The sequence below is a fragment of the Cyanistes caeruleus genome, chromosome 2 (assembly GCF_971803275.1).
Source record: "Cyanistes caeruleus chromosome 2, bCyaCae1.hap1.1, whole genome shotgun sequence".
Classification (NCBI taxonomy): Eukaryota; Metazoa; Chordata; class Aves; order Passeriformes; family Paridae; genus Cyanistes; species Cyanistes caeruleus.
Genome location: NC_141702.1, coordinates 118,859,663 through 119,003,841, shown reverse-complemented (window position 1 = coordinate 119,003,841; position 144,179 = coordinate 118,859,663). Strand labels below are relative to the sequence as shown.

Here is a 144,179-nt window from a genome sequence, read left to right as displayed (position 1 = left end):
AACAAATTTTCACAGGGGACTTGAGTCACAAGTGGGACAAGACTGGCAAGAAGCAGCCAGTGAACAGCTATTGCTACCATGCCCCTCCCTGACTTCCCAGCTGTCCCCAGCCCTGGCAGTAACCCCAAGGGAATTTGTGTTCTCCTCAGTTCCCTGCACTTGTCACAAAAGCTGCCTGCTCTGTTCAGGTGCTAAAGTGTCAGCACTTCCACAAGCCTGGCCCCACAAAGGATGGGATTGTCTAACACTGAGAAGGTTGGCTAATTTTCCTCCCTTCTTTGGGAAGCTGAGGGTTTCCTGCAAGAAGCTGTCTCATACCCACTCAGTACGCCCAGCAGGAACTGATGGCTCTAAGCATCAACAGGTTTGAGTGCTTGGGGGATTTGAGGAAACAGGAGAGCAAATTATCCAGAGGCTGCTCCTCACTATGCAAAATTAGTGAAAGTAGCACAAGCAACAAGCACAGGATGCCTTGGAATGTCAAGTGTGTTCATTTATAAAATCCATGTGAAACATCTGCTTTTTGTACAACTAAACTCTGTATAATAGCAACCTTTTCTCCCCTTTCTCTGCATTTAGCAGCTGTTGCAGCCCAGCTCTTGAAAAAGAGGAGTACACATCACAGAGCAGTGCTGGAATCAAGCTGATCTTTCTTGTCTGGATTAGGTTCCAGGCTCAAGGGACTGTGTGTTTTGAAAACTTCACTGTGATACTTTCCCACTGAAGGTAGACTTACACCAAGTCAGGTGACAAAAGCTACAAAATGTAATAAAAAAAATAAAAAATTCTTCTCTCCTAGTTTTCGTGTCACAACCATTTGTGCTATTTAATTAAGAATTCTTGGAGGTAATGCAAGGGTGACTACAGTTTTCTAAGAGAAAAACAACTGTCAGGCCCCTGCCATCTTCCCAAGCAAAGGAAAGCTGAAAGGCAACGCCCACAAAACAGCAGTCCCACCCCTGACTTTGGCAACTGTTTGGCAGGATAAATGGTTACAGTGTAAGGACAAGTTAGAGCAATGATTTTGTACAGGATTCAGGGATGGAAATGTTCCTTCAGGACTGCACAGGAGCGTGCTCCAGGGATGGGGACTGATCTCACATCAAAACACACATTAAGGGCACTGCAGTGAGCAAGGCTCATCTTTTCCCATCCCTCTTTTGCCTCCCATCTGCTCCTTTCCAAAAAAAGTCCAAGGATCTCAGCTAACCAGAGGCTGCAGCACTACGGGTAGGGGAAGGGGGGAGGAAGGAGAGAAAAAGTTATTTTGTTTTGGCTCAGTTCTGTAATGAATTGCAGAAATTGATCTGTCATAGTGCAACAGATTGTAGCTTGATCTGCCAACAAATTGCAAGCAACAGTAGGTAATGACTAATTGCAAGTGTCGGAGGGGGGGAGTGTTCATTGCTTTTTTGTTTTGGGGTTTTTGGTTTTGGGGTTTTTTTTTTGAACGAAAGGTAATATTTTCTGAAGGAATACAGGGACCCACTGACAGACTGGCAGTGCCCACACCAGAAACCTTACCTGGTTTTCAATCAAGGTGTATTTCCAGTTAAATCTTCCAAGAACTACACAGACCAAGAGATATTTACTTCTCTGAATGTGGCCAGGGTCTGTGCTCTAGTTTAGGGTAACAAAAAACTCCCAGTGTCTTCTGACACCAATTTCCTCTGAGGTTTAGCAGAGAAAAAGGAAGGAAATCAGCTTTTTCTCTATTTTCTGACTTTTTTGTTGTTGTAATTTCTGATTTAGTCAATAACTCAGAACTATTCTCAAAAACTGGATTTTAGAAAGTTCACCCACAATGTAGTTTGGGAGAAGACCATGAACATGAATGAATATTGGAGCAAAAGAGAAAACAAGATAGAAGCAGGTAGGCAAGTAACACCAGGGAAAACCATCAAAAATAAGGTGCTTTTAGCACATAGGAAAAAAACCCAAATGGATCTGAAATGAAACTGATGGAAGTGAAAGAGTGCACTGCATTTTATTCATTGTCATCTTTTCCTCTGTCACTCACAGCTTCAACTCCTCTGCAGCTCCCTGGTCTCGTAGCCTGTGGCAGGGTCACAGAAGAGCCTGAGAGCTGCAGTGTGTGCAGACAGGAGGAGACAGAAGCAGAGTCATCCCTGGAAAGGGCACACGGATGAGCAGTACCGTGTCACCTAAATGCCACACTTGTGTTCTTGAAAGGCAGCACGTTTCAGAGGGGAAAACATACATCCACATCTTGATAGCTACAAGCTTGCTTAAACTGCTTACATTTATTGTAAAACTGTCTCGGCTTTTCAACTCGTGTGCCGCAGACAACTTAAAATCCAGATTTTCAGCACAAATCTGCAGCTTCCCATCGTCACCTATATCTTTTACATTTAAACACTACATGACAGCAGAGCCATTTGACAACAGTAATGCAGCGCAGCTCACACATCCAGAGCACGGTGTTGACAGGGGTATTGTGATGAGTGAACATTGGTCTAGACAAGAGCCAAACACCAGCTCTGTGAACAATGGAGCATCCCCGGCAAGCCACGGGCAGCAAGGAGACAGCTTGCAGGAAAAGGAGAAATCTCACTTTGGGCTGGGTTGTGTAGGTCATGTAGGGTGAAACCCATACAGCACAAACCTGCTGTATAATCTGGGGTAGGGCCAGCAGGGGTGACAGGTGATGCCTGAACGCTGCTAGCCCTCAGCACGAGGAGGAATTTCCTTCCCTGTGAATATTCAGAAATACAAGCATAAAATCCTGTATTTGTGAGGCTCTGTGTTCGTGTGATTTGACCTCTCATTGTTCAGGTAAAGCAAACATGACAAGGTCACGGTGTTTTTCGGTTGCAGTTCTATTTTCATATGGGAAATATTAGTGAGGATTTTTTCCATACTTTGTTCAGTCCTCTTCAACTCTAAATTCACTTAGGAGGAAAGTGCTTACACTCCATTTCAGTAGAAGCTAAGTCTGTGTATCTGTGTACTCCAATGTCTTTGAAGGCAATTGTACTCTAAAAATCACATTACTAACAACGAAGATATCCTGCCTTTTCTCTGAAAAAAAGAAAGCCAGAAAGCTTACAAGTAACTGCTGACTAACCAAATAAGAGGCTGAGAAAGATTCTCAGCATGTTCACAATATTCTGTTAATTCATCTAAGAGGGAATTTTAAGAGAAAAGCAAGCACTGAGTCCAACTAAAAGTGTTTCTTTGCAGCAAGGCAGCCTGGTAAATGTTTGCATTATTTATAAATGAAAAGTAAGTGAAGAACACAAACCAAATTGACTAAACATGACATTTAAGTGCAACAGAGGGTGTCTGTTTTCCAGAGTACCCTGGATATCCTAACTAATGTTTTACTCTAATATCTTTATTTATTCAGCAGAGTTGTTCCTAACTTACCTCAAGTGCATTTGCCAGACAGACAGAAGATACTTAATAAAGTGCATTAATAAAGTGAGAATCATTTAATGATCATGCTTGCCTTCTAATGATCAGGTTGTTAAAAGCCCATGTAGAACATTGATCCTTACTCTACAATCACCAGGAGACTGAAAGCAGATAAAGAAGGGAAATGCTGGAAGCAGTAAGTAACTATCCCAACCAAGTTACCAAACTCTGACAAGGCCAAAGACAGAAAGCAAAGCACACAAACTGCAAGTAGCACCCAGACCCAAAGAGAAGTGGAACTTCTTTGCACAGAAAAATAGTGGCTGATAAATTGTCAGTGGACAGTAACTTCAGCATTTTCATTGAATATTTCTTGTACTTACAGCTCCTGTCTCTGATAGGAACTGACAGTGACTGCAGCAAGGAAAGGTGTCCAGTCTCTCCTGCCCCATTCTGTATCTAAACTGGGCAATACAGAACTTCAAGGAAAAAAGTATCCCACCATCCCAGCTAGTAAATCCCTTGTGTGCATGAAGAGCAACAGTAGCTCTTATTTAAATCCCGGTTCAAAGACTATAACCTACAATCAGAGTATTAAAGGTAAATTTGTGTTGGGCTTTCTAATGTAAATAATTTGGGCTTTATTTTATCCTGCAGCTCTGAGTTCCACATGTTAAAGGCATGCACCGTGCGCTGCACTTTGTCACTCACTAATGAATCACTCTTTGGCCTGTTGTTGTTCTATTTTGAGTTCTCTCTTTTCCTTTTGTTACAGACAAACGTAATGAGAAGCAGCCGACTGGACTGATCTATGCCCTTCATTATTTTATTTTATATGCCTCTGCCACATTTCCTCCTGCTCTTCTTCTTTCCAAACTAAATAATAATCCTGCCCTTTTTAATGTAGCTTTATATGAAAGGCTCTCAGAGGGTGCTACTCATTTTCTTTGCCCTTCCCTGGACCATTACTATTTCCGTTATGTCTTTGAGATAAGGTGACCAAAAGTGAATATGAATTCAAGATAAGGACATGCCACTGATTTATACATATATGGCATTCAATTTTTTTTTTTTTCTTTGTGATTTATACTCTTCAACCACCCTCACACTGTGATCTATTTCTTTTGCCATAACAACCAGCCCCATCCTAAAGAGCCTCTTAATTGAGCTGACTTCATTGACTCTTCTGTGAGCACTGTCTCAGAATGGAAAAGCACACCCAAGAACCCGAATTGCAGTGTTGGCCACTTCATTATATTTGCCAAGTACACATTTGGGTTAGCTCTGGAATTCCTCAAAATATTATGGAACACTGATTAGCCAAAATTATTTAGCATCATGTCAGCTCACACAGAAATTAATTAGTGGGGTCTCATAGGGAAGGAGAGAAAGACAAAGGAATCAAGGAAGGCCAGTTTATTCTTGTACTTTGTTTCCTCCTTTTCAACAGGTGTTAAACTCAGAGCAGGAAGTGATTCAGATTCCTTATGAGCACATATCCTTGACACAGCACCCTGTAAAACACCTTGAAAGACTAAATATGCTGAATGCACTAACACCTTTTCCTGCCCTACTCTGCAAGCCCTCTAAAATAAACCTGAGCTGACTTGCACTAATCCCAGTTCCTTCTGATCCTGGAAATAGTTATGTTCTATATGGCCAAAACTGAGCTTGTTCCCAGTCCTGACACATGAACACAGACCAGCCCAGTGCTCAGCTTGAAGCCAATTGGACACACAAGTTTGTCTAAAATCTCTCCTAGGTTAAGACTACAATTTAGGGAAGCACTTAAATGTTTGCACTGTAAGTGCCTTTCCTTAACATGTGCGTGACTTCTCAGGCTTAACCACCCAAAAGGGCTAAGTGAAGACTGTCTCCAGCAAAGACAATCAATTTAGTGAGATACAAAAGGAGAGCTTTAAAATTCTATTTTTAATGAAATATTTCCAATCAATCCTTAAGTATCAGCATTTAGATCAGCAATTCTGCATGTTCAGCTCATCAAAAACATCAAGGCATCACTGTCTTGCTTTTTATTCCTTGTTGTTCCTCACAAGTAGCAACTGCACAATGAACTAGGATAGAGGTTAACTTTTCTGTATTTTTTTTCTCTTTTAAAAATCTGTTGATAAATGCATCACTGTAAGACACTGAATCAGAGCCCAGAAACTGTGAAATTTAAGGATATGTGAAGCATGCACAGAAAGAACATATGCTTCCCCAATGTCCTCAAATCTGCTTCAGTCCTAATCCTGGATAGACCATCTCTGAGGGTGAGAGAGTACAGGAAACCTCAATCCTTCTGTCAAACACAGGAGCACAAGTGCCCAGAGCAGCAGGGGTTTTACCTCTACCAAAGCTGGGCGGAACCAGGAACACCAACACATTTCCCAAAAGCCACTGGAATGTCATTAGTCTTTTACTCACTGAATTACAACCAGGGATAGGCAAATTCACTTAAAGAAAACAAAGCCCAAACCATCCAAAACTGTATCAGATACAAACCAGGCCTTTTTGAAGTTTTGAAAGTGGTCGTATACTTTTGTTATCGTTTTTTCTGGTTTGTATATTCTTAAGCTTCCTGGCTCTAGATAAAAGCACCTGAAATGTCAAGACACCAACTGCTCTTGCAGTACTTTCAATCTGTTTTCTAGATTCAAGTGCCTTAGATATTTAAAGTGCAGTTTAGTTTGCCTAATGCATAAAACCAGTATATATGACTTAAAAAAAAGAAACAGTTAAAAAGTTGTAATTTATGTCTTTACAGTGCACCAGTTAAAGGGATAACCACAAAGAAAGCCAAATCAATAAAGAACAAATAACAGACAAAGTAGGAAATTTAGGATCTTTCACACTAGTCACTAAACTAAGATTTCCACAGAGGAGGGAAATAAACATTCAGTGTAGGGGCACTGTGGTAATACCACTGACAATAGAGTTTTTTCATTTGTTCTGTTGAATGTAATGCTACCCAGTGTACCAAAAATGTGTTACATTATTTCCTTGACCTGTTAAGAATGAAGAGGAAAAAACATTGATTTTTAATTGTAGGATGGAAAGAAGAAACAAACAAACAAAAAGCCAACCAGTGCTCAAAAAAAGTGAAGAGATCATTTGAATGAAATGGGGATCCACTTCAGGCTTCAGAGGAGTGCAGAGATCCTGACCAGGAGTGGCTGTTTCCAGGCAGGTGTATTATGAAGCCAAGCCTGACACATGAAGAGCTCTGTGACAGGTAACACACACCTGCCAAGGCTGCGATGACACAAAGCCAGGACATGTGCAGCTCTCAGTAAATGGGATTGAACGCAGGTCTTTAGGGATGAATGTAGCAAAGATGGCTTTGCTTGCCAGCATCACCTCCTGTCACCCAACCTGCAACAATTCCCTACAGGAAAAGACACTATGGAGTACAATGGCTAGAGTGAAAAGAATGATATGTTCTAAAACCTTCTCACACTCTGTGGTTCCTGTCTTATTCAGATGCTGACCTAGGCTGCCAGGCGCTAAGGACTGAACTGCTCCTGTCTGTTTTATTTACGGAAAATCTTTTGAAATAATAATAGTGAATGATTACAAAATAATTACATCAGAGTTATCAGCATGTGCAGTAGCTCCATGCAAAAGATGAGATTCTTCCTTTCCATTTTAGTTTGAAACATTAAGGAAGATATTATTTACATCTGGAATAAATTACTTGCATTATTTTTTTTTTACCCCAACTCTCTTGCACAGCCTTGGGTTTTTTCTAAAGAGGAGACAGATGAACAGGATTGTCCTGGCACAAGTCCTGAAGGGGGGTGTGCAACTACTACCAAGGAAGCAAAGAACCAACAGGCTGAGTCCATCCTATCTCCCCTGAGGGTTTCTCACCCCAACAGGTCACCCCTGATTTCTCTGTGAGCTGCTGCCAAGCAGTAAACGAGGTATAAATGCCAGCAGGGAAATACAGAGCTCTAACAGGTCCAGCCAGGGGAGCTGGACTCCACACCGAGGGATTGACCCCACAGCTGGGAGATGTGCAACAGATCCTTCCACTGCTTTTCATGTTTGGTATCTGCTTAAATGCCTGTTGAAAGGGAGGCTTTCCGTAAGGTGGCTCAGAAATGATTTAACACAATTGCTGGAACATTAGGATTAGAACAAACCTGCAGAAACGCAGCAGCAATTAGCACAGCCCAAACCAATTAGCCATGTTATTTCTTTGTGGAGCTGCTGATGGCTCCTCAGCCAAAGAACGGTCTGCTCCCATCCCTCCTCTTCAAACATTACCTTGCAACGTGGCCAGCCCACCAGCTCATCAAAACCACTGCGACCTGATAGCCTGCAGGTAAAGGCTTGGCTTTCTGCTGATTTATTAAAAGAAAAATCTTATATTGTACTGCTCACACGTATTCTCGAGAGCGCGGTCACATGACCAGGATAATGACAATCTGTCTCTCTGCTAACATTTCTCTACTTTGGTTATTTGTTTGATAAAGTGAGGAGCTTCCCTTTTGTTGCCCTTCATCAGAGCTTAATGTCTTTACTTTGGGATCAATATACTTTATGAATAATTTTATTTCCTTCTATTTTTATGGTCTTTTCTCCTCATTATCATACTGAGTTTATTAGCTGGTGCTGTCAGTATCTTTACCCTGTCATATGTTCCTGAGGTACAGTAAATATCACTTGTGTTGTAATTAATATGCACACCCTCTGCAGTAATTAAAGCACAGACCCCTTCAACCAGCTGAGCTTCCTACACTAATTCCACCTTATCTTCATAATGAACTTATTGTAATCTGAAACTACCACTGAATATTGTTCGGTAAGGATAGAAGAATGAAATCTAACGAGATGCAATAATATTTGTGAACATGTTAATATGAAAAAAAATGAATTTAATTAGCATTAAATCTAATTAAATTTTCTGTACAATCAAAATCCTCCCATTTATGTCACAAAAACACTGGTGGTGCAACACTAGTGCCCCTTCGGAGATTTACACCAAGATGGAGACCAGAGACCTCATCCTCTCCCCATGAAATTCTCACAGCTATCCTGAGGGCTCCCTGCCCACAGACAATATCAGACAGGACTCAGAATCCCTGGTCTAATAGAGATGTGATTTGCAATCAAGATGGGAAGGTAAAGATGGAGAGACAATCCAAGCCCTCCGAAAAGGGACCCAGCAATGAAACAGTTTGGCAAATGTTTCCAACAAGGGAAAGGAAAGGAATGTTGAATATATAAGCATGGGAGTGTAACAGGGAATGATTAAAGGGAGACTGGCTACAAGAAATTTAGTTCCTATTTTCTGAAAACATTTCCATATGGGAGACTAGCGCCTAAGGTGCAGACTCACACAATAGGAAGGAAACTGGCAGCCTACACCGACTGAAAATTGGCTGAAGGGCAAGAAACAAACAGTGGAAGTAAATGGGATTATTTCAAGGTGGAAAGAGGTTACCAGTAGGGTACAGCCCAGCTTTCTAATTATTCACAGTAATGACTTGGATGATAGTATGGAAAGGATCATTTCCAAGATTCTAGTAACTGGGAAGCACAGCGGTAATAAATACCAATGTAATCCAATAGCCATTTCATTAATAGTTAATTTGAGAACCAGAGAAGTTGCTTAGGGAAGTGTTTGCATGTATCACGAGGCAGGACTGGAACACACAAGAGCACAAAACCTGAATGACCTTCCCCTGTAAATGGTCATTCTAGAAGAGGCTTAAGCAACAGCCGTTGAGCAGCTCCTTGTGCTCTATTGATTGATGTCAATCTGTCCAGTTCCAGAGCGTTAACTTCACTTTAAAACATGCCCTTTTCTGTCATTCTTTTCCTGTAACCCCCTAAACATGCCTCATTTCCTACACCAAAAAAATTACGTGGTCAGATATTGATTTGTGACTCTCTGGCTGACATCTGAATAGTGAGAAAATGAATCGACTTAAAGACATGGGTGGGTAAATGAGTAAAGCAAGTAAAGGGAAGTAAAGGAAATAAGTGAAGAAAGCAAAAGCCCACCCTGAAATTTCTGCTAAGCTGCACTGACACAAGCTAGTGACTAGGAGACATTTATGATCACATTCTCTTCCTTCAAACTATGGAAAGCTGTTCTAAAATAAGAAGACTGTTCCCAAAGTCCCCAAAAGAGGAGGAAGGGTCACATTCCGTAAGCCACTGTGGACGAACCCTCAGTCCTGACAAAAAATGATATCATCGTTATGATTTTTTCTGACTGATGAAAGAATTCATGTCTAGGTGATTTTACTCACCTCCCAGACCCTGTGAGGTACTCACAGACAATCAAAGGAAAGGGGAAAAAGCCCCAAAACACAATGCTTTCTCTGTTCAGGGTTCACTGGGGATCCCTCACAACCAAACACACACACAAGACAACCTTGTTTGCCAACACTGGGATCACAAAATAAGCAATTCATGCCAAAGCACAGAAGTTCCAACCAAGTTTTTCTGCTCTGGAAATTAAGGGCTGCAAACAGGCACTAAAAGCCCCCCTTGCTGCATTCCTCCTGTACTTCCCTTCTGAGAGGTGCACCAAAGCCTGACTCTGCATGTTGGCTCAAGTCGGTGAACTAAGAAATAAGCAAATCTGAGTATTTTTAATTTTCTCTCAGAATGTACTTGGGAACTGGTGACCTAGCTGTAACCTCTCACTAAAATGAAATATTTCAGCTATTACCACTCAAAGCCACTCAAAGAATTTTAAACTTGGCAGTTCAAAAGAGTGCCAAGATTTTAAGCTACAGTGTATCACATCATGCCAGGGAAGGAGCCAGAGAAGAGAAGGATATAGAAGGGGCAAGAAAAAAGAGTGTGCAAAACTAGGAGTGATAAGAAGTAGAAATAAAGATACAAGGGCAGAAAATACGACAGTTTTTTCTCCCATATCCCTTTCATGAACCCTGCAGTCCTTATCTTACTTCTGCTTTCTACATTTTTACATGCCTTTCCTTTTTTCTTCTGGCTGCTTCTTTATTTCTAGGCATGATCACAGTACTCCTCAGTTTAGAAGAGTAGACTCTTATCCTCAAACTGCCTACCTGAGGACACCTTCTAGGAGTCTGCATCCCATAGACTTGATGGAGGCAGGTTCAGTGCTTTTCATGCAGCAGAATCACCGGTCCCTCCTGCTCTCAGCACTGCAGGCACAAGGTACAGAGGGGCCACTGCTCTGTCTTAGCAAGGCATTTCTTAGGAACTTGTTAGTAATTCCACAGCCCTGTCCCTGCAGCAGGTGACAGTCAAAGTGCTGTAAGGATTCCAGCACCAAAGGAACTGAGTGCCAGGGAGAAGCAAGGGTGGGCTGCTCCTCAAAGGCACAGCCTCCCAGCACCCAAGAAAGGTCCTGTGACAGTGAGCAGCTCAGTGCCTGAGACAAACTCCTGGAGAAACACTCAGATGCATCCAGAAGTGAAGGCAGCAGGTGACTGACCAGGATCAGCCAAACACAGGCTCACCTGCAAGGCCTGAGCTTAAAGCAGCTCCTGAGCCCAGAGCAGGCAGCCCCCACAGTGCTTTTCACGTGGCTCCTTTCACATCAGTCATGTCCAAGGTTACGCAGCTGTGCCATGGCACAGCCAGCAGTGCTCAGCACAGGCAGCTAAACTTTGACAAGGTTCCTGACACTAGGAGGGAAAATGTTAGCTTAATCAAAAGGATTGCTGCAAATCTCACTTTAATGTCATCCTTAAATAGTCAAACACCATTTTTTGTCCTCCATTCAAGTATCTCATATAATCCAAAGTCACAGGCCAGTTCTGGCAATAGCAAATGGCAGAATGCCTGGCTGTGTGGTCCTCCTGCCCTCAATTTTCTTCACCTTCTTTCTCTCTTTGTAATTCAGAAGGTTCTATTTTTTTCTGAGTTACCTTTCAGCCTGTGATCAGCTTTTTGGAGGAAAGAATACTATGCTCACATAAATGGATTTGATCATGTAAGTATGCAACTCTTATTTACTTTAAATAAATTCTTTACCATAAATTTATATTCTGCAAACAATATTTACAGAGCGTATCCCAAAGCATCAGAGTGACTAAAAAAGAAAATGAGTAGAAAATAACTCTTTCAAATTTCTTGTGGCACACTATACAGTGAGGAGGGAGCACGATGGCCTCTTTTACACTGTTCAAAAGAGGTATTTAGACCAATGCTCCCCCCTCCGACCTGGCAGAGAAGCTAGTTATTAGCTGATATCTGCTAATAGGTATCTCCTGCCCATTGTGGGGAGAACCCTCAACATCAGCCACCCAGAGACATCCAGGCATTTCTTTTTCTTTGCAGTCTGGGCTGTGTGGGCCATGGAGCTTTCAGCCTCCCAGAGCTTTGAGTGTTTTGAGTTTGCAGAGTGGCACTTCTTGGCCACTCCCAGAATAAAGTCACCAGCTCAGCTGTAGGATTCCATAAACCCCTCACAGACCTGCTGGGGGACCCAGATTTTAGAGGCTCCTGTTTGTTCTCTTTGTAAATACAGCTCTTCCCTCTGTCTGACCACAGACACCACTGCCTGTTTTGGCACAGCCTGGTCACACAGAGACCAAAATTTAATGCCTTGACCTCGCAGCTTAGAACGGCTAAGACCAACACCTTAGCAGGACCAACCACCCACCTTCTGGGCCAGATTCCCCACTGTTTTAATTCAGAGCAAATCTGTAAAAACTGAAATTCTGTCATTTGATCCTAATTTATCACTAATCAGTTACAGTCCTTTGAGTTAAAGCAGTCAGATTCTACTCCAATTAGCAGGAAAAAACCCAACCAAAATGAAACCAATGAAACACTTGCTGAACTGCACCAGACAGAGCCCAAGCTGTTGAACCTGGAGATACTTTAGAGCTGGAAATGGCCATTCCCAGGGCCAGCAGAGCTCAGCTGTGCCCCATGTCACAGATGCAGTGTCCTCACAGCTCCCTGCACAGAAAGGACATCACTTCATCTCAGGCCAGACTAAGGACACGACACATTTTACTAATGGCCAGAATGAATGAATTCTGAAGTCCACACGTAGATCAGGTAACGACATCTTTGTGTGAAACTGGTTTACCTAAAGAGCAGGAGAAAAGTCCAGAAGATTTACTCAGAATCTGTCCTAGAGTGATTTGATCTGACAGGTTGCTCTTTTCTGACACGGAGGTTTTTCATTGTTTTGCACCTCATTTAGTCATCAGTAACAGCAGAAAAGGTGTGGAAAAGGACTGTCAGTTTTCCTTCACATTTTACATCCATTCTGTGGAAGTGTGAATGACTGTACAAGGTAGACAGGATTGGGGAAGCGGAATGCCAAAGTCCAGAATGTCGACTTTTGCAAAACAGGGTGCTAAGGAGACTGGCTCCTACGTGTGGTTTTGCTTTATTTCCAGGGAAATCTGACTGGGATCTCCTGCACAAGGGATAACAAAGCTTTTGTTACAGCTTCTGTGGCCAAATGCTGCATCCAGGCACTGAGCAAGTCCCTTCTTGGAATCAGTGGGAGTTTTGTTTCTTTGCTGGCCTGCAGAGTTTGTTCCTTGGTAGATATTTAAATGAAAATCCACTGAATTAAATACAGGTAAATAGTATAATCCTTCTGAGCTGGAGGAGAGGCAGCCAGTCCCACTCCCACCAGGAAAATGCCCCCTCTGTTCACCTGCTTATCCTGGGGGGTTTGAGAGCACTGACAAAGTGAACCCACCAAGAAATGAAAATGAGTGAAAGTAAATGAAATTCAACTGAACTAAGGAATAAAATGTTTACTGTCAGCTCCCCACCTCACATCTCACATCCCACAAAGCAACAGCTACACCAATATAGTCGGGAAAACACCAACTTGTGAAAAAAAAAAAAAAAGGAGAAAGAGTATGTTGAAGATAACTGCTCCATGATCAAACAAAAGGGGAGAAGTGCCACTACCTGCTTTTTAATTTGAGTTTCTGTAAGTGCTGCCACATTAATTATTCACTAGCTGAGATATCTTTTTTTAACCTAGTTAACAGCAAGTCACGGTAGATATTGGAGGTGGTTACCACTTAACACTGGGATTTTAGAAAACCCTGAGGGAGCTGTTCAAGGGTTCCAGGTTACCAGGCTGACTGGTCCCAGCAGCGCAGACACTCTGCAAGGGCGCCCTGGTTACAATCTTTCCTCCTGCCGCTAGTCTATGCTGTTGTATAAAGTTCCAGCAGGCTGGGGAAACTCGCTCCAAATGCTGGGATGATCACTTTTGTCTCAGAGTCTTCTGAATTCAATTGCAGAACGGTTGGCTCTATTGTTCTGTTCTGTAAAGTATATTTAGCTTGCTTAATTAACCTATATTTCAGACAAGTCATGCAGGCATTCACCTAACTCTGTATATGCCTTTGTGATTAAACTTTAATGAAAGGAAGTCTAAAGTAAATTCCTCCATGCTGTGGTTCTGAAACAGACACACAAAAAAATCAAAACATAATACTTCTGTCAGATGAATTATTATTATTATTAATATTAGTCTGAATTTTATCTGCGAAAGAGAAAAGAATATGGATCAGAATGAACACAGGGCTGAGAGGAAAAGGTGTTTCTGGTTATGCTTAATAAAGGCTACTTCAGCTGAAGACAGGTAACAGAGATGTAAAACTGTTCAATGTGAAATCTGGATGGGGTCCAGAGCACAAGAGCTGCTACGCAGCTGTCAGAAGAAAGTTTATATTTCTCTGTGATATGTATGAAAACCCACATAATTCTATATATGTGCATTTTCTCCTAAACAAATACACAGTAGTGCTATTCCTAAACAAGAAAAAAAATCAATGCCAGGCAGACGAGCGCTCATAAGCAGCCTTACAATGGCAAAGCAATATGTGTCCATGAAGGAAGAAAAAGGGAATAGATAAAAAAATAGATTTCACTTTCAAGCCTCTAGTGGATTCTTAAAAACAACTGAAGGAAAAGATCATTTTATCCACTGTTGGGAGAAAAATGCTTTGCCCAGTGTCCTTTAAACTTTCAATTAGAGCAACTTGAGGGTCACAAAATAGACATTTGTGACCTCTTCTGTTTTATGTTAAAAGATATTTTTAAAAGATATTTATTACTAGAATGTGATGAAGGTTGGTCTGATGAAACACTGGCATTATTATAATCTTAGTACATATTAATGAACTTTTATTATGCAAATCATTGACCCACTAGGTGGTCTCATGGTCTCATAAATAGCAATCTTTTGCATTCCAGCATCCAAATACCTAGTTAGGAGCTTTCCAGAATGCACATTATAGGTGATACAGACCATAACAAGTACTTTGGCAAGGGAAAAAAAGCCATTCCAGCCTATTGTGTCAATTAAAATGAAGGGATTTTTATGTTATGAACCATATGTTCAAAGAACATTACATGTAAAATTACATACAATCCTTCTGACTCTGAAGAACACAATAATCCTGGGACATTAGTGGATGGCTTCTGGTGAAATTTGATACCGGTGTTTTTTCCACTTAGCTTGTGTCAAACAATCATTTGGATGGCAGCCATTCCTTCCCCTGTGCTGTGATGCCACCAAAACTCCAGAGCAGGATTAGGGTGGTTAGGAGGGAAAGCAGAGCAGGGCTGAGATCCTTCTGGAAGGGATGGTGGTGAGGGTGTGACCACTCCCTTTTAGGCATGAATGAACAATTCCACTGGTGCTTAAGAGATAGGGTTTAACGACAGGACAGAGACCCAGGTGGGCACACACAGCCTGAGGTTGACACTTGAGCACGGATGCTCAACTCCAGGGTAGCTGCTGCAGTGGGAGCAGCCACAGTTTTAAGGAAACATTTCAACAATTAATATTAAACTACAGAAAATGTTTACTAGTTTGTAAAATTATTAATTCAGTTTTTACTGATCTACTTACCGAATTAAGCCAATATATCAAAACTAATGTCTTACCTCTCTAATTATTCTTAATAAAGACTGCTTATTTCCCCTTATCAAGAATTCATTTTCTCTTTTCAAATTAATAACAGTCTGAGGTAACTCAGGAACCACAGAGCCTGATTCCAGGCTTATTTTTGGTCAAGTTAACCTGCAGTAGCTCCAGAGCTTTCATGTAGCAAGAATTACAATTCAGAGGGGAGTGAGATCTATCCCTTCACCTGTAGGCTTTTTCAAGAAAGTTCTTCTGGTCTAAACTCCAAGTCAAATTCTCCCACCATACTGAGCAAATTAAAACCATCAGCAGCACCATCTCAGCTTGTGCTTCTGAAGCCCATGCAGCCGCATATGCTGATTTTCACCATGAATTTATTATTAAATTAAATTATCAAGAAAGGGCAGAAACAAAACAAAGCCCTGGGAACCCTGTCTAGATTTCAGTGAATCTCAGGATGCTCCTCCTGGAGGTTTGTGTGAATGTCCTGGCTCCCACTTCCCTTGCCTTGGGGTTGGCCTGGGATCACTGCAGCCCTGGTGGGGACTGGCACAGCCCAGCCTGGGAGAGCACAGCAAGGACAATTCACAACCTCTAGGGAAGGGGAAGCTGCCATCAGCAGCTCTGCCTGAAACCACAGGTTTTACAGGCACGCAGAAGGGGAGACTGAAGGCTCCCTGCCTGCTTCCTGCCCTCACTCCTGTCACCAGCACAGGGTGCCTGGCGAACTGGGTGCTGATGGTGGGGACCAGAGGGGTCCTGACTCCCACCACTGTTTTCACAACTTTTTGCCCCAGTTTGACGCAGTTGTTTGGCTTCTGTCCATGCCTTTGAGCGGAAGACAGCGTAAGATGAACTGCAAAGGAACGGGTGCTTGCCATTTTCTTTGGTTGTTTTTCCCGTTCCAAAGCCCTGGCTGCTGCTTTATAAATGCCCTTCTGACACACACTTGTGCTTGAGGAGGTCAAGGAACTTTTGCCTCTCAGAAATGATGTCCTCAGTTTATCCACAACCTCTGTACAGCGAAAGCAACTGCAATCAAATACCCTCCTGTTACCCAGCATTTAGCACAGCCCTGACCTGACAGTGCCATCCTCTCTAGGGAGGAGAGGTAATTTAGACTCCCTGATAGCTTTCTTCTGCCCAACTCTATAGTACTGGATGTTGCCTAATTATATCTGGACTGTGCTTTGCTTTGTGTCTTTTTCCAAATTAAACCTCCCCTCATCTTTTTAGCACAGCTTTTGTACTCCTGCTTTGGCATCCCAAAGCTGCATCTGTACAGCATCTTCACCCGAGCATCATAAAAAATGCTAAATGACTTATGTAGGTCTTCTCACTTAAGGTCATTTCAATTATGGCAACATCAACAGATGTATATGTTCATTAATAAAAGTGTGATATGTGTTTGTGTCCCTCTGAAAGTTCAGTCAGAAAATTATAGATTATACTGAGACACTCCAGGAATTGCTGCTCTGTAAGTCAAATGCTCTATTATTAAAAATGTCATCCCATATGAATTTCATAAATAGCAAAGCCAAGAACAGAGTAACCATTTTAAAAAGTCTAGAGGGGATTCCATAACAACATTTAAATGCATTACTACTCAAACAATTTGATTGGATTATAAAATATTTAAAACTGCAGCTGTACTTGTGGTGTTTAATGTTCACTACTTTGATTTCTGGAATATCTTACCTAAGAAGTACAAGTTTACAAAACTCTTTATATAATTAGACTATAAATATATAAGAAAATCTATAACCCATGAAAATACAGAGTTTCAAGCGTACTGTGTATAGCTGCACTATTCTACATACACAAATAGAAGAAAACTGAAAAAAGTACATTAAGCATTAAAGTTCATTTAAGACTTGCCCCTGGAATAAAGAAGGAGCTTATTTTGCCAGAGGTATCCTAATGACTAAGAATAAATACCACAAGAGGTGTAGGACAGTGTGTACTAAATAGATATTATTGGCCAGATTCTCAGGTGGCACAAACTGGCACTGATCCATTGTAGTTAATGATTACACTGACAAGTTTTGGCTTTAATTTCTTTCTGTGTCCTCTAACATTTTTTTCCCAGGATCTCTCTTACATATGTATTAGGTATGTTTGGGTTTATAATTAAATCTTCATTGACATTTTAAGCAGAAAGGACAATTTTAAAACCTATTTTTCAGGAGAATAGCTATGTATTAATCCACAAATATATACTGATGCCCATATGTTATAGATATCCTTTCATATGCTAACTGTACCCCTTCTGCCAAACTATCTGTCATCTGCGCTGCTTTACCTGGACCAGTGTCAAGACATAATTCATCCACCAAAGTCATGTTATTGGTCACTGAACTTGCACAAAAAGCAGCCTCATTTCAGGAGCACGGTGACTATTCTGAGTCCCTTTAGTAATGGCTGCTCTTCCAGCTGGGACTTCTTCTTCTGGTTTAGGCTGGGGTTAAAAGGCCAAAGCTTTGCAGCTCCAGCTCCGGGATCTGCTCTGTAGGCAAATGTTAAAACACACCCACATTCTTTATGTGTGTACAGGACATAGTGTGGGGTACCTTGGTTTTACCCCAGCTGTCCAAGGAATGCTCTAACGTGGAAGTTGCCTCAGGAATCTTGTTGCTGATGTCCACTTGTCTCCTGCAGGACAGCCCAGCTAGTGAGCTCTGGCAGCGTCCAGCTCTGCGTGTCCTGTGTCCTGGCAGCAGGGGACAGCGGGTGGGGCCTGCTCCGCTGGACACTGCTGCACAGGGAAGAGCTGGAGGCGCACACACTCTCACCCTGCATTTAAGCCTGTGCCACAGGGAATGTCAAAGCTGTAGGGATTACAGCAGACTCATCCCAAAACACACTCCTCAGGTGGATGGTTTTATCAGCAGCCCGTTTTTTGCCATAAGAGCACAGCTGTGACACGCTTCAACTTGAAGAGGCACAGGGACATCCTCCCACACCCTGCATTCCTTCGTATGGCCCTCATTTCTCAAGACATTTTGGTTTAGGCTATCTGATCTGCACACATACAAATTCCAAATGCCCTTCTGAAACTTCTCTAATTGTGCCCACCACTTAGGCTTGGCACAGAAACATCCACACAGCTCAGCAAGCCAAATGACCCTGCAGACCCTGCTTTCCTGAGGGAGAGTCACCTGTATTTATTTCTATTAAACAGAAATTAACTCGGACCTCCATATGCAACCTCATTTGGCATAGTTAATTCCAGATTCCAGAGTTACCATTAAAACAAAAAGCACTTCTTACCCATTGAAATCAGCGGGAATTAGGCTTCAGTAAAGCGCACAAGGCTATAACAAAGATAATCAAATGGCATAAGGATAATCCACTAATTGCTGAAATGAGGCGGAACATCTCCATGGCTTCTCAACAGCTCGCCCTGGGCTGAGTCGTGTTTGGAGTTCAGGAAGTTTTTATCATTTCAAAGTATGTCAAGCCTGTGCACTTGAGGGCACAGCAGGGAGCGGAGGGAGGGCTTTGCTTGCCCTGAGGTTGGCAGTTCTACTCAAGGAAATGAAGATCACCCAGTTCCAGGCGAGCGAGGGAACGCTCCTCGTTCCAGATGAGGGCATGCAAACCCACCAGGCCTTCAAAACCAGGCCAGTGCCTAACTGGTACACATTCTGCTTCCTCCCATGGCCTCTGAAAAACCATCTAGTCTTTAAAAGGACCACAGACTTGAAGTTTCTGTAATTTTCTTGGTTTCTATGTGATACGGAGGCCAAAGGCTGCTGAAGCAAATTAGGATCATGCTCTCAGTATATCTTTAAAACTATTTTGTTCTCAGCGTGAAAGCGGAATTTGACATTCAGTAACCTCTGTAAGTCCAAAGAAATTCTATTGACTTCACTGCAACTACTATAACTTTACACTCAATATAAGTGACAGTGGAGCTGTGCCACAAGTTGGTCATTACTCTATGAATTTGTGTCATACAGAGTAAGTCCAGCAATTATTTGTGGGGTTTGTATTTTAAATGCCTGGCTTCTTGGAGAATGGTCATTTTCATGAGTGGTCCCTACCCTTGATCATTTCAAATAGTTTTTGAAGCATTTGGATCCTTAAGTTCTCACTGACTTCTAGGAATATCACCTTTTCTCTGGCTGATTCTAAAGTTAGAGCTGTGCCACTCAAGAGAAAAGTTCAGAAAAAGGTGCACCGGAAATTTGTGCATGGAACTATGTACAAAGGTGAAAACATCACAAAATTCAAGAAAATGTAATGCCAACAGAGCTCTTAACTTTTGGCTGCCTTTACTCCTCTTGCTCTACCTATGTGTGGTCTTCTTGGAAAAATAATTAAGTATTTGAAAAATATGTAAGCAAACTTTAACTTTCAGGTGTAGCATGAAGGCACCTGCAATACCTTTCTCCCTTACTACATCTTTTTAGGATGATCTGCCAGCTTGTGGCCACAGGGTGGGCACTTACACCTGGCATAAGGTCAGTGTCCACTTGCATTTATATAATATTTAGGTTTTAATGGACAGACATCTCCCAACATTATGTACTTAAAAGTCTGCTATACTTTTACAGATGCTCCTGTAAATCTAAATTAGTACAAAGACTATTTGAGAGACAAAAGGATCAGATATAAAAAGGCACCCAGCTTCACTCTTCAACATTAAAGAAGGGTTTAAGACTCAAGTATTAGAGTGGACAGGCTCTATTTTACCTCAGTGGAGTTATTCTTGATTTACACCAGCTTAGAATTAGTCTTCACAACTGGAAGAATCTATTCTACCAGGCTGGTGATGGAGGCATTGATCCCAAACAAATAAAATGACCTTCTCCTTCAATTACTTTGGTCTTCACTAATTAAAATAATTTTGCTAATGAAAGCTGCAAAAATATTCACACAATCTCATGAAGTCAGTCTGACCTTCTGCTGATGCTTATGATGATGGCAAATACTTTACTCACCAGAAAATACAAAACCTGTAGAACCTCCTCTACAAGTTAAGAAGCCAGGAAATCTGAAAATAATTGTCCATGAGATACTTCAGTATCAGTGGCAGGTTCTGGGGACCTGTGCATGGTGACTGCAAGGTGCCAACACATCCTCCAGTCTCATGGCTTCATTATTTCTTATGACCTATGGATCCAATCCATGTGTGTGATTTGCAAACCCCATCTGCAGATCCTGTGCAAATGGAGGCTACTTTTGTTGACAAAGTGTTCCTAGGGATGAAACTACTGACTCAAATAGGCAGTCAGAATTCAGGCAGAATCTCTTTTGAAATCAGAATATTGAAATCAGAGTACTGAATGAAAACTGTTATTTTGAGAGATATATTAATACAAGTATCTGTAATGTATGGCTTAATGCTGGAAAATAATGCCAGTCACATGCTTGTTCACTTTATACTGATAAAATGTAGGAGTTTTCACACATTCTTAAGAGTTACAAATATTAAGGTCTCTTTTGTCAGCACTAGCCCAGATTGCAATGATGTTCTAAACAAAAGAAAGCATTTTGTTTGGGTGGGCTTCACCATTCCCTGCTGGTGAGCAAGAGAAGCACAGAGATTATTACAGAATCCTCACACTGGTCATTTGAACACATCTGAGTTCTACAGGTATCTCATTCCAAATCCTGAGAAAATACTGCCATACTAAAGAAATTGTGTTAATTAAGCAGCTGCTTCCAATACACAGTTCCCATCATGAGTTTTCAAGTGTTCTGACACACTGACATACCACTTTTATTTGTGAGACAGCCTAAGGACCACAGCTTACCCTCAGGGCTCTTCCAAGACAAACCAAACCAACTGGGGGTTGAGCCATGCACATGGTAGTTCTTCCCAGAGTGAAAGGGAGGAGGACACAATGGGAGGGAATGGAGGTAAGGAAGTCTTTGCAACACAGAAAAATACCAATCCCCAAATAATTTTAGATGCTGGAAGCAACAGTTAAAAGTGCTTCAAAAATAAAGCTGGAGTTAAAGGGAGGATCATTGAAGGGATTGACACCAAAATTATCAATCCCCTCCCCATGGTTTTAGTTACATTTCACATTAATCTGTAGTTCCAAAGATTTAGCTGTATGTTTATCACTATTCAGAATGAAAAATGTGTGCTAAATTCCCTGTTCCACTTTGAGGATTTCAACCTCTTATGTTGTGCAAATTCACCAATCACAATACTGTATTTTAACAACCTTCCTCCCATAAAAGTTCTGATTCCCCTCAAACTTGGCACCACTTGCCTGGCAAGTGGGAGTAAGGATCACAGCCTACAAAGTCCTAAGATTTATTACAGAATGCATAGAAATACATGCATAAAATTCTTGTGGTCAAGAAACAATGACACATGGTCTGGTTGACAAGGCGGTGATCAATCAAAGGTTGGATTTGGTGAACTCAGAGCTCTTTTCCAACCTAATTGATTCTGTGATTCTGTAACTTTTAGTTTCCATTTACCAAAGTGAATAAAACCAAAAAATATGTAAGACTGGGTAGATCAGGAGTTCTGGTGTATTTAATATTTCCTAATTTTTATTGACAAAGGTTATCACCAATTGCTGCAGGCAGAGCAGCAGTCAGACCTCTCCTGGGGTGAGCATGCATATTTTCTCCCCAGCCCACGTTAGGTAATGTCTGGCATATGCTTTGAAGCAGGATGGTTTATTTCCCTACAAAATTTTTTCCTCCTGTCTTTAAATATTTGCCATTAGAAATCTGGATAGTCTTGTTATATTTATACAAATGCCAGTCCTTAGACTTCACTGATATCTTCTGGCAATGAATTATTTATTCTACGAGCACACTGTATACTCGTTTTTAATGTACAACCCTTCAATTCCATTGCAAGTTCCTTTTGCTCATATTATAAACACTGCGTGGTTGAAAATCAGCAGGGAAGAATCCCAGAAACCCCAATCCTAATAGATGCAATATTAACTAGACATCCCTGAACAAGTGTGTGGTTTCATACAGTGGTGTGTGCATTTTATCCCTATTTACTATTTGTACAGCTGCAGCATGCAGAGAACCACACAACTGTGGATCAGGGCTGCGTTGTTCCAGGTACTCTGCAGAGAGATTGTCACCTTCCTAAGGGCCTTGGTGCAGCACAGGACAACAGAAAATACCGGAGGTTGGCCAGATGTGTTGTTATTTACAGGGCCCCTTCCAATGGCCTTACGCTGCCATTGCTGTGCGAATTTGTATTTTGAGTCTCACTTCCCTCCCTGCAGATGCCAAACTGCTCTGATTCACTGAGGCAACAGGGCAGCTGTTATTTGGCTAAATTCCCTGTAAACCTGTGTGCAAGGAAGAGGAATGCAGTGAAGGCAGAGGAATGCAGGATGAGCTTCCAGCAAGGCTCCCTTCGTCCTTCCTGCTTTCACAGGACCCACGGGGGGAAAAAAGGCTGAGGCTGCACCCTCATTTTCCAAGGGCAGGGCTCTCACCCACACACAGTCAGGTGTAGGGGCTGAGGGGAAGAAAGGGGCGTTTGTTTGGGATACCATTCCATGTTTTAAATAGCAAAGCACAGGAATTGCCACCTACCTCCAACTGGCTCTGCATAACTCCACCTTTTTCTGCCTTTCTGGCATTTACAAAGGACTGTGTGAGGCTGCATCCTCCCTAAGCAAAGCCTTAATCAGTTTTCAGTCAGTCACTTTTTTTCTTCCTGGCAGCAGATATAAGGCCACACAGTCAAATAATGAACTTGTCTTTCATTTGGATATAGTTTATTAATGACAAAAACACTAATCCATTAATCAATTTAAAACAAGTTGGTAAATGAAAAAAATTCTCAGTCTCCTTTAGTAAGAGGATCACATGCATCTTAAAAGGGGGCCATTATCTCCATGGGTTTCTCAGCTGAAGTTAAAAATCTAAAAATGATTTTCATTCATTTCTCATTAATATGCAAAATTATTCAAATTAGATAGTAATTAACCATCTACTCAGTAGAAAACCTTTTCATGATAATTTATGATAAACTCAGTAGCAGCTTTGATTGAGATTGATTTTTGGTGTTGAGAAGCTATCGTGAATACAAAAAAGCACCTGAAAAAATATTTTTAAACACCTAACTTACAGCTCAGCTAATTATATGGGAACCATGTTCACAGATTATTTCAAAGGAAGGCCTATAGGCAAGATACTAATGCTGAATGAAACGGGCAAAACATCCTTTGGAGTTTGTCCTACATTTCATCTTAAAGCTCAGCTTTCTTCACATCTCCCAGCCTAATTCATTTAGAATGTTAAATGTTTAGCGCTGTTTAATTCAGCGAACGGCTACAGTGGAACCAGGGCTTTGCTTGATAAGGCTTACAGGATTGCTTTCAAGATAAAACTGGTTTGAAAATCAAAATGCATTCAAGACAAACTGTTGTTTTACAGCATAGTGTTCCTGGGAATACCACTATGATTTGTAAACAGACTCCAGGTCTGGTTTTGCAGATGGTGACGGGAGGTCAGTGGGTTATGGGGAGAATTTGGTTTTGTTCTCAGTAGCAAAGATGAGCTTCAGGACTGGGGGCTTGGTAGCTCTAAACACTGGGGACTGGTGTTCAGTAATGTGATTCTCCTGAGGTGGGAAAACCAGAGGGAAAGCAGCACTGACCTTGTGCTGCTGAAGTGGCGTTCAGGGACGGAAAAAACCCCACTCAATCCTTACTGCTCCTAGTGGGAATTGCTGCGAGCACCCATGCCAAAGAGGCAGGACTACAGAGGCAAGGAAAAACTGATATTCCTAAAGGCTTTTCCTCTGAACATGATCACAGAACTAAATGCAACCAACAACTGACAATCTCAGAATTCACATTCGGGGGATTTCGCGCTATTTAAATAATTACCCACAATAACAGGAGAAACAGGAACCTCGATGCCAAACCCCTTGAACTCTGTCATCAGGGAGAAGGAGGAGGGGAGGGATCAAGTTTCAGTTATGAGCTCTGGGACTGTCCCTGAGGTTTAGTTCCAGCCCAGATCCAGAGCTGAAGGTCTGTTCCCCAGGGTGAAATCAAGGCCATGCATAAGCTGCATCTCACCACAGGTAAATCTTTCCAGCCCTTAAACCAAGACCCAGAAGTGAGTAAACAAGTAACTAGCAGCAATAATAAACATGTAACTGGCAGCAAAAGGAAAGCTTTGAGCAAATCTCCACTCCTTTAAGTACAATGCCATCAGCATCCACACACATTAGGTCTTGGCTGAGTTTTATTTACTGCCCCACTGCAACCCCCAAAATCCTTTTCTTCATCAGTGCAGTCTATAAATGCCCTGGTTAGTCAATAATCCCCAGCTGGACTTCTCAGCCCTGAGTTATTTTTTTACTCTTCGATGTATTTGCCATCTCTTGACCTAGTACCTACTACACAAGCCAAAGCACACTGGATCTGACTGCATTGTTCCTCCTTATCCCTCCTGCCTACAATTGCTTCCAGATGGTCCCGCGCTACAATGACTCCATTCATTCCTCCCTGGAAGGCCCAGCAGGTGCCAAAGGACAACCTTTCCCAAGAGCCCTCCCTTCTGCAGGCATGGAAGGGACCACATTCATCCTGGTCACATTCATCCACAGTCCTGACATGAGAATGTTTTCAAAGGGCGATAAAAAATTTTGTCAAAAAGTTACTGATGACACCCAAGTTAGTATTTCCTCTTCCAGGGAAATGGTGAGAGTCAGCTCAGATGTGGAACAATAGTTTTAGGATGCTGAAACCAAAAGTCCTGCTCAGGTGACGTGTCACAGATGGGCCTCAAAAACAAGCCATTCTGGAGAAGAAAACATCATCTCTCAGCTGACACATTTAACTACTGGATCAAAGTGAGGGGAGTAACATGGGGAAAAACGATAAGCAAGAATTTCAGATGAACTGATGCAGTTAACAGTGCTTTCTGAGACAGCAGAGACTAAAAGGAACAACAAACTGGTTCCAAGCTTCCACATCCATTGCTTTTCAATGATCATTTTTCCTACATTTTGAGATACAAATAAATTGAAGGTACCCATATTTTTGACAAAAGCAGAAATAACAATTCTTTAAGCACTTATAAACCTCTTATTTTATTCCTTCCACTGTAGTATCTCAGGGGATTTCATAAGTATGAACTTCTCAAGTACTGAAGTACTATTCAGCTTATTTTACTGGTGGGGAAATCGCAGCAGAGGACAGGTTTTGTTATGTGTCCAACAGTTCACAGAGGAAGTTTTTGTCAGAAGAAGAAACAGTTACCTGACATTAACCTGGAGCCCTCGGCATTAGTCACTGGATGTTCTCTGTGGTTAGGAGAGAACAGATGCCAGCAGAGTTTAGCCAAGTGAGTCTAGAATTAAACAAGCCCTGATAAGCAGTGCTGATAGGCCCTGGTGAGCCACAGTAACATCACACTTCAATGGGATGTGAACTTTTTAATCTGACAGACAAAAGCTGAACAGCATCCAGTGGATGGCAGCCAACTCCTGAGGTCCAGCTGGAAACCAAGTGGGATCTCTGTGATCACTTTGCACCACTTGAACGAGAACAAAGCTACTCAAGCCAGCAAGGCAAAGCCATCAGACCAAAAAGAATCAGAAAGGTTCTGCCTCCTCAGAGTGCTGGAACAAACCTTTTCCACAAGATCTACACATCCTGGTGTGTAGCACCAGGTTACCCAATCAAAGAGGGCTCAAAATGAGGGGGGATTGTGCACAGCCCGGCTGGGAAATTGGGCAGCAGGGACACCCCAGTAGCTCCACTGGGCAAAATCCCCTCAGCATCAGCCTATTTACCCTGTGTCAGCGGATGAAGCTGTAGCTTTGTCCTTGTGGGTTTTCAGTTCAATTTCTTTCTGCAACTTGTGGAAATGTGAAACAGTTAACAACCTTGTTTCAATAATATGCAATTCTGAGGGAGGAAAAATTGGGACCTAAGGAACCTGGCTTTTTTTCCTTCCCTTATTATAAAGTCATTTTTCAAATCACCTTTCTGACACATTTGTCCATATTGATTAGCTGCTTTTAGAATGACATTGTCTGACCTGTCTAAATCCATCAATTGCTCTCCTGCTGATGCTTCATTCCCAGGCTACTTTAGCTTCTAATGGTATGGTATGAATATTATTCATACAGTCTTTTTGCTGAAAAGATCAATAATCACATACATCTTACCTTTGCATTCTGGGTGTTGTTCAAGAAGCCCTTTAACTGGCCACAGACTCCTCTATTTCCCTTTTATCACCATAGACTGTAAATGTTTCATTAGTAGCATTTAGAGAGTACATACTTGATACTATATCCCCAGGAGTTTCAAGTGAGTTATTAGGAACTTGTTCAGCATTAGGATTAATGCATATTCCCAATAGTTTTCACTGCATTTCCATTCTGTGTGCCACAAACTCTACAGTTAAATATGTTTTGTCCACTTAGAAACTGTTTGGTAGGGAAGGCATGCCTTAATTGTTCCCAAGACATTGGGTAATGCTCTACTGATGGGCCTAAGGTTGAACTAATAGGCAAGTAAGATGCAGTTTAGCTTCAGCAGGTTTTAAAGTACTAATGAGACACAATATAATGAAGTTAAGAACTTGTCAAGACAGGCAGTTCATATAAAAAGTTGAAATAGCCTTTACATTTTTTTTTCTTTAAAAAAAAAAACAACAAATCCAAGATTATCCCAAGACTGAGAGCATTTATTCAAGTTAAATATTTTCTGGATTAATGGAATTTTTAGGAAAGACTTTTTAATACTAAATGCCCTGATTGAGCAAGGGGCAAAATGTTTCTGCCTAAATATCAGTAGGTCAAATATACTTGCAAAATACAGAGTTTTTAGTCTGAAGAAAGAGTGAGGTGGATATCCTGTATTCCAAGCTGCTTTTTATGCAACTGCTCATCTATATTTAGCAGCTTTGCAAGCTGGGAAATTTTAGAGCTTTAAAAGAACAAATACTGACTAGTCACCATTTTAACTTTATGACATTTTCCTGGAAGCCCTCTCAGAACAAAATCACAATATTCTAGGTATTTTAGTAACTACGGGACCAATTGGAACTTCATTGGATTTTAACTACTGCATGCCAGGCTGTTGTGCTCAGTAACATAAAATATTTCATTTTAATTTTCTGACATAAAATCTAAGTGTCCTGCTGCTGAGATGTATCAATCAAATCAGAGGTTCAAATAGAATATTATCTTTATGCTGGTATGAGAGGGAAAATGATGCTTTAGTTCCCAGTCAATCGGTACCAAATGTCTTCACAGCCACTAACAGATTTCTGCACACACTTGTGCAGAGCCATTACTTCAGGGTTCATAAAGTGGAACACTGCATTTCTGAGAAAGCTGTAGTTTTTTTTTTATTTTTAGAACATAAAAATCTTGCTTGCATCAAAAAGGAAAATCCAAACTTGTCTTTAGAAGGTTCATTTTAAGACAGGCAATGCAAACACTTAAAGCCCAAGTGTTTTGTGGATAGAGATATTTCAGAGATGTTTGAGGAATGGTTATAATCTGCCCAAATCCATTTTTTTTTTATGAAGACCACTGGAGAGCTGCAGCAATGGGTAGGGATTTTTAATTTTGTTTAATGTGACCACCTCTCTGGCCATGAAGCACATGATTGCTGTGGAGAGGTGGAATGAAGTATTCTCTGCACTTGAAAAGCCTATTTCAAAGCAGAATGAAGAACAAAAATGTTTAATTAATAACTATTTTGGCTTATATTACATTTATACCCTAAGTGTGCTTTTTCTTTCTAGCTTAGGTCACCACTCAAGCTTAGGACAGGCTTTACAAATTTAATTTAAGACTGCACCAAATGTTCATCCCCCAAATGCCCCTTCTAGTGGCTCACTGAACAGTGGCTCACAGACACTTTTCTTTCATGACCTATCCAGCACATGTTAAATTTCCTTAGTCAGCTGAAATATTCAAATCAAAGTTGCTGCTGCAATTAGAGAAAAAGAGGAGTTAGGGTTTGGTTGCAGTTTTTTCATGTCTTTCTGGTACTAAAAGAATAAAAGCTGACTTAAGTGCTTAAATGTTAGAAAAAGTATGACCTGCAGGTAGAAACCAGATCTGGGGGAAAGAGATAGAAAAGAACAAGTCCAAAAGATGAAGTGCTCAGCCTCCAGGCTAGGCTGCCTGCTGATTTCCCATGACTTGGTGTGGGAATGAGCACACACCAAAAGGCCTCTATCAGACAGCCTGCTCAAATGTGACTTTTTGCACCTCCCAGTACCAGAATCCTTCAGTTCCATGCTGTAGACAAGCAAGTGCTCAATTTCATAGGAATTCAGGATATTCTTGAGTGACTTTCCCAATCCAGGGGAAAAGGACCCAGGCTCAGCACTCAGTGCTCCTGAATAAAATCAACCTGGTTTAGCCACTGGCCTGGAGCACAGTGGGGCACAGGCAGCTTTTTGCCCGTGGAAGGCACAGAGATCATTTCTGGACATGCTTCTGATGCTTCTCCAGGCACAAGGCCAGTTCTTCTCCCTCCCTGCATACTGCCAGACTGGGTAGGATGCCTCAATTTTCACAGACCAGACACCTGAGACTGCAGAAAGGCATCAGGGAACAAAACCTAAGCAGTGAAAATGTGCAAACTTTTGATGTTATCAATTGCTTCTTACTGTTCCTTAACAAGTTGTCCTTTCCTAAGGCAGATGTGAACCAGAAACTTAAAGATGCACAAATGAACCTCCCCAGGACTGGACTCTAATTGTTACTCTAGAGAATATTTCCCTTGGTACCACCAACACACGGAACATTTCCCTCCCAACACAGAGATAATAATAATAACACTTTACTTTTGCTGACCCTTCACAAGATCATCTTCATTGCAGTTTCTCCTACTCACAAGTCAGTTTGAAAGTGCTTCTGTCCTGTGCTTAACCCTGACCCAAAGGACAAAAATCATTGCACTTCAAGGAATGCTGCAGCACTTGTGCTCACCTCCTCTTTATTCCTTACTTCTGCCCATCACATCATGGAGCTTTTCTATGAAGTACCAAGGAAGAGAGGGAGAAATCCAAGTAAAGGAATTGTTCTGAAGGTTTTGCTGCAATAGAACTTAAGATGTTTCCTTAGCAAATAACTGAGTGAGGCTTCATTAAATGCTATTGTTGAGATTTTCACAGTAATATCCTTTTTCATCTGAGGTAGGTAATATTGACAGTGTTGCAAAGTAATTACACCAACAAAGCAAATATATGGCATTGTGCCCTTACAATTCCTCTTCTGGCTGCCCAGCATGCAGCTCAGCAAGCAAGGCTACAGGCCACTGACAGCAGAAGAAATTGTTTTATTTCTTAATTATGAAGCTCCAGGTTACAGAAATGCCACTCAGACTTGCTAAGCTTCCCAAATAAATAATTGATTATTTCATAGCTCAGTACAGTTACTGTACAAACCCTAAAGCAGAGAGGAACAGGCATTTGTTGGCACTTAGTGCAGTGTGTTGGCAATCCAGTGGAAGCCAGACTAAATTTATTCACTTGGTTCCTTCCCTCTCCAACACAGGCTCAATGTGGTTGTGGGAACTGCCAGTTCAATCAAAACCCACCTGTAGAACATACCAGCACATCCTTTGCAAGATCATCTTGCTTCATCATTGCCAGGAGATTTCTTGGAAATCTCTGGAACTCAGTGTAATGTCCCTTCAAATGGAAAACACCTTGTCTCACCTTGAAGGTCAACCAGTCCCATTTGTAAATCTCAGTCCCCAGATTTTATGCAATGTCACTTGGTCAAACCAATTCCCATTCTCATATTGGAAGAACAAACAGTGCTCCTCAACATGAGACACTTTTTTAAGATGCTCCATCTCAACCAACATGACAATTTACTCTGGTTAGAAAATGTAAGGATTTTTTACTGTTTACTCTGGGGAAAAAAAAAAGAAAGAGTTCCAGTTATCTGCTCAGTGGATCAGCTACTTGGGTTATTCCTCCTACAAGTGCAAACTGCCAAGCTGGAAGTCTAAATCCCCTACAAGACACACTTGTTCAGTAAAGGAAACAGCAAGTTATGTGTCCCCACAGCAGAACTGCAGTGTTTCAAGCCTCCTTTGGAAGGACAAGCACAAAGAAGTGGGACATAAATCCCTTGCAGTGGCCATTCCCTGGCTGGTCTATGGCTCTTACTGCTAAGCAGAATGTCCATTAGTGTCAGTTGTAGCAGTGGATTTGCACTACAAACCTTCTTCAGCCGGGAATTGGACTGCAAACCCATCCTCTCATTTCACACTGCAAACCAAAACAGTCATCATGCAGTAATAACTTTTGGTCACTGCTAACCCAGACCCCATCAAAGCAGTGACCTTGAAATGAAAAGGTCTCATCTCACTCCCCTTCCTTTCATTTCTCAAGCAGAACAGTAACACCAAGAGTTCTTAGGATTGGAAGGAATCCAAATGTAATGGGTATGTCATTGAACCTTGAGCTCTAAACTGGAAGCCAGTGAGAATTATTTCCTACCGCTCCTCTCAAGGAAGATTAGAAACAACCAACCCTCCCAAAAAATCAAACCCTCAAGGATTTAGTTTTCAGCAACAGGTCAGGAGCTGAGCAATACCTACAAAACTCATCACCACTGACCTCAGGACATCTCTCACCACCAGTTGATAACATCCAACATTTCACTATGGCAACCACCCTTGCTACATTCTGATTTATATGTACAATATTGCAGATTTTGGAATCTGTCCATGGTAACTGACCACCTAAATTATTGGGTCCTTATTTATTTGAATTATTAGTTCAAATTAATTGAAAAAGTTTGCTCCTGAGCCAATGCTGCTCTGTAAGCCCTGTACAACTTGAGTCAAGTGGTAAGGTTGTTTGGAATAGCAGAGGGGAAATTTTAGTTTGGTTTTTTTATGTCTTATTTTTACTTTAAAGAGTTATAAATATCGCATTAACTGGGTTATAATATAGATAGTGATGTCTTTAATTTCCACTCCTTATGGTCTGGTTTTTGGTTGGTTTTCTTGGTACAACACTTGCTGCCTTTTCACTTTCAGAAAATCGAGCCTGAGAATTTAAAGTGAGATCTGTGTATAACTATATATACATATATGTATAGATGTGCTATAAAAATTACAGCACAAATATCTACATATGCTGTGTGCTTTAAACACATTAATCTAAGGCTCTGAAAATACCCAGTATGTGAGCATTCTACTTTTAGTTCCATGGTATTTAAAATGGCCAAGGCTGGTTTTTGCATTGCATATAAGGTTTTTTTCTGTTAAAAAATAATAACTATAAATCTGTTTTCTCATGCCCAAGTAGTCCTTTATGAGACATGAGGAAATGCAGTGTGGATTGTCATGAACGGAGCAATAATCATAAAATTAGAAACAAAAGAATGAGACAGAACAAAGCTGCCTTTTTTTTTTTTTTTTTAAAGATTCTAAATCACACACAAAACATTTGTTCTGCTCCAGCTCTTTGTGAACTAATTGGCTCTCCTGGAGGGACAGGTAATTGTACTTGACTACACAAGCTGTCCTGAAGCTCCCTTGGAAAGCTCCAGTAAGCTTCCAGTGTTAGCAGCCATCAAGGATTTCACAGGTCAGGCATCGGATCGATACAGCTAAAAGCAGCAGGGACTGTAATGTCGACAGCAGGTTTCAGAAAACGCTGCAAGTGCCAGTTTGTTCCCCTTCATGCAGAAGCTCAAGACAGCTTAATTAACCCTTGGAAAATAGAATTTATCCAGAGGCTCTGCGGGTCTGTACTGGGCCTTATTGGTGAGCTGCTAGCAGAGATGCTGTAGCTGGCAGCTCTGAATTCCCATTTCCCCCTTTAATGCTGTTCAGTTAGGATGCAAACAAGCCATGATTTTAGGAGAAGGTGCTCGCCCTGTCCTGAGGAGCTGCTGCAGGAGGCCACGGTTGCTGCTGCTTTGTTAGAACTCGCCTGTGATTGCAGCAGGAGCCTGGCCCAGCAGGAGCATTGATCACTCTCGTCTTGGGCTGTGTGTGTGGCTGTGTGTGTGCGAGAAAAAAAGAGAGAGGGGGAAAGAGTCATGTCCCACAGGTCTAAATGCTTCTTTGCCCTCTTGTAAAGATGTTCCCTTGTTAGTTGTCTACTTTTACTGTCTTTTAATACCGCATGGCCATGAAAAGTACAGACAAGGTAATTTTCCACATCCCAAAACACCTACATTTTAGAAGACAAAGAACTTGCCAGGGGTGACAGACCAGTAAGAAGTTAGCTTGTCTGATGTGATATTCAAATTTGTGTCTCCAATGTCAAGCCAACAGGCTGAAGGGTTTTCCTTCCACAGCTCTTTTCAAGCTAAGGAAATCTTCTAAGACATGCACAGAACAACTATGAAAGAATACTCGAGTTACTGAGGCTTGGCAGTTTTAACACAGAAATCTGCTTGTGAATTCAGTTAAATTATTTATAATATAAACTATGTTAAAACATTAACTACACTTCGATTATGTGTGGCTTTAATGTCTATAATTTCAATTAAATCCTGTAAATGTATCTTGTTCAGTTTACATTTACTTCCTTTAAAAAATGAAAACCTGCTGCTTTCGTTCTGGAACAGTGAACTCTCACTGGAGAAATGAAAGTAGACACCACTTTCTGTCTATTGGTTTGTTGCTGTTTCTGACGGTAAAATACTACCTGAATTGAGTAAGATGAGGGAGATAAAATCAAATTAAAAATTTGATTTTTTTACATGAGTGCACACAGATCATCACATAGACTCACACAGAGACTTGTGGCATTAACTATGCAACCTTGAATCCATATTTTCATCTTCAATAACCATTAAAGACATGGGAATTTATGATAAAGTACAAAAATGATGAACAAGAAGCAACAAGGATTCTAAAAAAAAGCCAAAGCAGCCCAGACTATATTCGTGATTGTTATATTAACACCCTCACAAAAATGGCACCCTAAAAGCACTTGATAGGATTATTTAATAAATCTGTGTCACAGTCCCCCTGTCCAAGAAACTAGATATAATTTTTCAGGATAGCTTGTAGGAAACAGAGGAGGTGTTTCCTCTGCAGAGGTAGTGAAAGATGCTGCTTGAAGGTCTGTAAGCAAAGGGGAATGACAGGTACTTGACACATTTCAACCTGGCATATTGCTGCCTCCTGGGGAGCCAGAAGGTTCTGAGGTGGCCCCACACTCATCCACATTTGTATTAATGACAGGCAAGAAAAAAATAAACCAGTGCTGCAATGACAAATGCAGAAGTGAGAAAGGGCTGGGCTGTGTCCAACAGAAGTGAACAAAAGCAGATCTACTGCAGAGGGAGAACTTGAGTTTACTCATGTCACATGAGCATCTCACATACAGGCACACTGCACTCCCCTCGAGAAGAGGGGTTTGCTGAACAATTGGCAACGAAAAGAGACAGAAGTAGGTGACAGAGAAGAAGTTTCATGGCTGCTTACACCAACTGTGAGTCTGTCTCCAGAACTGGAGAAAACATCCATCCTAGTGTTTTAAAGTCTTTACTTGCAGTTTGGACTACAACCAGCACGTGCTTGAAAGGACCACAGAATTCGGCTGGCTATCTCTGATTTGTGAGATCGAGCAGGATAAAAGAAGCATTGCTAAACCCTTTGCCCCAGCTCTCAGGAAGGCTTGAAACTAGATTGAAAAATGTGCAAGATTTTGGTAGATCGTAGTAAGGAAAGGAAATATGATTACTGCTAGAATATCAATTAAATAAGTGAACCTTTCTGACTCCAGAGCACTGGAGTCCATGGAAAGATGCTGAGGTACACAGGTATGAAAAAAAGAGCTGAATTCTTCTAACTCTGCCACTATTCTCTTGCAGTTTCTGTTTTTCCTGTCATTGTATCTTTTTTTTATCTCCATTTCTACTTTTGTTTTTACTGGTTTGGGGTTGAGGTTCTTTTGCAATATTATCTTGTCAGGGCCTGACTGTACTGGAACTGCTTGGTGCCACCATAACACACAGCAACATCTGACCAGCTGCGGGGTGTGGGAGAACAAAGGAACAAAAACAATGTGTTGGAAACATTTTCTTCAAGAAATGCAAATGATTTCTGGTGAAACACCATGAAGTACATCTTAGCATTTTCCAACAGCTCCAGAATATAGGAGGTAAAGATCCTTAAGGAGAGCTCTGCTCTGATATATTCTAAGCTTAGTTACTCATTAGGACCTGGAAGAGCAAAATCTAAATCTGACATAACTCAAGAATTCAATTTTAATAATATCAACAAAGAGCTTTTACATTCCCACAATACAATTTAAAACCAAAATCCTCCCGTTAATTATCAGGGAGTGCAGGCTCTCCAAGCTTGAGTACCTATTTCTGTTTAAAGGTCGACACTTTAAGTGCTCTAAAATCCACATACTTGCTCAAATTGCCTTGAAATTTGGTGTGTGCCATGGAGACCCAAGGGAAGGTTAGAGTCATATGCTGAGGGTCACGTTTGCCTGGGCTTTTCAAGATATGCTTGGAAAAGCAGCTTTTTCTAAGTGATAAAATTCTGATAAACTGGGTTTTTTTTTCTATTCTTGCATACCCTTAGCGGGTCAAACCACAGTTCTATACAATGTTTAAATGTGTGTAACATTCAACATTTGTCACCCTGAATAGGAAAGTGTCCAACTCCCCAATCCTAAGAGACTACAGAACATCAGTATTCTGAAATCAATGGCTCCCACCTCACTGGCCAGCTTCCAAATGAGCTGGAGAGTACAAGAGGATGCCTGATATTAACCTACTCTGTGCCTGGTGGCAGTTTGCATTTGGTCCCCCAAATGAATTCTGAAACTAACTGATTTGATATTATGAGTGATGGAAAAAAATCAAAGATGTATCATGTAGGATAAATACAATTAAAATAGTTTTTTTAAAAGCAAGTTACACATATGAATTCTTGGCTTAATGAGACAGGAGAAAAGGCCTGGAAATGGTGACTGGGGAGAATTCAATGTTTTCAGGAAACTTAGAGAAGACAGACTCACTCATTAGTTTTATGCAACGTATTTAAAATTCCTGTAGCCATCCCATAATGAAAAAAAAAAAAAGCCCAAATGTTGGGCAATGTGTCATATTTGTGATTTCTCTGTTAGTAAGCAGGAATTTCTGATTACATAAAGCATCTGCTTGCTGATGGTGTTGTGAGGAAAATATGGTAGGAGCTGATGACCATACGCTTCGTTATTCCCTGCAACGATTTGGTGAGGGGCTGTCTCAGCTCGGGGCATGTGGTGTCAGCCTTACCAGGAGACAGCAAACTTGAGCTTTAATGCTGTTTAAGCTAAGAAAGTATTATGTTTTATATAAAAGGCAAGATTTGTTCATGCTCCATGCACTGGGATTTATTTGTTTGTACTGAGAGCTTTGGAATTGGCAGTCTGGAAGAGGTATTTACAGTCCAGTATCTTGGGCCCCTCCTTTTCCACTTTAACATGCCTGTAATTTTGGGGGGGGGGACAATGCTACCACCAAAAAAAAAAAAAATATTTAAAAATAAAGACCTTGTACAATCTTATCTATGTGTTTAGGACATCTATTTATGTTTCATTGTGTATTAATCAGGAAAATGTTCTGAATAGTAACTGGCTCAATAATAAATGTGGTTTAAAAGATCTCCAACCTGTCAGTGTAGTCAGGGAGAATTAACTTAGAAGTTCAGGTGAAAAATGTACTTGAAGAGAAAACTCCTATTCCTATTGTTTCCAAGAGGAAACTTGGCTAGCACCAAAAATGAGTTGCTTAAGGTTGTGCTTGTACAAAATTTAGTCTAAGAAACTCCTGATAGGAGCTATCACTTTATTGCATGACTTTTTCTGCCACTGTTTTAGAGAACAAACTTTGAAAATCATTCTATAACCTTTTGGATTTGATCTAATTAGATTTTTACTATTTCATTCATTTATTTCCCTGATGTATCACATAAAAAGTATGCAAAAAACCAAGCTTTACAAGTCAAAAATTTGCTCCTTTTGCTTTTTGTCTTTTTTAAGTTTAGTGATTTAACTCTCCTCACCTCTCATCACTATCATCCACATAAGGCCAAACGATTTTGGAATGCCAAAAGGAAGATCACCAGAGCCATGAAAACTGACAGCCATTGCTTTATCCCAGAATGGGGAGGCATAGACGAATTGTACAGAATTAGCACAAATTCAGGTCAGGAAAATTCACTCTACTGCTCCTTTTGCTCACAGAGACAGAGAGAGAGAAGAGAGTTTTTGTACTTTTAAAAGGAACAACTGCCCTTTACAGCAGTTTAGAAGATCTGGCCTAAACACTTCAGGTGATCTAATTTGCTTTTCAAATTTCACCAAGATATACCAAGATATTCCTGAGAAGCGGAATGACACAACATAAAATTGTCTTTAGGCTTCCCTTCATTGCAACGTGGTGGCTCAGGCAGAAGGGTGAAGAAATAAAAAATAATGATAATGGGATGATCAGCTGAAGAAGTCACCAACACATTTCTGTAGGGACAGAAGAGCTCACAAAGCCAGAAGTCTCTGCTAATCACAGAATTCTGTTCCTCTAGGTAACCACCCACAGGTGAAGTTAGTCCCAGTTTTCTTTTTAGAGGTGTTGTGGCTCCATTCTCTGAGATTTTCAAGGCTGCCCCTGTGAAAGCCATCCTGGGAAACAAGCATATGTAAGAGGGGTTTTTTGCCTTGCTAGAAAGAACATAAGGACCATATGGTTAGAAAGGGACAGGCTTCAATTTCTTTGTCAGCATGAGGACTGTGCACACTCCAGAACAGAATAAAGCTTCTGAAAGCTGTGGGAGAAAATGGTTACTGTTAGCTATTAACTCTGTAATTTTCTACATGTGCTGGGCAAGGATCCTGTGAAATAGCAGGACTCTCTCTGCGGTTACAGGCACTATAAAGCAACCCTCAACAACTGTTTAGAGAGGAACCTGTTTTAAATCTTGAAAGCCTGGAATCACTTTATTTAGTCAGCAGTGGGGCAAAAGATGATTTAGAAATAGCTTCCTGGTGTGTCTGGAAAAACATCTGTATTTCATCATATAATGGAACAAATATGGTGTAGTTCAAATACAGGAATAGGTTATATAGATGATGTGTTCATTGTAGGTACAAATTAGGAAGCTCCTTTGGGAAGATCAGTCTATTCTGAAGGTCACTGTCAGGTCAGATTTATTCCAAAGCAGCTTCTTTTTTACAGAACTTGGAACTAACACGCTTCTTTAATACACTCAGCTTTTGTTCAGCTGAGTTTTTATTTGTGTTTTGCTTTCTAAGTTCAGTAAAGCCCTAAACTTAGGCATATTACTGCTGTCTTTACAACATGCAAAGCCTTCATGCTGCAGTGTTACACCTGGTGAGAGCCAACACGTGCCAGTGCTGTCACTGCTCCTGCTGCTGCTCCAAAGCTCCTACGCCTGCACTGAATCCTATATTCCTGTACCCCTGCAGCTCTACTCCAGCCACAGGGGACATGTGGGAGCACAGGAGAAGCAGTACATCTGTCCCCAGCTGGATCTCACAGCACCCCAACTTACAGAAGAATTAATGATCAGCGTGAGATGGAGCTGCAGAGCTTTCCTGCAATGAAGTGAGAGTGGAGTGCTCTAAAAAAGAATAACTGAGAAGCAAGGTGGGGAGTGCAATGGGAAGGAAAAAGCAAGGGAAGCAGAGGGTGAACATGCTGGCAGAAAGACACACAGGGAAGGGAAGATCCATACATTTATGGCTGTCCATACACACATCTGTCCATACACAGTATCTGTTTGATACTGGTTTCCTGAGGGCCCTGGAAGAGCACGACTCCATGTGCACATGGAAAGTGAAGACAGAGATACTTCTGCCCCACAAGGGACTGGCAGGAAACATGGCTGCTTATGTGGGCACAAACCCCAATGTTTCTGTGCTAAAAGCAGGAAGTGAAGGTAATCAATTTCACTCCTCCTCCTTTTTTTTCAGTCAAAGTAATCAAAGCAAAAGTTTAAATACTTCATTGTGGCAAGCCAGGCTGATATATATACATATATTTATATATAAATACACGAAATCCTATCTTTTCTTCTCTGAGCAGTTACCCAAAAGCTCAGGAGTCTTCAGAGTTTATTCTGACTAGAAGGCAGAACTGGCATTAGAGCTGTGCTTCCCCTCCAAGAAATTCTGTTCCCCTGCAAAGAGCCTGGGATGCTCCATGCCCATGAAGGTGGCAGGACTCAACAAGAAGCACTATTTTTCCTCAAATTCTCAAGTCCACTAAATAGGCAGTAAGTTTTATGGCATGGTCACAGATCTTTAGACAAACAAATATAAGACATTGGAACATGGCAAGAAGTTGTGCCATCAGCCCATATTTCTGTTAGGATCAGAATTTACAAATTCTGATTTTCAAACCTGAACTTGCAGGTGACTGAGCATCATGTGAACGTATAATAAAAAGGTCTTGTTGGCATAAATGCTTGGAAGAATCTTTGAAACCTTTCACAAGAATAAGTTGTGCAAGAAAGCTTCCTTTTGTTTAATAAATTAAACTTTCATAATACTAGACTGAACAGATTCTTTAGATGTTATGCAAACCTTAACTAAATTCAAATTATTCTAGATATTCTGTTCTATATGTTACAATTTACTCAGAGGGTTTGTTCAGAATTATAGAAAAATGACAAATCATTAATAATTATAATCCTTACATGACAATTTAACAAGGGGTAAAAACCAGAAAAGAAAGCAAAGTAGTTGAAAGAATTTTCACTTGATTAAAAAAAAATAAATTAAATGTTATCTAAAAAGTTGGGTTTGTAGTGGGTTGGAATATTACATATCTGTCACAGAAGATACACTTCCATGAATTAAGAGATAATTTTTAATTACGTTTTGAACACTTTTGTTGTTATCTAGAAATTATCTGATATGTCACTGTTCTCGAGCTACTAATAGCACTGACTATTTCAAAAACACAAAGCAAATGCGCTTTAGAACCAAAGGCTTCTGATTTGCTACTTTTCTTGGAAACCAGTGGTTTAATTTAAACAAAACAAAACCCCAACTACAACAACAAAACTTCACATACAGATGCCCTGTGAAAAAACCCAAATTCTTATGGTTATTATATACCTTGGATAGGCATCTGTGAAACAGATGCAAGTTTCATGAAAATATAAATACTGATAAAAGTGAGTTTATTTGGTTCCTTTTGCTACCTCACACCGCCAAATATTCATTAATTATGTCATCAGAGTAATTGTCTCTGGTACCTCAATGAAGCAGAGACCTGAGATGTGTTTGAATTACACTTAAACCCTGGGAGTGACTTTAATGTGATCACACCAGGAAAAGCACAGGCTTGTACTCTCCTTTTAACTGCTTCCTTTTGCAAAAGTCCTTTACCAGTTTTTTTTTCCCCTCCTTTTTCTGATAATCCATAATCTTCAGCCTGCTGCAGACAAAAGACTTGTACCTCAGTAGTTTGATGCATAAACTACAAAGCTTTTTGCTTCTTTTGCAAAGCTCCAAAACCTTCAAATGACTTCATATATGAGCGTCGTGTGTCACTTGGGACAGTCCATCCCATACCAGTCCATAGGACATTGTAAGTTAGGAGTTGTTTTATAAAAATAAAAAGCCCCAAACTTGAAAGCTTGTTGTGTGCTTTAACAGAAAAATAAAGCTCTGAAGAGCAGCAGAAGAATAATGCACTGAGCTTGGACTTTTCAATACTTTGCCTACATTTCTGTTTCACCTGCTTGTGTTCCTTGACTCATTCAAATATCAGCAAGAAAATGGCACTTATAAACACAGCCCTTTCTTTAAGCATTTATGGGTTTTACTGTGCATTTTGAACAAGCTTTTTGATATTTTTATTTTACAACCAATTAATGAAAGCCCACTCTGAGCTATAAAGAGGAAATAATGCCACATTCTGACAGATGTTTTGCATGCATTCTGCATTTATTACTATGTTTTCACTTTAAAGCTGGAAAGAGTACCCGCAAATAAGACTTTGTTTATCCATTGCACCTCAAAAATACATCTTGGGGTCCCCTCAGGAAAAGAAATGGAACATGATCCCAAGACACCAAAAACAAAGTTCCTTGAAGGTACGGAAGTCTGCAACATTCCTGCCCAAAAGGATATAAGGAGGTAGGTTCTTTCCTGATTCTTTTACTTCTCTTTTTACAATGCCTTTAAACCCATGATGTAAAATATCTATTACCCTTTTTCCACTTACTACACTTGGATGTCCTTTTGCCTTCTGTTCCCTGGATTTCACTGCAGGAACCAGGAGGTAGATGACTGTCACCAGAACCTTCTTCAGAGGCTCAGCTTGTGTCTTTATCCCCTGATTATTGCCTGCAATAGTCTCATAAAGCTGTTTTGTCCCCAACTACAGAGCTCATTTGAAAGATGGCTTTTATACTTTCTCTGTTAAGAAATGACCTCTTGTCTAATCCATAAAATTCCTCCTTCCCTTAAAAGTTATTTTTAAAAAAAAACCTATTATTATGCCAGTAATTTTTCTTTTTCCATCAGGAAAAAGATCTCTCCTTGCCATCACAACAAAACTTTAAAAATCAAGTTACCCTTGAACTTCCCCAAATGGCCTTGTACAAAACATCCCAGGCTGGATGATGAAAAGAACATAAATCTTTTAACACTCAGACACTTGGGTTCTGCCTTTCCCAACTGGAAATGATAATGACTTTCCCACCATTCTGCCTCGGAGTGCTGCATTACAGCGCCACACAGCCGCTGTGTCACGGAGGGCAGTGGGGCTCCAGAAGGACAGAGCTCAGCAAAGGAAGCCAATTCCTCGGAGAACTGCGCTGAGTCCCTGGTGGAGCTCATCAGCAATCCCAGGCACAGCTCCATTAAGGCTCTCTGCACTGACAGCAGCTGACTGCTAAAGGAGATGAGCAAAGCCATAAGAGCATGAGGGTTTCCACAGGGCAAGGCAACTTTTCTGCCGTGGACTGACACCAAGTTTTCGCTCAGTGCTGCCAACATCCTCCAGAGAGGCCATTCTCAAAAGAGATCAGAGGTGATCTGGGCAGTTACCGAGCACTCACTCTTTCCTAATCAGGAAGGATGCACAGGAACACTGATGAAATTGAAGCCTTGCATTAGATAAATACAAAAGCATCACAGTGTTTAGGAGTCAACAAATGCAGGAGTGCTCAGAGACAGTGTTTGGAATTGCCTTACTCTTCCTTTTGCCAAAAAAAAAAATAAGCCTGTAACAGTCCAGAATAACTGGGGACAATAAATACCTTGCAAGAACTAGAAATGAACCTCGCTCCCTTGTGCATTTAGCTATTAAAAAAGAGATTTAAAAGCCACAGTGAAACTCCACTATAGAGTCAAGGAACAAAGCACATGAGAGCTAGAGAATGACAAGATCATTGATAGCTTGAGGGAAACCTTGAGAACTTAGAAATAGAAAGAAAATTAAAATTAAGCCATTCCAATTCATCTAATTGTAGGGGACAAGTACCTTCTGCAGGGCAGCATTACAGACTGAACAGATTTCTTTTTGGATTACGAAATTATGTTAAAATATGGGGCACAACTGCTGTGAAACCAAAAACAATGCCTATTTCTGATTAATACAGTGTGTACAGTTGAAAGGTCTAGAAATTCCAGAGAGACGTGAAGGTTGTGACAGCCAGTGTAATCATCCATTCTAATAATCACAAGCTATAAAACCCTCTAATTTCCACACCCAACCTACTTAATGGGGCCAAATTTGTGGCCTGTCAAAACTTGGTAGGATGGAAGAGCTGACTTGAAACAAAGATTACTTTTATAGCCTGTAAGAAAGACATTCATTTCACAAGACCCCTACAAATCTTCCATACCTCTTTTTTCACAGTCAGGACACAAAGCAAACCAAAATGGTTTCAAGATATTTTAAAGTCACCTCAGTTTTGGAACGCTGAGGTATAGATTTGCATCTTCCCACCCAATCCTAGGACTTGAAATTCATCTGGAATGGTCTTTTCTTTGGCTGTGGTGCTCCTTATCCATACATTCCTAGCATACTTCACAGCACACATAGCCCCTCTCAGATGTTAGCACACTCAGGCTCCTCTGCTGTGTGGGTAACGTTTACCTTGGCTGCGTTCTTGCTCCTTTACTTGCCTTGGTATTACATTTACTAAGAGCTTCTCTATAGATTTTCTGCCACTTATTAGAATAGGGAATGTAAGTCCACTTTCTTGATGCATATTGTCCCTCTCATTTGGATTCAAGTGTGCTTCACTCTGAAAGAGTAGGGTCTGCTCTTAAACACAGGAAAAGTGAAAGACTGTACTCAGTCCAGACTGGAGATGAGATCTCAGCTGCACCAGGGGAGGTTTCCATTGGATATTAGGAAAAATTTCATCACCAAAAGAATTGTCAAGCACTGAACAGGCTGCCCAGGGAAGTGGTGGATTCACCATCCCTGGAGGGATTTGAAAGACCTTGTAAATGTGGAGCTCAGGGATGTGGTTTGGTGGACTTGGCACTGCTGGGGGAATGGTTAGACTTGATCTTAAAGGTCTTTTCCAATCTAAATGAGTCTGTGATTCTACTCTGTGTGAACAAAGGGATAGACTGGGATAGATTATTAGAGCTTAATGACCCCTTGATTAATTTGTTGTTGACATTTACTCAGAGGAAGCAGCAGAACAGAGAAGAGAGCCATAATCAAGGGGAAGGATGTCTCTGGAGACTGGGGTTTTGTGTGCATAAACAAAGTTAGTGCAAGCTTTCAAGGGTTACGCTAAACAGCTGTTTCATTATTTATGTAAAAAGTAGTAGCATATGACGACTTGGATTCTTGGAAGGAAATCTTTTTCCTTTTCCTAAAGACATGCCTCTGGATTCCTGCAAGTGATATTTATATCCTTAAGGGATTTCCTCAAATGCCTTCCTGTGGCAATCTACTTTCCATAAAGGCTCGATCTGATGAACCACTCAATTACAGTAGGTCATTGTAGTGATGTAATGACAATGTCAGGGACAGACACTTACACAAGGCACTTTCATCTCAGACAAGTAGAAAAATCATAGTAATTTCAGCTGAATTTCTACTTAGTTACAGTGCTTTATTTTGGAGTTGTTTTTATCCTCTTGGTGAAATTTCCTAGGTGGAGCTTGACACAGTTGCTAACACTGCAGTCAGCATCACGCTGGAAAGTTTCCTGCACTAAAGAATTCCAAGATGGTCTAAACAACATCTGCTTCCCCAGTTTGTCTGTTCCCAATGTCAGAAGCAAGCCCCTTCCTACCCAACCCACTGTGGGTGCCCCCCACAGGCCATTCCATGACCCTGGCTGCAAGGTGAACAACACAGAGCCTTGAACATCTGCTCCCTGTCTCAGCCTCTGCCCAGGAGAGTTGTGTGATCCACAGAGTCATGATGATGCCTCTTGTGATTTGTGCAAACTACAAAGAGCTCTCCTTTGCTCCCTTGCTGCCAGCTCTCTCCATTCTCATCCAATCTTCCCACCTTTGGGAATGTTGCTGCCACTTGGGCTCTCTTCTGAGAACTTGACTATCCAAGTCCCCTTTGACCTCACACATCAACCACCTCTACTTCATTCCAGCACTTCAGAAGGTATGAGAGACCTAAAAAAAGTCCAGAGCTGCCAGGATTATGGCCAGGGAGCACAAGAACGGCCACTGCACAGCTCCTTACAGACCCTCAAACAGGTGGCAGTGTCTAAAGAAACATTCAGCCCAACTTTCAATTCAGCCCAACTCAGCAATTCCATGACAAGATGGCATCAGAGTTAATAACTGCTGTGCTCTTCTGTGGGAGCAAAACTTATTAGCACAAAAAAAGACTGGCAGACAAACAGCCCCTCAACTCTTACTGCCTCTGGCACTAAATTTTGTAGTTCATTCATTAGCATTTACATTTACAGGAGAGTTATGAATCCACAATGCAGAGATTATGAGGCTCTGCACAAAAAAAAGTAACAGAAAGATGGCTTCTACTACCACAAAACATCCCTGCCTTGTGATCATAAACTACATTTCAAAAAGCTGACACTTCCACCTCCCTGTTTCTGCCATGTTTGCTCTAGGAAAGATCCAGCCCTAACAAAGACCTGTGGATGCCACCGTAACATAAGTCTGTTATTAGTGCAGATGAAAGCAATCAGGAGAAATGTAAATTGTTATAAAACTGCCAGACATTCAATAACAAACTGTTAGAACATTCAAATGGCAGGAAAGCTCTGGCCTTGAGCAATCTGATTGAGCTTTGAAGACTAATAAAGCTTCAGAACTGGTCCTGCTTTGTGTACTGGTGTTGGACCAGATGACCTCAAGAGATTTTTTTTTTTGGCCTTACACAATTTTGTAAAGTTGTAGTTACCAAAGTGAAATATAAATAGTCTTGAACTTTTATGCAGTATTAATTTACTCCTTTGGACTGTTACTTGTATAGATGATACAATTAATTCCATGAGCAATATAAAAGCCTTCATTAGATGGGCTGTGTCACAAAAATTTATGTATCATCAAAGGATTCAAATCTCCAATAAAGAAAATAATATAGCACATCACACCCTAATGCACAAAGAAATCAGATATTTAATCCAAAATCTTTATAATTACAGTCTTTTTTTATCATCATGTGCAACTCATAGACTCTCCTGTCTGGAGACAGTGGTTTAATAGTAATTCTTGGATCTGGACCTGCTCTTGCTTCCCCCTGAACTAGGAATGCATTTCCACCAGTGTTTGGGTTATTCTTTCAAAACAAAGCTCCTGACTGCCTCCCCTTATCATGCTTTGGTTTGTGGCACAAACAAGTTGTGGAGTAGTAAAAATAACTCATTTGGAGTGAATGAAGCCACGTGAATTTTGGAGCAAATGTATCTAGAAAGGCATTTCCTGGTGAGTTCCAGAACACTGATGCTGTACAGCTGAGCTGTCTTTTTCAACTCTGCACATCAACCAGTACTGAAAAATAATCCTGTGATTTACCTAAAGGGTGAGTAAATGTGATCCATATATGACTGAGGCTGGGAAGAGAAGCTGAATGTGATGGCCCACCCAGGGAAGAGCAGAGCATTGGCAGAGCAGCTGAAAGCCTAATTTCCTTCTCCCCTCCCTCCTTGGGCATCGAGATGGAACTGGAGTGTCAGTAAATGAGAACTACTGCAAGCTCCTGCTCAGGGGGCCACAAGTTCTTTGAGTGCCCCAGCATGGAAGGAACAGTTTATGGCTTTCCTACAACCTCTGACACCCTATTTGCAACTTTGAGAGATGACTGCTGTAACTTGTCCTAATGCCCACCCCCTGGCCTGCTCAGGAATTCACAGTTTCACTGCTGGGTCTATATAACACCTTAAATATTGGCAATCCAGTCTCCATCCAGCAGTTAAAGCAAGTCTGGAGTGTACTGCAGTAAACCAAACAGCTGCACCCTACACAGAACAGTTCAGGCCTCCAATTGAAGCACTGAAATGAATCTCTCCAGTGCATCTTTATTGCACAGGGAGATGGCTCCACGAAGACTCCATACACGGACAGAAGCATTATTTTTTGATGGAGGGATAGTACTCAGCTTTTAGAAAAGCAATGCTGAATGGTTTTCTTCCACTTGTAAGCACCATGGACCCAGCTGTCCCTCCCACACAGCTTTATGTATCATTCTATGTATTATTTACTCTTGGAAGACACAGAGCCACGCAGGAGTCAGAACTTGTTTATATTTCAGTTATGGAATAAGCTATTGATTCTATTGCATCAAAGGTATTTCTGTTTATTCAGCAGTCCTATGATCCACACACAATGAAAATAAATTTAAAAAAAACTAAAAATGAAGTTCCAACTAAAATAGAGTTGAGACAGTTCCCCCCCAAAACATATTATAGTTATATATTGATTTAATGGCTTGTTACTTTTAAAGTGACTGCTTTTAAAACTTTGCACACAGTCACCTCAGCATTACAAAAGCACTGACAAGTGTACAAGTATGGAATTAGTGTACGTATGTTAAAGAAAATTAAGGCAGAATTTCCATCTTCTTAACTTTATGTCTCTTTAATAGACACGCATTTTTCATCTTTTTTTTCCTTTCAAATGTAAGAAAGCTTGAAAGCCTTAAACCAGGTTTCATTTAATAAGAGAAAATAAGAAGTCTGCCACACAAAAAATTACTGAATTATGCTCAGTTTAGGGGTTCCACTCTTCTCTTTTGCCTCAGGCTTTTGGGACATTAAGGCCACGATATAAATCCTGGTCAGTGCTTTTTTCTAAGTAGCAGAAACGAGAGTTTATTAGCATCACAGTGGTTGCCTCAATAATGACAAAACAGTTGCTCATTACTGCTCATTAGATTCATATTAGATTCATTTGCAATAGCAATACATCTTCTATTCATACTCGATTGCAAAACAACAGATACGATTTGACACCTGCTGTAATACAGAATTCATTAGGAAGTAATAATACAAATAGGATTTCAATGGATGGACTTAGTCTTCTGTCTCTGATGGGTCTAAAATTTGTCATTAATGGGGAATTTATATAGGATAAATACCACAGCAGGCAGCCAGCTTCTTCAAATCGTGTGCTCCAATAAAATATCACACACAGAAACAGACAAGCAAAGAGCAGACAGACACACAAACAAGCAAATTAACAGTACCATATGCAGGAACAGACATTAACTATTTCTTTGGATATCCCTAACAGAAAAATGCAGTTACTAACTTCTGGAGTCACAGGAAAGTGCAGAATGCTGCATTTTCATCAAAAGATTAAGTCAACGAGTAAATAAGTTCGATTTTACCTTGAAAACTTCTGGGACAAACAGCCCAGGATGCTCCTGAAACACCTGTTAAATGCCATTGCCTTAATTTACTTGAAGAGTGCAAAACCATTACTGTGTCTCTGTGTTTTGGAAGCACCAAACTAATAACAGCATTTAAATGAACTGAAATCTCTCCTTTTCCTAGAAAATCCTATGGGGAAAAGACAAAATTATCTCCAAACTCATCCGTTCTTGCCTCCATTTTTTCCCTGTGCAAAGGATGAAAGCATATGGAAGTAATAGGTCTTCACATCATGAAGCAGAGAGAGGTTGATTGCAAAATGGAGCCCTGCATATCATAAAATAATTCACATTATAATAAATTCAGCCTCATTATTACCTCTCATGGTATTTCTGAAGGTACAAAACAAATATCCTGTTTCTGTCCTCTGCTCAGCTCTTAATTCAACTATCAAGTTAATTAATTCCCTACTATTTACAGCTTATGCAAAGAAGTCTGTTCCTATCCCTCAGCACACCTAACATCTGAAAAAAACATAATTTTGCTTACTCTGCCTCTGGCAAGAAATTTCTCCACAACTTCTTATCAAACCTGTTTCTTACAAGAGCTGCTTCCCAGCAGATGGGCTCCTCTTCCACTCAGTTCAGCCATAATCTAGCTCTGCTCTCCAGAGAAAAAACTGGGAATGGCCATTGCCCTCTGCATTGTTTGAGATAACTTCCATGATTTGACACTCAAGGACTGTAAAGATGAATTCTCAATGGAAGACTACCAAATATGTATTCTGAATTTCTCAATAAAACTCTTGATCTGATACAACCTAGAGTCAGACCAGACTTTTCTACACTTCTAAAATCACATTGCCAGCCCATGGTCCTTCTGTGCTTCTCCTTTTCCTCCAAACCAGCAGTTTCCAGAGGCACAGACTTACATTTTGTATCCTAAATTTCTGTTTTATTTTTCAAACACCAATACCCCAGTACCTCACAACTTTATATTCTTCAGCAAATTGTTTAAGGACACTTCTCTTTATATTTTGTTAGTGAATTAAACAGGGCACTGTTGTCTCAGGACCTATAGAAAATGTACACTGTTATTTAAAGGTTATTTCAATGTGCAACCTCTTATCCCTGCTCCTTATAAAGCAGAATTTATAGAAAATTCACATACAATGACTCTATGAGGAGTATTAAAAACCAACAGACCTGTCTTAGTTCAGCCAACATTAGAACAGCAGTTCCAAGCCTGGATTTTCAGGAGTCTCTATAAACACAAAAGGGGGGAAAAAATAAATAAAAGTCACATGAGTAGGGCAAAACCTCACTTGAATAAGGCAACTGCTTTTAAAACTCAGCTGTTACGAAAATGACTAGCCTGATTATTGAAATCAGAGCCACAAACCACCAAATGATCCCGTTCCTCCTCCCAGAACTGCAATTCTGCACAAGGCATTGACTGCCCAGCAGTGGGGAGTGGAGCACAGACAGTGCCTTGCTTTTCTGGGCAGGCTGGAAACACATCCCATCCCTATTTTATTAGATCTGGTTGCCACTTCATCACCTGTTTTATTTTTTTAATTTAAAAAAACCCAAAACATACCTCAAACCAAAAAATCAAAACACAACAAATAGAAAGGAGTCTCAACAATCAGGAGAGTCAATGGCTCCCTGACTTCTCCTGGGAAAGAAGGCACTGCCTCTTTTTCTCTGGATGGGATCTGAGAAATAACAATGCAAATATATTAATATTGCATGGTCGAGGGTACTTTCTATTAATATGCCATTAATACAACAACCTTTGCACTACATTTAAAGATCATGAAGATCAATATTTATTCTGAGGTCAGGGGAAAAAAAATCAATCTTGCAGTAAAATGAGTCATATTTAATATATCCTATCAACATAATTAAGTTTATACATAAAAAGTAGCACTGATATGTGAATAATGAATGCCATGACAGATGAGTTTCCCTTCTTGAACAACTTCAAGTGGATAATCTCAGAAATGAAAAGTCTGGAGTGATTTATATATATGCACCTTGTCATCAGGTAACAGCCATGGCAAATATACATACACTAAAAATCTTGGTGCCTCAAACCAAGCCATCCCGACTGCTCCACATGGATAAAATGAAACAAATATGAAATTATTCCTATAAGGTCAGGCAGTGGCTGAACCAGGATTAGGATCCCAGGAATTACTCCCATAAGGGGAATCTTCCTGATCCCCTTCTCTGCTCTGAGCACTAGAGAGTCTGCTCTCCCTGCAAATACAACCCATTCCCACAACACCAATAAACTTACATTACCTCTTCACACGTTTCTGAAAGAAAATAAAAATGGATAAGAAAACACTTTTTCTTCAGTGCTCAGCAATAATTGCTTTCTAAAGGCATGAGCAATAAAACCTCTGACATCCAAGAGATGAGGAACACGCCCAGGGTCTGACCATCTTTGCAGTTACAGTGATAGGAACAGGGAGTAACATCTCATCCCAACAGCCATGAAAATGATGAGAGAGCAGCATTTTAAAATTAAAATAATTCCTCAGTGAGAAGACTCCTGACCCTACATTCTGTAGCTCGTTCAAAAGCCAGGCATTCCTTCTTACCTTTTTCAGGGCTTTTGGTGCTTTTGCTGCCAGGAAGTTTGCCTTCCTTGTATTAAGTTCCTGTTCTGGTGAATTCAGGGTGCAGAACTGGCTGCACAATTCCATGGGATTGGTAGCAAGGTGAGTGTTAAGGAAAGGTAAGTTCCAGAGGCTAAAGTGGCCCCTCTGGAAGTGTGGGAGTCACTCATTCAGGCTACTTTACACTAAAGCAAATGTCACCTATTGGCACTGTCACTGGACTTTAACAGCACTTCCCACATAATTTATATATTTCAAATGAAAGTTCCCAGATCTCCAATCTTTTGTGTTTTCTTTAAAGAGAGGACTAATTTCTTACCTGCCTTTTACAAGTCTCTGCTGCTTTCCTCTGATCTGCTTAACACATAAACACCTCTAATAGGTTGAACTTACTGTGAGATGCAAAACGCAGGAGCTGTCTACACAAAAAGCCTTAATCAGTCATGAGTTTGGTAAATGATGTCTCCATGCCATCCATATTGAGTGTCCATTACTCCTGGACATAGCACATTAACTGACTCATTAGCTATTTCAAACCATATGGACTTAGGTTTGGGTGGGTTGCTCTGATAATATCCTGAGGTGAGCTTCCTAATTATTGCAATTACGTGATCTCAATCACGGGGCCAGCCACACAAAATAGAGTCAGGAGGCTCTGAAATGGGTGTCAGCGCACCCAGACAATGACTGAGCTGAGCAACACGGCCCCTGGATGTTGGAGCTCCCTGGATACTGCAAGAACTAATTACTCCCAAAGTTCTGAGGAACTGGCAGGGAGCATGGCAACAATGGAGCGAGCACGGCAGGAGCACGGGATCTGCACAGATGCAGGGACACAAATAGATTTCTCAGCATAAACTGAGAAGCAGTCTGAAACTTGATGCCTTGTTGTCAATGCTCTTAATACAGAGATGTTATATCTCTGGAGTAAATTTAGCCATGATATTTTAAGCATCAGTGAGATCTGGAGCAAAGCAGGGGAATTGAATGTGGGAGTGCTAAAATGCCAGTGTTAAATACCACAAAAGCATCACAATGCAACGGTGAGAGAAGCTACAAGTGCTCACCTACTGCAGGAAATTTAAGGGGCTTTGTGCATGTGACACTGCAAGATTTCGTATAATTGACTGCAATTCTTTATATTCAAGTTTAGGTTAGGGCAAGGAGAAGAAAAAAATTAAAATAAATGGAAGATGGACCGAATGTTTAATGTACGGTGCTTTAAGACAAAGACAGAAACAAATACAGTTTCAGGACAGGTTTGATGTCTTATTAAACACTTAAAGAAAGCACTGATTCCCTGAGAATCTCACCACACTCTATAAATGAAGCCCATGAACAGCTGATTGTTACACTCCAGAACATATGCGAGAAAGAGGCTGATACTGGTAGGATTTATACATTTTTACTCTTATTAGCACACTCACATTTCTCTTACGAGGATTTTTGAATTTGGTAGTAGTGGTAGCTGTATCACCTTGAAGGGAAATTGCTTCCATCATAATTAGGCTTCCCTGAAAAAACCCAAACAACAAAACCATCCCTACAACTGTAGTTGGTATGGCCATTAACCCCCTTTATCACCTCCCAAACTGCTAATTTGTAGTAACTGTGGGAGGACACTCGGCTTTATTGAACCTGCCTAAATGAAGATCAGTTTTCTGGGAGGGTTGCGAATTGGTTGATGATGAGCAGGGAAAAAGAAAAAAAGTCCCATCTCTAAAAAAAGAGGATTTCTTAGTCCCATCCACAAAACATGAGAATGTGCTACTAACAGGGCCAAAGGCTCTAGAATCAAGTTCTAATCTGCTTAGAGCTTTTCTGAGGTAAAGCCCTTGGTCTTTATGAATTTTTAAAAATATGTGTGTATTAATTTTGTGTTTTAAAGTGTCTGAAACCAAACCATAAAAATGTGCTGGTAACACACACCTTTTTGCGGGCCTACTAGTTATGGTTGTTTATTAATAAAAATCTGGTCCTAAAGTATAAAGTCGTACTTCAGGAGTGGCCTGGTATGTGCAGGAGCTTTTCTTTTTAATATTTGCTTTTTATATTAGTCACATGACTAATATATTAGTCACTATGACTACATTCCTGAGTGGTTGTCTTTGAGGATTTTAACTTTTAATGATTGATAAAAGCTTGAAAATCTTTAACTTTGCATCTATGCTCTCATTTAAAAAAAAAAAACAAACACAAAAAACCACACCAAACCCTTTCCCCCCAAAAAACCAAGCCTAGCAAGCAAAACAACCTAACAAATCGACAGTTATTTCCTCACAACTTGTAGGATAAATACCTTAAACCCTCTTATACCACACGTTAACATTAAATTGCACAAGTTGTGATAGAGCTCTAAGTTATTAAGGATGGTTCACTATTCCTCAGAACTCCACGAATTATTCATATTTAACCTGTCTGGGTTTTTTTCTTCTACCTCATCTGATTTGTTTCACTTTCTTATTCTGGTGAAACTTTGTGGGCAGGGAAAGAGCTTGGAAGCAGGAAGCCCTTTGATAATACTTCCATTTCAGTTAAATTATGTGGATATCTCTTTGCAACAGCTGAGCAAAAAAAATTTCTCCTTAAGCAGAGGCTTGTCCTCTAATTCCCAGTTAATTTTGAGGTAATTTTCTTCTGGAAAGATCCTTTACCCAGGTAACACATAACACTGACAATGGTGATGGCTTCTTTGATGCTGAACTGGGCATCTGTAATTGCTTTTTTAAATAAACCAAACAACCCCAACACCACCCTCCTATGGTGTGTTTTGACAATGGTTGCAAAGGGGAAAAACCTCTACAAAATGCTTTATCCAAATTTTGATTTTACTCCCTTTATGGCTGAGCTTTCTGCTGATTCTTCAGCTGGTCTTTTATCCATCAGTAACGATAAAACCACAGAGCCTGCCAAGACTGATGAAGCCAAAAGGATTGTTACATAAAAGCTTAATTTACTCACAGCAATACGGGCTTTGCAGTTGTAATCTGTGTTACTACTTTTAGGTTTACTTGCAAATTATGAGGTTGCTGATGTTTTGAATTTTGTTTGGTCTTTAAAAAAAAAGATACTAGTCCTTTTTTTAAAGAAACCAAATAGACTTAAACTTTTAAGTTATATACCCTCTCTTCTGGAAAAGGACTTGTCATGGTGTGGTGGTCTGCCTAGGAGGTGTGTACCTGGGTGAACGGACCTATTGATAAAGCAAAACTTGCACAAAATGGTCGTTTGTGATCAAAGCTATACCCTGGGATTTTGGGGAATTAAAACTCACCTCACACTGTCCTTTACTGCCAATTTACAAGGGGACTGGGCTGATCGACTCCTGGGTCAGCTGCATCTCTCCTCTGTCCCTGCCTGGAACCAGCCTGAGGCGGCCATTACCTCTTCCACTGTCCTGTTCTGGGGTGAGTTCCTGTGTTTTTGGGTGGAAATTGTTACCCTTGACCTCTGCCAGGAAGATCCCGAGGGAAAACCGAACTGGCCTGAGTGAGGCCTGGTACTGTGACAGTTCTGTGATTTCGCTGAACCTCCTGAAAGCTGCACCCCAAATCCTGTCAGCTGAGATCTTCTTTTTTACCTCAGGCAGGAGACTGCCTGATCTCCGACTTCTCTATGCACGAAATAATTTTTAAAAGTTCCTCCCTCGCGAAGCGCAGCCTCAGAAGCGGGAGAGCGGGAACACCCGGGGCTGAGGCACCTTCGCGGACGCCATCTCCCCTCTGCTCCTCCGTCCCTCATAATCTCCCTGCTCCATCTCCCTCCTCTTTCATTCCCCGTAATCTCCCTGCTCCGCCGACCCCCATCTCCCTGTCCCCGGAGCGAGGAGCCGCAGCAGCCGGGACACGGAGACTCTTCGTCCGCCCGCTCCCCGCTCCGGGCCCCTGAGGGGAGGCGGTGGCGCCTCAGGGCGGGGCTGAGGGGAGGCGGGAAATGGCGCGCGCCCCGCCCCGCCGCGCGGGGGGGCCGTGAGGAGGCGGCTGAGGGGGTCCCGGCCTGGGCAGTCCCGGCCCTGCCTCGATCCCCGCCCCGATCCCCGCCCCGGGTTTCTCGGCGGGAAGACGGCGTCCCGTTATCCGTTCTTCCTCCTCCTCCTACTGCTGCGGAAGTGCCCGGCTGGGAAGTTTGCGGCCGGCGGCGGGGGGAGGCCGAGAGGGCTCTGTGGAGGTGGGTGAAGGGGAGCGGGCTGAGGGGCATCGCTCCCTGTCCCTGCTCCGTGCTGGTGGGCAAAGTACACCGAGGGATATTGTACCTTCTGGCAGCAAATTTTCAACAAACTTTCGTTTTCCCATCCCTCAAGGTACGATGCCGCCCAAAGGTCCCGCCAGAGGCAAGCTGCCAGTCCCGCTCCCTAAAGACATGATCCTGAAAGACACCGAAGGGAAAACCTGGAGGCTGGGCAGTCAGATCGGCCAGGGAGGATTTGGTCTGATCTATTTAGGTAAAATACTGCTGATAATTAAGAGGGTGACTTGCAAATTTCTTTGCAACTTCCTTAACAGGAAAAGGCAGTAACTTTAAAAAGTCTGTTTTCCATGCTGTTGGTGATCCTTGTTCGAGTGTGGTTTTCTGAGCTGTGGTTCCTGTCCCTTCCCGCTCATGATGCAGCGTGTTCTCCATGGCCTGTCCAGCTCATTTTGCTGGATGCTAATGTGCTTTTCTGTGGCTCCTGAGTGGGGCAACCAAGGTGCCACTGTGTCAAACACCACCAACGAGCACTACCAGGTGATGCTTTTCAAAGTAAAAGTGCTTTTCTTAGCCAGGGTTTTGGCCTTATGCCAGCCTCGTGCTCTGTAGCCCTCTTTCGGTTTCTGGTTATTGGAAGTGTTATTTTCTGGCCAAGAGTAAATTAGTTTTCATCCAGGAAATGAAACAGTAACAATACTTAGCTGGGTGCTGCCTCTGAATTCCCGTATTTTCAGCAGAGGTGGAAATGGTGTTCTGCATTTGCTGTGGCCTAGATAAGTTTCTGTGTTTCCTTCAGAAGAAGCCATTGCATTTCAGTCAGTTTGTGCTCTGTGAAGAGTCAATAGTTCTGAAAGGCAGCTTGTAAAGCATTCTGGGTCACTGCAGAGGGTGTAATGTATGTTACTGTTGCTGGTCTCTGCAAAAGAGCAAATTCTGTGTTCAAGGCAGTATTATGAGCTTGGGTGGTTTGGTTTTTCTTTTTTTCTTGGCAGCATATAGAAACTATATGTCTGTTTGGAACTAAGTTGAGCTTGTATGGAGCAGAGAAGAATCACCTAGAAGCAGTTTAGTGCCTTGTCCCTGAAGCCTAACATGATCTTTTTAAGTTACAGTGATATTAATTCTATTTGGAATATAGGCATCAACTCCATAGGAATAAGGCATAAAAATTAATTAATAATTAGTTAATAAATTAATTGCTTAGTTAAATTAGTTCATTAATAACTAAGTACATAGTTTAGCTTAACTTAATAAGCAAGTCACTCCTATACACAAACCAGCTTCCCTTTATGCAGAAAATAGCTATACATACAGCAGCAGCACATCCAAGAGATTCCTGTAGTGAGGTTTCTGCTTTGGATTCCTCTGGAATTTCTATAGTTCACACTGTTCCTCACTGCTCTGCAGACAGAACCAGTGGGAATGACAGTGGTTTCAGTTAATGGAGGAGATACAGAAGCATCAGAGGGTAGGGCACTTGTTAGACTATTTATTTTTCCTTTTGGTATATCCTATTACCTTGTTAAAACCTTTGAAGCATTAGTTGGTTACATCTGAGAGATGCAGTGTGTTGGGCACATGAGAGGTGTTACCACGAGGAAGCAGACCTTGGCATGAGCTAAGAAGTGAAGGTGTCTCTGAGTGCTGCCATTCCAAGACAGAGGAAGGAAGATGGGAACCTGCAGAAGTCTCCCACAGACAGAAGGGTGTGAGGGAGCTGGGGAATGCAGTGCAGAAAGCAGGTTTGTAGTGGGTGTAGCTCTCTATGTGTAACACATTAGTGTTGTGTTCCTGAGTCACTCAGAGTATAGCTCTGTCATTTCCTGCTGCAGCCAAATCTCACTGGACCTTGAGGGTGGCTTAGCACATGGAATTCAGACAGTTCCGTGCAGATTTGGGTTTTTTTCCTGATCACAGAGCCCACCAAGGTGATTTCTTATATTGAGGTGTTTTTTGCAGGTTGGCTCCCACTGAACTGAGGTGGAGAGCAGTCAGTGGATTAGAATGAGAATACAATCAGGGCCTCTTGGTATTACTAGTCTGTGTTTTTTTGTAAGTGACAGCATGGCTGAGGAAATGCAGCTGCCACTTTTGTAATGGTATTTGTGTTCATTTAATCCCTTCTTTCAGGAAGAACAGTGGGTGCTACCTGCAGCACTGAACTGAAGGCTCAGTTCCCTTTGTAGCTCATCAATTAAAGAGAAAATGGATATTTATCCTTAAGTATTGACACTGAAGCTTCTTTTTTTTTTTTGTCCATCTCTTGATCTCTGATGACTTTGTATTAAAGTACACCATTCAGCAGCTTTTTGGGGCCTTGATGCTACAAAATTCAGCTGTCTTTGAGAACCCAGGGGCATGAAGTAGATGACAAATTTTTGTGATAAGATACAGATGCTTGGAGACACCCCCTTTTCTTTGTGCTGTTCAGACCTGTTTTTAGAACATCTAGAGCAGGGTGTCAGAGGACCACTAAGTTTCAGAGAGCAGCTCACCCTGAAAGAGCTCTACAGAGGTGGGAGACAGGAGGTTCGATTGCCTGCCAGGTATGAAGAGCACAGCCCTTTTATGAAAGTAAAGGTTAACTTTGCCAGCTATAGCTTTTAATAAGTATTTTTACAGTAGCAGTGTAAAGATTTTGATGTGGTTGTTACAGCTTAATTTCCCATTAAGGGTATTCCATACTCCATTAATCTGTAACAACGTTCTTGAGAAATTTTATGGTATCTCTGCAAAAACTATTTACTAGGGGTGCATTTTGTGGAATAAGGTTCTGTTCACTAAATCAAAGCTGCTGAAAGCCATTTACTGACCCTGAGTCCTAGGATGCAAATGTAGGGCTTCAGAACTTCTAACTGTGTGCATGAAAGTTTCCACAATCTTCACATTCGGCCCTGCCTCACCAATGTTTTCCCTGGTTTTCTGATCATTCTGTCTCTTTCCAATTCATTCCAAATTTTTGTGTTGCTGGTGGTGATTTGCTTTCAGGCACCTCAGGTGGAGCTGTTATCCCTTTGAAAAGGGGAGCAGAATGAAGAGCACCTGTAGAAGGCTGTGACATTGGTGGGGTCACAACTGGTTTGGAGCCCTGTGGAGAAGAGTGGAAAATGAACCAAGAGCTGAGGAGCCTCACATTCTCTCGTTTATCTCTCTGATCACAGCCTGTAATTAATACCAATCTTTATATAAATCATTCTCTAGTCCTGCTGCAAGCACTCTATTAATGCACAATTTGGAATGAAAATTTAAATGCAGAAAGGTCACACAATGTTTTGTTAAGGTTCCTCTGTCACAGTGAAACCTGCTGCATGCAGCACTATCTACTTGCAGGTTTCTTTCTCATGGAAAACGGATGGTTCTGAAAAATACAAGTATTTTTTTAAATTTATGTACAAATGTTTGTTAGATGTTGTCTTTTATGATAGAACTTACTACACTGTGAATGTGTTTTAATTTTATGAAGCTTAGGAAAATAAGTATTGATAAAGTCATCATTGAATTGTACCCTGCTTGGAGATCAGTATAGCCAGAGCACTGTCATTTCCTTGTGAGTTTTTTCCCCGCATGTTTTCAAGGAAGAGTGAAAGAATTTCTCCCTGAGCAGTAAACAGTGATTAAATAGGTGAATATTGTCTTTTAATATTAGGAGTACACTGAGCCCTGCTACTGGTGGAGGTAAGGAGGAGGTCTGGTGTGGCCTGTTCATTTAAGCTTGGGTCATAGTGCAATCTAACTGCTGGTATTCCAGGAATCAGGCTGAGTTGTGAAAGAGATTTTGTTTCTGTTTCAGATTAATTTCCATGGATAATTTGTAGAGTTATGAGCAGGGGTGTACCTGTCAAGGAAGAGAAGTACTGATGGAAGCACACTTGGTCCTATTGTTCATTCCTTGGTTTGCCTGGGAAGCTGCTTTAGCAATTGCTTCTGGAGAAACAAGGTTCTTCAGCAGTTGCCTAAATTAAAATAATGCAGCAAATGAATTAAAAATGATACCAAAAGATAAATTCAGCCAGATTTTTATTAGCTCAATGGAAAGGAGAATCTTCATAGCAAAGCTCTGTAATTAAAAGCACTAGCAGGTAACTCAGGTTAGGGATGGTTTTTTCTCAACTTCAAGATGTTGAAATGCAGATGTGAAGCTTAGTGTGAAAATAAATTAGTGAATTTATTAGTTGGATTTATAGTGAATTTGTTAGTAGACAAACACCATTTCAGGAAGGGTCAGTGTACAAATAGAGATACTGCAAGCACCCTGTTTGTAGGCAAACTAAATCATAAACTTAGCCTGATTTTGCTATTCAGAGGTTACTTAGGGCTGACTACATGGTACAGAACCTGCACCATCTGTCAAAGAGAAAATACTCCTTGCCTTTACTAGTTCTTGCTGATGAGTGCTTCCTCTGGAATCTTCACCCTTCTTCTTTTCTTTTTCTTTTTTGGTGCTCTGTAAGCTGAAAGTCTTAACTTGAAAAGTGTAATTCATTTTTGCACAGTAGTCTAAAGCCTGAAAAAAGAGATCATTGCTGTTACTCTGTAGTGTTCTGCTGCGTCGTGTGTTGGGAATTCTTTTTCCATATGCTGAGTAATGCTGGGAGGTCAGGAGAGCAGTTTTGATTGATTGAATTTATTTATTATTTCCTTTCAATGGGGGATGTAGGAGGAGCTTTGGAGGACAGCTAAGGTACCTGTTGCCTCACAGAGGACACTCCTTCAGTCTTTGGCACCTGTACCCTACTGAAACTGGCATTGTATCTTCTGAGTGGGCACCATGTCAGACCAGCAGATGGGCTGCAGCAGAATCTTGCCAGAAAACAGTTTGTGCATCAAGTTTTAAATATTAGAGGCCTGGGCTCCCATCTGAGAGTGCTGTAAGAGCAGGCCATGCAAAGCTTTTCTGCCTGGGGTTAAAGGATGTGTCATCCCTATTCCAGCTTGGAGTAATTAACTTTGAAAGTCAAACAATTGGCTTCCATTGCTGTGGAATACGGAAACTCTGGTGAGTCAAGATTAAGGTTTCACAGAAGCACAAGTAAGAAATGTAGTGAAATTTCCTACCACTACTGAATGTCTTTAACTTGGAGGCATTTGGAATTACTGCAGAGCAGTTCAGCAGTTGAACACTACTTTGTCCCAAAATCAGTTTAGTTTAGTCTTATGGAAGATGGGTCTTATGGAGGGTTATGTATCTGTAATCTGTATAAAACCCCTCTACATCCTTAAAGCTACCTGGAATAAGAATCCAGAGTAAAACCTGGTCAGAAACGCTGCTCAGCAGAGTCTGTCCAGGAAATGATGCTGCATCTATAAAGTAACAGAGAAGTAGATCTTCCTTAGGCTGCATTAAAAGTGGGAGGTAACCACCCTTCTAACACTGTCTCAGTTCTTGGGAACTACTGGATGGTGCAATGTCAGGGATAGGGAGGCAATGTGCTTTGTTTGCCTTTAAACGTTTGCCTTAGCACCTCCCCTATGTAGGAAATAATTGTAGTTATGTTTAATATATTGCTTTTTATTTGCTTGTGTACGTTTTGCTTTTATTAATTCTATTGCTGCAACCTGGATCCTTTTTTTAATCATTAGATGCTCTGAGCAACACTCCTTCCCTGCTTTTACCTGTTGAATTTAACAGCTCTTGGCTTGACTTAACCATGGTCAGAACTTTTCCAGCTTTTTTATAGGTAATCTTTAACTTCAAAAATGTGATATGTTTGAGATTAGTTTCAATTTCTGCAAAACTTAAGCTGATACATCACTCTTCAGGATTAGCTAATGAACGGAACAAAGCAAAAATAAAATAGTAGCAACTAAAGAACTTCTGAAAATGCTTTTATTCATGTTTTCCAAACAAATATATCCTCAAAATATCCAGCAATGGTAGAGACACCAGCTGTGGTAGGAGCGGGACTGTTTTTCTGAACTGCCAAATCAATGCTGTTTTCTTTTCCACTGTGTAAACTTTGTCAACAAAAGTGGTTCTGTGAGAGCCATTGAAAATATTTCACCATATTCCAAATGTGGCTGCCACAAATTAACTGCTAAAACTACAACAAGCACGTTTGAACTGGCAAAGGGAACTGGCACGTTCCTCTGTCAGGCTGCAATTGTGCTGTGTGGTTGTAGGAAACGGCAGTTCAGCCACAGACACCCTTTTGTTACCATAGCTTGTTAACATTTAGAGAGTGCCATTAATTAAGGATGTGGCTCTCAGCAACAAAAAGGATGAAATTCATGGTTGAAGCGGATGATAATGCCATAACTGCTGTGCTGGGTGAAACCTGGGAATCCTGGACGTGGGTTAATTCCAGGTGAGATTTTTGTGCAGGCACAGCAGTGGGAATTACTGCTAGGATGTGACTCTTGCTGCACTGCTTTGTTTCAGAGGGCATTTTAAAGCTGTGTGCTCCTCACTGGCGTGGTAGCTGTGACTGGGGGAGGAAGGGAAAGCAGAGCTGTGCCCTTTGCCCTCTGCAAATGTTTTGTGAGACTTCTCTTGGCATGGGGGGGAAACAGCCACAGCCTCCTTCACAGCTACATCCTGCACCAGTGCTCCCAGCTATGCAGACAATGGTTTGGGTTGTGTGCCTGCATCAACACTCCCCTCCCCAAATGTCAGGGGTTGTGTATCTCTAGTTGATAAAAGCAGCATAAGCTGGGAACTTGTACACTTGTTATGCTATTTTAAGGGGTTTTTTTTCAAACATAATCTCACCATATAGTGCTCCTGGTACCCTCTGTGAGTACTTATCTGCCATCAGAGACCTCCTGCCTATCAGCACTGCTCTCCTGCAGAGTCTCTGCTCACTGTCCTGCAGTCTAGCATTTAACTGATTGTAATATTATAAATAGCCATGTGCTACCACACAGAACGAGGCTAGCACATGGCTAATTACGAGTATACAGTAATTAAGTATGAGCTAAACTCGCAGGAGAGTATGTGGTGGTGGTCTATGAGGTATGTAATCAGACTGTTTGTTAAACCTTGGGAGCCTTTCCAGTCTGTTAAGTAACTATACATAGTAATGAGACAATTTTTTAAAAAACCATTCATGTTTATTTATGGACAAAAAAATAGTCTGTCTATTTTCTGAGCTGTGACTGGAGCTTTGCTGGTTGAGATCTGAATGGGTAATTAAAGTGATGTAACAAAAGTACACATACAACTTTTGCTTATCTCTATGGAAGAGAGTGACTGTCCCAGCATTATCTGTGTGAGAAATTTAGTGTTACTCACAGACACTGTTGTGCCTTGTTCCATGTGTGTGCAGTAAAAATAACACCTTTTCTCCTTTTGGATACTTGAATGTAACTCATTTTGTGGGGCACCTGTTTCAGTATCTTGTTGAGCTTTGACTTTTCTCCCTTTTCACTTTGTAACCATTGCTGGTTATGTTTGGGATTGTTTTCCTTCGGGAGCTGCTTTCAGTGTGACTCCAAAAGCATCCAAGCCAGCACAGTATAAGAACCATGGGGGTGAAGCCCTTTTGCTGGGCTACCTCCTGTTAATTGCTCTTCTTCATTACCCTGACAGCTGTTACTCTGTTCCAGATTACCATGAATGAGGCCTCTCTTTATAAAATGTCAAGAAGTCTGCAGGGAAGTTAGATCAGTCTCTTTCAAACACATTCAAATTTGATACTTCCCTGCACCTATCAAACCTCTGTTAAGTAACTTGTATTGAACTACATTTTCTTATCCAGAGGTTCTTTTCTGATCTGTGCCAGTGAAGGGAGCACATTAAATTCTGTTTGGATAATGTAATGTTGTTGAATGCAGTGAAAACATGTGGGATGTGCTCCTTTTACTAATATCTTCTATTAACACATATTCTATATGTGGCCCAGAAAAATAAAAGACATAAATGCCTGTGCCTTCATCCCCCCTTCAGTACTATAATATGGTAAGAACAAAATGTACCAGAATTTCCCTTCTAGTAGATTTAATGTGTGTTCTGAACATGGGTGTTACTTGTGTGAATCTATGGATAGTTCACACCTTCCAGAGCCACAGTTTTAATATTTTGATTTTATTTTAGTGTGTTGTTAGCACAGCAGCATTCACATGGGGAAGTGTCAGTGGGGAGCCTGTGGGTGTTTGGGGTGTGTACACTGCCAGATTCAACCCAGATGCTGAATAGAGTTGAAGGAAGATGGCAGCTGGAGGACTCTGTTCATTGTAGAAGTATTTTTATGCCCTGACCATCAAAAAAAGTAAGCTTGGATGGTTTGATTAGATCCAAGTTTACTTGATTTTTATTATGCGGATAAAAGGGGTCTATTTTTGTGTGTGCTCATGGTTGAAGTGTTTCACACCTGGACTGTTGTTGGTATTTGATCATTATCAGAAGTTTGAAAGGGACATTTATTTCCTAGGAACTGTATTCTTTTTACCTTTTTCCAGTGATGATTCTAAAAGATGATTTAGTCTCATTAAATTTTAATCCCAGTGTAGCTCCATGTAGCTTCAGTAGTATCAGAGAGAGCTGATAGTTCTCTCAGGGTCAGAAGAAAATAGGATTGCATTGTCTGTGCACAGAGGTTCTGTCTCCTGGGCTGTAATTGGCACATGTGGTCAATTATTGTTTTGAAATCTCTACTTGCACTGAGAGGCACAATCCCTCAGCCCCCCTTTAGGCAGGTGGTGGCTGTGCTATGCCTAACTTAGGCCAGTGTCTAAATAATGCCAGAATAGAAATCAAGGTTCTAGGGCCAAATTAATTTGTGATAGAGGAAAGCAGACAATCCTGTCTAGAGGCATAATGTAGGTCAGAACTTTTAAGTGGTGTCTTTGTCACGACAGCAGATTGACAGCAACCAAATACAGTGGTTTTCCAATTGGCTGGAATGTCTTAAACAGCCTCTGTCCTAATGGAATAGCTCATTGTGGTGCAAAGTGCACTGAGGACACCCTGCTTACTCCTTAATTAACATCCAGGGGAGACTTCTGAAAACATGGCTTAAAACTGCTTCTCTACTTGTTGATTAAAACTTCTCTTGTATGTGTTGGTTTTGTTTTATATTTCCTTGAACTTGGCAAAGCTTTGACCTTTAAAAGCAGGAATTCAGACTATCTTTTGGTGTGTATTCTTGGTCGCCTGACTCAGTGTTAGCACAGTCTTTGTAAATGGAAAAAATGTATTTGCAATTACATTTTGTTGCATGCAGCTTGATCTCCATCTCTTTGTTCCTTTGCAGCATCCCCTCAAACTCAGGTTCCTGTAGAAGACGATGCAGTGCATGTCATTAAAGTGGTAATGTGTAGATCTCATTTCTAAATTGTTCACTTGCATACAGTTCTTTCTCTTAATTTTTCATCCTTATTTTCAGCTCTGGGGCTCTATTGCATGCTTGTGGCTTTTGGTGCTTTGGGTTTTTTATATCCTTTCCCTGCTTGGGGATATATTTGGCATTTCCATGACACACAATTTTTCCTTGACTTGATTTTTTTCCTTGATTACAGCCCCTCAACAGTTTAGTAAAGAAAATTAGGCTATGACCTCAAACACACCAGATCCCAAATATTTCTGAAAATAGTGTCTTAAGCAGTATCTGAAGGAATCTGTGTTGATGAAAATGTGCTGCCAAACAACTTTTCTTTTTGGCTACTTAATAAAATTAAATGTCAGGTCATATGGGAGATGGCAGAAAAAAGGGGTTTAATTCTCCTGGTATTTTTTATATGCTTTTCTTAAGAAACTGTTGTCTTTCTAATTCCTTTTATGTATATAAAATAAATTATACCAAGTCTATTTGTTTCTCAACAGGAATATCTTGAAAATGGCCCCTTGTTTTCTGAGCTGAAGTTTTACCAGAGGGCTGCAAAACAAGAGCACAGTAAGTAATGTCTCAGCTCTGACTCAGGTAGATGTAAGGACAAGTTTGGGTTTAACTACTTCTGCTAAGACCTGGTGGTTTAGAGCTTGAAAGCCAGCTGATTTTATATACCTTGAACCAGTGGCAGTTGGTAATTGCTGCAGGTTTTGTTACTTGGGTGTTGTCCTTTCTGGTCAGAGGGGAGACCAGAATGCAGCCAGCCAGAACAGGGCCACGTTTATTATGGGTACACCAAGGAATTGACTCCAGAGACAGGCCAGCTCTAGGACAGAGAAAACACCCCAAACCTGGAGTTCTCAGCTGCCTTTAACCCAATGTTATGTTTTTATTATTACAGTAAGAAAATGGATGAATCTCAAAAAAATAAGATGTTTAGGAATTCCAGTGTTTTGGGGATCAGGCCTGGCTGAGTACAAGGGAAAAAGGTAATGACATAAATGGTAACTAATCCTCAATTTGACTGACAACCCATTTTCAAATATGGAGATTTAATCCTTTCAATCTGACACAAACTTCAACTATTTCTTAAAGGACTACTCCCTTTTCCATATTTCCTGATAGCTACAGGTTCATGGTCATGGAGAGACTGGGACAAGACCTTCAAAGAATCTTTGAAGATTGTGGAAGCAGGTTTAAGAAGGAGATTGTTCTGCAACTTGGGGCACGAATGGTATGCACAGAGAGACAGGAAATTGCTGTGTCTCAAATTTGCTGAGTTCAGCTAGAGAATTACCTTGCTAATACAGTTCCTTTAGGTGGCTGCTGAGTTTAGAATTAAATGTGTAAATGTTATGTGTTTTCTTACTTCTCTGGGTTATTTTAGGGAAAAAAAAAGGTATTCAGTAGAAAATCAAGACTCCCCTGCAGACTGAAATTTGGTCAAACCAATTTTTTTTTCTAATAGGTTAAAACACAGACCATCCACTTCAACTTGTGTGTCTAGACTGAGATGTGTAAGCCTATTCTCATGTTTCAACATGTATTGATTTTTTTTTTCAGTGTCTGAAGGGTATTGTATTAGACATCCATATTTGTCAAAGTTCACAATTGCATGCCTGAATGCCAAATTTTCAGTGTGTTTGCTGAACACGCTGATCACACAGGCCAGGGTTTGGCCAGTCTGCAAATACCAGTTTTGTTTCCAAATGGCTGTAGACTCACACATTCCAACAGAAAGTTACATGTGTGCTCCTTTGTAACATGATTTGTGTTGTGAAACACTGTGAAATGCTGCTATTACTGAGCAGAGGTAGATGGAAAATGGAGCAGAGGCAATGGTCTGAAGTCAGAGAAGAGGAACTCTTAGACTGGATGCATCCAAAGCATCCTTTTAACCTAAATAATATTATTGTTTTAAAAACTGAAGGGATTTCATAGTCACATAATTGATAAACTTGTAACGCTCTTTGTGCTCTCCAAAAGTCAGGATTGGGTTGTCCTTTGTATGAGTTGCCAAGCACAAATGCGTTTTTTGATAATAATTAGAGCTACTGTGCCTCAGTAAGGAGCTGGAGGTGTTGATGCAGTTTGGCTGGGACATGAAATGCTGGTCATGGAATAACTGGCAGAATCCAATTTATGCCAGACCTTTAGAACTGATGGAGAACTTTCTAAGGGCTTGGTGTTCTCAGCATCTCCTCGGGTGTTTCAGTACTGGTTTCATTCTTGCTGTGGGATTAAGAAGCTGGTACTCAGGTAGTTACACAGCAATATCTCAAGCAAAGTATGGCTTGTTTATGCTTTGCTATCATTAGTCCAAGCCAAATTTCTCAGCTCAGTCTGTAAAGCCCTTGGCTCCCCTGGCTAAGTGAGAAATACTTGGTTTCAGGGTTAGGGGTAGAGTGGAAAAGATGATGATGTTCTCTCCTCTGTTCTAAACTCTTTCCTAGTTGGATACTTTGGAATACATACATGAAAATGAGTATGTACATGGGGACATTAAAGCAGCAAATCTTCTTCTGGGCTACAGCAATCCACACGAGGTGAGCATGTTTACTTAACTACACTTTTACTCTCCTGTTTATAACCATTGGAAAGTTTTAAGTTTTGCAAAAAGTCACATATTAAAAGGAGTTTATGCATGAACATTCACATCCCCTCACAACAGATCTGAGAGTGGCTCTGTGGAGCTTGGGGGCTGAGAAAGAAGCAGGACAAAGCTGTGCTTGGTTCCCTCTGTGTTCTGCTGACTGGGATTCTGCTATAGATGGGTAGACTAATGAAGAGGATAAATTAAAGGGTAAACTAATTGCTGCTCTAGGTTATACCAATTAAAGGGTATTAGTAGAGATTAAAGATGTAACCCATTGTACTTTAATTCTTGGAAGTTCTAGATTTCTAATTATGCCATGAATTGTTCCCATGCCCTAACTCCTGTCCTGCTCATTGTAGTGGATAGAACAGGTAAGTAGGATTAAAGTTGCTATTCTCCAATACTCTAAAGCCAGCCTTGAAATGGAAGTCTTTGGGTGAAATGTTTAAAAAAAAAACCCTTTGGTCCTGTCATATTCCACGTGCTCTGATGTCTTTTTTTTTTTTTTTCTTCAGGTAATAAAATCTAAGTATGCTTTTTAAATTGGAAAAAAATCATTTAGGAAAAAAGGACATCTCCAACTTAACTTAAATATAATTAGCTGTAAGCAATACTTCTTTTAATTTTGATTTCTCTGCTGCTGTGATAAAGAAACAGATCTTACAAAGCAGCTCCCTGCCATTGGAGGTGAACCATTCGAGTATATCTGCTCTTTTTAAAAGAGTCAAGTTAAATAGCTGAGTCAAATTTAACTTGTCAGCTTTCTGAAAGATATCATTTGAAAAGCAGCATGGCTGTTTCAGACAACCCTGGGTTTATACAGGGGGAGCAGCCAGTGCATAATCACAGTTTATGGTGCTCTGCTGAATCCAGAGGAGGCTCTTTAGAGCCAAAACAATCTGCAACCATTAGCATAACTCAAATGACTTTTCTTTTGTCTTGGCTATTGTGTGTTTTTATGACAGTAAGAAATGCTGCTGGTTTTCACATTGCAATCACTTTGCAAGTGTCCACTTAGGATAATCATAAAATGTTAAGGCTTGGAGCTGACTTGGAATTGGGCAAGTTGCTGGGTGATTTTCTGATTTGTTTCATGTGTTATTTGTATGAAGATTGTGCTGTACTTGTAATTTGTTTTAATGATAGTAAATTTGTTGACAGGTTAAAAATAAGGTAGCTGTGAGTTACTGGACAGAGGTTTTATTTTCTAGGGTTTATTAAATAAAAGAAATCAGTAGATGTTCCAGTTTGAGTAGCTCCTAACTCAACATGTACAAAGTGTATATCACTGCTGGGAGGTTTGCTATAGAATTTTGTTGCACCAAAATTTCTCTTCCACTAAAATTATTATATAAAACATTTTTAAAAGTTCCCATTCTAGTTCAGAAGTGCTAATGAGGAGAATTTCTAATATTTGCTTTCATTTCTATGGTGTGAATTAAACACTTCCTGTGTGAAGTGTTTGTGCCACCTTTCTCTCTCTGCCAACACAGTGAATAGTTCGATTGCCTTGGTCTTGGTTTTGGTTTTTTTTTAAAAGGTAAAATGATCAACCTACTCTCATAAATAAGGAGTTGAGAGCATCTAGCCTGTGGCAAACTCCAACTCAGAAATACAAGCCCAGGGGCTTCTGTAGCTCCACTGGGAGTTGGCATAATAAAATGACCTGCCTGACCTAACGATTTCTGTGGTGAGGTTTTCCAAGAATTTAATGCCACTGGGTTCTTTCTCTTTATGATCTAGGATTTTAAGAGAAAATATATTAAAATTGTTCCAGAATTAAAGAACCTTGTTTATAAAAGAAACCAAAAACTCCTCTCTTAAAAATAATATATACCTCTATTCAAAATATAACTCTGTAATTTGTTTTGGTAAAGAGAGATAAATCTCTGTTCAGAAAAACAGGTGTACCTTTATACTAAACTTTATCTTTTTTGCAACTGCAGAAAGTCAGTGACAAATTAGTATGTAAGAAAACACACCAACAGTTACTAAATGACAGAAAAAATGAAGTTTTCCTGTGTTTCTGCTGCTGGTCTCTCTCTCTCTTCTGTAAATTAACCTGGCGAATTTAGACAATAGCAAATAAATGATTCTTTCTGAAAGGGTGTGTGAAATCCATACTGCTATCCCCTACAAATAAAGTAAAGGTGCTGTCACTGTGTGACCTCCAAATGATGGTTAGAAATGGGGAGAGGTTCCCAATGGAGTGACCTCCAAGAGCTGCAGATGTGCTCAGCAGGAGGCAGCGAGGCCATTCCCCGAGTTACAGGTCACAGGATCAATTCTGCAGTCAGTGGTTCTGAGCACGGACCTGCACAGGGACTGACAAAGCAGCAGTGATGGACTGAGGGGAATGCACAGCCCATGAATCTCACAGAGGCCTCAAAGGATACCTGAAGTCATCAGACCTATAAATTACAGGTGGAGCACAGTCTCAGGGCTGTGGAGAGTTAAAGATAATTCGGTGCATGGGTCTAACTGTATAATAAAGCAGAACAAGCAGCATTGATAGGGACTGAAAGAAATTCCAATCCGTTAATATAATTTAAATGGTGATACTATTAACTGGTCATCAAACAAGTGCTTAAAATCTGCATTTTAAATAAATAAGGTTTGGGAGAGCACCTCTTGTAGACAATCACCTTGTGGCATTTTTTCCCCATCGGTTTTAGAGGCAGACATGTTGCAGTGTTGCAGGCTCAAGTCTGCTTGGGTTTTAAAGCTCTAAATTTTAACTGCATGTGCACCTCACTCTTGATTTTAAGTGTTCTTTAGACAAGACAGTTACATTATAGAACTCTGACTTGATTATCAGAGATAGAAGAATACAAAATTGTTTCAGAAGATACAGAAATCATGCATTGATCTTATGGGAAAAAGTTGCATGAAAGCAATTGTGACTTCAAGCTGTTTTTCATTGTGAGGTGAATTGTTGTGATTCCTGCTTTTCAGCCCACTGGGACAGACTAAAGTGCAGGTGAATTGAGAAAAATTCAAATCTTTTCTGTTCTCCTTCAGGGCAGAGATGCCCTGTGCCCCTTCCCATCTCTCCGTTGGTAACCTGCTTTTGTTTATGAAAGGTGCTCTTTCTGTCCTAATCACAAACTTCACACTTCCTGTCCCAAAATCAGCCTCAGTCTGCCTTTACCCTTTTTGTAGTCCAGTGTCCAGCTGAACCTGACACCTCTGGCCATTAGCAACCAATCTGCCTCTTATTAGTTGGCATCTACTTAATTATTTACAGGCATGATGTAAACCTAGGAATGGAAACACACAGAGAAAGTCACTGTACTTCATCCTTCCAGCAATAAATCTCCTGCTCTGTCCTTCAGGATGAAGGGAATACCACAAGAATCCAAAAGGCCAGCCTCATAACTACCCAGCTCAGTGCAATTAAATATCATCAAGTGTACAGGTTGTAAGAATTGTGTATGTTTAGCAGATATTTAGCACTTCAGACACCAAGCACTGTGAGGGAGTAATGCACAAAAAGGGCAGAGGATGGCTGAAACTGTGGCTGGCTGCTTGTGCTCACAAATAATTATTTGAGCCTGTGATAATTCACTTGACCAAGATGGGCACATTTATGCATGCATGAAATTAAAGGTGAAGACTTTAGAAATCTGCCTCATGGTTTGTAACAAAAATCTATTAATAACAGACCATGCTAAGCACTGCAGAGCCTGGTGCAGATTGGGATGTGTAAAGAAGAGAAAACTGAACAAAAACAGGAGTTAAAATAAGTAAGTGAGTGGGAAGGAGTGTGCAGTGTACCACAGCTAAACCCAGCTGTTGTGGGCTTATGTCCCTGCTGCACCTTCAGCATCCATAGGATCTTTTCTTATTCCAGTGTCTTGTTTGTCTTGATTGCTCTGCTCTGTTTTGTTCTTTTTTTGCTCTTACTTGCTTTCTGTTCCCAAAAAAAGCATGCAGGTAAAAAATATTTATGATATTGAAACACATACTAAAACTGCCGTAATTTTTCTCAGTATTCTTTAATGCTCATCTGTTTTTCCCCTTCCCTGTACCCTTAAAAAATCCACAACAACTATAAACTCTAAATGAGCTACCTCTACCATGTTCTGAGCAAATTTGGAAGGGCATGCAGTATTACATTATCAAAAAGTGACAACTGGCTATAAAGAACTATATATCTTTTTAATGATGAAAGGGTTATAATGAGAATTGATGAAATGAAATTAATGGTAATTTAAAATAACACAGTCATTCTGATAATGATTGTGGCAAGGTTGTAACAGTGCCTTGCTGGTTTTGTACAAGCTGAAGGGGATTGATTTTTGTTGGTGGCCAAAAGGCTTTGCCTTGAGAGGCTGCCATGTTTGTGGAAAAAAATCTGATGTGAAAATTATGGAAGTGACAAATGGCCCAGCTAGAAAGAAGCTGAACTGGTACACTCATGGCCAACTTGTGAGAACTGCTGTGATCAGATGGCAGGATCACCTACATGTGAGTGGCTTCTTTATTTCCATCACCAGTCAGTGCAGGATAACTTAAAGTTACTTCTCACTTCTAGAAGGTTTTCAGTATAAATTGAAAACTGCCCTGCTGATACAGCTACTGAAGGTATTTTAAACATATCCATTGGTTAAAAATGTACTGCGTTAATGGGGCTGCCTTAAAAGTAAAAAAGTACATAGTTACTGTGATAGGATAAGTGGGGGTACTTCTACAGACTTCAGGTTTGGCTAGCAAATATTTGTGGCTGCTTTCTGGGTGGGCTGCTGTTGGTATAGTTTGAAAGATCACTGAGGCTGGGCTGTCACATGGGAGTCTCTATCACATCAGCTGGCATGCCCAGCCCAAACCAGAGAGCTGCCAGAAGTACTGTGGGGGTGTTTTCTTTCCAAACAGTTGAAATCTTATTTTCATGTAAGGCATAGCCTTAATTTTTAAAGGTATTTTATCTTCCTGTCCATGTCAGAAACCTGTGGTTGAGTAAATCCAAAGCACACCACTGAATCTGGGAAGAATGCACCTCCTAGGCTCCTCTCTCCTTCTCAGCCCACAAAGGATGCAGAAGACTCACAGAACTTGGTATTTAGGGTAGTTTGAGTGAGCTCTCTGACTGTGGGCTCAGTTAGGGGGCAGCACCAGAGCATCAGGAATACTCTGGAGAAGGGATGCAGGAGGAAATCAAATCAGTCAGCCCAACCAAGCTGATGCCCTGTCCCAGATTTTGGAGCCATCCCTGCCTCTGGTCTTTAATCTTGTCTCCCAGTTTGACTGGGCTGTCAGGTAGGAAACATCATCGATAATCTTAAAAGCCACCCCCCTGCAGGAAGTGAGCACTGCAGCCTGGCTTACACGCTCCAGATAAGCTCAGATCCTGCAGCAGAAACAGTAAAACCAAGAGACCAGCAATCCCAGGATTTGAAGCTGCCTGGAGCACAAATAGGAATCAGTAGTTCAACAGAATGCGCTACAAAGTAATGCGTTAAGTTTTCTTGAGGCTTTTTTGGTTGGTTGGTTTTGCCTTTACCAGTAGTGACATAATTAAATAGCAAGTGAGTGCCAGAAAAGTTTGTTTTAGATTTTTTTAGAATAAACTGTTTTGTAACTAAAGAGGAAACTAAACTAAGCTTTGAATAAGATGTTTTTCTTTATCATATAATAAAATTCAGTAGAAGTGATCTCTGGGCTTTTAGATGATTTTCAGCTTTTGCCCCAGAAATCTGTGGATGGAATGGTGAATGTGAGTGTAGTCAAATTTGGGCCAAATTTTTTATTTTTTATTTTTTCTTACATTGATTGAACTCCATGTGTTTGCTTCAGAGTAACTGGGAAACCACAGTTTGGTTCTTTTTAAAATTCATTCTAAATTCAGGAGGGGTTTACTACGGTGGCTTTCTGATTTGGAGAGGGCTGGTTTGCTCTGCTTTGCTTTAGCCTACGCTTCTAGTAGTTTATGTAGGAACTCGGTGACAGTGGCATTCCAAAGGGTGGAACAGCAGCCCTGGGGCACTGGGGCACTGGAGCCCCTTGTCCAGCCCAGCTGGGGGAAGCTGCTGCCTCTTCCTCTGGCTTTGGAGCTGCACAGTAGAGTTGCATTGGAAGAGCTGCTGGAAAATTCAAACGGGGGGAAGTGTGTGTGCCTGCTTAAGTCAGGGGAAGAAGGGGTCCCATAAGCAACGTGAGGCTGCATAAAAGGCATATTGCAGTTTATGATGTCTGGATGCCCACCTGGAGAGCAGAGAGCTCAGGAACAAAATAAAATGACTGAAATCCTGCTCGACTCTGAAATAAGATAAGAGTATAGTAGTGGAAGGATTTAAATGGGGAGGGCAGCTGTTATAGCCCCCAGTTGTACATATTTTATCCTGAGGCACCATTTGGTTTAATAAAATTTAGATCTAAGGCTGTCCTTAACCTATCAGTTTCTTAAGACTTAATTATAAAGGTTATACTTTCAAAGGACAAAAGCATTATTCATTTGTCTGTTCATGTCTTCCAGGTTTATCTTGCAGATTATGGACTTTCCTACAGATATTGTCCCAATGGGAACCACAAACAGTATCAGGAAAATCCTAGGAAGGGCCATAATGGGACAATAGAGTTTACCAGCATAGATGCCCACAAGGGAGTAGGTAGGTTTCTCTTTTTTTATTTCAGATGAGTGATTATAGAATGAGTAATCAGGCTGTGAGAGCTGCTGTACACAGGAGAAGCAGTGTTGGGGATTGCTCAGCCCCTGGTGTGGTGACCTCCTCGTGTGCCTGGCAATGCTTCCCCAGGCCTGGGGGAAGGGGCAGCAGGAGGGACCCTGAGAGGCTCTGCACACACAGCACTGGAGCAGCCCAGGACAGCCCTGAGAAGAGCTCAACATCAAACTTAATTGGTTCATGTTGGGAGCACTGGTTTGTGCTTGCTGTACCCTGCAGAGGCAGGATTTGCTAATGCTGCATTGTCAAGGAAAAGGGTTTGGCGTCTGCACTGTCCTTTAGGGAGAGCTGTGTCTGAGTGTCACCATCTGTGTTGTGGGAGGGTATTTCAAGATGACATTCCTTCTGCAAGGAGAAAAACCTTTTTTTAAGCCATAAAGTGTTAACTTTTTGAAATCTTTTTCCAGTAGCCTTTCATATATCTTACTTATTTAAACTCACTTTGATGGTATTGGAAACACATTTGCAGGTAAATTACATACATAGTCCTTTTATTGGATATTGATTGTACTGCCTTGCATTCCAAGGCAGACTTAATTCAACAATTCCCTAATTAGTTAAAGTCATAACCTATGTCTTGTATTCATTTACCATTAATTAAACCTTAGCTGTTTATTACACTGCAGTCCAAATCCAATAGCAGACCCATAGAGCCATGGAAAAGGGACTGGGAGGTCAATATTGAAAATATATGGTGTAAAGTCCCACTGATGGCTGCATTGTTCACAATCAATATGGTCAATGCAACACAACTTTCTTAGTTGCTATGTCAGCAAGACAAAAAGTCAATTCTAATGTTATGCTAGTGAAAAAAATGGTGATTATTGAAAAACTTTGACTCTTGCTACAAAAGAGTGTTTTTGTTAACTTTTCTTTCCCCTTTCCCCTCCTTGGCCCCCAAGATCATCTCAAGCAGCAGGGATGGTTTGCTGCTGCCAGCTTGGTGAGCATCAGTGTCATGAGTGAGAACTGCAGGAATTTGTGCTTGTTAATAGCTGCTGAACTGTTACCTTAAACTAATACTTTCTAACGAGTTTTAGTTGGCACAAACAACTGTATATTATTGCTTTTTCTATTAAAAGGACCATTGACCATGTAATGTAGAGGGTCTTGATAATTTGCCGGAGCTGTTAAAACCTGCAGTCGTTTAACTCTGGTCATTAGGAAAAATGAAATAAGACTGGCAAGTATTTCCTTCTAAGACAACTGCACCATTTCACCTGTTAGAAAATATTTTGTGGTGAGGAGAGCATCTGTTTTGGACTCTTCTGGCCTTCCCAAGCATGCAGGGTGTTTTCTGGAGACCTGGCTCTGCCTGCTTTGCCTGGTAGCATGAGTGGTGTGGCTGTGTGCTGGTGTTTGATGTGGATGCTCTTTGAAGAGTGGGTGGAAGCTGGAATATTTGGGATTTGGCTGTTGGATAGTTACAGCAGCCAGTTTGGTAGTGTTTGTGGATGGATATTAATTCCTTTTATTTGAAAGTGCAAGGGAATTTTACAGCCTTGTGTGACAAAAGGTGTGCAGAGAAAGCGTGAGGTAAACTTTGCAATCTGTGTCTTAGATAACCTCCTCAAAGAGCTAAAATCATGATGGAATTGGTTAAAACCAGAGGACTCCATAAAACAAAATATTCAGAAAGATAGTTTGAGGGAGCTTACACCCCTCTTACACTTGAAAAGTGTTTGCTTGATAGCTGGAAACAAAAAATCCTGATTTTTCTGGTGCTCCTGCTGGAAGAGACTGCAGAACATGATGTAGGATCTGGTACGTTGCAGAGCATCCAAACTCTTCACATGGAATGCCAGCTCTGGCCTTCTGATGGTGTCCTGCTTTTGTCTGGGACAGTTAATTTCCATCCCAGTGGCTGGTGCAGGCTGTGGTTTGGATTTTGGGTGAGGATGACACTGACAGCACTGGGATGTTGCAGTTGTTGCTGAGCAGGGCTCACCTTCAGTCAAGGACTGCTGAGTTCCCGTGCCCTGGCAGTGAGGAGCTGCACAAGGAGCTGTGAGGGAGCGTGGCCAGGACAGCTGACCTGGCCAGGGGGATATTCCATCCCCTGGGATAACAGGGACAGGATAAACTGGGGGGGTTGGCTGGGAGGGGCTGATCACTGCTCAGGTGGTGCTGAGCTGCTCTGTTGAGCATCACCTGTCAAGGGGTTTGTTCCCTTCTTTACCTTGCTTTTCGTTATTATTTTTAAAATTTTATTTCACTTATTAAGCTGTTGTTATCTCAATCCATAGACTTTAACTTTTTTCCCTGATTCTGTTTCCTGTCCCTCCAGGGAGGGGCAGGGGGTGAATGGCCATGTGCTACTTTAATCGGTGGCTGGGGTTAAACCACGACAAACAGCCTAAATCCATTAAGGTCAAACTGCCAGGGCTTCCCATTTGCAGCAGAGCTCTCAGCAGTGCAGGGAAAATCTGCATCTGCAGCGACTTGTGTTGGAGATTGCACAGGTTCAGCTGGCAGAACACAGCAATGGCTTTCCCTGCTCTCGTGGTGTGAGGCTGAGAAGCACAGAGATGTCCCAGGATGCTGAAAGACTTCCAGCAGCTGGGGCAAAGGGCTTCTTTGCTCAGCAGCCTCCTGGATTCTCCACTCGTGGTGGAGTCTCGGCACAGTTTCCTGTACAAAGTGAGGTGGGGTGTTCTGAAAAGTCTTTAAGGACTGCTGGGAAATGGAAGGTGCAGAGACAGCCTTCATTCTGGTGTCACCCAGCTTTTCAGAGTACTTTGTTATTTCAATGCTCCAGGAATATCATTCTAATTGTTAAGTGCTATTTTATAGAAATAACATTCTTTCCAGAGGGCATTTCCTGTGTGTGTGTAGCAACATTCTGACTTGCTCATGAAGCAGCTACTGAATGCATGCAGTGATTTGAGGGACATGCTGAAGCTTTAACAAAATGAGGAATTTTAGCTTTCAAAAGTGCCTCTTGGCAATGGCTTGGAGCTGATACCCTCCTTACAGAGCCAGTTAAATGCATTCCCTTCCCAGTAATTTAAGTCAACAGCAGAGTTTCTGTGGTTGAGTGGAGAGTTTAACCCAGCTGTGTGCTGGGTTATTCCCCAGGATCTCTGTGGAGCTCACCTGGTGTAGAGCTGTGCAGTCCACTGAGATCCAGAAAGGTCCCCACCAGTGGCCACTGCAGGGAAGCACTTTGGGGGTGGTGGGATTGGTCTGTGTTCTTCTGACAGCCTCTGCTAAGGCCGAGTGGGATGTGCTGTTCCCATGGCAGCTGCATCCTTGAGCTGTGTTTGGAGCTCTCCTGGAACCAAGTAGGGCCCAGCTTGGCCTCTGCCACAGGATCCATCCCACACCTTCAGCATTCCTGGATCTGTGGCAGGATCCCAATGTGGGTATTTGAAATTGAAACTCTTTTTATTCTGTTGCAGATTTTTCAGGGCACAGCTGCGTCGTTGGTTTTAGCGTCGCACTGGAGTGTACTCACTGTATTCATTTTTAAAGACCAGCCTGTATAAACAGTATTGCATTTTGGTTTGTTGATTGATAATTAAGGAGAATTATATCTGTACTCAGTGTACATTTAAAAAATTGTTACATAGTTAGTGTTAAAAAGTAATATTTGGATCAATGACTCCTATGGATTTTTGTAGATTTTCTCCTCACAGAGGCATGCAGTCAATACCTAATTTCTCTGGAGATTTACTGCACTTAACATATTGAGGTTCTTTTAAATACTCCAGTCCTGTGCATTGAGTGTGTAAGCCCAGTTTTAATTTGCTATCATTGATGAACATAAGAGTATGAAGTGTCTATGCTGATTCCCTCCAGCATATATTTGTGTTTGCCATCGATTCCAAGCTGAGTCCTCTCCCTTCTCCCAACGTTTCACAGGAACTCTGAGCAGTGTTGCCGTCTCTTCCATCAGTAGAGACCCCACTGAAGTCTGTGCAGGACTGATAGCTATGTCTGCAGTAGTAAAAGCTGCTTCCCACAGGAATGGGAACTTTGGAGAGGCTTCTCTGTGCCCCTCCCACGGGGTTGTTGTGACGTGTGCTCTGTCTCAGCACTGGGACACTGCGTTTGTCCAGGGCAGTGCCAGCCTTGGGCTGCTGGCAGGGCAAGCCCTGCAGCCCTTGTGCTGATTTTCCCCTCTGCTCCAGCAGAGCTGCTCTGTGCTGTTAAAAACCCAGCTCAGTGCTTGGCCATTTTTCCTGTTCTGCTGACTAAAATGTGCAGGGTTCATTTTGTGCAAAAGGATGTGCAGAAATATAAACACCTATGCCTGGAAACACATTCTTTGGGAGCCTGCTCCCAGAGAACAGAGCTCTGAGTGGCTCTGGATCAAGAGGTTGATTTGGCATCTGTCCATGCATAGTTAGGATTCAGAGGGAGCCTGCAGGATTTTTTTTCTTTTTTTCTTTTTTTTTTTTTTGTCGGTCAAATGAATTATTGATCTGCTGCAGTTTGATATGTGTTTCCCAAAGACTGTGTACAGGACAAACTGTAAATCCTAAATAATAAAAGGAAAATATAACCAGTCTGGCAAAAAATGGGTGGAACTTTGCAGTGGGAAATAAATAAAAAGATGGTTTAGTTCCTGAGAGTTGGATTAGAAATGTGTGCGCTGCCGAGGAGGGAGCAGGAGGTGTTTGTAAGTGAAAGAGGAGTCACTAGCAAGGAAAAGATTGGATAGGCTTCTACAGCCACCTCTGGAAGCTGCCAGGAATGTTCAGAAGCAGCAAAAATAAGATGAGAAGCATTTACAACTTTGTAGCATCTGAGGACTGTGCCTGGGAATTGGCTGTTTAATTTTGGCTGTTGTTCTCTACACCAGGAATTCAGAAAGGTAGTGAATCTCAGCTGCTTGTCCACCCCTACTTGTCAGGCCCTTACCTTTGTGATTCTTTTTTTCTGCCACACAGATGTGAAAGAAGAGTAAAACTTCCTGTCCCCTCTCCACTGCCACATGTCCTTAATTCAAGCTTGGAACCTTTTGCTTCCAACCAGGTACCAGCATCTCCTGCCACCAGTGTTTTATCTCCCACCCAGATCTGTGGTGACATTCCCTTGCACCTTCCAGCTTTCCCATTCCATAAACTTCTCCCCACTCCCAGAGCAGGACCCCAACCCCTTTTTTTCAGCACATGCCGTTCCATCAGTCCTGGTGATTCCCTCCTGGCAGCTCTGCTGTGCATTCCATGCCTGTGAACCCATCAAGTGTGTCTCTGTAAGATCCCAGTTTAGGAGAGAGAGCGTGGCTGGCACAGGATGTCCCTCTCTGCCATGTCACAGGCTGGGCTCTCTGGAAGAGCTGTGCTCCAGCTGTGACAGTGCCATGGATTTTTCCTTCCAGCAATCCGTGGTGGTGGTTACTGTCAGGGAGTGCTTGAGCCATGCGGAGAGCAGAGATGGTTCCTGGCTGCTGTTTGCCCTGTCTGAGGCTGGTTAACTCTGTGGAATGGCCTCCAAGCACTAAAACAAATCTTTAATTTGATGGACTTCTCTAACCTCTTCTGTGGACCCACCCACTATTCCATTGGTCATTATCCTGCTGCAGGGAGCTCCTCAGACTGACTAGGGCCTGGGGGAAGGAATACTTCATTAACTGCTTTTTGGGGTTTTTTTGTCTTTCCATTTCTCCTACCCCTAATAGAGGCAGTGATTTTTGGCAAGTCTTGTATTTGTCTGCTTTTTAATCATCTCAGCCTTGAGTTTGTGATGATACATTTTTATCATGATTGTATTTCACCATGGTCATGTTAACCCTCCTTTCCTTTATGGGCTTTTGCATTATTGGCTGTGGTGTGAGCTCTGCTTGCTTGTGAGTTACCATAAATTCGTGTTCTGTAATGCCAGTGAGACTTGGAGGTGCCACTGCACATCCATGCAATGTGAGCAACCAAAATGATCCTGTTTATCAAAAGCTTCTAATACAGAAAATCACTAATAGTGAAATTATCATGTAGCAGTGCTAATTAAAAATAAGAGAATGTTTCATCTGTCACTTTTTGATCTTTACAAAAGGCTGGAGAAAATCAGCTAAACAGAGGCCGTAGAGAAACCTTCCATTTTTACTTCTGCTTCAGAGAAGTTCTTGGGAGCAGTGGAGTTTTGAGAGCATATTGTGGCTGCTATGATTCCTCTGATCTATTTAGAAATAATAATCTGAATATAAATTAGAGTGGAGATAGCTGCCAAATTCAGTGTACAGAGATACCTAATCTATTTTCTTCTAAGGTGAATTGTTATTCTGAGTTATTGGACCCTGTGCCTGCGTGCTGAGTATGTTTGTGGTATATTTAAAACCCTGATTTTGTTGATGTGGTTGTGAGTTCATCAACTTCAGTTGAGTTGCTCCTGATTTATCTTGGTAGGACTGAGAATGGAATCAGGCCTTAAATCTCTAAATTAAAAAAATTAAACTGTAAAGACATTGTGAAATAAGATACCACCAGTATGTTCCCATTAAATACGACTTCATATGAGACTAAAATAATAGTAAAAACATCCTGTGAGTAGAAAAGCAGAAATCAAACCTCTATTAAAAAAGAGAAAAAAAAACACAAACAAAAAACCAGCAATTTTTTTAGCAGAGTAGTAAGAATTTGATTTAAATAAGTACTGGTTGGAGTGTACACTCTTGTAACTGTGACAAGTTATCAAGCAGAATTGTTTTATTTTCACCTGGCTGTCATATTTAAAGTGAAGGCAGATTGATTTCTCTCTGTTGATGTTTATCAAGAATTCCTGTAATCTTCAATTGTGTGAGCAGATTTATTTTTGCAAGTAAACATATCATTGAAATTTATCTATTAGTGCTCTATTTGACGTGAAAATCTAATAACCCCATTGTCCATAGATAATACTAACTCGTTAAAGATTAATCAATTGCTTTTTAACAAGAATCTAAATGATTTAAAAGGTTGAGGGATTTAGCTTATACGGAACAGAGAGAAATAAGCAAGTACAGCTAAAGAATGGAATGCTGATGTTTTTCATGTGGTTCTACAAAAACCCCATGTGATGTCTGTATTTGTGGTGGCCTGGGAGATGAAGGGATAGGGGAGGGAGGTCTCCTGTGAAACATTTCCTGTTGCTGCTGGGCAGGGATGTTCAGCTCCACGTACCTTTGTGTCCCTGTGCCTGCTGTGGCTTTGGGCAGGTGTCAGCCAAGGCTCTTGGTTTGTCATGGCTTTGTCCCAGGAGCTGCAGGTGAGAGGGAAGGTCATTAGTCATGGCCAAACTGTGAAGAAACTTTAGTCTCTGGGACTGTTCTGTCAGAAAATTACTTCTCTTGGGGTAACCTCTGAAATCTGATTGGTTTGCTGTTGTTTATAGATGCACATCAATGAGTCCCCCCCATGGAAAGAAGCTGTCCTTTGGAATTCTGACAATTTCCCTCAAAAGGCCGCTTTCTGTTGCTTCTCTCACACAAACAGGTGCCAGAAAGGCATTGTGAAAATTAGAGGATCTGCAGTCAAAAACGCTGGCTTATATGGATCTAATCTGGAATTGCCATAATGGAAAAAGGAGTTGTGAACACATGTGTGTGAATGGAATTGTTCCACAGTTACAGGAGATTTATGGCCAGAGAAATCACTACAGAACAGCAAGTGGTAGAGATTGTGTTTTTATTTTAATATGGGAGCCAAGTCTTGCATTAGGACATTGCTGAATCCAGGGCAGAAAATAAACGACGCCCAAGGGACAGCACAGCGGTGTTGGATCCAGGGGCCTTTAATAATCCCAAGCCTAACAGCAGTTAGGATAGGGAATGTATAAAAACTAATCTGCTGCTTTTGCAGTAATGTGTGTACAGGAACAAGGAACAGTTATGATGTGTTGGCACCGTGGCTTTTAGCAGATGACTTCTTAAATTAAAAGATAAGTTCACCGAGTGACTTTCTGGAATTTATTTAATGAAGGCCCATAAAATATGATATCTGTTTACAGCTGGATTAACAGCACAGTGCTCAGCTACTGGTCTTTACACCAGATAAAAAGTACCAAACAAGTCTGAACTCCTCTTTTTCCTTCTTGGAAAGCACAAATTCATTTTGGAAAAGCATACATTTAACTTCTACATCTGTCTGTCTTTAATCACGACAAGCAGTTTCTGGTTTTGCAGATTCCATGTGGTCTTGACGTGCAAACTGTAGGCTGCAAGTCAAAGAAATCCTGCTGCGCTCCTGCTTGTTCATTTTTAGCAAGTTTGCTTTCCTCTGGGTAGCAGCAAGCACGAGCAATTCTGTTGGTATTGCACTTTTTCTCTAGGAAAAGCCAGTCTATTGATTAACTTCAATTTCTCTGCGTAGATGATGCTCAGGGATGGGGTTAATTTTTGATTTAATTTAGTCTCCTGTGTTTGTGTCTGCCTGGTGTGCAGAGTTGTTCCTGAAATACTCTGGAATCCTCTTTGGAAGCAGCAGTGGGAAGTTCACCCAGGACTTTGCGGAGCAGTGAGTGTATTTTGGGCAGTGCAGAGCTCTGCAGCCAGGAGCAGGCTCAGGGAGTCAGCGCACACTAGATGGCAGTTTTGTCCCAGCATCCGAGTTCAAACGGCTCCGCGGGAGAACAGGAAAGGCCATCAGTGTTTAGTCTGCTCTCACAGAGTCCCTGCATGACCAATGTGGACCCCATGGACTTCCTGGAACATGTGTTAGCAATTTAGCAGCAGACATTTATTTCTTTGTTTTACTGCTTGGCTCTTTGAGAAAGTGTTGGTACTCAGTTATGGGCTGTCTGGATCATGTCAGAGGCCACGGGGATCAAGTCCATGTGACAGGCCAGACTGAGGAAGGATGGAGTTGGAGGAGGTGAGGAAGCTGACCCTCGCTTGAGCAGGAACAAGTCACTGCCTGTCTGTGGCCTGTGGCCAAACGCCGGGGCGGTTCAGGTCTAATACAGCTGAACAAACAAAACACTTTGCCCATTTGGCTTCTTCATATTTCATCAGCACCAGCTCAATCAAAGTCTTTTCTATTTCCTAAGAAGAGGTTCCCTTTCTTAATTGTATTTTTTTTCCTCTTTTCCCTTCCCCCTTTCCCACATTTTAGCCCCATCCAGACGAGGTGACCTTGAAATCCTTGGCTACTGCATGCTGCAGTGGATGTGTGGGAAGCTGCCCTGGGAGCAGAACCTCAAGGACCCTGTAGCTGTCCAGACTGCAAAAACAAAGTAAGAGCAAACCCCCCCCACACATGGACACACCGGCCTGGAGCCCTGCAGCATCCTCACCGCCTCCCAGCTCTGGGAAACACAGCTTTCCATGCTGCAGAACAGCACCTTAGGAGAAAGCTAAAACAATTTTCCTTAATTAAGAGAGATGTTGGAAGCAGTTAAAATGGCAACTTTATGTGCATGTCTACCCTCCCTTGCATGTTTATGTCTGTGCTGCTGTGAGGAGAGGATGGATTCCAGTGCACAGTACACAGGCATTCTGTCTGCTGTGTGTTTTTCCAATACTCTTTTTTTTTTTTCCAAGAAAACATTTGTAAATTAGCACAGGCCTTAGTGCACATACAGAAGGTTGTTGTGTGGTTCTATTAAACTTCACGGGTGCTTTGTAGAGACCGTAGTACAAACATCTCTTGGAGGTTTTTCCACATGTGCACTCAATTTATTTAACTTTCTATATGATACTTGTTTTCAGATGTTTTTCTGTAGGTTTTTAATGTTACATAAGCCTACTACCATTACAAACAATTAAATACCAAAACACTAAGGAGCTTGGTGGAAATCTTTCCTTTTTCCCAGTGTGACTTGGAGCTCACTGGAGCAACAGTGGATCAGTGTTTTCTTCCTCTGCCCTCCCAGCTGGGACTGGAGGGCATTAATTGCACGTGGCACCTGTAGCAGAGGAGTTCCCCAAGTGTAGCATCCCAATAGCAGGAGGCAGAAAACTTTTAAGCAGGGCAGGTCACACCAGAGGTGCCCAGCAGGGCTGGCTCATCCCCAGAACCGGCACGCAGCTCCCGGCATGGGGAAGGGCGGCTGCAGCCTGTGCACAGGGCCCAGTGCAGCTGGGAATGTTCACACCCTCTGCTATGGTTAATACTTCTCCTTTAGAAGTTCTGGTCATTACACAGCCCCCTGCAAGGTAACACTTCTAGAATTCAATGGGAAATCAATTTAATCAATCAAGCTGCTCCACTGAGTCTCCCCTTGCCGTTAACCCTTGGATGGCTCGCCTTACAGGATGCTGAGTGAAAGGAGACTACAAGGAAATGCACAGAAAATTACACAGCTTCCACTTGGCAGAAACATCTTCTTACTCTAAAGAATTTCATTACTGGAAATAGGTATCTTGCCCAGGTTGTCCTTCTTATCTATCTTCATTTTCAGGTTCCTGTGGGTGCTGGACTGCACAAGATGAGGGCTGGTGTTATTCCTGTTTTTAGGAATTGATGCCAAGCTTATTTTTGTTCCTGTTTCAGGACAGACAGGAATTCCACCTGTGGCCCTACAGTTTACGAGGCGTGTGGGACTTTAGGTGATGTGACCTCCCTGTCCCCTTGTGGCCCTGCCCTGCCTGGGTGTAACTTAGGTTGGGGCCACGTGCTCCATGGCAGAGGGGACCTGATGCTAAATGATGGGAAGGCAGAGCAGAACCTAAATTCCAAAACAGAAATGGGAATCGTCAATCTGAAATCAGAACAAGCCATTTCACTCAAAGGGTTTTTGTTTTTTCCTTCTAGAAAGCTTAAAATATGTGCAAAGAGAAAAAGTGCAGTTTTAGGTGAAAGCAGCAGTGTGCAAAGAGTTAAAAATGGAGCTGGCAAGGGAAGATTTGGGTTTATAAGCAGTCCTGTGAATCATTAGCTATCCTGGAGGTCCACTCCCTTTGGAACTGAGACTTGCTGTCTTCCTAAATCCCAAATGAGGAATCACCTGCTCCAAAAGCGCGTTAAACTGTTGCACTCTGGTGTTGTTTCAGACTTATGGATGAGCTCCCAGATTCAGTGCTGAGGTGGGATTCTCCTGGAAGCAGCTGCAGTAAGTGTACTTGCACCTGTCCCTTATGGCTCTTCAGCCTCTTGCTAAACACAGTTCAATGTCTGACTCTGGGGGGAGAAGAACAGAAGTGAAAGTAACCCAGAAATTGAACAAAGTCTCTGAAGAAAAAGAATCTTGTTCAGTCTGTGATGTGTCCCATGGAGTGACATAAGGGATCTTGGCCATATGTGATCTGAGGTGTTGGGAAGCAGTGACTATCTTGGAAACAGAAGTAGCTGTTAGTATGGAAATAGTAAGCAACTGTCTACCAAAGGTTTATTGCTCACAGTTTGAAAAAGCAAATGGATGCACAGTTTGTCTTGTCTTGTTTCTTTCCTTCCCTGAAATACTAAAGTAACCCTGGGAAAACACCAAAGGTCAGTATCTATTTTTGATTTATCCCCTTATTTTCCTAGTACTTTTGTATTGGAATTATTGGAATGCACTGTGTATTAGGTGAAATTTATTCATGATGTGTATACATATTTAATAAATCTTTCCTGCTGGGATTTGACCAGATGCTAATATCTGGTGTAGTACTCCAGTTTTAGGATACACTTGGGTCTTCAGCTGAAAGAAAAGTTTGAACCCCCCATATGTTTTTCCTAGTAGCATTATTTCTGCCCATTCAGTGGTTTCCCTGTGTTTTGAACCACTTGATGGAAAAATGTTGCTGCTGTTGGACTGTTTTGGGATGCAATCAGAAAAACAATAGTAGTATTTGAGGTAAAAAAAAAAAGTTGTGTTTTTCCCAAGCATTCATAGTATAGTATTTATGCAGATTAAAATAATACTGTTCAGAGTAATTAATATTTAAAGGGATATTGTGATCTAGCAAAGACTTTTCTGTTATACACAGAACTATCAATACTTGCTGATGAAATATTTTAATTTGTATCCTTGGATAGCTGTCAGTGCTATGGGAATCAGTGCATGAACATAACGAGATGGAGCACTTCAAGTCTGGCTTGTTTATCCAAGTCTGTCTTTTCCTTTTCTCCTCCCAAGAAGACAAGACATTGTCAGTTCTGTGTTTTGAGGGTGCCTTGAGCTGAAATTGTGTTGTCTCGTTTGGCAGCGGAGGATTGGCATCCGTGTTGGAACGAGATCCTTTCTGAACTTCTGGGGTTACACTCTGAAATTCACAAGTCAAATCTGCTCTACAGGTGAAATAGCCAAGTTTCTGGCCTCTGTTTCTGGCTTAGCTTATGCTGAGAAGCCCAAGTATCAAGTGCTGAAGAAAATCCTGCTGGATGGCCTGGAGTCAAGTGGGATGCGCTACGACGGCCCTCTGGAATTTTCCACGGGAGCAGCGTGCACACGGAATCACTGCGCTGCTAAGGCTTCCAGAGTGAGTGAGACAGCTCTGGCATTATTTCTGACAGCTCCTGCCTGCTGCCCTCCCTCTTGGAGAGGAGGAAATAGTTAAAGCTCTCAAAATGAGACTGACACAGCAGTTCTTCTGCCTTAAATACACCATGTTTGTTAATTCCTGTTTCCCCTGGCTTTGCTAAAAAGTGGAATGTCAACCCTCAAGGAGGAAGAACTGCCATGAGTCCTTTTGACCCACAGGCTCTCACTTCAAAGCAGTAGGTCTGTGGAGAATGATTTACTTTCAGGATAATGGGGAAGTCAAGGACTTTGTTCACTAACATCTTGAAGACAAGCCTGAATGCCAGGCTTTTCCTCCGTCCCAGATTAAAAGCAAAGTTACCTTTATTAGTGACAGCATTTAATTCATTTCTTGCTTTTAGGCTGTTCTTTGTCATTTGCCTTTATCCTCCTGCAGCCCCAGTGTGGAGGAGATGTTCCTGTGGCTTTAGCTGGGCTGTCAGTGTGCACTGGCACAGGATTTTCCAGCTCTCCTGTGCTATTTTCCTCCAGTGCTCTAAGTTAATAAAGCCCAGCTTCCCTAAGCAGAGAGGGAGGTAATTATCAGTTTTGCTGGGAAATGTCAGTCCCGTTGTTGCTGTGAAAGTCCCCGTTTGCAGCAGCCCCGGGCGGGGGCTCTGGGGCGTGTGCAATAAGGCAGGGTCAGGGTCCCATCCATTTTTAATATTCCTGGTGAACTTTGGACCATCACAAGTGTACGTGAGCCAAGAATGCAGGATGCAAACTAATGTGACTGATAGGCTGCGAGATGAATGGTGATTCAAGTATCAGTGCACAGATGGTTCTGATTTGCTGAGTTTTGTAGCTGCTGCAACTGAAGACATAAAATATCCTTCTAGTCATAAATTAGCTCTTTGGAAGCAAAACCTTGGCACCAGAGCTTTACAACCTTCAATTAGTAGGGAAAGAAGTATTTGAATGACTGTGGTATTGACATCTGTAGGCCTGCATAGTAATCATTCCTAATAGAAGAGAATATCTGTTTGAGGGGGTTTTGCATGGCTAATTAACCACCAGTGAGAATATGTAATTTTTTCATGATCTCCTGATTGTCACCTTTCTCTCATGATACAATTAGATTTTATTGTAGCAAGTGCCTCACAAACCAATTGTCAGCACTATTTACGTATTGTGGAAGGCAGAACAAAAGTTCATGTTTAATGAAAAGGCACTGGGTTTTGATCTTGGTAATTACAGATACTTACTTTAGCACTTTCATTGACTTTTCTGGTTTTAACCCCCCCCTCCCCCTTTTTTTATTTTATTTTTACAAATACCAATAACCAAAAACTGTTTTGGTGATGGGACTTGTGTGGCTGTGATGGTGACCACTGTGCCCTCACTCAGTTGAGAAGTTTTTTTTAAGTTTGCATTGTTTTGTGAACTGACTAGGAGCATCAGGTTAACTGATCTCCAACTGATCCTGCTGGATCTCAGCTTCACAGGAGTCTTTGATTTCTCAGAGCCAGACAATAAATAGTAAATCTATTTCCTTCTTAAGCCTGGTCAAAGACTCGACAGTCTGTGGCATAAAAGATGATCCCAGCCTTGCGGGCTGCAGGAGCTGCTGCAGCACTGGATATTTGCAAGTCACACCCCCCTGGAAATCCCTGGCTGAGGAGTGTCAGTTATCACCATTCCTGTGCTGCAGGATTCAGTGGGATTGGGTTTGATGGCCAGGAATAGGATCAGAGGGAATGCCTGGGTGTTACTAAATCTTGGCATCTGTCAGCACTTTCTCAGGGAAATCTGTAATGCCGAGTGTCTCACTTCTTGGAACAGTGAGAACACCAGGATCACCTGTGTATTACTGCAGCCTGTTCTGACACGAGCCACTTTAAACATTCACTGCAAAACAGCTGCAGAAAGGCAATTTTAGGGTTATTCAAAGGATTTAAGGAGTACTTAAATACAAGTAGAGAGGGCAGGTAACTGAACCCTCTCAAAATGTGTTGCTATTTTCAGAAAATGCAATGTTTCAGTGCTGGATGGCAGGCAGGCTCTTCCCAATGCATCTCTTCGTGGCACAGCCTGTAGCGATCCTCAGCCTGACTCATTTCATGTCAGCATTCCCTTTCCCTCTCTACTCCACCAAATGCTTCTCCCATTGAAGAGACAACCTCAGAATGGGGAGCCACTGCAAACAAGGCACTGCCTCCTCACTTGCTGCTTGTGAGCAGGATCTGACTGCAGCTGATGTCTGATTCCTCCTGTACCAGTTTGGTACACAGGAAACGAGGGGATTTGGAGTTAATTCCCTTCTGAAGAGCAGTGAACACCAGGAACAGAGGCTCCTGTAGCCCCTTGATGATGTGAAGAGGATTGCATGGATTTCAGGATATTGCTCCCTGTATAGTATCTGAATCTGATCTTGAGGTGGCATAAGAAGTGTAGCTGTGGCTGTATCTCAATTCTTGGTTCCAATTGCACACCAAGGATAGGTGATAAAATATTATTTGCTTTAATTCTCAAATTTGTTTACCACATTTTTGGCCCTGGATAAATAATTTTCAGCTTCTCCCCCTACAGTGAAAGTGCTGATCTTGGGGCAAAAGGAATGTGGGGTCAAAGTATGTGGAAAGCCAGGTCACTGCTTGCTTAATCTTGTAGAAATCAGACTAAAAAATAATTGCATTAATACCAACTTGTAATTTCATTAGGATGAAATATGGCCATTTTTAGGTGTAAACCCACTTATTTTCATTGTTGGGACTTTAAATGAAAACTTGAAATTTTGCTCTAAGTCCGGTTTGGAAAGTGATGCAGTTGTTTAAGGGTGTATATATTATGATCATTTTTTTTCTGTGTGTAATCTGGGCTTCTTTCCCCTGTACAAAATGCTTACTGTGCACCCCAGGTTCGCCTCCCAAAGCCTCCAGCAAAACCAGCTCAGCAGAAGGGAAAAAAGCCACAAGGTGAAGAGCCTGCCTGTCCAAACAATATGTATGTGGGGGTGACAGGCACACAGCTCCTGGGAGAAGGGAAGCCAAGTACACGGAGCAGGAGGCGTCTCCAGGCAGAGCTGCAGCAGGTGAGGAATTGGGCACAGCAGCAGCACCCAGATCTCCCTGTTCATTAGCTCCACGTTCATCTCTTGGGGTGGGTGAGAAGGAACAGGGCTGGAAAAGAGCCAAGGGCTCTGTCATGAACTCCAGGAGCTGGCAGATGCTTGCTGGCTTCTAGTATTCCAAAGAAGGAACCTGAGTCTCTGGTAGCCAAGGGCATAAGTGCCAGGAGGGCAGTGCCTGGCCTGCCCCAAACCTGGTGCCTGCAACTCTGAACTTCCTGAATTCCTTTCAGCACACAGAGTTACTGTCTGTACCTCAGCGGGCTCCCTTGGCCAGGCCTTCCCCAAAAGCAGTGCAGCAGGAGGAGGACACGGGGCACAAGGACCACTCCAGCTGCCTGAGCAGGCCCCGCACCCGGGGAACACGCTGGCAGCTCCAGGAGGAAGAGAAGCCGCTTCAATTTTACACTACACGTCAGGAGCCTGAGCACCCAAAAAAGGTGAGGGGTTTGGTGTTACTGTGGAACAGTCACTGTGCTTGAGAAGGAAAGATCAGCTTTTCAAAAAACAAGAGTTCCAAAAACCCCTCAAAGCCTCAACTACGTGTATGCAAACTCTGTTTGCCACGAACACTGAAGGTCTGTAGGTGATTGCCTGTATGTACTACTGGCCAGCATTATGTACCACTGCAGTTTGTGTAGCTGCAAAGCCAGACTGTAATTTCCCAACTCTTGTCTCCCTTTGTGCACCCTGTTGTTTGCTTGGTAGAGACTTGGTAGAGTTCAGCAGTTTCCTTCTCTGTGTAGTGGAAAACTTCATAGTGCTCGTTATTTAAGTTCTGAGTTTTACATGAGAGGATTTTAGCAGTTAACAAACTCATCTTGAATATTATTGTTAATTTAGTGCATAAAAGGGCTGAATTAATAGTTTTAGTCTTACTCTACAATTGTACAGGAAAAAAATTGAACAAACAAATCAGTTTTAGTACAAATAAAACAGCACCATGTCCATCTGTGATCACCCTGTGCTCCTGTTCTCTGGAGCTCTGGTATATTTTAGTGAGGAGATTCCACCCTGGTTTTCTTTCCTATAAACAAATAACTTGGTTAAATGAGGACAGTTTCTAATGAGCACAAAAATGCAACTTTAAAGGTAGCTTTATGATTAATCCAAAATTCTTTGCTTCAAGCAGTCTGACCAGCACTGCCTGGAGACTCCGGTACAAGCTGGGAGAGGGAAGCAGCAAAAGCACAGCTGTACCTGAGAGCACCAGGCAGGACAGTGGTGAGCAGAACCATCCTGGGAAATTTTGGCTGCCAGAAGGGGAGATGGAGTCTGACACATCAAGCACAACTTTGGAATAGGAAAACATTCCACTGTTACTTCCAAGTCCTCATATGTAAAGTTTTTGCAGAAAAGGGACTAATCACTGGGCTGGTGGTTAGATTATATTTGTGTTTGGATTTAGTATTCCTAATGGAAAAGCTGCTATTCCAATAGGATTAAACATGCTGTTTCTGTGTAGAACCATTCTGTGGTACTCACTGAATATTCTGTGTAATAGGGGGAACTTTAAATAGGTGTCAGGTAACATTTAAGCCATTCAAATGAGAAAGTGGAGAAGGAAAAAAGGCAGGAGTCTCTTTGCTTCATTTTACAGAATTCCTCTCACTTCTCTCACGTAATTCAGGAGCTTGATAATGGAAAGCTCTGTAGGAAACCAAAGCTGTCCCTGGCACTGAGGGACAGTGGAAAAGAGAATCAAGCCTTGGCTAAGTGAGAAGTGGGATTGTGGCATTGGGGATTCCTTTCAGAGGTGGAGGCTGGCCAAGGACAGCACTGCTGCCGGAGATGTAGAACAGCCCCACTCCACCAGTTTATGGTTCCTTGTGATGGGCAGAAGTTCAGCTTCACTGTGAAATGCAAAACTTACACAAATCAAACCAGCACATTCACACTTAAAATCATATCTTGAACTTTTATCTTGAAGATAAATCTTTATTAGCAGGAACACTAATGAATATATTAAATGTTTTTGAAAACAAGTCAAAGACAGAGAAAAATTTCAGCTGTGGACTTCAATAGCAAATGTAGATAGGTCTCTTTAGGAGATGTTTAGCTGTGCCTCACGTTACACACTTACCATACAATATCCATACAAGCGCATATTCCAGAGGTAAGGCTCTGTAAGAATTGTAATGCTTTCTCTAGGATAACTTACATACCTCAGTGGCATCTCTGGTTTTTTGATTCACATCTCACTTCATATTAGCTTTATAATCACAGATTTTTTTCCCCTGCAGGAAGACACTGCAAGAGAACTGCCACCATTTGACCCCTACAGAATACTCTCAGAATTCCGAAAGAAACACAATCACCTTGTAACTCCAGTTCCTGCAGCAGCATCCCAGGCTGGTGCTGACAGCACTCGTTCCTCTCTCTCTGCTGTGTTCAGGCTGGCATTTGCTGATGAAACCTACCCCTACACTACAGCTGTTCTGGTGCTTCTGCTGCTCATTGTCCTGTCCTTGTTTCTGCTTTGATGTTGCTGTTCCTGTGTCTTCAGTGGGAGTGCAGTGCTGCTCCCACCACACAGTTTTTTCCTAGAGTTTCTTCATTGAAGATTTCAGTGTCAGGGGCTTGAAAAAGAAGTTTTTAAATAATCTTGTCAGTACATGCCTTGTACAAGCAAGTTCTCATCTGCACTCAATAGTTATGGATTGTCTGAACTATTTGTGCTGGTTTCTGTTATAAATTTTTTGGATTTTTTTTATTGTTTTTGACTGAACCTTTTGTTACAGAATTAAAAGTACCATTAAATATAGTGGAGTGTAGACCTTAATAACCTGGCATTAGTGTGGGGATGTCTTTATACTATGTCAAAAAACCTTTAGTTAAACACCGACACATTTGCCTTTTCCACTCTAGTTCACTCCTACTCCTTGGATTTCCTTACCTTATTACAATAGGGACATTCACCAAAGATGACATTAAAACTCTGCCTGCTGGTGGGAAGGCCTTGTAGCCACTGCAACACAAGAAGTGGGTTAAAAGTCACATTGGTTTCATCTCCAGTTGAAGAAATGTCTATTAATTACCAGAGTTCAGCTGATGAACATCTGACAGTGCACATGCAAAGTCAGACGGCGGTTCCCTCTCCCAGACAGCTCCTGTAGGAATTGGGGGTGGCAGGACAAGTGACTGCCATGTGCCTTATGGGCTCTTGCTTACTGCAGAATTTAAGTGGACAGTGCTTGATGTGCAGAATGTGCCAGCTAACGAGCAGTTTGTGCCATTGGTCACGTCACCTCATAGAGACAGGCCTGGTGGAAGGGCTGCCCACAGCGAGGATCGTCACACACTTGGTCGGGCGCGCTGCCGTCCAGCCGGTAGGCGTAGCAGATCCCACAGTCCTTGGCAAAGTCCTGGAACACAACAGCACAGCTGAAAGGAAGGGGTGGGCTGCTAGCACACAAACAGCTTCACCTGTGGTTTGATTTTGCACTTTTTGTTGGCTGGAATTATTATTTTCTGCCTTCAAGACACATGTTTATGTCACAATGGTGCAGTGACACTGGGTTCCAGGTGTGCAGGACTCAACAGGGTTATATTTCATGCCCTTACTGAATTATATCTCATTTAACAAGCATTTTCATACTTTTGGGCACTTTTTGTCTATTAACCACTATGATTTGTCATTATGATTCAACATTAGACACAAACCTTCAGTCAGATCTTAATTTAGAAGATTCATGAGTGAAAGCGAAGCTCGTAATCCAAGTGTTAAAGCATTTTCAAAAATTAATTCCCAGTTTGTTTGAAATGCACCAGTATTTGGATGGCCTCTTGTCCCCTCTAAGCAGCTCCACCTAATTAGAACTGAAGTTATCAACATCCATAACAGAATGTTTGGATTTTCTACATCTCATTAGCCACGCTGGAACTTCCTCTTTTCCTTTTAATAGCAGACCCTGATATTAATGGCCTAACTGCTATGGAGGCCACAGGGAAGTGTGCACCTCTAATCAAAGGTTAACAAGCTCTGACAACTGTTGCTTGAAGTCCAGAGGTACTTTGACAATGTATTAATCCAATTACCTCTCAAAAGCCCCTGATTGTCCCTGGCTCTTAGAAAGTGACCATTTAAATGTGACTTACTCAGCAATAAGGACTGATCGTTAACCAAAACCAACTTACGCTTTTTTCCAACATGGCACGAGATGGAAAATCAATTTCCAGGAGCTCTCTTAAGTTTTGTAACAAGCTGATTTCCGGATCCCTGCAGGTGGGAGAGGGGGAGAGAAAAATCCACACGAGGAATGGCAAACACCATTTGGGTTTCCAGCCTGCTTTATCAGAGACACTCACCACAAGTGCATGTTGTTGTTGAGTTTTTCTCTCAGAGGGTTCACTTCTGCAAACAACAGACAGGAATAATGGCATCACCCCAGTGAAGCTCCCAGGTCTCAGGTAGGGATTGGATCAGACTGAGTCCAGAGTAGAAACAAGTAGAATTTGCTGCCTTACCGTGGTCTGCTCCAAGGAAATAACACTCTGGAAGCATGTTTGGATGGCGAGGATCTACCTCTACATTCACTGAGACATTGTTCCCTGCAAAGAGAAAGAGAGGCCATGAGGAAGTTTTGCAGTCAAGGATTTGAAAAAGGAACAATTTTTAAAAGCAGGCTTAAATTTGTTAACTGAGGCTGGTTTTCATTAGGATAAATAATAACAAAGCTGGGAGGTATCCATATGATTGTACAAAATATCAGTATACATCAAATATTTACATTTCCACAAACTGTAATTAAAAATAGCAACTGATTAAAAAAACTTGCCAGGCTTGTGTTTCTTTTAGACTTGGCTTAACCTTCACACTTATTCAGAAATAAATGTCATCAACCCAACCTAGATGACAATATCCATTCAAAATCTTGTTGAAACTTTAAAGGTAGAGACATGTAACTTACTAATTCATTTTTATCTTTCGTAGTCAAAAAGAGAAGCCCTACCCCAATACTAAGCAGCAGAAGTCATTCCCCTCCCCAGCAAACTCCAGGACTGAGACAACAATGCTGTATATTTGAAACAGCAAATATTTGGCTTTACAAGACACCCCATCATCCCTGGAAGGGCTCTGTTCCTCACAGGGAAGCAGCTCAGTGCGGCTCTGGATCCAGCTCCAAAACATCACAGCAGAGTCTCTTCTGAACAAGCCCAGGTGAAACCCAACCCTTTCTGTAATTAAAGCTGTGCTAGGCTTTCCATCCTGGAAGAGGTGGGAATGAATGAACTCAAAATTCAGTGGTAGCTGAAGGTTCTCTGACAACAATGGCTCAAAGCCTCATCCTTCCTCTGCTCGGCTGCTCCGGGGCATTTTTGAGGCTTTTCTTTCCTTTTCCTTGGCCTGTGGCAAAGGGCAGCAGGAGCAGGACAAAGCCCCCCTGCCTGCACACAAAGTGCTGTGTGACCCACGTCGTTCCAGCCACTTGCTGCACTTTTCCTGTCCTTCCCTGCACTCCCTTGAAGCAGCTCCCCTCCAGCTCCCGCCTCTCTCCCTCCACAGCTGTCAGGGACAACGTGGCTCCACTCTGTATTCTCACATTTCTACAATGTGCTGTTGGAAAATTGGCACCTTTTGGGCAAAGTTAACATCCCCCCAACATTTCCAGCCTCTGACTGCTGCAATTACAACTCCTTATCTTACATATATAGTTATAAAATTCCTTATCCTGTGTATATTAAGACCTTAAAATCAGCATATAAACTGAGGGACATTTACAGGTGGTTAAGAGGGAAGTGTCATTTTCCCTCTTTTATTTCTTTGTCCTTTCCCCTTGCCTCCTTTAACCCCCTTTTTCCCCTTGGGCTGCACTCTAATACTCCTTCCACTCCAGGATAGGATCAATCTAAAGTTTAAAAATCAGGAATTTGTGATTGAGGTAAGGGCTTCACCTAAGCTGATTTTTAACAAATACTGATTTTACTATGCAAGAGCTCAGCTGATGACAGTTCCATGTTCATAATTTACAAATACACAAGGTTTTCCTGCAGAAATTTTCATTTTTCTGACACCAGAAAGTTGTGATGAATTTCCTAAACAGGATCAGCATTCTGTTATGGAAAGTTATTTTTTTTACATGTAAAAGAGGAATTCTGTCTTTGGTTTTAAGTGCTGCCTTTCCTTTCCCAAACCCAAAGAAGTACTATCTGATGAGACAAGCAAAACAAAACAGCTCCCTGAGTTTTATTTCTCAAATCCACTGTATCCCTTTAAATCTTTTCCTACCTATTGCAATTCTTCTGGTTGTAGCACTCCGTGTGGGATTTTCTGGCTCAAGCACCCATGTCTTCCCATCGATTTCATCCAGGGCATCCCAGAATTCCTTCAGGGACTCCAATGCTGCCAGGAACTGATTGTAAATGTCTATTAAGGAGTTCTAAGAAAACAAGAAATTTAAACAGATTTCACTGAGTTTCCACCAGTGGGCTGAGAATATTTAAAAACCAATTTGTTATTTTAAGGAGTGTTGAAATACATGTGTGTGTCCCAGTGTATCATGATAGCATAAAACATGGAATATCACCTAACAAGCTCATCATTATCTCCAAATTAAGCAGTATAAAAGCAGGTGCTCAAGATCAGCTTTCAAACTCTGTAAATAAGGCACGAGAAGGAGAAGCCATCTAATAGCAGAGGATTACACATGGGGGATTTCAATATTTGAGAGTGGATTACACAGAATCAGAAGCATCTTTCATTAGGACAGCGATGCAAAAGAAATCGTTTGAAGTCATCAGTGGACAAAAAGAAGTCACCATTTCCCCAGGAAAAGATTCTGCAAGAGGAGAAAACCCTAGGTGGTCAAGTGAACCCTTTGCAGGTGCAGATGCCCAGAGAGGGACAGATCCCAGATACCTTGAGGTTCAAAGGAAAAAGCAAATTAAACGTTCTGTTCTCAGACAGGTACTTTTCTATGAATTAAACAAAATACAGAAGGAATGTTTTCCTTTAATCTTTAGTGATTATATTCTTCCTTTCTCACCTGGACAAAGAGCAGCAAATTATCCAAATGTTCTCAGATGAAGAAATAGAATTTTTCTATGTAATAACTTTCCATATTTTGTGCATGCGTATTTTAGAAAGAAACGGCGTAGCTTGGAAATAAAATGCTACATCTTTTCCTGCTGTTGTTAAATTACATTAAAGTAGGAAAGCACCTAAGCAGAGAAGTGTGAATTCTGCCAATCTCAAAATGTAACGCTTATTATCTTTAAAAGCATTTTGTTACTTTTATTATACCTGAAGTGATATAATAGTGTCAGTCACTTAACCACATCTTAGAGTATAGTATCTTCATCTTAAGTACTATTATTTCCAGTATTTTAATAATTTTCACACAGTCCTGAAATGTGATCTTTTGTGCTCTGATGACACTTAAATTAATAGCATAATTTTCTGGTACTTGCAACAGTTGCTTTCCATTTTGATTTTTTTACATTTTTCTATATCACATACAGATAAATCCTCTAATAATCATTTTTATCTTTATCTTCTGGGAATTCAAAGGGTTTCACTAGAAAAAAGAAACATCAAGGGATTATAACCCACAGATAAGTTTTAAAATCCAATTAATTTTAATACTAATTGTAATTTTTCAATGATGTTCCTTAAAAAGGTAGTTAAATCTTTTTTTTCCTACCCTGTTCATTTGATCTTATTTGCATGCTTCACTGATGTTGCCAGCTGTCTCCTGCTATATACATAAATGCATCTATAGCTATTTAAATACATCACCTGCTTGTCATGCAAACCGTGAAAACTCCAAGATTCCTTTTTATTTGATTAACCAACTAATTTTTGGTGACTGCCCTGCACTTTTAGAACAGCCTGAGATCACACTTTGGTCTAAATTACACCAAGACCATTGTTAATAATATCAAACAGCACAAACTCTGTTTCATGGTCCCCCTTGTACAAATGAATTGGAATTTGTGTGAAATGTGTCAAAATTTTCTGGAAAATAAGACATCATTCAGACTGTCACTGCTGCTCACCCTGGCTGTAAAAGCACTCACAGAGCCCAGCTGGTTCCTCCATCCTCGCACACACTGGCTTTGGTGGGTCCCAGAAAGTGTCACCCCAATGTCACCTCTGTGTTATCAGACTCCATGGATCCCACATCCATTTCCAACACCAACTTTGTCCAGGGAAAATCAGATACTTTGGGGTCAGATTATTCTGGACCTCCCTGTCTTGGAGGGGAACACTTCTCCAGGAAAGTATTGTGTGATTGCTCAGCCTTTTTATTTCCATTTCAAACCCCTGCACTCTCATCTCCACCTCATCACCAGGATCTCCTCATGCCAATTCCTTTCTTCCTTCAATTCAAACATTCTCCCAAGTCCACCCTTGTTGCCCTTACACCATTTCCTCCAATCAAAGGAATAAGAAGGAATAGGAAAAAAATCTACTCTAATCACTCTACTCTAGGTTCTTATTTCTAGAGCCACAGAGGCTGGGAAGAATAAAGAGAAAAATCTCGAGTCTGTGCCTGCCAAAAAACCAATGAAGCCTTTCAGTAGTTTCTAAGAAGTGCTGTAACCTATATGGCTGTTCTGCCAAATTTCAAGCATCTGCTCCAAATCCTGGATGAACTAAATAGTAATCAAATGATAGTAAAAAAAGTTCTAATTAAAGTAAATCCAGAACAATTGATTGCAAATTATTTTTGAGATTTTTTGGCTAAAATTCTTCCTAACACAAAATTTGTTTATCCAAAATTAAAACAACTGCAAAGCCCCCTAAGAGGAAAGGTGAAATAGTCTAAACTATAGGTGCCATTACCTTCTTGACCCTCATGAATTCCTAAATAAAATACAATTTAATAAAGCAAACAGTCATTAAATGGAAAAGGGATCACCTAAAGAATTTATGATTCCTTAGATTTGTTTGGAAACAGTTTCTCATCAGCAGTAGTTTAACAATTTCCCCTCTCCTTAACAGAAATCAAGCCAAGACACAAACCTGAAATCTTTATAATAAAGTGTCTTGTCAACAATCTCCATTTACAGCTGGTGCCTGTGAAGTTCCTTTGCCAAGAAAAAGCACAATTATGATGTTTTTTATTGTGTTTTCATCTAAATAACCCAAGAATAATCTCATCCTCACCACTCCACCTTCTGCACCTTGCATTCCCGTTTCCTTGCCGGCTGCTGCATGACCTCATTAGTCATTAATTTCCACTCCCATGACCTTCATGTAGCCAGCCAGGTGGGCAGTGGTCAGTCTGGAAACCTTGCCCTGACGTTAGACACCCTGATTCTGCAGAACTGCACTTCCAGCGTGTGCTAAAATTGGAGACAGCACATTTATCTGGTTCTTTAGAAAAAGGCTATAACAGAAATAAGTGGATGTTCTTGCACTTGTCATTGAGAAGCACTCTGCATTTATTTGGCACTTAGAACAGGAGCAGCAGCAGCAGCATTGCCCTTGGTGCTGATTTCTTACTACTCTAAAACGTCTCCTCTGAGCCAGAATCCACTGGCTGTTGCTGCTCATGCTGTGAGACACCTGCACTGGCTACTGGGCTTGTCATGACGCACAAAACCCCACCATCTTCAGCTTGACATTGTGCAAGTTATAATTATTCATCCAAATGAATATGTCAGAGCAGCAGCAGCAGACCTCTCATCAGAGCAAAAGAAAAATACATCAAAACATTATCAACCCAGCAGGAAGACAGGGACCATAAGGAAAATTACCCATTTTTAATATGGATGCCATAAAGCCATGTCTATTATTATACGGAAGGGAAAAAAAAAAGAAGGAAAAAAACCTCAACAACCCCTCAAGTTTAAAATCCATGAGCCTGAAATAGGCAGCAGCACACACAGGGGGTGGGAAAGAAAAATCAATTACCTGCAATCTATTTATATTTTCTTTCATAGGAGTTTATATTCTAATGGTGCCATTGCACCAATTTAGTTAAGCCCCGTCAATTTATACTTTTAAGGCGTAATATTAAAAGTTTAAGACCAATTAGTACCAAAACACCATGTTATTTCACTGGAGAAGAGGTACAGCCTGTTCTTTTTCCCTTTTAGGAACCAAAATTTTCATGCACTTGAGTACCTGCTGAATTCTGCTACCAGTGGTGTTGCAGCATTATCTAAGCTTAACCCATATTTTATCACCGTGTGAGGGCTGCTCGCCGCAGTGATTCCCACACATTTGGAAAATAAACACAATTTACACAATTACCAAAGCCATTTGTCCCCACAAGTGTTGGGTTCATGTCACCCACACACATAAGGTCAATTTGCAAAAGCTGCTGTACAGCTGAAGCATTTCTGTCTGCTGGTATTTGGTTCAGGATTAGAGCAGGCTCTGCAGCTGGAATTAGTGTCGTGTCTCATGATTTCAAAACAGGCTCTTCACTTACACACAAACACCTTTTGTTCATGTTTTCAAATAGTCCCCAGGTAATTCTAACTGTAAAAAGATTTTAAGCATCACAGTGTTGTATTTTTAACAGAGAATTTTTCCTTGGCTGTAGTGCCAGTATCAGTATATCCACCCCCATTTTTAACTTGTCAAAGGCTGCTCCATGTCAGGCTTTTCCAGAACATTTTATTAAAACACGAGTCCATCTTTAAAATTACTAATAGTAAACACAGAGAAGCAGTCACTGTCAGGGATGTTTGAAATGTTGTTAATTTGAGGCAACATAAATTGCAAGGCTGTAAAATTAATAAAGCACTGTTGAAAGTATGTATTGAGGCTAAAAAAAGCACTTGAAATTGTGGCCAGAGTGTAGGGACTCCAGTAAAATTTAAGGGGAAAACATTTATTTAAACTGTTCCAAACCATACCAGAGAATCAAAACATAAAATTACATAAATAAATATATTTTTCATTTGCAGTGGTTGATTCTTGTAGTTATTTCCTCTCAATATTAGTGGGTCTGAGGTGACACACAGAACCTTGAGCTCTGCAGAAAAATTACATTAAATTTAATGGTTTAAACTCACCCTGCTGCAATCTCCCAGCCATATTCCCTATGAAAGTTGTTATTTATTGCTGGGTAGAAACCCTTGTGAGAATTAGAATTATCAGATGCAATCACTTATATAAAATCTATTTTCCTGATTAAAGTGAAATTAAATATCAATTATTTTCTACATATAGTTCAAATCAACTTGTATCTGAGTGGTCACATTTAAATCCATTTCACCAAGCACACATGCTCTACTCAGGAAGAAAGCTACATGAAATAATGTGAGAGACCCACAAAAACAATGTGGTTCTTTATAACAGCAATATCAGTTAAACTGTGAAATCAGAATTTAATTAAATACCTTCCTATATAGATTATAACCAGAAAAGTTTTATTAAGTTATGAAAACTCTGTAGGATAACAAACTGGGGAAAACTCTATAGAATAACCAACTCCTTTTTTCAATGTCTGTCAACTTTAGAGGGTGTTTCTTTTCTAGAAGACAATAATTTTTTCTAAATTTCACTTACTTTCTACTTTCCCACCACAATTCCTAGAGAATTTTCACTCCCATGAACAGCTTAAAAAAACCCCACCAACCAGTACATACAACATGCAAGATATATTTCATGGCAAGGAAGATATTTAAGGTGCTATGATAAGGACTATGGAGTTGAGTGCTATTACATTTTCATGAGCATGTACAGAAATAAAATGCACACAGGGAGAACAGCTGGAGTTAAAAACCAAACCCAACCCCTTGTCACCACCCTGCCATGGCATATGTATTTTTTATTAAAAAAAGCTGCCTAGTCCAGTAGTTACCTGTGGCATCCAGGAAACAGCAAATGGAACAGGAAAATCCACAAGGCAATCTGGTGGTTCTGTAGGATACTGAGGGAGGGAAATAAAATACAGTTTGGGATATTATTTTAATTAGCGATTTAAAGTCAGACTGATACTCAGCTGCCAAATTTGATAACAAAATATGAGCATTTAAAGGATTTTGAGAACTTGGCTCTGAGAGGAAACAGTCTGTAAAGCATTTTCAGCAATACTTATGAATGTTAATTATCATTTAAAGAAGAAAGCTACATGTAAATGTTTCATATATCAGTATTTAGTAAAGGCAGCAGAATCACAATTTTCCGTGTTCAGTGGTCACAAAGGCACATTAAAGAAACCTGAAGACACAAAGCATGAAATATTTCTTACAAATTTCTCCTCAATTACCCATACTGGATAGCAAAATTTAAAAATCAAACAAAAAATTAGTCAGTAACTAATTTTCATTTAAGCTAAACTATTTGTTCTGATTGGCAATGTTTTGTTTTTTAAAACTGAAAGTAATCTAGAGTACTTAACTATTTAGAAAGAGACAAGTGAACATAGAACCAAAATTAAAACAAACCCTCAATCCAAATTAAGATATAAGAAAAAATTTTAAAAGGCTGTATTAAAAAAAAAAATACAGCCATAAAAGGTTTGATAACACCTTATCTTATTACAGATACAATCAAATGTGTGTGTCAGAAATCATCCTATCATTCCTTAGGACAATTTAAACAATTATTAAATACAACATTTATATTGGTTTTCTGAGCATGCAGCTAACTTTATCTAGAGAAATCATTTTCATACCCTTTGCCAGATCATTCAGATAATTACCAAAGTGTCTTAATTACTGCACAACAGGCAAATCCTTGCAGTGGCCTATTTGAAGCCTTGGGGTCTGAAATGCTCCTACACTGATCTTAACCAAAGCAACAGCATAACAAAAATATACACACTTTTATTAAAGTATGTTATCAAAAGAAATGCCATCCCAAAAAATACTTCAGCCAAATCTTCTCAAATGTAGTGTCTGTGTGTATGAAGGCAAATCAAATCCCCATGTCACCAAAACAATGTTTCACACACAAATTTTGTCTGGCAAGTTTAAATGCCAGACATGGTTTCAAAAGGACAAGTAATTGATACTTCATCATCCAAAAACACTTGAAAACAAAATGAAAAAAAAAAAAAGAAGAAAGAAAGAAGAAAGATGATTACTTATTAAAACAGACAAGTCTGATAATCTAATCTTTTTATTACATACACCTTTAGTTTTTGGATGGTGCTTTCTTCTGCTATGAGGAATATTCAGCTATTTTATTATGATCAAAAACCCCACAAGTTTGTACAAGGACAGAAAATGAGAACCTCCATTCCCTCAGCACAGTGCTAAGTTAAGGCTGAACAGAACCAGTCAATGCACGAGTGTCAGTGTTTGACCATGGGAAAAATGAATATTGCCCTGTGAGTTTTTCTGCATTTTTATACTTTCAATCAGGAAAAATACTTTACTTCTGTTGTCCTAAGAGCAAGAAAGCCTTAGGGCAACAGGCTGCACCTAATTTCTAGTGTCACACAAAGCGTATTTATCCCTTATAAACAACACAACCTGGTTCTTCTCCTTGCCCATCAGTGCATTTAATAACGGACTGACTAGCAAATTAATTATGCACTCATTACTCTCTGCATGTAGAACTGTTTTACTCTTTTTAAAAATCCACTTGAGCAACACTCATTCCCAAATGGTATTTTTTCCCTTCCTTTTCCCCTTCAAAGGGGAAGCTTGTTCATGTTATGTAAGACTAAAAAATTCCTGGTTTCTAGAAGAATAGGATGCCTGTGAAGGTGGGATTTAATCCTACAATACTGTGCCCCCTCCTCATGCTTTCAAGATTATAACTCAAGATGATGGGCCATAGATAGTCCCAAACAACAACACCCAGACACTTCTAGATCTCTTTTTGCCCTGGACTGATTTTCTGAAGACAACAGTTATTGCCAAGCAATTGTCATCACACAGCCTGGATATTCACAGTCTCTGATGAGAGATTTATGCCTTGAAATGAGACATTCTATAAAGAAACGTTGTAATTTGAGTTCAGTGATAAGTACCAGGAAGAATTAAAATTGTTCTCTTTCTGCAAATGCCATGGGTTTGATTTGCAAGTACTGTCAAAATGAGACATTTATTTAGACTAAAAAGAAATAATTTTTCTATCTGACTTCAGTTTTTCATAAATCTTTACGTCTCTGACTTTAACAGCAAGACTTGTTAATAACCAACCCAACATCTTCTAATTCTTGTTCTATGCACAGTCTCTGGATGGAGTGATAATGAAGGAATGTCTCCCAGATGGCTTTGTCTGCAATCCAGTAAAATTAGTGCAATATCAAAGTGTTTTTCATGTGATGCACTATTGCATCTTACAGATAACCATAATCCAATATTAATTTTAAATATAGTTAGTATGAAAACCCTCAAATAAGGAAAATATAACTGACCTATTACCTTGCAGAACAGACACACCAGCAAACAAACCAATCCTCTAAAATCCTAATGAATTAAGAAAAATCGATTTATTTCAAGGAAGCCTCAAGGTATTTTGTCCCACATCAATTTACCTTTGCATTTAACTTGAGAGTGATGAGATGCTGTCGACCACAAGAGTCTTCAGCTTTTAACTTGACTGTGGTCAGCCCAGTGTCCACATAGGCCACTCTGGAAGAGAGAAGAAAACTCTCAGAGGCCTGCAAGAAGTGCAGTTTGAAAGGTCTGCAATACTCCGATTAGTCTGTTACAAATATTAATCAGAGGGAGTCCTATATGCCAAGCATTTCTGCTGCTGCAGATTTACTGCTGTTAATACACCAGCCTAGTGCTTAATGCAGTCATATATCTCTGGGTTATTTACAGCGTGTGTCAGGGCTCACGCTGTGGTCAGTGAGCACCGTGTTTCAGTTTTCCATCACCGGAACCTTTGACACACACAGCATGTTCCTGTCAGCCTCTACTTATGTACACATTAAACTTCCTGTCAAATCTTTGATCCATTTCTGCAGTTTCTTACTCTATGAGACTTTTATGCTCTTGATTTGGTTTTCTCTTCAATGAAGTTCTCTTTTATTATCAATACTATTATTGTGGGAAATTCAGTGCATATTGGTTCATATTCTGAAATCGATTTTCTGCAGAAAAGAGTACCCAAGCAGGTACAAAATGAGTTATTTATGATGATTTGCCTTCATTTCATGACAGTTTTACACTGTATTCATGCACCCTAGCAAGAAGAAAGTACATACTAAATGTGAATGAGTTTTAAAACTTCCGAATCTTTGCTTAAGATGTAACTGGTTTGTGCCTCCCACCACACTGAAGATGGATACAATTGTAAAATGTATTGTTCTCTAAAGGTGGATTCTGCTTTAGTAGCTTCAACAACTGCCAAAAAGGTTCAGACCTCTCCATATATTTACCAGTAAACTGGGCATGTGGATATTTTGGCATTTTTACTATCTCATTCCTGTGTAAAGATAAAAAGCAGTCCAAGATAATTGCACAACTTATCACCCAGACTGATGGAAAGGTGTAACAGAGTTCAGAGAGATCATCTGCTTGCAGGCCTAAGCAACATTTATTTTTTTAAACCGCTACATACTAGAAAAAGTCACACGGTTCTCTCAAATGAAACTGGCAATGGAGTTGTAGAGGCTTGTGGAAGAAAATGTAGATGTACACTAAAGGGTTGCACATCCCTAGGAAGGAAGTGGAAAGAAGAAAATTATCTGCATAAATGAAATAGCCTCAATAGGAGGAAACTGAAAGATACAGATGGAAAAAGCAGTAGTGGTGGTAAGAAGGGAGAGAGAGATTATTTCATGTTTAAGGCTGATTAATGTAATATTAAAGAGACCTGCAGACTTCTGGGAGTATCTCTCCACAGCAGCTGAAAGAAAGACAAGTCTTGATAAAAGTGTCATTCAACTGGAACCAGTTAAACTTATATACCTGATATACTTAGAAAGAATTAGAGGATTCTTTCTCTAACTGGGGGAGAAAAATCATTAATCCTGCTTCATTCCAACTTTACCTCAAAAGTGTATCAGTTTTATAAAGATGAGAAACTACCTCTATACCACCTCTCCATCTACTGCTTCCTGGGCTGGGGAATTCCTGAAGCAGCAGCTAAGGCCTAGCACAGATACTACAGTGAAAAATGCAGCAGTGTCCATGCCAAAGCACAGCTGGAGCCTGCAGCACTCTGCTGCAAAGATCCACAGCAAAGGAAAACAGAAAAATTAAAGGTGTATGGGACTTTACCTGTTCTGACATTCATCTTGGTTGGACCACTTCAATCTTGATTTATAAGAAAAGTCTGGATTCTTTCAGTTTAAAGTCACACTTTTTGTATAAACACATACAGAATTGTGTACATAGGTGATATTTCACTTAGACTTTTATACCTCTCTAGGCTCCATTGCTTTATCACGGGAAAAAAAAGAGAAAAATACAAAAAAAGGAATAAAAGAAATCAGCATAAAGATGGAAAGCCTCAGGTAAATCTCTGAAATCCAGCATGACAGATGAATGACTGAGAGTACAGGACCTGACAGGATTCCCTGGAAATGGTGAAGGCAAGAGGAGAAGATATTTCGTATGAAATAAATGGCGAAGTATCAAGCAGAAGAGCTTTGAGATTTGAGACAACATGGACTTAAGAGATGTTGGCAACCTTTATGAATTCCCATGAGGGTGATAAAAGTCCTAAAGGTGTTTTATAGTTGATAATTTGCCTTCCCAGGACACTGTCACTGACTCAACCAACTTCATTAAGGAGAAGTGTTAGAAGAGCCAATGACTTCCAATTTTTCAGGTGGATTTGGGTGCAGTCAGCTTTCGGCATGACCCAAAACTTGCTAGGAATGAGTAAATCTGGGGTACACAACAAGCAAGGGTTTTTTCTAAAAAAAATATCCTTAACTAAAGCTCAAGGTGTGAGCAGTGATTGCTCCTCACTGCCAGTACCAAACACAGGCAGTTCTGCTGAAAGATCATTGCAGGATGTTCTTTAACTGCCAAGCAAATAAAGCATCACTTACAACTTACACAATCAGTCTCAGTTAAGAGGCTCTCTTAGAGAGTCACTTTAGTGTTAAAAGCACTCTGAAATCAAAGGTGTGACTTGCTAATGGACTTCACATTGCCTGTCCAGGTTATTCTCCTTCCAAGTTGGAGTAAACCCGATGTGATGCCCCATGTGCAGCATAGTCCTTTGATTAATCACTGACTTCCCCAACCTTTCTTCAAGATTTTGTTTTTTTGGGGGTTTTTTGTTTGTTTGTTTTTTGGTTGGTGTTTTTGGTTTTCATCCATTTTGGGAGAGCAAACATAATTGAAAATTTATTTCCCACATGTTTAAGAATTTTTACCTCATATTCTCAGATTTGAGCCTGTGAAATTTAAATAGAGTATGGCACAATTACATATTAACAACGGCAATCACTGAGACAAACTTCAGATGATTTCACAAGGGTGTTTTAAATCCTTAAATAAAAGTGGGCCCTCAAAGCAAATTCCCACTTCATGTTAATCACATCTTGTTTATCTGTATAGAAATCAGATGGGAAAACTCAAAACTGTTCTTACACCTAAGGCTTCTTTATTTAATTTAGCACAATATACACTTGTTAAAATTTTGGGTTGAGTTTTTCACATTCTCCCTTCCACTCATGAACTTTTTGGGTAGATTTACCTTTCTGGGGAATAAATAATAAATTCCTCTAAGAAGATGGTTGTGCTCTAAAGAACAGGTTCTTAAAAAGTTATTATTTTAATCCTAAAAAACATATGAAATGTTTTTATTAAAACATAAAGGTACATGACATAATCTATAGCAATAGTCACAATCACCTGTACAAAATAGGGAAAGAGAGAACAACTAATAAATATTAACATTAAATATGTTTAATATTCCAGTAGTTTATAGGTCAAAGAAGAAGTGATTTCTTAATAGTGTATCACCTTTCAGCTCAGTTATTTGAGACAGAAAATATCCCTTCAGTTGATACAGGTTTGTTGTGTGTTTCTAATTTAAAAACAAAGCAAAAACAGTTTCTGAATAGGGTAAATGAACAGAACAAGCACATCCGATATGTTCAACTCACAAATACAGAAAAGGAACAGATTTCTAAAGATGATGTTTGTTAAGAACTGAAATAATCATACCTATTCCAGCCCAGTATTTCTAGATCTCTGACAAGACAGGAGTAGTATTCTGGAGGCCGTGGGATGTGCAGGTCTTGTGTGTTTTTTAAAGCAATTTCCTGTTTAAAAGAACATTAAAAACATCGTTAAGGGCAATTTCAATATTTTTGCATCTATTTAGCCATGTGATTTTTGCAATTCATTCGGAAATATTAAGCTTATGTAAAATTAACTGTACACTGCATTTGTTTTGTTATAGCCTCCAGCTAAAGCAGACAAAGAAGCTGTTTGGTAAATTACTTCAGATACTGGTAATGAAAACATCTGCAATTTAAAAAAAACCCCACAGATGTTGACAACGGAGTCTTCAGATGCAAATATCAAATGTGCCTCTTTTTCAGCTAATAAATTTGAAGTCAAGCATCTTGACTGAAAGAACATTTCAAAAGAAGGTTCTATTAAGCCCACAGCTGTCTCCTGGGCTCCACTGCCACAAAAGACAACACATCTATGATATTCCCCATATTTTATATATATGTATATTAACTTTATATAGCAATCAAAAAACAAAATCAGTTTCTCAGTTTTGACATCACAGGATCCCTTAGAGTAAGTTTTGGTACAGACACTCATCAAGAATGTAGTAATGTCTAAAAAAAAAGTTTTTATTGAAAAGTTAACATTACTGTGAAAAATAAGCCCCAACCATGTGTTTCAGTTGTGTTGTGCTACTTGTTCTCTAAAAGTGCATTTAAGTTAAAATTATGCTTACAGAACACACACACTTATGACATTTAGAATAAAATTATTAATAATTTAAAATAAAATAAATTTAAATGAAAAAATAATTTATAAGACAAGTTTAACAATCATTTCTGCCCAGTTGTCCCACACCATCATCAGTGTTTTCATTCTCTGCATTAACTGGGGATCACTATTCTGCCATTTTGAATGAATTATATTTTCACTGCATTCTCATTTTCTGAGTGCTTGTGTAAGTAAGCAAATAGATTGGAATAACTATTGTAAAATATTCCAAAATAGACATTCTTATTCAGGCCCATTCCAAGCATAGCAGAGCAGCAGTGTAATGCCAGGAGGAACTTCTGCTGCAGTTTTGAAGAATACTTCCTCTGTTTTGTTCCTAAAGTAAAGTAGGTTGAAGTATTCATCAGCAAGAATGCTCATAGAATAATGTTTTACTATTAGATAAGAAGCCCCACTTTCATGGTTATTAAAGGGTTTGCTACACTTCAACCCCAGACCTGAAAATCTTTTAAAAGAAGAATAAACAGCAGCCTCTGAAATATTAGGAAAAAAAAAGCTTTCTGCGTGTATTTGTCAAATTGTTACACAGGCAAAAGCACCTACAGCAATCTACTGACTGTATAACCCATTGTATAATTATAAACCTGTTTTACCATCCAGAAAATAACAGGAATTCCAAGAAAATCACTGTAAAGGGGATCACTATACTGAGATCCCTTGCTGGGATTCTAAATTTTCTATAACACTCCAAATTCCAAAGAATACAGTCACTTAAAACAGGATATTTATACAGCTATTATAGGAACAGCATATATACAAAATCACTTCCTTTTACTAAAAAAAAAAAAAAAAAAAAAAAGCTATAAATCTATGGAAGAGTAAACTGTAAAAACTGAAAGTGAAACCCAAAGCTCTAAGAGCCTCCCATGTCCCACACATATATTCTGCCACTCACCAAAACAGTTTTCAGTTCCACCATAAAGCTGACAAGATCTGGGCAGCTCTGCAGCCTCTGGAGGAAAGAGAGGATTAGTTAATTTTCTGCAACTCATAACTTCTGGTGGGTCAGCCCAACTCTTTTTCTGGTATTGTCAAACTAAACATAAAAACACCCAAGTGTACACCACATGTTTACATTTTTCAGTTACAGAAGAGAACTTCCAGGAAACTTTACAGGGAATTAAACATCTCCTGGCGTCACTCATTTATGCATTTATAAACCCACATCCATGAGATACAGTGTCTCAACCAACACCTTGGCAAAGGTTCCTCCTTGGAAACAAAGTATTCTTTGGGACTCAAAGGCTGCTGTATCCTCACTCCAAAGCTTCCTTTGGGTACTCAGGTGTAATTCAGACCCCAAGAATGAACTGAGTCTATTAAAAATTAAAGTGAATTCTCTCCTGCCCATTATGAACCACTTGTAAAAGAAGTAAATATGTTAAAAAAAGAAGACAAAATCTGTTTCTAATTGAGAGAGTAAAGAAAAATTCCAGTAAAATGTCATCAGTCATTTATTTAAAATTATTCTAGCCTGATCTCAAAAAAATAAAAGTTGAATAAAAGTAAACAGTCACTAAATTCCATCCATTTCTCATTATATTTACTTGCAAATCCTCATGCATTTAAAAATAAATCTTGGCTCTACAATGAAAGGGAGGCTCTTTAGCCCTTTTAGAATAGGTGTATGAGCACAAGCTTTTCAGAATCCTTATAAACAATTATTTAAGACTGTTTAATAATCATATTTAAATAAGTGGTTTTAAACTTGCATACCTGCTTTAAAATGTGCCGATATCCATGCAGGATCTTCTTCAGACGCCAGCTGCACTCTATCCTAGACAGAGTTTTGTACAAATTTTAAATTCACAGTACATGATTTTTAGAAGACAGCAGAAAGCCTTCCACACACAACAGTTTTTCTTGGAAAAAAAACAAAGGAAGGAAACAATACTTCAAAACTGCTTTGAGTTTTGTGTTCAAAGTTACTTAAAACTTCCAAATGTCACTATGCCAAAGCCCATTAAAAATTAAGCATCAACCTGCAAAAGCCCGTTCTGTGCTGAAAACAACAACATAATTCTTGCAAGCGAGTGTGACTTCATAAAATCCACTAATATTTAAAAGTGATAACCTGAAAATGTCAAAGTTACCTGTAATGCAGTTTTAATTACCCAACCTAGAGTGTAATAAAGCTATGGAATACCCCATCTGCTCCCAGTTTGGAGCTGGCTGGGCCAGGCAGAACCATGGAACACAAAGTTAAAGGCTCACCCATGTATGTGGATTAGCCCCTTTCATCCCACTTCCCACAGACTGCTGGGATAAACAGAAATAAGAACAGAGCTTTTAAGGAAAAGTTGGGTCATACCAATTAATACACAGAAACAGCAAACAGAAAATGAAGCTTAAAAGCTCTGTTAACCACCATTGCTTAAATTGCTCACATAATTGCTTAAATTTACAACTTTGCACTGAATTTTCTGTTTCTGAAATGGTCACATATAAATGATCTATAAATATAAATGATATAAAAAATATAATTTCTCCCAAGTACATTGCTTCATGTATGTAAATACAACCAATTAATTACAACATGTTTCAAAGTTAATTAACAACAAAATATTTTGATATAGGCAATGCTTATTGTCAGCATTTATTAACACTGATGCTGTGCAATTTTGTTGCAAGGTTAAGATGAAACCAGTACGAATTATCCAGTGCAAATTAATTAATAACACTGATATTGAAACAAAATAATAACTCATTTTCATATCCATTATTGCTTTTATCAAAATTAACTTTGTTACATCATACTTAGAAATTGCTATCATAAAAGTCTCTTTCTTACCTGGCATTTTTCAGTTGCAAATCCACTGGTAGCAGTATCCTGATGTGGAAGTCTCTACCCTTGAAAAGAAGTATTTAGTTAATAGGAAGGTTAGAAAAGAAAAATATTAGACACTTGTGGGAATGATTCCCCATCAGATCAGCTACTAAGGAAAAAACTCTGTCTTTTTTGTCTTTCAGGAATATTATTCAGAATACCTTTCCTTAGGGATAAAAAGCAGCATGAGTGACAGGTACAAATAATGTTGGTTTTAATTCTGAGGTTGAAATACTCTTGACCTTTAATTCACAATATTCAGTAAAAACTCTTCAGTACATCACATTTCATAAAGCAAACATAACACCTTTCAGGAGAAAAATAAACATTATCCAAATCTGGACAAGACCAAAACACATAATTTAATCCAAGTCATGCTGCTGTACAAGAAAGTTTATCTTCAACTCGAGTAAAAGTCAAAGCAGGTGCTTATCTATGAAGTAACTACACTAAAAAGAACCTGGGCACTGATCCACAGCACATTTCATCAGAGTTTTATGAACTGTAAACAAAAACAGTCCCAAGTACATAAATTTAATTTTTTTTCTTGTTAGTGCAACCTACATGCAGCAGCTTCTAAATCCCCCCTACTTGTATTTGCAGTCCTTATTGAGGCCCTCCTCCTACTTTCTTATGGGATGATCAAAATAAAACCGAAATAAAGAAAGTTGGTGAAGCCCCAAACTTATCTTAAAACTTTTATTCCAGACCCTATCCCAGCTCAGCACACCTTGAAGCTGGGAGTACTGGGTTCCCAGCACAAGCAAGGCACGGACACACTGGAATTAATCCAGGGAGGAACTCTGAAGGTGACCAAGAACTCAAAGTATCTCTCATGCCAGGAAAGCCTGAGGGAGCTTGGACTGTTTAGCCTGGAGAAAAGAGGGATCAGGGAAGGACTAAAGAAGGTACAGCCAGATCTGAGTGACACAAACTGACAGGCTAAGGTGACACAAATACAGAAAATATCACCTGAATGGAATGAAAAAACCCTCGTTTATAGATAAGGGGGGCATCAGAGACTGGAACAGGCCATCTAAGAGGTTGCACACTCTCAGTGCTTGGAGATGTTCACAGCCCGACCACAAATGGCCTAAAGCAACCTGCTTAAGGCAGAGGACCTCCAGAGGCTCCTTTCAGTCCCAATGACAGCTACGTTTTTGACAATGCTAGTGGACACAGCCCATTCTACTTAGAGGAATAAAGCCCCACGCTATTTCTAAATTAAAATACACCCGTTCAGAGCTCTGTGTGATATTTTAAGGAGCCACAGCGGCACAGTATCAGTGATGCAAAGCTGGGTTGGGAGCATCCTCCTCACCCTGCCTCAGGCGCTGTTCTGCCCCCCGCATCCCGAGGGACGATGCACCGCCTCAGCTGAAGCCTCACAAGTAAATAAAAGGAAAACATCCGCCATCAGTCATTTATGCCAACTTTTACCACAGGCCATGAACGCGGGCACATTCAGCCTTGCCCCGAAACCACTTTCGTCAGCACAGCTAACCCAGCCCAGAAGGCAGCGGGAAGCCTGGGCAAACCCGCGGGACGGCGGCGGGATCCCTCAGGGCAGGGAAACGGCATTGCCCGACTCACAGTCCCGGTGGCTCAGCCAGGAGCTCCGGCAGGGCGGGAAGCGCTTCCCCCTCAGAGCCGGCAGGGCGGGAAGCAACTCCCCCTCTGCCTCGGAGTAAAGTCCGCCGGCCAAGCGGCGCCCGGGCTGCGGTACCTGGGCAGTGATAAAGCCCTCGTAGGCGGTGCCGCGGCGGTCCTGCGGCAGCAGCAGCGGGCAGTGCCGGAGCAGAGCCCGCGCTCCCGCCATGTTCCCGCCTGGCGCCGCCGCCGCCGTTCGAAAGCGAGGCCCCGCCCCCGCCGGCGGGCGGCGCACGCGCCCGAGGGGAAGGGCGGGACGGGCTCGTGAGGGACGGCGCGCGACGCTGAGGCGGGAGCGCACCTGAGGGGACAAGTGCGTCACTGAGGGGAGGAGCGCACCTGAGAGGAGAGAAGCCGAGGAGAGGAGCACACCTGAGAGGAGGGAGTACACCTGAGAGGAGGGTTGTGTCGCTTAGAGGAGTACAGCTAAGGGAGGGGAGGGGGGAAGAGTACCTGAGGGGTGAGATGCGTGTCACTGAGGGCAGCGCACCCGAGGAAAAGAGGACACCTGGGGGGGCCACACCTGAGGGGAGGGATGTGTCGCTGAAGGAAGCACACCTGAGGAGGGGAACACACCTGAGGGGAGGAACGCCCTCGAGGGATGAGGTGCGTGCCACTGAGGGGAGCGCACCTATGGAGAGGCGAACGTCTGAGGGGAGAAGCGCATGGCGCTGAGGGATGCGCACCCTCAGGGGAGGCCCGCGCGGTCCGAAGGCGGGAAACCCTGAGGGAGGGCCCCCGCGGCTTCCAGAGCTCCTGAGGGGCAGCTTCCATAGAACCCCGAGGAGCAGCTTCCAGAATCCCGAGGAGCAGCCCTGTCCTCTCTCACAGCAAGGAGGGGCTCCCGTTACTTTGAGGAGCGTCTTTTCCAGAGCGCTGAAGGAGCACGGTTTCCCTAGAGCAGAGCCAGGGTTTCCAAGCTGTTTAGCACATCCTGAGGAGACTGGGTTAAGGACTAGCTGTTATATACGGGTAAATATTAAGTAAGGCTCATAAGTAGTCAGCTGGCTGTGTCATAGAGATTTTCGTGCCACCCAGGGCAAGGGGTTACTTGATTTATCCATTCTTTTCTAGGAGTCAATGTTTCATACCATAACACTTTGAGGATTGTAATAGTTCCTCTGCCCACTCACACAGGTGTTGGGATAAAAACCTTCCTTTCTTTTCTGGGTGGGTGGGTTGCTGCCAGGACCTGGCAGCCAAAGTATGTGGGAAAGCCTAAGGAGAGAAACTTAAAACTTTGGAGTTTTTTGTGTATGTTTCGGAAGGCATTAAAACTTTGTGTGTCACCAAGACTGAGCAACATGAAAAACAAAATTTCTGCCCAAGTAGGCATGCTTAAGAAAGAAAACATTGGGGTTTTTTTCCCCAATTTGATATATTGGAGCAAGGAAACACAGTTTTTTGAAGAGATAAGTGACTTACTACAGTCACATAAGAGGTGTGTGGCACAAGCAACTCTACCTGTGGGACAGGAGGTGGGTTGAAAGAGAAGTGAAGAAAACCACACAAATGTTCACACCTGCAACTAAATCCTGTTCCCTTAGCCTGGGAGACCCATTCAGGGATTGCATCAAAGTAGAGGAGTCAAAAGCAGTGAAATCCTTTGCAGCTTTATGTTGTTGTAGAGGCTATTGGAAATATAATATAGAATGCACTAGGAGGCAATAGACAGGTGAAAGAATCTCAAGATTTGATGTGAAAACTCATCATAGTAAGATTTTCAGGAATATGTGATACTAAATATGTATTCTCACCACTGTTTACCTTTTTTTATATACCTTGGAAGGATCGTAATTTCCACACTTTCAGGAAACTATCAGTGTATCTGAAAAAGAAAGAATCAGTTCCATGCAATAATGTTGCTTTACTCACCAGTTTGTGCTCCAGAAAACCTTGGACAATGCAAGTTTGTTACCAATACAAGAAACATTTTCTAAACATCTGCACGATCAAGTTTGGCCCTTTTGTAGTTTGCTCCCCTGGAGCTGTTCCTGTGCCTTTCACTACCCAGCGTGGCTCACCATGAGCAGTTCATCCAATGTTTCATAGCAATTTGTATCCCTCGTGTTATCTATTAATTTAATTTTGACCAAAACATTTCTCCTCTTGAGCTGTTTTCGCTCAGTATGCATTGCACTAGAAATTACCTTATTTAATTGTGAAGTAGCTCTGTACTTTACCAGGTCCACTGATTATTTCTTAATTGCATCAAGTGCAAAATTGAAGGCAGGGGTTTTTTTCTTCTTTTTTTGGCCATGATTATCTGAGCCTCTGGCATTTAAAAAATGTCAAGTCCCTTTAGCCAAGTGCATTTATAGAGTAATGCATCTAAATAAAAATACCATAAGATCAGAAGCATTAAATATTCTACTACTGGGGTCCAGAAAACATTAATCATTATCTTACACTGCATATACTGCACACTTTTAAACTTTGTAAAAAAAATGCAATTACTTGAAGCATCATGTTACTTTGATCTGGCACACAGACCAATGTTTTTAAAACAGAAAAATTGAAAAACAAGATCAGTGAGAAGTTGGACAGTTCTGCTCTTCATGGGAAAAGAGCACTGATCTGATCTTTCAGCCACAGGCCACATATACCAATTTAATTACAATTATTGTTTGCCAGAAGAATCATAATGGAGTACATTATTAATTACTTGTCCATTCAAATATCATATTCAGCCAGTTAAGCTATCTATAACATCGTGGCTCCGGTGGCAAAAAAAGGAATGCACAGAGCAAACACTTGAAAGCACCAATTTATGGGCTAAATTTTGTTAGTTAAGTTATCCCACAACAGTCAGAAAGAAAATGCATTCAGCAGTCAGAATGCACATAGAACCACATTGAAATAATGTGGATGTTTTAAGAGCTGATTTTTTTATTATTATTTATTTAAGGATGTTATGAAAGGCAAGAAAATAACAGTGCATTGTTCTCCAGCATTAGTGTCTCCAACAAAAAACAATCCATTTAAACCCATGCAAAATGGCTAATACTGTTATTGCTGTCCTTTTTCATAACTCAGTGTCATTTTATTCATCTCACCACTAAGAAATGACCTTTTCTGTGCACATCCCCACCTTTTCCCACAAATCCCCTGAGTGACAGAATCTCATCCTAATCCCATTTCCATTTAGATGTTACAGGAAAGCATTGTAGACCTTGGAGGCAATAAGTAATCATAATGGAAAGATAATAATATGTTTATGAAATCTGGATTTTAGAATAGCAAATTGAAAAATTACAATAGTATTTCAAGCCACTGAAGGTCAATGTTACTAAGAGCAAAAAGCCATCGATCAAGTGTTCAAACTTTTCTAGTTTAGACTATTTTTTGATACAAAGCATCTCTATTTCAGAGAGCAGCACCTCTCTCCTGAGGTGATGTCTCATCTACCTAGCAGTCACACAATCTGGTGTTTTAAACAGTATTTAGTATGTTTTCCTACAAAGAACTATTTTTCTAGTGCGGCTTTATTTTTTTTAAGCAGACCTAAAAAAAAACCAGCTAACAACTTTCCAGGCCTCTCCAAAGTCCACTATAGACCCCAGTTTAAAAATTCCAGCTCTTATTAATTCTTAAAGGTAAAACAATATGTAAGAACTCATGACTAAATATACCAAAATACTACTTTGAATATTGCGTAGTTGTAGGTTTTTTAAAAGAAGGTAAATTTGCTTCCTTGTACCTAAAAGCTACAGAGTTGTACATACAGAAGACCACTGAAACTTAACTGAGGTCCTAGACAAAAGAAGAAAAAATAACACTCCAGCCTTGTCCTCAACTAGTTAAGGAGCTTTCTTCTCTTGAGTTTCAATCTTCCACTGTTTTGAATGCTCTTGGCATTCCTGGCCCTGCAGCCTCTTCTCCCTTCTGCCTGCTCTGGTTCCCTCGGGAATGGGCCGGTTTGGTCACTGACCAAAAAGCTAATGTGTTTTTATAAAATTCTTTTTAGATGGCCAGTTTGCTGAAGCTGTGGCAGAGCACTAGAGATGACATGAAGAGAGTATCAGGAGGGCACATCCACAAGCCAAACCACCCTTTTTTGGAAGCAAGATGTTAGATCAGACAGTGGAAGAGAGCACAGGTGAGAACCACCAGGCTTCCCCTTCTATCACCATCCTCACAGGCCACAACCTCTTACTGGCAGAGTTTCTACAGACACCACTTCCTTTGCTTATGCCTGGAGTGATAGGACAAGGGAGAATGGCTTCAGAGTGAGACAGAGGAGGATTGGATTAGGTGTTAGGAAGAATTTTTTCCCTGTGAGGGTGGCGAGGCCCAGGCACAGGTTGCCCAGAGAAGCCGTGGCTGCCCCACCCCTGGAATTGTTCAAGGCCAGGTTGGGCAAGGCTTGGAACAAGCTGAGATAGTGGAAGGTGTGCCTACTCATGACAGGTTTTGGAACTAGATGGTATTTAAGGTCCCTTCCAACCCAAACTACTCTGTGATCCTATTTGCATAGAGCTGTCTTACATTCTACTTTTATTTCTGGCTATTTTAAAACATTTTTCATCATTTTTTTCATCATTAGCAGCTCACAAGCTCAGAGATTCTGGACACCTCCCTCATAGCACCTCAGTACAATGCAGTACAGCTGTTCACAGAAGTGTCTAAGCAGCAAACCCCTCTGTTTTGATGATTCTGAATGCAATTATTCTTCTGTATTTAAAGATCTTTAATATCATATCCAAACCAAGAGCAGTGATTGATCTATTAACAGTATAAAATGATTAAGTAAGCATTGGCTATTTTAAAAATGTCTTGGGACTAGAGGGCTCTCAAAGCTCGTGTTCATCTTTGTATATATAGGCAAAGTCTTGGCACTCTTTTTGGCAGATGACCCAGCAAAATGACTGATGTATGAACATTAATGCATTCACATAAATTAACTCTGCACATAAAAAACACAGAGCCTTTAAGCCCAATTACATCTTCCCCAATTGTACAAATACTCCCTTTGCAGTCAGTGGCAGCTCAGGAAGATGAGGCCAATCCATATGTTATATTGATTCTAAAGGCACAAGAGTATGCAGTTAATCCCTTTCAAACCTTGCAGAGCACAGGCTCTTGGAGATCTTCCAGGCAGCCAGATGAAAGTTGCCTTTCAGAACCAGGGGCTGTGTGTTGTTAGAGATTCCAAAACATGCTGGGCCAAAATCTGGACTTGCTTTTACCAGTGTAAAATGGGACTGTTCCAGCAGATATCTGTATATGTGCACTGATATATTTTATCTTGCAAAAAAGTGTGTAATACTAATGTGCTTCCCTCTTAATGTCCAAGAAAAGCAAAGATCAACAAATGAAAATGTTTTCTTCCAGCTAGAAGTTTTATAACATCTAAAACATGTCAGATGGTTTATGATAGTTTTTAGGGTCTTTTGTGCTGCTAATAAATTTTACCTATTTGAAGATGATTCAGATATCAGAGTAAGGATTGATGTGCAAATCTTCCCAGGTAGGTCAGAAAAGGTAGGTAGAAAATTACAAACCCACACATGAATCTCCTGTAGAGATATGGCTTGAAGCATCCAGAAGAGTCATTACAGATGAGAAACACCTTTCTGTAAAGCCAAAGGTGGAACACCTTTAGATGCATCCACACTGCATTTCTGTCCATCAGCAACTGCCAAATCTGAATATTTTGAACTTCTGGTGTTTCACCTGGGTGTTGGCACTGCCTGTTTGTGGGATTTTCTGACTACAATACACAAAATACAATCCCATCTTTCCAGCATAGCTCAGAATCCAGGCTAACACCCAGAATCCAGTGCAGAATCCTCAGATTTTACAGTGTAGCCGGATCATACAAGTAACACTGAAGTTGAAATGAGCTAGTTTACAAAATAAATATATCTGTATGGTGTTGAAGTACATTGTTATGGCTAAGTTACAACCCTAGTACCCATTTTAAGTCAATGTTGTCTAGCAAAATAAAATTAAATTCCTATGATACAAAATAAGGGAAGTCATTAAGACAGAATTGTATCACCAAGCAGCAGTTTCAAGGTTCCTTCAGCACACTTTTGAAAACTTGCATAATAAAAACTAATTTTGAAGCAAAACTAAATATGTTCTTTCATAAATGTCACAGCGAAATAAGCATGCAAACCAAAAAGGACTTAAGAAGTCACAGAAAAAACCCAGCCATTTTCCACAAATAGCAGTTGATAAATTGGAGCAAATCCATTATTTGGTCTTGGAAACAATGGAGATAAAATTTTAAATTTAGACAGAACAATAAGTATTATGTGATCATTGGCTTAAAATTTCATTGTAGATGTACCTTATGAAGAAATCTGCCGTTTGTCTAGATCAGTTTGCGAGCCAGAAGATGCAACTCCAGGGATTTTTCACTAAGCAAAAAGTTTACATTATAGCACTTTATTCCATTTAACTTTATAACAGTTTTAAGCAAATGCCTAAGAGGAGCACAGACCATAAGAGTAGAGAATACTGTGCAGAAATTAGAAATAAAAGAGGAAAATGCATAATGTATGATGTAAAAAGAAACAGATAACGAAAATTAAAAGGATTTTACTAGAGGAAAACAATTTCATTTTATTGTAAAGCTCTAAATGAATAAAATAAAGTCTTTGAATGTGAAGATGATTAAAAAGACAAAATCATTAGCTAAAGATATTTACAAGTTTAGACTTTCATTTTGATTGTAATTTTAATTAGCTGGACACTAGGGGGGATGAAAATGAAAGCCTACATCATCTACTTACTCTTTAAATTGCATTCCACCTTAATTTTCTGCTCTTCAGTTCTTAATTTTCTCTATTTTTGTTCTAACTAATCCGGTTATCAGAATAAAGTGATTTTCTCTCAGCCAGGTTTAACATTCAGTTTCTGAGTCTGTGAACCAAAAGTTCATCCCACTGCTTCAATTTTTATTCTTTCAATAGCAGTAACTCTCCAGGAAACTTTTCCAGTCTTTTGTCTGTGCAGCAGGGTGCTTTATGTACACACGACAGTTATGCAGCTAATAACAAAGGATTCTATTTTAAAAATAATTATGTTCCATTTACACAGTTTCCCATGAAATTTACTCATAAAATGCAGGATGCACCAAAAGATTAAATGCCATTTTCCTGTTCATTAAAATAATTTTTCTAAATGTAACCCAGTTACTTGCCTTTTTGTTTTGAAGGAACCACATGCCCAAGCAGCAGTCAGAGACAGTTTATTCTTAAATAAAAGAACTAATTCCCTTTGGGATGTCTCTGTAGTGTGCACAGTTAACTTCCAGATTTATGCCCATGTCTCAGGCCATGGGCAGACAGACAGACACCCCTTTTAATGAAAAGCCTGATTGTGGAAAGGGTGTTAAGGTGACATCAACACATTGGGGATTTCATCAGCACTGACCATGGAAGGTGTTCTGTAAAAGGGAGCAAAAGCTGGTTTTCAGCCCTTAACCTTGCCAGGTTAGCTGGTTTGGGCTAAAAGTATCTACCCTACAACTGACGTGTTCTCTTAAAGGTCAGCAGGAGAGCTCGTATTAACTCAGTACATCCTTGTTCCTTTCTGAATAATTTCTTTTAGGAGAAATTCAGTCCTAAAAGAAGTCGTATATACCATTCTTATACTAGCTGGATAAAACTCAGCAAGATAAAAACTTGACAAGATAATTTTCTCTTTGTTTCAAGCAAGTGGTTCACAGGCCTTGCCATGTCTTCTTCTAAAGAACAGTGAGGATTCACTCAGGGCCTCTTTGTAAGAGCTTCCACTGAGAGAATAAACAATCTTCAGCAAAGCCTACAAATAGCTCTCTCTACCTGGGAGTTCTTCTCATGTTAGTGCCATTTTAGTTTAGATCAGCATTGTGCTTTTGAAGTGAATCTTTGATTGTCCTGATGTTCTGTGCTTTGATTCACATCATGATGTGGTATTGAACCACATGAACCAAATTCCTTTTGGATTAAACTCAAGTGGAAAATGCTGAAATGCATCTAATTCACTCCATCTGCAAATGTCCAGTCAGCCTCTTAAACCCAGCTACAGCTTTTTTTTTTCTTTTTTTTAACTTTAAAAAATTTTTAAAAATTAAAAAGTGCCATAGATACCACACCCTCATCACACATTTATTTTAAATTCACATTCTTCCTGCTCTGCTAATGCAGATGGAAGTTTAAGGATAATCTACTTCAAATTCAGCACTTTTCTATTTGCAGTTTTACTTCTCTTTTATGGAAGTTGATGTTCATCATCTAGTCACTCTCTCCCAACTAATTCTAATAGGTTCAGAACTCTGTCAAGATACAGTTGTCTGTTCTCTGGGCAGAACAGCCAATTGCAAATGTTTTATTTAAAACCAAAGGTCCAATTACAGGACCAATTTATGATCTCAGTCGAGCCAATATAAATCTGATCTAGTTCATTGACTTTAACCTGACTGCAGTAACTTTATTCCAGATTTGCTCATGTGTAATGAAATTGAGTTCAGACAATGGCTCTGATTATTACTTTTTAAAGAATTAACTAATAATATAAGTTGCAATACAGAGTCCTTCCACCTTAGGAACAGGGCTTCATAATTATCACTTGTGGGTCAAAAGCATATATCCAGTACAACATTGCTTCAAGGACCAAATGCTTTAAAGATTTTGCTTAAGAAAGCACAAGGTGGGCATGGCAAGACATGAGGATTTCAGCAGCACCATTTGAAAATAAGGACATTGTGATTTTTTTTTTTCTCCTGTTCATTCTCTTATAGAAACATAGTAGTTTTCTAATGCATCATTAAATATTTGGTAGAAATCTGTATGCAGTTCGGGTTTCTTTAAAGACAGAGGAAAAAAAAAATTACTCTCATTTTTTGGCCACTCTGCACCATGTGGTTAAAATACCCAAGTAGGCACATATGGCTTCCATAATGCACAGTATTGCATAGTCATTTTCCAAATCAGAACTCAAAGTATGTCTTCAAGTTTTAGGTGTAGACTCCCCCTCAGATATTTAGCACTTATACCTTCTTTTCTCTGTTTTCTTGTTATTTAACTTCCTGGAATTTCCTTTAACAATCACACACAACTTAAAGATTTTTATTCAGTTCAGGGTTTTGATTTTAGAGCTTTTTTGTTTGGTTAGTTTTTTTAAATTTTATGCAGTGGAGTAGTTTCAATTTCCCTATTTCCTAGGGGAAGCAAAAAAGCAAAAAACTTTAAAGACAAGACAAACTCTGTCAAAGGAAGAATACGGCAGTGATACTCTTTGGGGCTTTCCTAGTCAGTCTAGTACCCTGGTTTCTGTGACAGCTACTTGTGAATTGAGAATAAAGGAATAAATATTCCCCTTTTTTGACTTTACTAGCTTAGACTAAGAGGGAACAGAGACAGAAACTGCTGACTGCAAGAGCTGTGGATAAAGCACATAGGGACTGAACACAGGGTCAAACCAGGATTCAGCTGCTTATACTCAAATGACACTATATGCCATACACTAGATATATAATATTAAATATACATTACAAATACACATGTTGGAGCTAAAAGTGAAACACTTGACACTGGCAAAATTGTCCTACCTGATAATCAGAACACGCCATAGCCTGGCATAACTATCAATTTCTGAGCTTATGCTGGCCCTGGGCTTAAGGCTGTCTTTGAGTGCTTGAAATTAGTTTCAGGTGCAGTAATCACAGAAAGAAAACATGTGCAGGGACATAACTTTTTAAAGAAACAACAAAACTGAAACAGGTTTAGAGAATTATCCATCAAATTACATTTTTAAGAGTGGCTATTAAAATGTTGATGAAAGAATATAAGATGATGAGTCAGGGACACTAAAAGACCAAACACATGGTTCTACAAGATATTACACTGAGCAGTAAGAATTTCACTTTATAACCCAAAGTGATTAAACAGCATACTGCTGAAAATGCAGATGTTATACTACTACAGTAAAAAAAAAATAAAGAAAAGTTTTTTAAAGATTTTTCTAATTAAATCATGAAAGATCACAAAGAAAATAGAGAGGAACTTTGCTAAGACTGCAGTCATATAGGACTAGGATTTAGGGCTGGTCTTTGAAGTTTTCTTTTTCAAACTACATGGCTGTGAAGCTATTGAAAGCTTGAAAGATTTTTCTGGTGAAACCCTGCAATGTTAGAGTTATGTTGCACTACTCAATAATATGTGTGAGCTGTTTGTAAGGAAGGATTATTTTAAAGGAAAATCTGTTTTCATATTGACCTTGGATTCATATTTTTAAGGCAGCTAAAGCAAAGGCAACATTACCAGCAGTGAAAATTCCTGCCAGGAATGTAACATTCAAATCTCAGTTAACATATTTTAATATGGCAGTGATAGTGATAGAAAAAAGCACAATAATTCACTGATTTTTTCAAAACAGAAGTGTTAATATACAATAATTTGTATAATATCTAGTCCTTTCAGCAAGAAGAGCAGGATTTGTCAAAATATCATTTGCATATGGGATATTTTTATTTTAATGTAATCCTGATTTCTTAGGCATTATACAAGAGACTTTCTGAAGTAAAAGAAGTTGGAGCATTCTGTAACGTTTTTTAGGGTTACATGCACATGTCAGTAAATATTCAAATAGTCCATATTTGAACATGGTTGAGATTGCAAACCATGCTTAATCTTAAAACATTCCAGTACTTGCAGAATTGTGTCTTCTGTATTCCAAAGGTTTTCCTTCTGCCATTCAACCTACTGCCATTATGTATTGTTTGAAGGAAGTGCTGAACCATAAGAAGTCATGGATGAATATGTTCAAGTATTCTATGCACACACTTAGATCTGTTTGTACAGGGTCAAGTCTAGCTTTCTGTCACTATTTTCTTCTGTATAACCAAATTCCTTCAGGCTGAACAAAAAGTGCATTTCTGTTGAGTCTAATCTTCTTTCCCCTACAGAAATTCCACATTCTGATTTGGGAGCTGAACTTCCTCACTACCCAGCAGGTGAGTAGTAATTACTTGATTCCATGCTGTCCATACCCTTCAAAGTCCTCAACAAGATACTCTAAAGATCAGATGTGGATAGAATTGTGAAAAATGTTAATTCTTGCAAACCTCTTCTGAAAAGAGCTGAAGGAATAAATTCCTTATAGAATTAGCCTTGCCAGGCTTCTTGGCTGATAGCCCAAACTGAAAGCTCTCTTGTGTTTGGGAGTCTAAATGTGATCCCTTCACCTCCTGTTCTGGGGAACCACTGTAGGTTGTTCTCTTTATTCCAGTCTTCCTTATCTCTGAAGCTCTTGTAAGTTTGTTTGTTGTTTCTGCACAGTGACCATACTATTAACCCAGGCAGAAGTATCTAAATTAACTCCAAATGATTGAGCCATCTGGAGAAGTTTAGTTTATATTTAACTCCAAGAGTTAATTGGGTTTTACATGGCAGAGCTGCTTGAGAAAGCTCATTGGGACCTATAGCAATGTGATGTAGATTTAATGCACCCCTATGCATTAAAGCCTCCATCAGACTCATTACCTGTGGTTTGTACATCCATTTTGGTAGATAAATTTGTTTAATCATATGCATTTGCAGTGGGCTGTTATAGCTAAGTGTGCTTCCTTTTCCACTGCTTGTAACTTTAGCCAGTGGCATCTCCTCCAAGAAAGAACACTTTGGCTTCATCCCCACAACATTTTAATTGCTCACTAAATGAATCATGTTTAGTATCTGAGCATTGGGTGGCTGTTAGTTTCTCTGCATATATTTACCACTGTGGCATTTCACACAATTTGCAAAACTATTGCTTCTTCTAATATCATAAACTATTTCTGAATTCCTTACTTATGATCCTTTAGAGACTGCAAGTGTAATGCAGTCTTTCCCCATATCTTTTCATTCTGAAATATTTTTTAAAATGTTTAGTCTTGAATTTTGTCTTAATTGAGGGAAACTGTTTTTTTTTTTTACTGACTTGCATTTCAGTTATTTTTCAACGCTTCCTATTTCATTTTAGAAATACTTTTATTATCAGTGTAAATATTCACTGCTTTTGTTACACCCAAATTACTTGATACATAATAATATTGCAAAATTTACAGCAAGACATGCACCCTCCAAACAGTTACATGGAACTCAAAATGTAGCAGATTTAAAAGAAATATTTTATGAGATTTGTTTTATACTTATCTAGACTGTATTTATTTAAAATTTTGCTGTAAAAATGTTTTTATAATTGTTTTAAGGGGAAAATATCGACAATTATTCTTAAAAACTATCTCTAGTTTTTTTATATAGAAGGAATGATATTTTTTATAGAAAAATAGACAAATCATAAAAGGATATTGTCTTTCTCACAATACTTCTAAGGCTCAATTAAAAAACAAAGCCTGAATGAAATTGTTTTAGGCCTGCCTTCTGAATGTTTCATGCATAGGATTTTCCCATCTCAAACATTCTGCATTGTCACATGTATGTTTAAAATATCCCTTCGTGGTCTTTCCATGCTACTACTTTAAAAAGGAAATATTACTACTCCAATAAATTCAGGGGGAAAGATAAATATTTATTTGACTTTTTTTTTCCCTAACTGCCCAGCAATTTCTGGCTGCAGTGAAATATGGGATAGGTTTGAAATCCTCTGGGTTTATGGCATGCAACAGTGTACATGATTTCTCTTTCTTTTCTCTTACTGTTTTACTGTTCCTCTCCCAGGAAAATCTGGGAGTGCTTCAACTGCTCCCAGGGTTGCAAGATTCCTTCCAGCATGAGGAACAAAGCTAAGTTCATATTCTCTACTTTTGTCATGATCCCATTTACTTATGATACTTTATGATTAAGACAAGAGGGTTTTCAATTAGAAAAAGTTCTCCCCAAAACCAATTTTCTGCTCCCATTCAAAAGCAGAGATCAAGGTCATGACAGTCTATGCTCCTCTCACATCTCAGCATGTTCTGGCTCACATGGCTCCTCAACAAAATTCTGGAGCTGATACACCTAAAGAAGGCATTTCTTCCCTGTTTTTGAGACAACCCAAAACAGAAACTCCAGCCATTTAAATGGAAATTAAATGGAAAAATTAAATGTGCTCAATATACATCATCCTAAAAATTAGGTGTTTAAAACACCTAATATTTTAAATCTATGGCAAATTTCAAGAACATTTTTACTGTCCTCCCTACATTACCTCACTTGGATCACTTGTCTTTCAAAAGACTAGTAAACCTTAATTTGCTTTAGCAGCTTTGAATGGATTTTTATTGTTTCTTACCACAGCCTTTCAACTCTAGTAATTTGAAAACTAAATATGAACTGCAAAACTCAATCAATCTTGTAGTATTCTTTTAATATCAATTTCTGTATAATTAGCCCCCAAACTGTGTTCAATTACTGACAATTATTCTCATGCACTTTGAGGGACAACACTAATTTCACAGTTAGCAGAATTTAAAAGGAAGGTGACTCAAACACTGTATAAAAAAGTCCCTCTCTCAAGAGCTACAGAGCATTGTTGCAGACTTTGTGAGATAAGAAGGATTCCAGTGGTACAATATCAGAACTCAGATTTTACAATCCCACATGTGTGTGTGTGATTCTATCTGGCAGGTAGTTTGTGTCAGTATTCTTTAAATGCTAACTAAGCTTATTATAACTTTGGCTGTGTCCTTTTAAAACCAATAAAATTATGGAAAAATCCATAGAAATTGATGTACCAGATTAAGACTAATGATTCAAGTGATGTAATCAGGATTTCTTACATCCATATTTTTTTTCTTGGGTTGTCTTACAACAGATTTGAAGCATCTCTCTTGTAACTGTTACACAGTGCCTTCCTTCACATTATAAAAATCATGTTTTATGACCTTCAGCCCATTTTGTGCCCCTATCCTATAAGAATACAGGTGGAAGGGATTGGTGATGTCATGATGGTTCTATGGTAATCATGTACAGCTCCTGTTCCAGTGAGGTCACTGCAACTATCAGTCACTTTTTAGGGACAAATTATTTTTGTTATATCCATTTTGTTGCTGGGCTCTGATGTATCTTGTGACAGCTGGAAATTCTATTTATTTATGTGCATATTTAAAAGGCTATCAATAGAGCCCAGAGCATTGACTGGGTACTCATAATACAGAGTAGTAAATATCCAAATAAAGAAATAAATCAAATGACACCTTCTTCAAATGAGAGTTACAAAATGGACCTAACAAATATTGATAGGGAGCAGTCTTCAGAAGATCTTCTAAATTATCTTGTAAGTCCTATGAAGATTAAGCAGAGGAGACAAGGAAACAGAAGAGTTATTGTCAAAACAGCACACAGACACTTAACAACAAAAACAACAACCTTCTGTTGGTAAATGACAGCCAATCTTGGCTCTAGTGTATATCTCAATGATCCAAAGGAAAGTTATGTGATAAACAAAATTGTGTGCATTGTAATTTCCAAACACACTGAATGGCTGAAGAATAAAGACCAGTAACTAAATTCATGCAAAGGATAAGTAAAATGTTTTTATGCTTTAAAAGTAAATTTTGGGTAGAATCCTGCAAACACCAAGAAGTGTGTTGGTTTGTTGTTAAGATTTCATTCTTTATAGAAGGCTCTAATTTCAAGTGAAATGCTGATTCAAACCTTTAGATTCATGATTTTAACGTGAATCAAAACCAGCCTACAGTACTAAAGTACTTGCAGGTTTTTGCAGTATTTTTTGTTGGGTTGGTTCAATTTTTTTTCCAGAAAGCTGAGCAATAACTTCCTTCACCTTTATGGCATAGCAATGCCATCATAAGTCACCAGGAAAAGGTCAAAATTTTATACAACCCTAAGAGTCAACAACAGATCATGCCAGTGACTACTTGAGTAAACATGAGGGACAAGATGAGAATGTAACAATAAAAAAACCCTCCATATCATGCTCAGACAGCAGCACTGGAATAAAACCAAGACCAACTTGGGAGAAAAAGGTGACCAAAATGCAATGGAGTCCCTGGAGGACACAAGTAAATGATAACTCACATGCTGAGTAGGACCTGTCTTTGGGGACAAAGGGGAACTGTGCATGTGTGAGCCCAGCTGGGAAAGGTGTGTTAAAATGTAGAATAATCCAAAGCCCAGTAAAGGCTATACATTTTTTTTCTACCAACTTGGGAGGCTTTGGGTGATGATCCCACAGGTGGCAGGAACAGAAGCTTTTGTGGACTAAGGAAAGGTAAGTTCTCTCCAGAATTCCACCACATATACAGGGGCAGGACAAGGAACAAGGAAACAAGGAAAGGTAAGATTTCTATAGGATTCTAGCATTTGTACAGGTACAGGATTGAAAATCTAAATGCTGGTAATAACACTGAACAGTCCACAGCTTCACAGCAGTAGTTATCCTCTCTAAAGTGAATAATGGCTGTGAGAATTAGGGGCAAAAATGATTTGTAAAAAACATTGCAATGTTTCTGGTAAGATCTTGTACAGTGTATCAAGTAAAGAATAAGCATTTTAAAATTGGGTTTCACTAATCTAGCTAATTGCAATGATGTTTTTAGCATTTTTAATCTAAATAATTATGTGAATACTGTAATTTGAAACATATTTAAAATATTTAATGCATTTGCACAAGAGAACACTAAGGATATTTTGTACTGGGTCGCGTAGCCTTGACAGACATTTTAAAATTGAAAAAGTGAAACAGCAAATGATACAATTTAGGTTTCCAAAATTGAGCAAAAGACAAAAGGTCTGGTTAAAACAATGAGGCACAGGATCTCATAGGGAAGACTGAATTGTATTGTAAGTTCACCTGCTTTTGTTTACCTATTGCAGTGATCCTGGTATGTACCAAACAATATGTACAGCAATATCCAGGCACAATATAGTGAGTTAATAATGGAGCTTCAGTCTTAACTGTGAATTCCCTTGCATTACTTGGTATATTGCTGATACAGATAGGGTTTTGTGGCTTAATTCGTGGCAGCACATAGGGTGTCAGCTGGAAATCCATTTTGTCGTTGTAGAACAATATACAGAATATAATAAACCCATTCCCACCTTCCCATTCTTTCCTTACAGTAGGAAGCCAACATTTAGAAAGCCATAGCAAACAAACACCTGCTAAGCATAAATCACGAGCACAAACACAGCGCTGGACAAGTTCAGAGAGATACGATGGGAGAAAAATCCATGGAAAATCTTAATAGTCATTAGGAAAATCAAACATTTGTTTCACAAACTGACAGGTGGCTACTGAATCAACTTCAGAACAACCATAAAGAGAGAACTGGTTATTATGCCAGTAAAACTTAAACAGCAGAGCTTTTTAATAAGCCGCACTCTGTTAGGAGTACACTGAGGGAGCCCAAGCAGGAAAAAGCAATAATCACATCTAGCAATAACAAGAGGATCAACTAATATCCATCATAATTTCTCCTTGTTTTGCTTCTCCCTATTAGTATGACATATAGTAGAAGTAGAAGCAGCCTAACAAGATACTGAGCAAAACAGGTGCAGAAACTAAAGCGTCTTCCATTTAGAGAGTCAGCATTTTTCTTTGAAAAAACCTCTGTGCACTGTGCAGGTTGGAGTCTGGGTTGCCCATTGCTTATACCCATTGTGTGATGTGTGCACTATTTTATCTCTTCCTGCAGAGTTTGGTTGTGACATACATAACACATGTGCCCATAAAGTTACCCAGAAAGGCACTGAAAAGGTTCAATATATGTCATGGCAAGCATATTTCTTTGTTAATTCCATAAAGACAGTCTGGAGAAGCCAAGTCTCCTACAATTTTTGTGTCCGCAGTGGGGAGAAACCAGCACATTGCATGCTATCATTATCACAGAATTATGGTGCACTATGTAATACTTTTACTCTTGCCAGAGAATGATAGTGGAAATGGCATTGCCCCATTACTAATGCTTAATGTATGACCAATCAGAAGCTGAAAATCATATGACCAGTGGCAGCTTATGCCATCCCATCAGTTCGTAAATTGGATGCAGTTTGTCAGATGGACACAATATCCCTCCACTGTAGGTGGTCTCTGTTTCATTAGGTTTCAGATTGATGGTAGTGAACAATAATCCAAAAGTGTGCAATAGGTACATCAACCTCATTTTTCATTAACAGTGCTTCCCAGACATATTGGGAGCAGGTACAAAACATAGATTTTGTTTGGCTTACTTTGATCCGTGCAGAGACTATTGGGTATCTGACTTCACTGTTGGAGGCTTATGGTTTCGGTTAGCAGAACCTGGTACAGCAACTGGATGAGGTGTTTTTGATATAATCTATTCATTTAGCTGTGATGCAGAAATAGTGGGTGGCAAAGCTGCTAATTTTATTTTTTTTTTTTATGAATTAATGAGCAACCAACAATTTATTTACATACAAGGCACTGCAGTTACTAGGGGACCTTTCTAAATTATGGGGTAGATACAAGAGTGGTAGTGCTTTTTTTTTCCTCTTTATTTCCCAAGAGATTAACAGAAATATTGGTGCATTTTTGCATCTTCTAAAAGAAATTAAAAGACTGAAAGTCTTTGCCAGGGTTACTGAAATGACAAACAAACCAGCTACTGCTGTATCTTATACAGTTTTGACTTATAGGGATATGTTTTACTTCACAGTGAAATAAAGTAGAATGCAGTGTTGTTCAAATAGTGAGTAATTGAAAAGCCCTTTTTAAAGCAGAGGCTTTGAATCCCTGAAAATGATATAATATTTATAAAGCTGGCAGAAAACTGATATTAGACTCTGCAGCAGATGAGTAAGAACTGCTATCATCAGGACTGATCGGGTACCACATGCTTTCACTATCCTCAATACAGTTTTCCTCCTAATTTGTATATTAACAGAGTGCATGTACATTATTAGCAAGTTAAACATACATATTTTAAAAATCAAATCAAAGCTCTAAGTAATATATTATGTGGGAAAGATAATGTTTGAATGTTTAGATGAATGGATTTTATTATGCAGAAGCACACATGCTGTTAATCATGTAACATCAAGCTATACATGCGGTCAAGATAGGCAATATGGTTTACTCTTTGGATGCATTTGTTATCTCAGTGTATGAGAAGTTTCCATCTACAATATTTCATTGTCTCTTTCTAAGAAATGTACCTCTAGGCCCTGAAGATTTAAAGAATCCTCCTCATTTGCACAGCACGAACACGAGCTCTGTTATGTGTGGGGCTGGGGCGGGGAATTCTGTGTGTGCATGTATTTGGCATGAATTTCTATGGAATATATGGACGCAGGCTCTCACATCATGCCACTTTTCCAACAGCATCTCTTATCATTGTTTAAGAATATCTTTTCACTTTCATGCTTTTCTCTAGTTATTTAACATAACTGGGCAACTTTTCTTCTGAAGTTCTAAAACATGTGTCCATTGCCCTGGTTTTCCAGCCTTGAGCAAATCTCTTTAATAGATCACTTTCAAGATGATGATACATTGATATTCGGCTTTAATTAGTGTCATGAAAGAGAAAAAGCCCTTCAAATGTCAATGGCTTGCAAAAGTTGTTGGAGCATCTTCTTAAAGCAAATCTGAAGGCCTGGCCCTCAATATTTTTTTTCTTTCTTTCACATGATCCTATTACAGGAGTTTTTTTGTAAACTGGTGTTATAAACGATTATTTTTAGTTAAGAGAAGCACCAGGAAAGATTAAAAAATGGATATAAAGACATTCTGGTTCTTGATCTTCTTTCTTCTCATCTCAACCTTTAGAAAGTCTTGCTGGAAGAACACAAGGAACAGCGGGAAGGTTTCTAACAGATCTTTGAGACCTCCTTGCAGTCAGATCCCAGGGGAGCTAGAACAGTATACCTCTGTGGTTCAAAAACTCTTTGGGCCAGAAAAAGGGGCCTTTATCTGCTGACATTTCAAACATATTCAATCAAATATTGATCTAGAAAATCAGCCACTTTTTCTCTAGCAAAGAAATTAAATTAGTGCTACCTACTGAAGATCTACAAATGGTTCTCCTGAAGATAATGATAGTACCCTAGGCTGTTCCTAGGATCAAAAGTTTTTATGGACACCAAACTGATTTAATATTTTCTGTAATGCATGGAGAAAAAAGGGTGAAAGATCTGCTTGCCAATAGTAATGTGCTGGAGATTATCTCATGTGGCGAGTCCTTGCATCAAGGAGCCAGGCAGGTTTTTCAAATCCATCTCATCTTTGGAATAAAAGAAACACAATGTAGCCCATTTCACCTTAAACAAAGATTTTCATCACGAGAAATATCTGACACCTCTTAAAGTTGGTGCTGGTAGCACATGCTCCTCTAAGTCATAAACATTTCCTGTCTCTGTTGTGTTCTATTTCAAGATGTCCCTTCTGTTGCTTTGGAAGAAGTGAGAAGTCTCTTCTTCTTACTCTAAACACTAACAGACCACAAAACATGTCTAACGTGCAACAATGGGAGAAAGATTCCTTAAAATATATTTCAAGTCCCATTGTTGAAACATTCTCATCACTTGTATTATGAAAAAAGGTAGGCTGTACAAAAGAGCACAAGGGTTTAATGATTTAATTAGTACTTCATTCTATGAATTTACTGGAAAAAATAATGAGGCATTAGTTCTTATTAAAGCATTTCTCACATTCTCACTCACAAAATCATGTCTTGGGGATTTAACTACACTGAGACAAAGAACTGAATTGTTACAGGTCAAATCAGTTAAGGGTGGATTTATCACTTCTCTCACTTCTTCATGAAGTGCATCCAGTTGATGATGTTTTGAAATTCTGACAGTTTACATTTATCACTGGATATATAAGACTGGATTAAATCTATGCACAAAAAAGAGGCACTCAATGTTTTATAAATGTATCAAAACATCTTAGAGTTTCAAAAGACTGTCTTCAAATGGAATTAGTTCAGTGGTTTGGAAAGTTAAAGCTTCACCAAAGATTCAACCAGTCCCATCTGTTGTTTGGTTTGTCTGATTTTGGATTCTGTTTGACTTGTTAATTAATTCCTGCGTTTAAACTGTCTATTAAATAATTTTTTTAAAAATTATAATTAATTCAAATAATTCCATATGCATTACACAGAATTGTTCAGGTTGGAAGGGACCTCTTGAACCATCTAGTCCAAACCCCTGGCTCCAGCAGAATTAGCAGGAGCTGCTTGCCCAGGACTGCTCTCTGTTCCCAGAGAACTCTACTTCTAAATTAACCTGATCTGGTAAATAAAAGTTGTCTTTCTGGGTTTCCATGTATATCAGGGCATCCTTGTACCCATTTATCTATTAGAACTCATTGAATATGTCATAAAAGTATGGATAAAGGCAAACTGTCTATTAATTTAAGTTTAACCTTTCAATCCTTCAGGACACTTGAAGATATTAAGTAGTCAGAAAGCTGGAAACAAAGCCAGAAATTTCATGTCCAACAAACTTCCTGTATCAGTCAAAAAAAGATTTCACTTCATTTTTGTCATGGGTCAATCCAAGTAGGAGTTATAAAAAAGAGGAAGGAATGAATTCTCAGTTTTCACCATAGTAGAATTTGACATCAAGTCTGTGATTTTCTGCAGCAAGAGGGACAGTTTAATACATTTTTTTAATGAACTGGAAAAAGGGATGAGCATTGAGGTGATAAAATTTGCAGGTGACACAAAATTATTCAGGTTAATCAAATCTGGAGAGGGTAATAAGAAACTTCAGAAGAAAATAAACAAGTTAGGTGAATGATCAATCTGATGGCAGATTAAGTTCCATGTTGATATATACAAATTAATGTAATTTACAAGGTTGTAGTTTTTAAAATCTATTTTTACACCTTAGTGAGTTCTAAATTAATTGTATCAAAGGAAAAGGACCAAGAGAGCATTGTCAAGAGTACATTAAACTCCTCCACTTGGCATGCAGCTATAGTAGAAAATTTTGGTACAGGAAGGAAGAATAACATGAAAAACCCCTTGATGTCATTAGATTGGTTTTCCTCAGCATTTCAAACATCATGTGCAATCCTGGTCACCAACTGCAAACAGGTTTGCAGAAATAGAAGCAGCTCAGTTCTCTCTGGTGAGAATGCAAAGGATAAGGAGGAAAGACTAGAAGAACTGGCATCACCAGCTTCACAAAAGGGCCCCATGGTAGATATGATAAAAAGCCATGAAATAATACCTTGATAAGGATAGTTAGGATCTTGTCATATGATAGGAACACTCAGGGAAACTTAAAGCAGAATACACACTCCTCAAACAATGTGGAGCTTGTTGCTGTGGGATGTTAGTTTGGCAAAAGTAAAAAAGGGGATTGGACATTTCCATGACCTCAGAGGTCTTAAACTCTGGAGATAAATTTTTCAGTTTGCTTTTTTGCTTTGCAAAGACAATTCTGCAGGAATTGTTTTTACCTAGTACATTGAGACTCTTTAATCATAATTTTCCTCAAAGCATTTCCTCAGGATGATAATTCCTGATTAAGGAATTAATGATTAAGAACATCTGTAGTAAGATAGAGAAGCCTAAACTGAGAGTGAGTGATAGAGAGGAGAAGAACTGTTAGGTAAATACAGCCTAAATGCAGGTAATGGACTTTTAGTATGTGCTTTAATTGTGAGCTAAATATAACTGAATTCATAGCCTGCAAGCAGTGACACAGATGGCTAAAGAGCTGTCCTTGAGGTAATTCAGCAGCACACCAGCCCTCCAGAAGCATGTTCTAAGCATTTCTTTAAGGAGAGTTTTCACTGGACTGTTTAAAGGTTTATTGCTATTGAAATGGAATCCAGAGAAGCAATTAAGAGCCAGCAGTGCTGCACTGTAACCAGAGAAGAAGCCCTATACAGAAGCTACTATACAGAGTGGTGAACATGATGTTTAATAAATAGAAATTCCAAGGGATTTTCACAGGTTACTGGAGTGGTGACATATGTTATCAACTTGCTCACCATAGACTGGGGTATGATTTTACACTGTCGTGTCACATCGGCCCATGATAACCAGAAGTCATTTATTTCCTAACAAAATAGTAACTGGATATGACAACGTGTGTTGCCTCATGGTGAGGTTGTGGTAGTATTTACTGATAATATGAAGTATAACTTGTGTCATCCATTATATTTTTCAGTAGAAATCCAGAGCATTTCTAATGTAAAAATAACATCTTAGCTTTTTTTGGTGTCTTTTCTTTTTGCTTGGTATTATAATAAGAACTTCCATCACTTGCATATAGTTTACACTAAAAATTATATAGCAGTTCTCAAATTAAGAACTACTGTATCTTCAAAGCACAATAAGTAATTAGACCACTCTGTTTTTATAAAATACCTTGCTGTTTAGCTCCATTTTTTGCAGAAGTAGGGTATTTGTCTGTCTGTCTGTGTTTCTGCCTATTTGGTCTCTTCTGCTTTTATTTTTCTAGATAAGATATACCAGTTATATTTTAATGCTGCAGAAACTAAAATAAGCCATCCATTAAACTGAATGCATAGTTACCATTCTGCTTTTATTTTCCTGAGAAAACATAAATAATTAAACTTGACTTCAAATAAAAAGATGAAGTTAGCCTTCCTACTGTACCATAAACATTTTTCCTTTATGGTTTGTCTAGCATGATGATAATCCTGTACTCTTGCTAGAAATTATCACGTAAGAGTTCTCTTCATTTTAGTCCTTTTGCAAGGTGGATGCAGTGGATGTCTACACCACAATTTAAAAGGCTTTTCATCAGGCTTCATCCTTGATTTCTACTGTAAATTCCACAAGCTACAGTAGTTTAATGCAGAAGCGTAGATGTCCATAAAAAGCTGGAGGGAATGGTGTAAGTTATAATGCTGTTATAAAACTGTCTGTAATATTAACACACACTGTATATTAAATACACAAAACTGTTACAATAACTTGAAGGTTGAGACAAACTCATGAAAACAAATAAATTCTTTAGGACAGTAGGCAAAAGGTTGTTCTTTGCAAAAAGAATTAAATGGAGTTGTACATCAGTCCAAATTAAGCCCCCAAATAAAAAGCTTTTTCCGCTGCTCATGAAGTGTATGCACAGAAATCCATCCACAAAATAGATTTTCCAGGGAAGTCTCTCCCCTCCATACAAATTTAGGCACCTGATGTGTACTGGGGAGAAGGCAATCTCCCCATATATGAGCAGAGTGAAAGGACCCTTCACTCAGCAGTTCAGAGCACCTGATTCAGGTGCTCTCTGACATTCCAGAGGAGCCTGTCTTTCCTATAAAATGGATTTTATAGGAAGCACTGGGACATTGAACTCCTCACTGGGACAGTGTTCTCAGTTATTGTCAAGTATCAGGAGGATGAATATTTCCCTGCTGCCTGCCACATTTATACCATTGGCCCGTTCAGTCTGGCAAATCATGTGAAAACAGAACTTCGAAAACTGCATGTATAAATGGAGTAAGAAACAAATTCATGCTCATACTCTGCTCATAGTTACATTATTGTAAATCCAGAATAACTCCTTAGTTTAAAAAAGAATTATTCTGTGTCATGTGAGGTGAGAGTAGGATCTTCTGTGCCCATAAGTAAGAACTTCTCTGAATGGAGCAGCTCAAGACAAATAGACTGGTTATCCCATAAACTAGATGGAGTTTTCAGCCTTTGCAATGTTTTAAATTCTTAAATTAAATATAATAATGAAATAATTAAATTAAATATAATAATATAATTTAAGCAGAAACAACCTTGTTATTGAGTGTTTGTTAAGTACCATGAAGAATCACAGAAGGGAAGAAATCCAGTTGGTTCTGTCTTGGTTAGTTTTTTATAGATTACACCAGGGTAAGGAATGTAAGCACTTCTCTCCTCTACTCTGCAGTTCTGGTCAGTACCATCAGGGAAAATGAGCTGATTTGCTGTGCTGAGCTGGTTGGTAATGTTAGAGCAGATTCCAATGCAGCACTAAAAGATGTGCAAAACCTCACTGTTTTAACATTGATTTCTCAGGCACACACTACAGCTCTTTAATGTGCAGCACTAAGACAGACTTAGTTCAGGGTAGGACAGAGCACTCCAACTTAATTTACTGAATTATGAATTTTTTTCTCCTCAATTTATAGCATTACCAGCTGAGTATAAGACTATTTTACATGGTAGGGTCTCTCATTTCTGGCCTAGCATAGTGCCTGGCTTTTAAAATGCCTCCTAAAACCACTCCACATTCATCTTTTCATGGGTTTTTTGTCTCTTGAAACATGAATAGAGGGAAAGTATAGATGTGCTTAGGCAGAATTGCATTGAATTAAAGGTGGCTGCCATTTTAAGTAGTCCCAAGGTCATGAATAGCAAAATATGAAAATTTCATCTCTTTACTGTTGGTCGAAACCCTAATATGTTCCATGACCCTACACTAGATTCAACATATAAAATGAGAGCAGCGCAATAAATCTCTCTGTAACAAGTATTACACATTATGAGAAGGAAAACTTAGATCAAGCTTCTCCTTTGAAGTTTTAATGGACACTCCAATTTGATGACAGCAAATCACCTATGCTTGTAATAAGTTTGCAAAGCCTGGAGCAGCTCCAGTCATCTCGGGCTGTAGGTCTGGATGACAATTAACTCAGGCAACTGCAAGATTCAAAGAGCTTATTCAAATAGTCCAGCTCTGGCCTTACCAGGCATGGCAGGCAAACTTTTAAATACTTTTCTACCTATGAAAGAGTATTTCCAGCTTGAGCTGTTCATAAGGATTTTGTCCTGTAATAAAATTGCAAAATCTTCCAGTCTGAAAAGGTTGAATCAGTTTGTGCTACTTTGTTCCACCCTTGTGCAAGCCAGAAGAAGGGGAAGGGGGAAGAAGGAAAAAAGAGAGAGAACACAGCAGGGGAAAGGGAAAGGAAAGCTGGATATTGGAGCTGTGTGTTTCTTACTGCTCTATGTAAATACATCAGGTCCTGCCTGGGAAATCCACCATACTGTATGTCTTCTTCTGTGGAGAAAATTCTGTATGAAATGAGGGGGTTTTGTTTAAAACAAAACTTAAATGTGAGTTTGCTATTATGACCCAAATCTTTCAAAGATTTATGTAAAATATATACCTCCCTGCATTGCAACTCTCTTGATTTTGGTGGAACTGCCAACCACATGTGCAAACAGTAATTTGTTTAAGTCTGTCTGATAATGAGCATCTAAAGGCTCTGAACTGAAATCGTTCTCTCTTTGCATAGGAAGGATGAAACCAAAGTAATTCTGTTTGTCTGTGTTGTAACCACTGTGTTACGTACCCTGTAGACACGAGTTTCTAGTGATTAGAAGTGCTTTAAAAGGCAGAGAAAGTCATTCAACATCTGTAAGATTAAAAGAGGAGAAGGCAGCACTGTACATTTTCAAAAATCAATTATGTAATAAGGATGTAGTTTACCACCAGAAAACATGAGGCAATCATTTTAGCAAGGTTGTTCTTCCTGTTAAAACATGGGAATCTGCTCCTGTCCAGGCATAGATCTCCTTCTCTTATCCCGTGAGTCAAAGCCAACTTTGATTTCCTCGATGAGCTTTCTTCCTGGGTGAATGTGACGCCACATTATCTTGGCTTGTATTTTTCATTCCCAGTTTAACAGTTATAAGCACCTTTCAACATCAAATAAGAGCAGCAGGGTAATCCAGATAAAAGAAAATTCTTCAACCCTAAGAGTCTGACTCAGATTTATATACCTGTTTCAAATTTCTGTTCCTCATTCCAAGACTTGCAACATTTCACAAGTACCATATAATGTGCTACTTGATTGGCCTTTCCAAGGATACAATGTGCTGCAACACATTGTACAGAAGTTTTATAGGTAGGCATCCCCACCACTTCTGGTATTCATAGAAAAAATATATCATGGGCTTCTCTTTCTGTGCTCTACAATCTTGACGTTTCTTAATATAAGGTTGTCTTCCAAGATGTCAAACTGGTTTTGAATTATTTTATGGTGTTCTCAGTTAAAACACTGTCATGTAAATCAATCAAATCCTCAGTTCTCTGTCAGGGAACTGCAATCTTGAAGTACAGCCTTCAAATGGAATCAGTACTGCTACTAGATTTCGTTGTAGGAGAGCAACCATCAGTCTGGGATTTGTTACTGTCCCAGGTAAAACCTTTGCCAATAAATTACTGCCAATGGTATGAACATTGCAAGTGAGGTTTCACTTGTTTAACCTTGATCCCAGCTTTGCCACTTATCACTGTTAACCAAGCAAATATCACTATTACTGTCCTGAGCAGTTCTCAACCCCTCTGTGGTGTCTTGTAGCTTTTTCTCCCAGCTGAGCTGCTTTCCTAGCAGGTTACAGAGCTGCACCGTATCCAAGCTGACTCTGGACTAAGAGGAAAATTGTTTAAAGCACCATTACTGGTTATTTTCTTAAAACTTAGAATTTTTCTTATTTTCTTAAAGAAACGAAGTTTCTTTAAGGGTTTTATAGAGACCCATGCTTTATAAATTATTTCCTATGTCCCAAAGCTTTAAGGTTTACAACTGGTAGTTAGACCATAATTTTTTAAACACCTTTCGGAACATCATCCTATGTGTTCAAAATGTACCTACAATAACTTCTTTTGAATTTTGAAGTAATTTCTATTAATCTTGTAACATTAGTCAAATATTTATAGATGCACCTTCAAGTGTCACCACTTTATTCTCAGGAGTCAGTAACTGGTGATAAATTACTGGTGAACAATAATGGTACATTAGAGTAATCCATAATTTTGGAGACTTCAAAGCTTCAATGCAGTTGTTTCTCCTTCCACAGGCAATATATATGTAATTTTGCTACTTTTCCCCCTTTTAGATTCATAATGTATTTCCTGTTGTCTCTTTCAATGCCCTCAAATCCTGAGGGGGGCAATCTTGTAATTACATGCATTAACTCTATTATATTGTGAACTTGTATGATTCTGCACCCACAGAATGAGGAGCTGCTGTGTTCTTAAATGCCAGCTACTCTTTAACTGTAAAGGCACCTACTATTTTATTGGAACTATTCTTGCTTTATTACTGTAAACAACTTTGATCATCATGATGCCATTTGAAAGAGCTGATCAAGCTGAGAAAAATGACACCACAGTCATAAAGTCACACTAAATTTTGCTATTAACATTTTATAGTGCATATAAGGAAGGCGTTCCAAGTTGCAACTACAGACAAAAGAGAAAATTAATTTTACATAGAAATGTAGATTTAAGCATTAGCAATATACCGGTACAATCATTTGCACCATATTCTTAAGGACAACAGATGACCCTCTCTGTAGACAAGAAAGGCTGCTGGGTGTCACATCTTAGATGAATCTGTGCTTGCTCTGTGGCAAACATGAGAATATATTACAGCCCTTATCCCTGCAACAAAGATAGGATGATTGAATTAGGAGGAAAATACAGAAATATCATATAGAACAATTTGAAAAGTTATCAGAAAGAAAACTCAATTCACAGGAGAGCTCTTGACAGAAAAGAAAGCCTTAGTTGAAGTCTGAAACACTTTTTCCAGCAAAACTGATCACCTGATCCCTAGGATAAGTTTGCATCCTGAGATACATGCAAACAATGGAGTTTGGAGACAACTGCTGACATGCTATTCTTTGGTCACAATAGAAAACTAGAATAGAATTTGGGAAATTTTGTTAAAAGTAGTTTAGTTTGAGCTATAAGGTGCAACATATGTTGTGAATTCACCAAGGAACTGCAGGTGACAAATCCAAACAGTGAAGGAACTGTGCTGTAATACAGAGCAAAATGTAACAGGGTGAAAATAAATGGCAGTTTGTAGAAAAGATTTAAACAGAAAACTGTTTAAATGTCAGTTAATGAAGTTTGATGTGCAGGGCTGGAAGCTGCCTTTCATTAGGGTAATTTTCTTTTCTCCAAACACATCCTTAATCAGCAGTAAGTGGGAAGTCCTTGGATGAGGGTATCTTGGTGTTGCTTCACTACAATAAATGGCTGGGGAAAAGCAATGTCACAGGAGCACTCCTTATTCTTTGTGGTTTCCAGCTGCAGGAACAGCATTTTTAATTTTCAGTTGCCCAAAGCTATGACAGTAATAGCAGTTTCATGCAATGGGAGCTCTTGTTGGCCTTGTCTTACTGCAGCAGTTTGAACTGGAGTAAGGGGGGAAAATATCCAGCAGTGGGAAAGTGAAGTAGAGGAGATCCAGTTCCAGCAACTCTTGGATCTCTCTTTGAAGGCCAAAAGTGCTGGAAAGGAAAAAGGGTGAATGTCCAAAGATCAGCAATTTCAAAGGAGTCCAGGTTCACAAAGCAGCTTGGATGGACCATGATCCAGAGACATAACTATGGAAGTGCAATAAAATCACCTCACTTCAACCTCTGACATGGCCTACTTGCCTTGGTTCCTAAATACTGTAAATTTATTTTATATACTTATTTATATAAATTGTGAGCTTTCAAGTCAAAGGGCTACTTAGGTCCGTGTCCTTTTCTAGGTGCACTGCCTTCACTTGGCCAAGCCCAAGATTCAGCAGAAAATCAATGCATTTAACATTTAAGAATATCAGAATTTAGGAGTATCATTTTATGAACATTTTACTTTCTCCAATAATGTAGAAAGCTCCACTGTAGAAGTAAAATGTAGAAGATCCACTGTTTTAATTCATTTTTATTTTAATGCTAAGGCCTGGTAAAGGGAAAAGAGACTTGGTAAACTATTAAGCTTCCTAAGTTATGAAATCTCTCAACACCAGCTGTTGAAACTCTCTGATTAAGTGAATAAGTCTGAAGAGAGTGTCTACCAGTGCTATACATCAAAAACAGCCTATGTAAAAGAGTGCAAAATATCTTTGCTAGAAGCAGGACTGCTGTCCACTAATATTGATCTGGCAGCACTGGTCCTCTGCTATTTTTTAACTTTATCTTTCTTTAATGTAATTTTCTAGAATTATGCAATTATCAGTAGTTTGGTGATTTGGTTGCTGTATTTTGGGACCTGTATTTTTCTACTGTTATATGTAAATGTTGGTTATCTGTGGCTTTGGGATCCAACCCTCCCCGATAACGTAAGATTTCTTTCTGTACTTAACCAAATAAAATAGCTGACAAACAAAACTGTGAAGAATTTACTATTTATGTGGAGAAAGAATTCTATGTTTGAAGACTGATTAATGGCACACCAAAGAGAACAGAGATAAGAAGGAAAAGAAACAGCAATTTTTGAAATATCAGATATCTTACATAGAGAATAAGAAAAATAAAGCATGGGGGCTGAAAAAAGAATAAAATAAAGAACTGAAGAAAAAAACCTGAAGTCCGAAAGCAGGGAGCTTTGCACCATTCCTCTGACATTCAAGCTTGATGAATGGCAGCTTGGTTATTCCACATCCCAAATGTCCCCATTCTATATAAAAAGAAAGATATACATAAATGTGTAACCAACCTGAGTGTGTCTAAACAAAACCAAACCAAACCAAACCAAACCAAACCAAACCAAACCAAACCAAACCATAAGCAGATCTCTCTAAAGCCATGGTAAGAAATGTGCTGATGCATGTGGAGAGACCATCTGATTTCTTACTGACACTTTTATTTCTGTAACAGGTTTTTGTTTATTCTTCAGGGCAGAAAGGCTGCATTTTTTCTTGCCTTAAGCTAAATTCTCTAAAACTGCTAGGCAGGAAATATAATATCCAATATCCTACTATTTCTCACTTCATTATACTAATATAGTTTCACATACAATGAGGCAGAAATAATGAAGAAAATATGCTGTAGCAATGAGTCTTTATGTGACTACTTTTTTTAATAGAGTCTTACACAGTGCATTTTCAGGTCCTTTATATGAGATTTTCTTTCTATCTCTATTCTAATACACTTAATTGTACTTTTTAGTGAAGAATCTAAAATCCAGCACCACAATGGCCCTGATCCTCAGCTGTCACAGGACAGCTCTCAGCCCTGCATGAGTCTTCCAAGAAAAATTTTTGCTAATGCCACAGAATCAGTAGCTTGGGCTGGTGCAACTGTGCATTAAAGAAGGGCCTGAACTTTTCTAAGGACCCATCTGAAGGATGAATTTTTAAGAACACTGTCCTGAAACTACACTGTGGTGATCTTCACTTACTTTGCATCCTTGCTGTAATGGTTGTTTCAATATCAGAATCATTTGTGCCCCACAACAGGCACAGACCTAAGGCTTTCACAGCAGAAACCCATTTGAGGGCTGTATTGACTTCAGCAATTGAAACAAAGGCTGTTCAACAGTGTCACAAAGCTTTTTTCAAGGAAACAGATATAAAATATTTTCTTATTCTATATTGCCTGCATTTATCTGATACTTTTCTCCTGTGAATACCTGAAGCCCTCCAACAGTCCATGGCTTTTAGGAGTCAGGAATCCCAGCTGTAAATGGAAATCTAGGCTGAGAAAAGGCCCTGATTGGCATCCCTGGAGGCTGATGACCTCCATTTATCTCTAAGTGATAGAGCATAGGCAGGAACTCTGTTTGCTCACTTCTGCAGAGCTGCCAGCACTACCAAGAGGAGCCCATGTGGGGCTTCCAGCACTGTTCATTCCCCATGCCCAATCCCCATACGTGTGTGAGACTTGAGCAAGGATGCTAACCTGCATCACTCCAATGGTAATTCCTGCAGTGTGAACACTGGGGAGATAGGAATTGGATCAAACCCAGAAAACTCACTTAATCTGGGCCACAGACACAGTTGTTGGATAGTAATTCCTCTTGGTCACTGCTACCTACAGCTGAATTCAACCCAAAGACTTAGAAAGTTCCTTGTAAAGTATTTGTTAACTCAGTCCAGCTGGTCTCCCTGGATATACTTTTCTAAAGCTATGCTTCCAACTCAGTTGTCATTATTCATGAGGCTTTCTGGAAGTGCTGATCCTTGCACTTATCTTCATCATTCATTTTCTCCATTATATTCCATCTGAAATTGCATCTGCTACTTGTAGATTGATAAACACTGGATATATCTCCTAAGGGCTCCTACAGTTTCAAAATTAGATTGGATGCTATTATTATTTAAGGCAAATGTATCATTAGAACACACATACAAATAGTGCAGACTAATACATTACATATGAGGAAAATATTTTTGCTATATGGAAACCTTATTCCAAATTTTCCAAACTCTAAGCAAGCTTACAAAACTTTAAACCATTCTGAGTGGTTTAAAACATAAAAGCTATTTGACCATTACAAGTACTCTTTCTGTCTGTTTTCCATAAACTGGATTTAAATATATTTACATCGTTCTTGTGTAGAACATAGTTTTATAATTGTGTGGTTTAGGGATGATTTTTGTGCAGCATAATGGAACAATTACATATTTTAATGTTGTTTTTCTGTTGACTTTAAGAATTTACTCCCTCAGATTAATCTACTTTGCTTTAGTTTCTCCTCTGTTGACTCCTTTCTCTACAGTTTGTCCTTGAGGCATTTTTATCCTTTTGTTTTCAATACTGTCAGGTCACAGTACCATAAAACTTACAATGTATCCTGACAATTAAACAAGGCAGTTTAGAGTGTATTTAGTGATTATTTGACCCTACTGGATTTTATCAGCACTACTCATAGGGAAATAGGTGAGTAGATGAGATTTCCAGGGGTTGGTGGGTAAGTCCCAAATGTAAGAAAGGGATATTCTAGAATGATGACACTGGTTCTGCATCATGTACATGCATGGTTTAATGCAGAAATTCCATCTTCATCTGACACTCTCTTTGTCTCAGCGTTTTATGTAGTAAAATGGTACAGTAAAACCTGATAGTAAATAACAGTAATAGTAAAACTATATAGTAATAGTAAAATAGTAGATTGTAATAGTAGAAAAAAAAAAGTGTTAGCAAAAAACTGCTAGATGGCAATAGTAAAATAGTAAAACTAGATAGTAATAGTAAAACTTGATCATAAGATGCAGTGAATGAATTAAAAACAGGGTAAATGGCAGAGAACAAACTATAAAGTGATAATAGATGCAGAAGTATCTCATTGGCATCTCATTTTTAATATATTACACAGTAGGAAAAATTGGCAGGTTTACTCATCTTTGCTATAGGCAGAGCACCCCCAGGAAGTAATTTTGAGTATCTGGCTGATTTTCCTGGATGGGCAAATTTAGGTTCCTTCCTTGGATAATCTAACCTGGATTGTTATAGGACTAGTGCAATAGAAGACTGGAATACTGCTTCCTTAAGACATTGTTTCTGGGGGTATTTCGCACTTGTGGAGCAAGTGAAAAAAGGAGAAAAATCTGTCAAGTGAACTATCAAAAGGAACAAAATAAAAAACAAAATAGAGATAATAACACTTCAGTAGAATCACATGCTCTTTTGACTATCAGTGAATCTCACAAAAGGCTTTCCAGAACTTTGAAGGATAAAACGCTCTCACATGTTGGTGTCAGACAGCTCCACGCAAGCCGGGCGTGATGCATTTCAAATGGAAAAGCTGTCCTCTCCCAAAGATGGAACTTGATCCTGGCCTCTGTCACAAATAAATACATAAGTAACTGCACAGTAATTGCCAGGCAGCAGGGAGGTCACAGAACAGAGGGAACAATCCCTTTTGTTGCAGAGATGGCTTTCCCAGACCCATGGCAAACACACATGGCAATCTGGGAAATGGAAATTCCACACTGGATCATATCAGCGGTCCAGTGTTCTGTCTCTACAGTGAGTGGCCACCACCAGATGCTTCAGTGGAATTTGCAAGAAAACTCATAATGGACAATTATTGAATAATTTGCTCATAGGGGAAGTTTCTTCCTAATCCCAGACAGCTAATGATTGGTTTATGCCCTGAAGCATGAGGGTTCATACATCTCCACCCCCAACCATTTTTATCCTATCTAAGGTATCCCTGGGTGCTCTCATTATCCAAATAAGTGTATAATCCTTTTTGAATCCTACTAAGCTCTTGGGCATAATGATAGCTTGTTGCAGCGAGTTCAACAGGCTAATTATGCATTGTGTAAAAAAGTATTTCTTTTTATCAGTTTTAAATTTGTTTCTTTTCAATTTAATGGATGTCACTTTGTTCTTACATTATGGGGAAGAGTAAATAGGAGCATTCAATTGACCTTCTCCATACCATTAATTATTTTATATCTCTATCATGTCCCCACTTATTAATTCCCTCTTCCAACTGAACACTTCTCATCTTTTAAATCTCACTTAATATGGAGGTTGCTCCTTGTCGCTGTTCCTTTCTGCTGCCTAACTTTGGGCTTCTATTTCCTCTACATATTTTAAGATGGCATGAC

General features: G+C 40.0%; 2 protein-coding genes and 3 long non-coding RNA genes across 12 annotated transcripts; 3 read left to right on the top strand and 2 right to left on the bottom strand.

Annotated features, from left to right (window-relative positions):
* The first annotated feature begins 36,811 nt into the window (after positions 1 to 36,811).
* LOC147655171 (uncharacterized) lies at positions 36,812 to 38,644 on the top strand. The gene is made up of 2 exons (XR_015282477.1): positions 36,812 to 36,861; positions 37,649 to 38,644. It is a non-coding gene; the product is annotated as an uncharacterized LOC147655171 (long non-coding RNA).
* A 7,234-nt stretch (positions 38,645 to 45,878) lies between these two features.
* Positions 45,879 to 48,228, bottom strand: LOC111926419 (uncharacterized). The gene is made up of 2 exons (XR_002862913.2): positions 48,171 to 48,228; positions 45,879 to 47,292 (listed from the first exon to the last, which is right to left on the bottom strand). It is a non-coding gene; the product is annotated as an uncharacterized LOC111926419 (long non-coding RNA).
* A 5,278-nt stretch (positions 48,229 to 53,506) lies between these two features.
* Positions 53,507 to 90,516, top strand: VRK2 (VRK serine/threonine kinase 2). 6 transcript variants are annotated; one of them, XM_086875058.1, is made up of 15 exons: positions 53,519 to 53,761; positions 53,895 to 54,035; positions 62,974 to 63,029; positions 63,543 to 63,612; positions 63,950 to 64,037; positions 64,174 to 64,282; positions 65,502 to 65,594; positions 72,120 to 72,252; positions 81,357 to 81,477; positions 83,237 to 83,295; positions 84,501 to 84,646; positions 87,545 to 87,718; positions 87,988 to 88,194; positions 88,887 to 88,978; positions 89,998 to 90,516. In XM_086875058.1, exons 2-14 carry the CDS (start codon positions 53,900 to 53,902, stop codon positions 88,956 to 88,958), a joined length of 1,464 nt encoding a protein of 487 aa, XP_086731184.1. In that variant the 5' UTR covers positions 53,519 to 53,761; positions 53,895 to 53,899; the 3' UTR covers positions 88,959 to 88,978; positions 89,998 to 90,516. The 6 variants fall into 6 exon arrangements, with proteins under 6 accessions (XP_023778855.1, XP_086731184.1, XP_086731183.1 ...); XM_086875057.1 differs by having other exon boundaries at positions 88,884 to 88,978; XM_023923090.2 differs by having other exon boundaries at positions 84,462 to 84,646.
* FANCL (FA complementation group L) lies at positions 89,672 to 120,630 on the bottom strand. 2 transcript variants are annotated; one of them, XM_086875072.1, is made up of 14 exons: positions 120,580 to 120,630; positions 109,350 to 109,408; positions 108,275 to 108,335; positions 107,454 to 107,510; positions 105,752 to 105,849; positions 102,151 to 102,247; positions 99,520 to 99,588; positions 93,984 to 94,134; positions 92,222 to 92,305; positions 92,063 to 92,108; positions 91,892 to 91,973; positions 91,003 to 91,119; positions 90,651 to 90,722; positions 89,672 to 90,333 (listed from the first exon to the last, which is right to left on the bottom strand). In XM_086875072.1, exons 1-14 carry the CDS (start codon positions 120,598 to 120,600, stop codon positions 90,298 to 90,300), a joined length of 1,050 nt encoding a protein of 349 aa, XP_086731198.1. In that variant the 5' UTR covers positions 120,601 to 120,630; the 3' UTR covers positions 89,672 to 90,297. The 2 variants fall into 2 exon arrangements, with proteins under 2 accessions (XP_086731198.1, XP_023779112.2); XM_023923344.2 differs by lacking the exon at positions 120,580 to 120,630 and adding an exon at positions 111,112 to 111,315.
* LOC147655170 (uncharacterized) lies at positions 111,260 to 128,455 on the top strand. Of its 2 annotated transcripts, none has more exons than XR_015282474.1 (4): positions 111,260 to 111,420; positions 115,003 to 115,134; positions 121,936 to 121,983; positions 123,689 to 128,455. It is a non-coding gene; the product is annotated as an uncharacterized LOC147655170 (long non-coding RNA). The 2 variants fall into 2 exon arrangements; XR_015282473.1 differs by having other exon boundaries at positions 111,267 to 111,437.
* The last annotated feature ends 15,724 nt before the right edge of the window (positions 128,456 to 144,179 follow it).

Bases quoted from the DNA above. Each gene is read 5' to 3' on its own strand.
- VRK2 (XM_023923087.2), top strand. From the start codon at position 53,900: ATGCCGCCCAAAGGTCCCGCCAGAGGCAAGCTGCCAGTCCCGCTCCCT. The intron at 63,030-63,542 runs GTAATGTGTAGA...GTTTCTCAACAG, and splicing joins CAGTGCATGTCATTAAAGTG to GAATATCTTGAAAATGGCCC. The intron at 87,719-87,987 runs GTGAGGAATTGG...AATTCCTTTCAG, and splicing joins TCCAGGCAGAGCTGCAGCAG to CACACAGAGTTACTGTCTGT.
- FANCL (XM_023923344.2), bottom strand. From the start codon at position 111,204: ATGGCGGGAGCGCGGGCTCTGCTCCGGCACTGCCCGCTGCTGCTGCCG. The intron at 94,135-99,519 runs GTAACTACTGGA...TTGTTTTCTTAG, and splicing joins CTGTTTCCTGGATGCCACAG to AACTCCTTAATAGACATTTA. The intron at 92,306-93,983 runs GTAGGAAAAGAT...TTCTCTTTGCAG, and splicing joins AACCAGAAGAATTGCAATAG to GGAACAATGTCTCAGTGAAT.